Below are 131,153 nucleotides of genomic sequence, written 5' to 3' on the forward strand. Positions count from 1 at the left end.
GACAATTAAACGTTGAAAAACCTTATTGATATTTACTGAGTAGGATGTTTAGAGCAAAGGGGTTATTAAAAGAATCTCCCTGTAACCTCATTATGTTTTAAAAAAAAAAAGAAAAAAAGATGTCATGTCATGTGCTCATTGCCTCACAGTGGCCTAATTCTTGACATGTTTTCACCCCTCACTTCATTTGACAGTGGTCATAACTGCAGAGAAAACAAAGAAATACTTTAAGGAAACACCATAAATTTGGAAAGGATGATGAACAACTGTCAACAAATAATGACAGTCGCTATTAAAACCGAAGCGACCCTCTCGCCACAAGCCTCTCTGGAGGGGGACGAGGAAGCCAAGAATAAATTGCCTGTCTGTAGTCATTTGAATGCAACATTTAGCTGTGATTTATGTGAAGGCAGAAAGGCATTATGAGAAAACATTTTCCAAGTGCAACAGCTTGCAGCAATTTACATTATATGGGGGGAAAACCGCTGAAACAAATATTTGACTGGCCTCCTATAATGAAATGGATATATTTATACACACTGAATTGAGTCAAAGGCTCTGTAACGAACGCACGGCTTCACCAAAGGACCTCGCTGCGTTCTTGTAGTAAACATTTTACTGATGCTTCAGGGGCCTCCAATGAAAGTTATTAGAGCCATAATTCTTCCAGCAGGCCAAGAGATACAACGATAATCCACATGAAGAGAGAGAAGATATGCTAGAGGGACTCTATTTGTATCAGGGACAGAAAGAGATTCAGAGATTTACAAATTCAATTTAAATTACCTTTAAGCTGAAATACATTTTCTTTGCTCTTCCAATTACTGCACTGACTGTGCAACTCTTTGATGGCCCACATTTCCTCTTCTGCAAACAGAAACGTTTGTTTATTTGCAGCCTGCTCAACTTCAATAAAATCTTTTGCATACAATTAAAGCCATGATACGTAAATGTGACGGGTAAATTAAACGCTGAACCTGGTAGTGTGTTTAAAGCTGAGTTAGTCAACTTTTTATATTAACTTTGTAACAAATAAAAGGTAATGAACCAATAGAAATAGAGCACTCAGCTTTGAGCTTCCCCTTATGTTTCAGAGCATTTTAGTATCTTTGGTTTTGTGACTTGCAGCTTTGAGTTTTTCTGATTATGACAAATCAGAGCCAGCAACAGAGTCAGTATCCAACTGAAACTCACTGGGACTTGTACATATAATACTACTTATCAACATATTATGACAGGACAAGAAGTGAACAATTTCATCTTGTTGTGTTTAGAGCATGTTATGCTTTCCTCCGAAATCCAGTAAAAGCTACAAAAATCTCCTAATTCACCTTTAAAGTTGATTACTTGGCAAAGGACTTGTTTTCCCCTCATATTAAAAGGAAGACTTAAAAAAAGAGCCTTTAAAGGTTGAGAATAAAATTTATAGGACATGCATTTTAACTAATTAGCGTTAAACTAAAATCGGAACAATTAAATAATTAAACATTATTTCTTGGGCATGTTCAACATTTTTGTTTCTAAATTATTCCTGCTGCCTCCCTGTTTCAGAGCTAGAAAGTAAACCACAGTAAGTGTTACCAGTAAACTTGTGACATTTTTTTTTTCAAATTGGCGAGATGATGTGTTACAGATGGTTACGACTGATAAACAACTATTTTGTCTGTACAGCATGAATGAAGCCACACACACACATACTTGAAACACGTTTGTTTGCGAGCATACAGAACCTCAGCACTCCCCGTGCACAGGCGAGAAGACGAACAGAGCACTCTAATTAATATGTCACACAAAAAATATTTTAATGACTTACAAATGGGGGTGACTGCACGCTGCCCTGTGCCATTTATTTACAGTGAGGCTGAGACTTACTGGCATGAGGCAGCACATACAGCAAATTCTTAGACGTCTAAATTAGAGGGGGCCTGAAGTGTCGCGGCTTCAGATACATGTGTGTAACCCCTGTGGTCTCCAAGCCCCCTCCTTCCAATCTGTGTCTTCCCTAATCAGTGCCAAATGGAGACTTCTTTTTTCCTCTCTTACCCTGCTTGGAAGACAGAAGCAGCCATACAGAGAGGGGAAGGAAGTCATTGTATTCAATGAGAGCCTTCCATTTTTAGTTTTTACCGTCCTCCCCCTTACCTTCCACATAAATGCAGCAACTCTCACAATTACCAAGGCTTTCATGTGTCTCAGTGAGCAGTTAGTGGGGAAGGAGGACCGTCTGCTTATAAGTTAGTGGCATTTGTTTAGGAGCTGTGGGTTGCTAAATTCTGAATGCAGCAAAAAAACAAGACACTCTATGTTTTCTTATTTTTCCTAATAATGTGATTATTAAAAAAAAAAGGAACTTCAAAAGTAAGCTAGACTAGCGCATCTTTGCCCATATCAGGGGCAAAAAGCTTTCAGAGGTGCTCTTTAAAGTGAACATGTTGGACGGATGGACCGAGCAGCCATTACTGCACTTTTAATCTCATTTGCACCTAATGCCACAGTAAAAGAATTCCACACTTCACCCAGCATATGCTAGTGATTATTAATTAGTGTTTTGCCTGAATTTTAATAAGAGGGAGAACCAGTAAAAACCCTCACCCTCATACCCAAGGCAAATGCCTACAATTAAAGTTTACTATGTGTTTGTTTTTCAATAGTTTTTTTTTCCTTCCTTTTTTATGCTCGGCTGATGCAACAGTTTGGCAGACATACGTGCGGAGCGGCTAAAGTTTCTCACAGAGCCGCAACGAGCCCGAACAGAGAAGAGTGACGTTCAAAGGAGCAAGTGAATCGGTCAAGGTGAAGAGGGGGATGTGACAGACATGTCAGCACGTGGCAAATGTTATCTTAAATCCCAGCCAAAAACATGGGGTCGACAAGACAGCAGCAACAAATAATTTGCTTCGGATTTAAACTAATAAATCCATAACTCATAGAAGCACAAATATCTTAAGTAATCCATCCATCCGTTCATGTGTTTATGATATACTGTATAAATTATAGCACAATTTTAAGGGCAATGTGTTAAAAGATAAAGACAGACAAGTGCTTATTTTGAATCATAATTTGCTTCTTTAAAAACTTTTTTAGTGTGACCCTTCAAGGTTACCTACATGATAGAATCCATATAGTAAAAAGTCTAACTTATTGTCATCATCACATATTGACTGTGCAGCTAAAGCTGTCATAGAGCTCCTTTATTTTCCTGAATCTGTTTAAAAACATGTGTTCAAGTGTTCAGTCCTTTCTAATTACAGTTAAAGCTCACAGACTATAGTTTACCTTGACTCAATCCCACACACACCATCTTACTGCCACAGATACTCACTAGAGCATTAAATGTGTATTCATCCACAGCTGAAATAAGTCCCTTCCCCCAAGTTTAACCTGTGAATAAAGTTTAAAAGTTTAAAACAGTTAAAGAAATTATTACGTTTTAAAAAGACAGAACATCTGCATTGGTCACAAGTTCTAATTTCACTGATATTGAGAAGAATTTGCTGCTACATGTTAGTTATTTGTATTTTGTATGTTGATTGTTGTTGTGAGGCACTTTGTGATGCTTATTAAGAAAGGTACTATATACGTTTATTTATTTTGCATTAAATAATACATTTTACTTGCTTCCCAACTTTTGCTTCACCCCCCAAAAAAACATCCAACTTAAAAGATGTCTCCAAAATTTGACCTCTCAGGCCCAATATTTGCATACATTTCTGTTTACCCGTGTTGAGGAGAGTCCTGCTGGAAACACTGAAGCTTTTGTTGTGTTGCTGTCTCATCCTGGTTGATAGAGCAAACAGGGGGGTACCTCCTTTCATCTCCAGGGGAAATGCAGTCATTCAGCTTATCAACAGAAAGATGTGTGACTCTCCAAAGCGACACTCTGCTCACCCGTATGGTGTCTATGTGCATGCGTGACTGTGTGTGTGTGCATGTGTGATAGCGTGTGGGGGTATTACTACCATGGCACTGTCATTTGGCCCTGCTGACATGGCAGAAACCTGTCTGGGTCACAGAGTCAGCTGGCACCAGCGCTAATGGGCCTGGGCTGTGTGTGCATGTGTGTGTGAATGTGGACGCATGAAGGTCTTGTGTGCGTGCACGCGTGTGTGTGCCAAACACTGCTCTCCGTCGACAATGAGCCGCGTTCTGAAACATGGAGCCGCGTGATGACAGGCCGATCGGCAGGAGACAATGCGCTGTAATTTGTGAGGGGCCTTGCCGCGAGAGGAATGATGGGTAATTAAGAGGAAGACACTGAGAGACACGGTGGGGGCTCGGTTACAGGCAACAGGCCATTGGCTGTGTGTACTGACAAGCCAACAAACCCATCTCTGGTTCTCCAATAACATGCTGGTCTCCGGCTCTGTTTCACACACACACACACATACACACTGGTCTGCTTAGCCTGCTGCCCCAACTACAAACCACATAGTGATAATTTTGTTGTGAGAACATTGCGTCTTTAAAAAAAACAGACATGTTAACTAGTTCAATGTTGTTGCCACAATATTCTCATATTTTTCATGTTTTGTTGCACGTTCAATCCAAGTTGGGACATTCCAGAAAGTTGATTGCGTTCATCTGGACGTTTCAGTAGGAGAAACGTTACATCACTCATCCAAGTGACTTCTACAGTCTCAGAAACTGATGATTGAAACGTCCAGATGAACACAATCAACTTTTTGGAATATTTTTTCATTATCAGTTTTGTTACTTTCTTGCATTTTAAGATAAGATAAAACTTTATTAATCCCTCGGGTGGGTTCCTCTGGGAAAGCTGTAAGGTTCGAATTATTGACATGTTTTTTGTTTTTCCAGCCATATGTAGAGGAGAGTAAGAGGGGCATCCCATGCAGCTCAGTTAGCAGGCTGGTATCTAGTTTGCTAATTAGTGCTAATTCTAATTCTTAGATGGGCCGTACCTCACAGCGGACCATATTTGTCAGATATTGTTGGATAAAAAAATGACTTGCATTGGTGGAGCCTCGACAAAATCCAAATGGGTGAGTTATTTAAAAAAATCACCACCTTTATAGTTATTATAAATGAGGAAATTATCTATAGATAACTAAACTATTTGCTGGACAAGGCTGTAAATTCGTTATTTTGAGTGCTGAGATTTTAACACCTTTGCTATGTCCACCTTTTAACATTAAGTCCAGGTAGGAAAAGTAAAGCTTCGCTTGTTGTACTGGGAAGCGGAGAGCAGCTCCTCTGGTTGCAAAAAGACTTTCAGTTGTATATAAGTCTATAGGAAAATGCTTATGGCATCAGCCACTTAGTTTCAGGTCATACAAAACAAAACATGAAGATCATTTTTTAAATTATGGTTGGAAAGGATGATAAATCATTTTGTCAGTCATGAGTCATTAAGCCACTGACTGCAGTGGCGTCTTCTTCCGCAGTCATATCTACTACTCACTCATGAACAACGTTAATTTTGACGGTAAATTTGGAGTCTTAGTCATGCTGGGAAAAAAAATGTTTTTTAGCTGTAGTCATAAAGAGAGTTGCTCCACACAGTTTACGGTCTTATTTTCCTTGATGTCAAATGTGAAAGGTGTCAATACCTCTACTCCCGAGCCCTCAGTCTCATCTTCATGAGCATCAGGGAACACGGGAGATCTAGCTCCTGTTTGTCAGGGGAAGATGAAACTTTACTGCACAAGGAAATTACCTCTCAATAGGTAACTTCCAAACTCATCCCGCATTTAACACATCTTAATTAGTCCTGATCGGATCTGGTCTCCCCAGAACATTTTCATCTCATTTTGATTTGTTGATGAAAGTGCCAGTACATTTCTTCATAGTGTTCATCCTTTAGGCTTTATTTAGTTATTATCTTGTTTTCGTAAAAAACAAAACAAAACAAAATTATCAGTCCGCGAATTAACACTGCTCGTGATGTTAGGCTTCAAAAAGCTAAGATCACGTTGGTGGGGCTTCACAATGGGATGTCACATAGCAATGGGTGATGTCATGTCATTCATGTTTATATATAGTCTTTGTTTTATGGTCAACCTCAATCAGCCACTGGAGTAACATATGATATGACAAGATAAAATAAGCCAAATTGTAGGCCCTGGAATAGATGCTGCTTCCAAAAATAAAAGTACAGTTTATTTTATAAATGTTGTAAATAGATTTAAATATTTTTTTCATATTCAAGTTTCTTTTTCTGCATCATGTTTTGTTCTAATTGAACTGTATTTATTTTCTCTTAGATTGCTTTATTATTTTTCCCACTCTTTAAAGCTGCAAGGTATATTTAATGTTTTCTTTTCAAACAATGAATTAAATTGAGCCCTAATTAGATGAATTTATTGTACTTATGTACATGAAACTACACATTTTCTTCTTTCTTTAAAATGAGGCTTTTGTGGGGATTTTGATGAAGATGATAACAGCAGAGGCACTCATGTGCATGCGCACGTTGTTAACATAAAAAGACAAACAGCAACAGGTATCTGCATTCACTGGCTACTTTATTAAGTACACCTTCTCATTGCATTTATGCATAAAGACATGGTCAAGACATCCTTCAGAAGTACAAACTGAGCAATAGGAATGGGAGAGAAAGGTGGCTTAAGTGACTTTGAAGGCGCCATGGTTGTTGGTGCCAAACGGGCTGTGTATTTCAGAAACTGCGGATCTACTGGGAATTTGCCCCCACAATGATCTCTAGAGTGTACAGAGAAAATAACCAATTCCCCTTCTGAAAATGTGTTATTGATGCCAGAGGTCAGAGGAGAAAGGCCAGACTTCATCAAGCTGGTATGAACAAGAGAGTAACTCAAATAGGTGGGCACAGCAGCAGAAGACCACACCAGGTGCATTTACTGCCAGCTAAAAACATGAAACTGAGGCAACAAGTTACATGGGCTCACCAACTGATTGAGACTAATGAAGTGAAAAAACACAGTATAGAAGGCGAGTTCAGAAACTCACCATTTAATCAGAAACCCAGTTTACCTAAAAACACGCAGAAGAAACAAAATATTAATGAAAATCAAATAAGGGAGTCATTTTTGCTATACTGATTTATCGTTATTATCTTAAATTATGCCCCTTTCTGTTGTAGGAAATAGACTTTAATAAGGACTGTCTTTCACTAGATGAAATTTTCTCAAAATCATGAAAAAGCAGTCTGAAACTTCAAAAGATGACCAGAATGATTTGTGACAACCCTCAGCTCCGCAGTGCTGTGGTCCTAAATCAAAGAACATTGTTTCTTTGTAAGATCTACTGCAACTTAAGGAGAAAGAAACTTAACACCATAATGATATACAAAAGTATATCACTGCAAGCCTTTTTTTTTAACATTGTCAGTGACAGCAACAGTCAAAAGAGCATTTTCCTTTGAAAGCAAACATCTAAAATCAAGTATACATTTTTACCTTCTGCTTTTTATCTTAAAGTATCTCCAAAACATATATTAAGGCTGCAGCTCTTTCAGAAGAAAAGACTGTGGTTGAAATCCAATACATATGAAAAGAAGCATTTAGCTGTCCAGAAAATCTCAAACATTTTCTCTTTTCTTTGCATTTCTTCTCTTCCTCTGCAAACCTTTTCATCTTATGGAGGTTTCACCGCATTACTACAGAGACCTTAAACCGCAAGACCAAATCCTCAAGGTACACATTGCATAGATTCTGTTCCCACAGACCTTAAAGACCCATATCAGCAGATGTCTGCACATCTCTCCCTTACATCTCCCTTGCAGCCTGTAAATCACCGCTCTTGGCCCCATTAAATAAATGTGCTGGAGTCGCTAACTAATTGATAGCGTTACAATCTGAACTGGTTCATAGTGGCACTAAATTGAAAACACAAGGGGAGGAAGACAGGGGGATCCTGGTGGTAAAGGGAGGGAGGAAAGGCTTGTGAGGAGAGAGAAAGAGTACAGCGGAAATATCAACAAGGGACAGAAAGGATTTATATGAGGAGAAGAAAGAAAATATAACAGATAACAAATATGTTGAAGGGAGAATGGTAGGGAGGTCTACCAAGGAAGAAGACATTAAAAGAGAGAGAAGGAAAGGTGAATAGCTACAGAGATACAGAGGAGGAGATGGAGGACAAGAGAAAGACATCAGGAAGATATGTGGAAAATATTTATAGGTGGTTTAGTTTATGTCCACGTTAAGCTTTTGAAATCAAACAAAACAGGAACTTAGTTTCATGTCATCTATCCATTACATTACAAACAACACTGAATAAGGACTCAGCAGTAAAGGTTGCTAAGTTTTTAACTATTAATCTTGCATCATTGTTCTGTTATTTTAATTTTGTCCGCCTATTAGTTCATAAACATGTTCATTTCTGGGCTTTTTAACATGGGGGTCCATGGGGATTTCCTTTCCAAATAGCAAAGTGGCTCAGGACCGGATCCACCCTGGATATTCTACTGGCTCCATAACAGATTCACAAACTGGGTTCAGTCTGCTTGCATGGTAAAATGGATCAGAAATGAATTAGGATCACAGATCTGGGAAAGATCAGGACTGGATCTGATTTTGATAGGTGACAAAAACAACAGCAGCAGCTGGTTACAAGGTAACATGTCTGTGAAGGTTCTCAGTCATCCAGGTCATCGTAGTCAAAGGAGCTTGCAAAGAAAAGCGTCTGGACTTCTTTAAGTCGCTTGAAGACGTTTCACCTCTCATCCGAGAAGCTTCTTCAGTTCAGTTACAAGGTAACAACATTCTGTCGACTAATGATAGCTTTGAGCAGCCTAAATATCGCACTCTCCCTCTGATAAGCAGTTATATTACATTCCAGTATTTAATGAGAATTTATTCACTAAGTGTCTGTCCAATAATGATAGATCCTTTTAAAAGAAAGTTCTACTGATAGCAGCTAACAGCAGTAATACAGCAGTGCTTGCTGGCAGAAATGTTCAGGATATCTTCAACACCTCACCTCTGTATCGCCGTCATCAGACAGAAGTGAGCTTCACTGACTCATCTACTCAAATCGGACTCCTTTCACAACAGGTATAACTGTCACAGTCATTCATGATTGTGACGATCATGTGATCATGTGGTGGTGGTGTTTGGTAACCACACAAACTACACGTAGCTTGCTTTCTAGACCAAAAAACAAGAAAACGCAACATTAATTAGTTTTCTTTATTTATTATTAATTTATTTCCTTCATAACAGAGCTTCATTGCTGTTCTAGTTCATTGGCCTGCACCCAAATTTCAGATCCTACTGAATGAAAAATGGATAAAACATGAATATCTCATTTTGGGTTATCTTTAATTGTTTAAACTTTAAAAGCTGGACAATATTTTAGAGGACACAGTGAGAAAAGGAGAGAAAGACAGAGTTGGATGTGAAGAAGCAGAGGGAGCAAAGGTAGTCAGGAGGAGGGGGTGTTGTCTTTGATCTCAGTGCATGTCTGCAATGCTATTTTCCTTCAAGGCTTCCTGGTAAGTTTCAGTAGACACCAGCGGGTCCACTCTCAGGAATCGGACACTAATGGATCAGTTAAAGGGGCCTATGCTTTATGGCCGGGCTAAGTGTTATCATCTGGGGTTAAAGACACTGACCACAGAGCAAACTTCTGCCTGATAGCTGCTCCTCTGGGGGATTACAGTAGGCTCTTTGCCAGAGTAAAGGTCTAACTGAGAGAAAGTGCTTCTCATTCTTGTTTTGTTTTGGTTTATTTATCTCACTTGGATCTCTCCCTTCATCTCATTCTCTTACCACTCTCCTCCTCTTGTTTCTTTTTACTTTTAGATTGTTCTTTCCGCAGACACACATCAGGGAATACTTCTGTAAAGCCCCCTGAATGCTATTTGAAACCATTTGTCAGCTGTGCAAGACAGAAAGCTGACGATGGATTCCAGAGGTTGAGGTGACCCCTCTCATACAGCAGTTTATCCGTGGGACCTGTCAGGGCCGACTGGTTCAAATATGATCCAGGGCTCGTCAGATAAGGATCACAAAAAAAAAGAGACATGCCTCCTAAAGTGATCATTCTCCGCCTGTGTTTTTGTTTAGCGATCAAGCCAAGAGGTGGATTGACAGTCGATACACTCGCTCTAATTGAATGTGATAGCTTCAGTCATTAAGTTAATTGGCAGCTGGTTTTGATCATGACCTGTCACACTCACTGAAAGATTTTATGGCTTAATTTTTGTTGCCAATTGGAAAAGTTCAATCTTGCAACAAATAACACATCCACGAGGGAAGACCATACCTTTCACTTGGGTCTTTTCATCACTTAGTGTTAACAGCATGTGTTGTGCCAAAGTGTCACTACCGAAGCAAAGGTAACACAGAAGCATGTTTTCACCAACTGGGGTCCAGGTGAAGACGATTTTTATTAACTGCTGAAATTTTCAGATATGTTCCATATGTTGCACTGGTTAACTGTTTCTAAATAAAATGCAGTTAATTCTTTGTTTAATAAAAAAAAAAATACAAGACAGTGCAAAACCCTTTACTCAGCAGGTCTGATGATATTTGTCTCATTGTCAGTAAGCACCATGAAAAACCAAAGCCATGAATAAAGTGGTTTTTATAATCACCTTTCTGCATCCTTTTGGCAAAAAGCATCCTTGCAGTGAACAGTGAACTACACTGCAGCACTGGAGGAATATAGAAAGAATGAGTAGCAGCATTTTTAAGAACGAAAAACAAAATCTGCCGTTCTTAACATACAACCTTTAAGCGAGCGAGCTGCATCATATATGACCCCAGTCATATTTTTATATGCGCCATTGTGACATTTTTAGTCATAAAAATGTTTCCTACTATTAATTTGTCAAGCCTCTTCTTCAAAAAGGATTTGGCCCATTGGTGCAACAACAATAATGGAAAGTTATATAGGGTTATTTATTACCCCAGAAATATGTGTGGGCTTTTATTAAAATGAGGCTTTTATTATTATTATTTATTTTTTTTGCAGTTTCACACTTCTAATCACTACATTTTAAAACTTGCAGTATGGCTAACATGATAAATATTGTACATGCTGCTGATGTTTGATGAAAATTTTAAAAAAGTTTATTTGATTTGAAGATAGAATATCTTTCATAGATAAAGGGACAACATAAGTATAATATACACAGTTTATGGTGACATTATTTATATGCTGTATCTCACTGCACTACAGGTGATTGTTTTCTTACTCACCACTTTATCACCATTGTCCTCCTTAGCTAACAGAAGAGAGCAGCATTGCATGCTGTTCATTTTCAAGGCTCTACCTCAAAGACTGCCTGCTTATCTCTTCTCTTTTACTCGATTTAAACACAGTCTGTCAGTGCGCCCCAGGGTGGCTGTGGCTACAATGTAGCTTGCCATCACCAGTGTGTGAATGTGTGTGTGAATGGGTGGATGACTGGATATGTAAAGCGCTTTGGGGTCCTTAGGGACTAGTAAAAGCGCTATACAAATACAGGCCATTTACCATTTACTTACAACATAAGTTCGTAGGACTTTTTAACAATACCTGTTAAAGGAACAGTAATTATATAGAGATTTTATCCTCTAACTGAGCACTCTTTTTACTACAAACCTCATTCACCCTCTTCATTACACGGACATTAATTACACATTACAAGGATGTTTTTCTGTATCTAAACACTTTTTTAACGTTCACTCACACACTCAGACTGATGGATGCACTGGGGGCAACTCGGGATTCAGTATCTTGCCAAGGATGCTTTGGCATGCAGACTAGAATTGCCGGGGTGTCGATTCGTCAACCGTGCGTTGGGTTGACGACTCGCTCTACTTCCTAGTTTCCTCTTAAATCCAATACTTAGTTTCTTAAAATTGGAACAAAATACAAAAACTACTACTAGTAACTACTATCTGCAATTACTCTTGTACATAATTTTCTTAATTTATGAACCTGCATAATGTGTCCTTATGTGTCTATCCGAATGTTTGTTTACACAGGTCTCTATTGAAAAAGACTTGTTTTTATTGGTTAAATAAAGGATTCAATAAAAATAATATAGTTATTTGAAAAATAGCATGCATATCATAAACATAAACATCCCAGTCATTTATTTTGATCACTAACATAGGTTTGTCACGCGAGGGTTAATAAAGGAACAAGGCAATGGTTTCCCTCATTACACTTAAAGGTCTCCTACAGTGGTTTACTCATACATGGTTTACGACTGAAGTAAACACATACGAAAGATGCAAAAGGGGCCAGTTTCATGAGCAAATCTGAGAGATCATGTCTTTCAAGACCTACAGCAGTCCTTAGATGAAATGTATTTTTTTTTGTTTATTTTTTTATACACAGTTTCTTAAATAAGGCTTGTTTTGTACTTAGATGTTTATAGAAAAAAGAAAACAACAGACAGATTTAAATTTTGCAGTGCTGTGAGCATAACCAGCTAAATTTTATTATCTTCTGCTGCACAAAGGTGACAGAAGAAAGCTCAACACGGCAAAACTTGGACAATCTCGACAGTTTCATACGGCACCACAAGAGGTAAGTAAAAAAAAAAACAACAAAAACCAAGCTCATATGCACACTGTCATTTTGGTGAACCAACCAAAGTGAGTTTTCCCAAGATTTTTCTGAGGTGAGATACAATAACACTTACTTATGCTGGCTTGGCTCTGTCGCGTCTGTCAATCAAAGAGTGACAGACTCGACATGAAAAGGTCCTGTGCATACATCAAAACATTCAAGTCAAGGAAAAGTGGGGACCCGTTGTAAAATAGCCAATAACACATGTTTCAAATTGGCCATTGGTTATAGATTGGTTTACAAGGCTGGCTGGTTATCGGCCCAGTGGCGTTTCCCTGTGTTGATAAAGCACCAGGGAGTTGTGGGTCAATTAGTTTGCCAAAGCAGAAATTCCTGCAGAAAGCCAATTAAAGTTGTTGGCCTGTAGTCATGAAGCACACTCTTCCTGTTGACGACTCACGCAGTTATTCTGAGTCCCTGGCAGACAGTGTAAAACTTTACACTAAGTCCAGTACCATTAAGACAGCGCTTCAGGAGATCTCTATAGTTAGCTGAAATTACTTTGATAAAGTTAAAGCATGTGTGTTTGTGAGAGACTTCCATACAATGCAAATCAGTGATTGAGTTGCTTTATTTTGTTCCTTTAAGTCACTGGAAGGGTATACATAAAGATAAACACAGCATATAAAGAAATAAACAAAATCAAATAGGGTTACAAGAAGTTCAGCTGTTCAAAGGAGCATTTCGTAGACAGATGATTGGAGTGGAGGCCAAAGTGCTGCAAAGGATGACAGGAGATGATTGCAGGGAATCAGTTTTCCACTCTGCTCAGTCTGTCTTTGTCACAATCTCCTCTGAGAGCAAACCTATCTTCTGCAACGAGGAGGATAAACTTTTTAATCTTCTTCCCTTTGCTTCTGAGTGAAAAAAGTGCTCTCTGTCACAAGCGTTTAATATGAAGTCTTTTGTTCGCATACAGGCTGTTGTTTTGGTGACGTGACGCAAGCGGAGCGTAACAGTAAACACTGGTTTGTTGTCAGTGGAGGTTTGGAGATCACTAAAGCCTCCACTGATGGAGCGTCTCTGTGAAGGGCAGGAAGGTCATCAGCTGAGTCATGAGCTGAATGAAACTGAGAGAGGATATTACTAAGTAGTGCCGAGCTCTTGTTCTGTAATTCTTCTTTTATTACTAACAAAAGCATTAAAAAAAAAAAAACACCTGTATAGCTGCTTTTGTTTACTGTGAGGTCCACATTAAATCAGCACAATCATCAATTTTGCAGAAAGTGTAAAACTTCAAAGGTGAATCATATAATTGGATCAGATTTAGTCACGCACCTATGAGGGGGATGTCAGTCTGTGTGTCTGTCTGCGTGTCAGGGGCCCAACACAAAAGAGAGTTGGGTCCTAGGATTTCTATCATCCCTGTAGCTACATACATAACCAATTTATGATTACTTATAAAAAGTCTATAGACATCAGCTGATCCACGCAGGCACAAGAAGTGGCAACCCGGGAGAATACCCCTTTAAAACCCAATTATCCCGTGGAGCCGGTGTCGTTTCAAAGGCCAACAGGAGAAGATTCTGGCCCCCGATAAAGGACACATGTGTTCCATCACACTTAATTGAAGCAGGGTTTCCTGAAAAAGAAACAACCCCGGAGCAATATGACAAAACAAACAGATTTAAGGACATAACAACTGTATTTGTAATAGGAACGTTTTTCATGGTGCATGGAAATTGCTGTTGTGGGGGATATTTCTTTTTCAGAAAGAGATTTTCTCATAGTCTAGCACAGCATGTTGAATGTGTGCGAGAGCATTTCTTTTCTTTTCTTTTGTTTTTTTGTTTCACTGGACATCATTCTGTCTTGGAGAGCACACCATGACGATAGGTTTCCAAACCTTCCCAAATTTGATTACAGGTCTGCAAAAACCTCAAACAATGCCGTGGCAAGCATGTCACTTACGGTCACAAGCCAAAGTCCTTCTCTGTTTTATTTTTCCTTCTCTTTGCCTTCTTTTCATCCTTATGATCTGAAGTTAAGAATAAAGACACAAGTCATGTGTTTTAACAGGAAACACGCACAACAAATTTACGGTAAAGAAAAAAAAACTGCATTGGGGGAAAAAAAAAACTTGGATTCTGATTTATGTGTAGTGTACATTGGAAACGCAGAATATGGTGGCTTTCATTTTGGAATGAAAACGTTAAAGTAGCATTAGCACGTCTTGATTTGGAAATTTTAATCATTTTTTCATCTTAAAAGTTCAGACTCCTCAAAGTCTGTTGCTCCCAGTGTATTCACATCATCTCTAGAATGTACTTTGCATTTACAATTTCTCATTTACAGGAATAATATTTCCTCTCTGGCACTGGGCCTCATTTTTGGAATCTGTCCCTTTACGTTTAAATCATGTGAACATTAAAGTCTTTCCTTGACTTACAAGACATGACATCTCTGGAAACATACAACCTAGGTCAAAGATGGAGCTCATTAAAAGATTGCACACGACCACAAATTCACTGAGAGAAAAAGGGACGAAGAAAAAAAAAATGTTTAGTTAAGTCAGACTTCAGTCATTGGGGGGTGGGGGGGGGGGGCTGCTGTTACTGGCTGCTGGAGATGAGAGACAAAGACAGTTTTGTGCAGACCGCTCATTGAGGCTCTCCTGTCTTACTCAGTTTATCACAGAAAAATTGCGTTTGTTATCGACAATGGCTTTTAACAAGCACCACAAGCAATAAGGGGATATGACTATGAGGAGATAAAACCTCACAATAATGCACACTGTACTTTCCTCCCTCTGATGTTAAATTGAGACCACATTTTTAAAAAGGTCACATATAATTAAAAGCTGGTGGAGCTATTTGATCATAAACTGTTTTTCCCCTGTTCTCATTTTTTAATCAGCAAATCATTCTTTTCCCCTCATGGCTCAGGTATTTGTACTCAACCTTCAATTACTATTAAACAAACTCATCTAAACCACTCATAATACACGCAATTCAGCAAATGAGCAGCACCTACAGAGTACAAAGAAATCTCAAATTGAGTTGCTCAGTCTTCAGAGCATCTATAGCCAACACTCAGCCGGGCATAATTACAGCTAACTATTTGTCTCATTAACTGCAGTTTGTATCCCATTAAACCGAGCCAGGGAGACACTTAATGACCCCACAGACAAGCAAATTACAGAGTTATTATTGCAAACTTTAATTAGTCTTTACTAGCTGCCTTCAGATTTAGATTTTGTTATTTTTAAGTCTTACTTTTCCAAAGAAATCCATTAGACAGAGGTATAGCTTCACGAGACAATTTTACACATCCCATAACTGCTCAATAATCTCGTTCACTTCATTTGGAGAGCTTTTTAGACCTCTGCTGAATTGCCCAACATCATGATGCAATTTGGGGTTTTTAATCGCCGTTTTAGCAGTTACAGCCTGGCTGTCCGATTTCCTGCAACAAAAGTGTGTAGTGCCATTAGTGCGAGTAATTCCACACAGCAGGCTTCCAGTTGTGGATGTGATCGGACCTGAAGAAAACAACATGCTTCACAATGGAAAACCTGAGCTAATGTCTTCGATCGTCCCAACTTTATTGTGTTTTTTCTGGGGCAATTACACTTTTTAGACATTACGAGGGAGAAGTACCCACAGATGGGATATAATCCCTTGGCTCTGTTGTTCAGTATGTTTATGCGAACTTGCTCTGTTTTCAGGTGTGTTTAGTGTTACACCATGTCATACTGAATACCGTGTCCCTTAAGATTTTCTAAATGGGGCTGGTAGAGCGCTGGAAAGTTATTGCAAGGTCAGTGGTGAGTCATGGACCTGATGGCAGGCCACTGGGGAGTGTGGTGTAGTGCTGGGATGGTTTGCTACTGTGTCACTGTTACATTAAGAGATGTCAGGGTCAGACTTTTTAAGTACTTCCACAAAGAATCCCCTTTTCTCTCTGGGCCGGCCAGCACAAGTCATCTTGTGGGCAACCACGCACCTATAGTTAAGTGTATTTTTACATATACCAAGTGCCATATGTCTGACGACATGGAGGCCAACCTCTCCGTTGCGGCCCACTCCAAATTTCAGTCCAGTGCAGAAGTCAAACAAGCAAAGCCACACAGCAGGTCAGATATTGAAAATTGTGCACTTATAGAGGGAAAAGCAAAACAGAGAGACTCCTTGTACTGTTTAAAACTTTGTCTTGTATAAACGCAGCCAGAGCTGGGGTGATATCTGATAAAATAGATCAAAATTACATTATTGGCTTTTATAGCCCACTGAAAACATAGCCCAAAGGTATGCTATTTGGCAGAGAGCAGCTCGTAATATGTCTAAGAATTGTTACCATCTGGCTTGACTGCAGGGAATGCTTCTCTCTTAAAAACCTCAAAGTCAAAATGATACAAGTAAAATGCAGCATTCATAACCAGGTTGGCTTTTTATGGATGCCTGTCTACATTGATTTGGCTCCACACTGTCTTGAAGATAACTTGCGCTATTTAGAAGTAATGATTTTTCTTTCTAAAAGTAGGCCTCGTCATATCGCTATAACGGTACAGAATCCAGATAGAGTGTAAGATTTGAAACGTGCAATTCCTGCGTTAAAGAGGGATTGTTCTTTGTGAAATTTGTTATTTTTGTGCTAAAAAGTGATTGCCAGTAATCCTTTTAGTTACAGCCTGCATGGATGATAAGGAAGAAAACAGAGCACCTTCATCAGCTTTGGGTTTGTCTTCATCGGTGAAACCTCGTGAAAAACACAAACATGGAGTATTGTATGCCTCCGCCTGGGCAGGAAATGTTGTCCTCTGACATTTTAACCCTTTTTTTCTGAACTACACCCTTCTAATTGCACTCCTGTACACAGTTTCAGTCCTCCCATTACCTTATTATGAGATTACAATGTCAATGTGGTCAGACCTGTGACAATTACAGTAAGTGGTGGAGTAATTTTGAGCGTTAAATGTGGTCTTTGTACTGCGTTGCCGCATATTCCCGCGGCCCATCGTGGGTTGAAAGGAGGCGAGTCTAACATTCCCATGTCTACAATGAGGTGAGCAGGTACACAGATGCATGTGTATGAGCACAGGGTCATATAGGTTATTGATTTATATTAGCAAATGCACATGCACTCGCAAGCTTCTGCGGACTAGGAATGTGTGTGTGTGTGTGTGTGTGTGTGTGTGTGTGCGCGTGAGGCCAGTGGCATATGAAACATGAATCCCTGTTTAGCAGTGTGAGCCATGGGGGAGACTGAAGGGGGAGGCTGTTTTCTCAATGCCTCCTTGACCTGTCACTAGTGATGATGTGTGTATGTATATGCATGTGCATGTGAGTGTGTGAGAATCCAGCAGACATCTACAGGGGACAGCCACCCCTTCCCCCCCCCCCCCCCCCCCGCCGATATCCTCTCATGCCGCCACCACCACCACCACCCCTCCCTCCCCACCTCTCTGCCTCCTCTCCTCCCCTCTCCTGGCGCCCTGGTATGAGAGAGAAAGCTGTTGTTAATAAAAAGTTTTCAAAGAATGGGATGAAAAGGGAGGTGAAATTGAGCGGCCCAGGCCGTATTATTTCTTCTCCGTATGGGAGCTGGCCTCTCGCGGTCTCTTCGACGCTCTCGGACCAGGAGGGGGTCGCCAGTTCGGTGACCATTACTGCCCCGGGGCCAAAGCAAATGATTTGCCTCTTTGAGGCTTCAAAGGGGAGCAATTACACTTAAGTAACCAAATGAATAGATAGCCCAGCTTGGCAGCAGTTTGGAGGAAACAGTGGAGCCCTTTGAGGGAAGAGGCACCACACCTTAGGAGTAATATGTAACAGCTCGCATCTCAGGGAGAAAAAAGAGAAGAAGAAAATAAACAAGTAAATATTCTGCCACTGAAATCTGAAGAAAAAAGGTGCTGAAACCTGCCCAAACCAAAACAACAACACCATTTAGAGTGGTTCACCAGTCCAGCCGATAGCGCTTAAAGTAATTGTTGCCTTACAGAAATAGAGACCCAACCACTGGCCACTTTGGCTAGCATATCACATAAACACATACTGTATTCAGCATCATAATGTGGCAAATTTGGGAGAAATTAGATACAAAATTGTTATTTTTCCTTCAAATATGCTGCGCTGCATTTCCATTCATTTGTTTTAGAGCGTTGTTTATCTGAAGTAAGCCTCAGAAAAAGGTCCACTCTCTGTGCCACCGAAACAGCGTTTGTTTGCGTGATGCTTATGTTTGTTTTTTCTTGGATGTTGTAATTGCCATTGACACAAAATTTCAAAAAGTCCAAGTGTGCTTGAGAAGACGATGCTAAAACAAGATATAAATCACCCTGGCGTTACACAATGAGCAACATTAATTGCAATCTTGAGAACCATGAATTGCAGTTATGTGAGGGGCACACACATAAAGTCAGCCTCTCCCCACTGATAAAAGGCTTGAAAAAGGCCCTATTGAGTGAAGTGGAGACTGGGAGTTTGGTAGGGGAGCTCACCTGTGGAGAGGAGTCTATAGCTGCATAGAAGGCCCAACAGCTGCCAGGGTTGTAAGTCTAGGCACCTAGCAGAGCTGCAGAATGGGAAATGCAAGAAGCTCTTTCAATCCACTGCCACTTAGTAACAGAAGGCATGTGCCAAACTTGCAGAATGAGAATGAAAACTCCCCCTTCGGAGTTCACTAAATATCAGCAGCGACTTTCTTTTTATCCCCTCCCCTTCTCTCCCCCTCCTTTCTTTTTCTTTTCTCCTTCTACTTTAGTCTATTATAATTCCTCTATAAAAGAACAATGGTTGACTGAAAGACCCCAAACCACAGAGATATACCAACAATCGGCAGGGAGAAGGAAAAAGGGGGGACTCGGCTGAAGTGTGGAAGCCATCAATTACTGAGGGCCTAAAGTTAACATCCCAGCAGGATATGTGCATTAGAATGCAGCTACGGGCAGCAGATGCCTAGCGGAGCGGTCAAAAGAGCATCTCAAGCTCATAAGAGGACATATGCAATGTGGGAGACTCGCCTCCGCTGCCTTGCCTTGGAATCTACAAAAGAATAGAAAATTAAATTGAATGATGATTGTAGTAGTGGCTGAAAAGGAGCCATTGTGAAGAACTAAATGGAATTATAGGTTTAAATGTGACGAACAACTGACATCTCACATAATAGATGCCATTACACATGGCTGTGGTGCAGTCTCAATAAATCTCACAGATCGGCAGTGAGATTGTATGTGATTGCATTTGAGATTCACAACTGCGGGATTCAACAAGTGGCCCTGTGAGCTCCAGTTGGGTCAAAAATGCACCGTGATTCCTCCATATGCACTGCCCTAACAGGATTTTCCCCTCTCACCACATCTCTCTATTCTGGCTACTCAGCAAGACTCAGCCCTCCAGGCTTCCTTGCACTGCTAATTTACACTAGCCTGCAGGCTACCTTCACAGCCAGGACAGTGCAATTGTATTTTCAGGCTCATTAAGCAATAGCACAAAAAGGGGGAGCTCTTACCCCCCATCTACTTTCTCGTCCATGGTCTGTTCAGCGGGTGAAAAGGGGGTGAACAGAGGTGATAAAAGGTGGGATAAAGAAATGAGCGGGGCAGTTAATTATAGTTGTGAGACTCTATCAGGTTTACTGATGTTTACTACATGAGTGTGTTTGGGAGTTAAGTGTAGGAGGATGAGAAGAAGAAGGAGAGCGTGCACAGTTGCTGCTCTCAGTCTTCTGAGAACCAATCCGGCTGCTGGGTAGCAGCCCTATTCAGCACCGAGGCATGCTTATTTATTTGAAAGAGACCCCGCTTTTTAAACTTCCCACCCTCTCCTTTGTTCGACTTCTCATGGGGAGGACTTTGAAATTGTAATCTCAGGATATTCAAACACACATATTTGTTCTGACCTTTGGTGCCTGCAATAACATTATTACTATGAAACAAGCCTTGCCAGCTTGGATCTACAGTGCATGAAACCGCTTTTGACTGCAAAATCTTTGACTTACAATTAGATTCAAAGCAAGATTAGCTAGTAAAGAGAAGCCAGTGATGGACATTTTAAATAAAATAATGAATGGGGGCATTTTTAAATCAGCTACATTTACATGAATTTCACATCAATTATGGGGGATGGTTCATTTGCTTGTAAAACATACACTGACAGGAGAAAAAAAAATCTAAAGATTCTCACCTGGAAGCAATTGTCAAAAAGAAAATGTGACTGTGATTTAGCTTTGTGAGAAAAAAAAAATTGTCATCCTTTTTGACATAAATTGTTTTGAACACTTACTGTTTTATTGCTGTGATTATGATTATTTTCCAGTTCAACGAAATGTTATACATACAAATTGTTCCTAATTTACTATAATTGGACCATATGAGTACTGTAAATGTACCTGCATTCAGCCATAAGGATTGAATAATCCTCTCAGTTACACTTTGTGGAAATAATTTGAAAGGAATTGTTGATATTTTATCTTGCCTCGCTTAAATATCAGCCGAAACTTTTTTATTACGTAAAACAGAAAATATGATATCTACCAAATTGCTGTAATTTATACAATAGTTACTGGTTTTGGCCTCTCTGGGATTTGAAGCCAGCAGTAAAAGAGAAAATTGATGCTGCTGCCTTAGTTTTTTTTCTTCTTCTTCTTCAGATATACTGCATCGCAGCTTTGGCTGCTAAGAGCGTATGAGATTGTGGTGACATTCTTCGGTTTGTGAATGAGACCGCAGAGTAGCCACACAAAGTTCCTCGTCCCCAGTGCTCAACCTAACTCGCCCACTTGCATTGTCTCTAGACTTTCCTCAAGAATGTGGATTTCTATGGCCGATGGAAAGCCAGACGAAATTGCCAATTGCATTGTCACCTCTTGAGGTTTTTCTCCTTAACAATCTCTATTGGCAAGAGAGCTCAGGAGGAACCCTCTCAAAGAACACAACTGTTTTTGAAGACGCTCAAACGAGTGGTGAGCAGTGCTAGAGATGTTGCTTAAAAATCTAGCCTGTATCAGCTCATGAGCAAGCATTAATTTAAAAGCTGAGTTCAAAATGCAAAATCCCATACCCACAGATGTATGAAATAAACCCTGCTGTTATTTGGTTTGAGTCAAAAAGAGCAGCTATAACACCGCAGGGCACTCCGTCCCCTGATTGCTTTTTTACAGTCCAAAAAAGAAGCCATGATGGAGGCAATTTGCTTCCTTTCCTTTAGCACGGCAAGAATATTTCTCTCATTACCCGACATTCAAACACAGGGCACTCTGATGCCACAAGAGGAAGTGGCTTTGGCAGAAAATGTCAAACTAGCGTTTAAGTGCAGGATTGAAGCCAGTCTGATGTGGACTGGATCAACTTGTTAAGTCAAATTAAAGGTCAAAGATATTTTCCGCAGCACGGAGCAACACAAATAACTGCTTTTTAAACTGCTGTTAAACAAAGAGCGCTGTGCTGGTTACCGTATGTGAGGAAGCCGAACGGATTAAAGTGTTTGCAGAAGTAGAAATTTTTAAATAATAAATAGTTACCTCTTGGTTTCATGGAGAAATGATGACTACATCATTACAAAGAATGTTCCGTTTGATTACATGAAGAGGGTAGCTTTGTTAAACTTCGGCTCAGTATTCCGGTTTTCTTCAGCTAATTTCAGACAAGAAAAGCCAGAGAAAGCAAGATTGGCGTGTTGGGATGTTGCTGAGAGTAACATGCTCCCATGTCTCCATCTGCTCCACATGCTGTCATGTCAGCAAAGTGTCCATCTCGCTGAGGCCTGTAGCTACAGGTCTTTGTGCCACTGTTGACACATCTCACAAGGATTGGGTTCCACGGCTCACTCACTCCTCATAAATGATCTGTTTGTTAGAAGGCCTCGCTACAGTGGGGAATAGACATATTATTGATGGAAGACAGATATCAACTCAACAGGAATAACACAGAATCTGCATCCATAGGTTTTTGCACACTTCAATAAGTCTGTATATGTAAAAGAAAATGTTGAAAGAAAGGAAAAAGAAAACTGGTTTATTTGGCTCTATGATTAAAATAAAGAAAGTTTGACATGAGAGTGACCTTAAAGGTCTACAGCCCTAAACTGTTTTCTCACATAGTTCATTGTGCCACCACCACTTTATGAACTGGATAAATGATTTCACCTACACATGAGATTGTTGGAAACGGCCCCCCTGCACATACATGTGAAAAAGTATTCATTTCTGGTGCCAGTTGAGGGGAAAGTGCTTCCCATTGCGCTTGCATCGACCTTGAAGAACAGATCTGCTTTCAAACTCACTAACACCTTCTGACACTGTTCACTCGCCTGCATGCTGTTACAGAAATGTCTTTTGAGGTAGGGGAGAGGGGGCCCAAAGCTAAATACACTGCACCAAACACCAGGGGAGGAGAGGTAAGTGTACTTCTCATGTAGATTTATCTTTGGATGTACCTGTATCAGATGAATCAGCCTGTGCACTCCACGGCCCAACTCTCATCCCCTTCTTGCACGACAGTATGGCGATGAGCAAGAGGGAAGGGGTACACATTTAAACACATTTAAACACAAACCAGCTGGGTGACAAGGGGCCAGGGTGTGTGAGGAGACAGAGGACTAGTTTTGTCAGATAGGAAATGAAGGAGCAGACTCAACATCAGGATTTACTCAAGTTGAATGATTAAGCAGGAGTTGTGCCTCTTACCTGACGAGAGGTAAATTCTTACACCTGAGGGCGTTCAGGGGGTCAGCCATCAGTGATCTCAATCAAGATTTTTGTCAGTCAAATAATGGTTCTCTGTTACATTTTTAAAGAAATGTCTGCTAATCATGTGAATTGTATTTAAAGTCAGATGCTGAATCCTATGTGAGGTTCAGCTGTGATACATGGTTATGCACAGGGCAGGTCAAGTCAGTTTACATACCACTGTCATCCAGTTAAGCAACTAGCCTTGGAGGGGGGCTATTAAAGTAATTTGGGGGAGTAAAAGAGGATGGGGAAGTGGAGGGCTTAAGTTCTTGGACTGACCACTAGCTCAGTCCATCTTCACACTAATCCTCCTCTTGTGTATTTGATAGCATTGCTGACTGTGTGAGTTCTCAGTGGGGTCTTGTGTTGGCTTGGAGGCAGCAGTGTGCTGCTGACATGTTTAATGTGATATCAGCTTGGACATGTCAGCGGAGAAGAATTTAGATGTTAATCTTTATTAAATTTAAAGGGATTTATACTGTAGTTATTGTTGTGAGCGACAAATCAAACCATGAGGTGTCGCGCCACAAGTATTTCCATATTTATTCAGCTTCTACCTCACTACACATTTACTGTGCTTTTTTATTCTATTTATTTATTCTATTTTATCCTATTTAAAGCACCCCACTCAAAAAAGTATTTATGACAAAACAGTTATAAACTCAGTGATGAACAGAAATGAACTTTATCAACTACAATGGTAAAAACTTCCAAGCTAAGAATACTCATTCAGTAACATGGGTATGTTTCTCATTTTATGAACATTTTCACATTAATAATAGTTTCAAAAGGTTTCTTCTTTTTTATTTTATTTATTTTTTGCTGTAGATTTTTTTTTTCGCATAACAAAATATGTCCAGATGACTGGAAAAATGAACCCAGACGTGAAACAGTTAACTGTCAGCGCCTGTTTCCACCCAGCTCCATGCACTGGACTATGAAATATTCGGAGGACAATTGGTTAAGTGGAGTTAACCGTTGCCTTTTCTCCCCGAGGTATCTTCCTTTTTGATCCTGCCGAGTCTGGCGCCTTGCAAAACACAACTTGTCTGGCTTATTAAATAGTATGACCTGGAGAAAGAAAACGCCTGTTGCTTCTCAACCGAGGCTATTGTTAAGGAGAAGAGCTCCTGACAGGCCTTAAATTGCTGCAATGCTGTGTGACCAACACTCATACCTAATCAATTTCTATCCTGGCTCCGCACTCTTTCTGATTGGAATTTCTGTTAAGCTGCTTCACTTACTTTTATTTCTATAATATACACTTACGGGCAGGTTATTCATTGACAAATGGATTTGCTTTTATTATATTTAATTTGGGGCACAAAATATATTTTTAATCTCTTTGATAAAAGTACGACTTTGATATCGACACGTAACTCATTAGCCCCTGCTCAGCTTTACAGTAAGAGAGTAATTAAACTAATACTACCGATGGAAGTGCTCTGCTAAAGGATGTAAATGGTCAAGAGAGTCCTCCCCACTGGTTAATTGCACTAAAATTGGTCTAAGCTACTTTGTGAGAGCCATCAATAGTCCCGCACCGCATGGGGTCTGTATGATTAACGTCTCCTTCCTTTCAAAGCCTTCTTGATGTTCTCTTGGAAGGCTACAGGCCAATCAAAACCACACTCTGAGACGTCACGAGGCCAACTTGACGAGATGATTGGTGGAAGCAGGGAGGGGGACAGCCCCTGTCCTTTTATAGACGACCCCGTCCAGCGCGTAAAAAGCTACTGGGCACCGCTGACAGCGCAAAGACGCACATTGGACACCGTACCCCTCAGCCACGTAATTCCTCTAAACGGGCCGCACGGAGGTGCATGGCCCCATCCCCTTGTATCATGATGAATCCTGTGCAGGGGTCGCCGTCCCAAGACGCCAAACAGCTTCATCAAAAAGAGGAGACGGATACGGAGAGCGAGGAACTGCAACCCAAAGACATGACAACCGAGAAAGGATACAAACTCCAGCGGAGCAGCCTCCCGTTTAGCGTCGAGTCATTGATTTCCAAGAAGACCACCTGTCGGACTTCTTACTCGTCCTCAGATTTAGCTCTGGTCCTTCCGAAGCCCGTGGCTGGGCAAGGCGAACATCTCTCTCCAAGGACTTTTTACGCGGAGAGGAAGATATCGGCTGAGAGCTCGCAGGGTGTTTCCAGTAGCTCGAGCGAAGACAGTCCACAGTTTTGTGAGAAAGATCAGAGCACTTGGTTCCAGACGTCCTCCTTTTCTACACCTCCCCGTAAGTCCGTCCCTCCGCAGTTATCAGAAACAAAAATAAACTGCATTTATCCACCTCTCTATAGGAGCTGCATAACAAGTTTAACTGTGAGACGCCTTTTTGTTTCCTACACACGCATGATGCGTAAATACTATTTTTATTTGGTCATTTATTAGGTAAATAAATGCATAACAATGGAAATATGTTTTGCATCTGAGCTCAAGAAACACTCGCTTCTCTGCTGCACCGACCCTTTACCATTTGATGCCATATATGTCTTGTTATCTATAAAATAAATAAATAAATAAATAAATAAATGAATGAATAAATAAAACAACTTTTAAACATTTAAAAAGTCATAAATGAAAGCAGAAAATCTGAGTATGTGCTCGAGCCTTTGATTCCACAAAGATGTGACAGTGTGTGATGCAGGTTATTTTGTCAACATCAATATACTATAGTGTATTTATCAGTGTATGTGTGTGTGTGTGTGTGTAAGCTGCGTTATGCTGGTGTTTGTATCCAGTGGCGAGGGCTCTTATGTTCACCTGCTGTGACAATCCCGCTTCAGTTAAACTCCGATTTAATCTAACCTCAGCTTTTTCTCTTTGCAATTTCTTTGTGACAGGAAGCTCAAGTCCAACTCAGTGTACTTTAAGGAAGCATAAAAACAACAGGAAACCTCGCACGCCCTTCACTACCTCCCAGCTCCTGGCGCTGGAGCGCAAGTTTCGCCAGAAGCAGTACCTCTCCATCGCAGAGCGAGCCGAGTTCTCCAACTCTCTCAACCTGACGGAGACTCAGGTCAAAATCTGGTTTCAGAACAGGAGGGCCAAAGCCAAGAGACTTCAGGAGGCCGAGCTGGAAAAGTTTAAGTTAGCCTCCAAGCCCGTCCTGCCTGCATTCGCGCTGCCTTTCCCCCTCGGAGCGCACATGAGCTCTCCATCCTGGGGCCCTTCAAACGCCTTCCCGAGACCCAGTCTGCCTGTGCCAGGACTGTTCAGTGGACCCGTCACTTATGGGATGTACTATTTGTCTTAATAATGTTCCTGTGTGTGTGCGTGTGTGCTCTTGGCCACAGCACACTTAAAAAGTTTTGGAGTTTAGACCATTTTCCCCCCAAACTCCAAAACCGAAGACAAATACGACATGTGGCGAATATCGGTGTATAAACGTGTGCGAAATCGTTCCGAGTGCGGTCACTTGCTCTTATTTTGTGTCCACTTCTGGGAATCGTGGATTCTCGGCCTTAATTTTCTTAAGCAAAACTCCATAAGCAGATGTCATCTACTCACACAGTAGATGACATGCCTTAAATATTTCATCCCAGCCTGTCCTCCGTGCTCTCCAGTAGCAACTGGGCAATTAAATGTGTCCGGATCTAAAGGCAATAATCCTCTAAAGCTGGGGGACATTATTAAAAGCAACAGAAAAGTACTTAATTGGTGTCAGTGCCTTAAGACCCCGAAGTGTACTCTCTTTATCATCACTTGAATTCCTCATTCAAGATATGAATATTTTTTCTGTTATCGGGTAGCGTTGTCCATTTTTGCTGTGTTAATATCTGTATTATTGTCACGATTTCTATCATTCTTTTTAAAGAACGGAGACAGAATTATATTTTAGGAAAAAAATACATGTATTAGTTTTTTTAACCTTCACAACGTGGCCTTTATGGGAGTGATATTAGATTTACTTTGATGAATTTTGCTGTAAATGTAAATAAAATTTGTAGTGTTCTTAAACGTCCTGCAGTCTCGCTTAAAGGGCAGGAGAAGTGGTATTTATTGAATATCTTTGTATCTGTACTGTGTACATACATGAGTCTATCAAAATGTGCAGTAACTTGTAAAAACTGATTTTAGTAAATAAACATTATCCAAGAATTGATAAGTGCTTGACTCACGTTTTTTTCTGTAAATATCGCCATTGACCTCTGGAGCCTCCGTGTGTTCTGCGGGTTTTTACTGTGCAGTGCAGCGGAAAAGCTTTGTTAGTTAAATGTTTTTCAAATTTTATTTAGATATTTTATTATGTGATTTATAAGTGTGCAAAACGTTTACCTGACAACCTCATCGCATTCACACGCATTTAATTATCTGATTTGGGAATGACCACATAGCTGTTTGATTTTCAGTGCAGATCCGCTTACTTTTACCACATTGTGCACCTTTCGTAATTTATAAATAAAGAGCATAGCGTATTGTTTTGTTTTCCTTATTTACATTTTAAAGCGAAAACAGTTTGGTCTGTAAATCCTAAAAAGATTAGTTGAATCTCAGTTTGTCGCGATGATACAGTTTATTGGAGATAATACACTTTTATTTTACTTTTAAATATAAAAAACACATTTTTCCCACGACCGACGCAAAGGATGTGGATTTTTAAGGATAAAGGAAACCTTTTATCTTTGCTGCGCACATCAAGTAACCAAGTGACATTCATCTGTCTAACCTACAGGTTGCACCAATTGCGCCACGTTTCTGGGAAAATCTCACATTTTTAATGATGGCTTTGGTTTTGGAATTGATGCATTTTATTGTTTCCATTTATTGCCTGGTTACACTTGTGGGACACTGGTAAACTCTTAAGGCCAATATAATTACCTGGAATATAGAGTTAATAGACACATTTCCCCCATAATTGAACCAAACCCTCAAAAGTTCCCGCTTTTCTTCAATTTTTAATTTGTTCTTGTTAATCTGCCTTCAATTAAATTAGTTAGACCCTCCTTCTTTCTTTTTTTTTCTTTTTTACAAAAAAGAAACAGAAACCAAAGGCTTAGAGTTAGTGAGATTTAGGGTTTATTTATTTAATAATTACTCACTGTTAAAGCCCACAGTTCTAGAAGTTGGCTTCTAGAAGCTGGATCGCATAATTGCGAAAGTTTGCAAATGAAAAAAAGGAAAGAAAAGGAAACGCATGAAGGCAGGCTGTGATTACTCAGCCTGTCCAGCAGAGGGCGGTGGCGCCGATTTGCGGCTCAAGGCGCTGATGAAGAAGGCTCTTCCGTTGGTCCGTCCTGTCACAGACAACACTGCAGCGAGGTGAGTACAGAGAAGGGGTGACTGATTGAAAGAATATCTGATAATAATTTCTTAAATAATGGTTAGTTGGGGTCATGCATGTGTCGGTGGATGGAAGATGAAAAAGTAGCCTGACCGGCCACATTCGTGTTTTGTCAAAGTCCCGGTGTCATAGACGGAGTCCTCTGACCTTGGCTAGCAAGCTAACAGAGTTAGCTACCTTTGGCCGGTTTTGAGTGTTTAAATTGAGCAAAACGTCGCGGACGGTGCCACTGCAACTATCTTTAAAAAATATAAAACGCGCTACGAATAACTTGGGTGTATTTCATCAAGACACAACAATTATTTAGCTTCATATTGTCTGACCGTGACCCAGAGGACCAGGAGAAACTCTGGACCTCTGGGTCCAGCGAAATGAGGACATTGAGTTGAAGTATTTTATTCATATCTCGGCGTACAGCAAAATATCTCTCCACTCTCAATAACTTGAAAGTGAACATGTAATATATATTTACTGTCTGAAAGTTATTTCATTTAACAATGTAAGGTACTCCTCATCTGTCAGTTTTATGTAAACGCAAATGTCTTTCCAAATGCTGCAATCACTAGACACTCAATTTTATATTTTATATATTCAATTCAATCGGGTTTTATACACTGAATGCCACGCACAGTATGCAAGCATAAATTAAGGAAACATGAAAATAACTGTATACCCGTTCGTTCCTTAATGATATACATTCATTCTTTATTTTTTGTGTGAGGAATATGCCTTTCATTTGTCCTTATGTTTAACCTACGTGATGCAAATGCATTTGAAATGTATATTAAAATTTTAGGCTTACATATTTAAGTTTATTCTGATTTTAGTCTAAGGAATTGGTGAATCTTAAATACCTGGTGTCAACCAACCAAAGCAACAGACAGTGTACAAGAGAGGCGAAGAAGTGTGCAGGGTTGGTGGTAATGTTTGACAGAAGGATGGCAGCAGGAGTGAAAGGCAAGGTTCTCAGATGATTTTTCTGTATGATGCTTGCGTAAGTTTTGAAATCCAGTTGTAAAATAAAAGTAGTCTTCTCATTGTGGTGCCTCAAACCATTCATGAAGGTATCCTCCTCATCAACAGACAATTTTCCTGTTTTCTGTTTGTTTCTCAACAAACAAACTAATTATTGACCAAAACACATGTTGACAAGATTTGTCTAGATGATTGTTGACATTTTAATTCAATACTTAAAATAAATAAAAACATGTGCCCTTTCTGTTTTCAGACAGTCGAGATGGCAGGCCGTCGTGTAGCCCTGAAGGCCATTGACTGGGTGGCATTTGCCGAGCGAGTTCCACCCAACCAGCGTGGCATGTTCAATGCACTGAAGACTCGCAGTGATGGCATCTCTGCCAAGTATGATATACACCTCTCACTATGTTATACATCATCATCTCCAGTGTGTGGAAATTAGGCTCCAGCTATCAATCGACTAATCTGTCGATTACCCAATCAAGTAAACTCTCAATAATCAGATTAAGTTAACAGGTCATCTGTTTGTTTTAATTCAACTTCTGGAGGATTACTGCAGATTTCTCCCAGTGTAAAACAAACGTCTGTGGATTGAGCAGCCGCAAACTTGGCTTTTCTTAACATCAGAGTTTGTTGATCACATGCTTTGATGAAGTACTCCTGCTAGGTTTTCCCAGTAAAAGATTTAAGGGTGAACACAGGAACTGTGCAGATATTTTGGATGTTAGAAAACATGTTTTCTTTCACTAAACCTGAGCTCACCATAATGGTAACGGCTCTGCCTCTTAGCTGTGCATAAACACTCTGGCTCCACCTTAAGCTGGGCCAGCATCATCATCACTGCTGCCATTGTGTTATCAGTGTTTTTGTTTAAAACTGGAGGCTACCTGGGCTTAATGTTGTCAAACCTTTTATTCACATGCAGCTTCTGAATATGTTTTTAGTGGCAAATATGCATCACTTTTTCATGGCGACGGTAGCACGCTACAGAGTGTTAAACAAAGCATCGAATGTTTGTCGAGAATTTTTTATAATCGAATCAATCAATCGCTGCAGCTTTAGTAGAAAGAAGATGTTTTCTGCTTTCAAGAGAACACAGCAAATAGTGCAAATGGTAGATATTTATCTTAATTATTGCTGCTTGAACGGCTCATCTTGTACACATTGTGCGCTACTGATGCTGGAAGTATCAGTAGTACAAAACAACTGACTGTAGTACACTGGGATGTGTTATTTAAACTGCAATGTTTCCTGCATAATTCCATTCTATTTGTGGTTGTAGAGAGAGCCGTGTTTGTGGGAGACTTAAGGAGTTGGAATGTGTTGGAACAAGAAACTCTTTTTAAGACATGGCTTAATGACATGGAGAGCAGCAATAACAGTGACTGGGTCACCCAGCCAGTAGAAAACAGATTGATCAAGTTGACATGTCATCTTGTATAACCTGCAGACTAAGGCCTGGGTGAATAATTTCATTTTAATCTCAGTTATTATTTTGGTTTCCAGTGATTATAAAAAACAAAAGAGAAAAAAAGCATCACCTTAGTAACTGCATGACATCAAGTTAATGAATAAATTTATGTTAGAGATTTAATAGAAAATTATGCGGCTGTCACATTATTCTTTGCAGACTTTAATTTATACCATCGTTATAATAATTAAAGTGGGCGGTTGCATTAATTTGTCTCCTAGAAGCATCATCACTGAATTTTGCATTTGTATCAACTTGTGAACAGTTCTGTTGTCCATTTTATTTGCTCTTTGCACCTTAAATATCATCTACTTGGGTTTCTCTTTTGCTCTTCTCCTCCCTACCAGGCTAGCCTCCTTGCCAGAAAAGCCTGTGGCTATTGACTGGAGCTTCTACAGGAGTGCAGTGGCCAAAGCCGGGATGGTTGATGAGTTTGAGAAAAAGGTTAGCTTTTCTCAGCAGGTTATTAGTCAATATTAAAGCACCAAATAGAGCATGTGTAGAATGCCATTTTTTAAAAAGTTGTTTGTGGCATTTTTAATGTTGTGTCTAGCTGCTCTGAAAATTTTTCACATAATTAAAATTGTGTTTTCATTTTATGAAAGATTGTCCTGTAATGCCCCATTGTAGTGGCTGTAAAATCAAATCAGTTTTCACATAACTACATGAATCCCTGTGAAAAATTAAGTACACCCTTACATCTTCCATTGAAAATAAGAGGGTAAGTGGCAGTCAGGTGCTGCTAATTCAAGATTTGCTTTCACTTAGCAGTACCTCAAAGACGCAATGCAGAACAAAGTTACGTTGCACAAGATCACATAAAGACATAAAAAACATCAGTACAAAGATTAAAAAGAGGCAAGTATAATAAATAAATGAATATAAAGCCAGTGGTACATATTTAAAAACAATAATAAAATAAATATTCAATTATTGCACAGAAGAAATTTTGATTGCACTGAAAATATTTTGTTGACAGATTTATTGAGTATAATCAAATGCGCTTGATTAACCAATCAAATAACAAGTGTGACCACCTCGATTGAGATTTCTCATACATCATGCACAGTCATTTTCCCGGTGACAGCCATCAACTTCCAGCAACCACTTATTCCTGGTAGGGCACTGGTGTTTGCCAAATGGTTAGCAGACCAGTCTTTAGATCTGTGTGATTGGAGCCTTATTTACTTGACTCTGCATTGTCACAAGTTAAGTCACATGGTTGGTGGCCACATATCTTCAAAACCCCAATTAAAGCAGACGTTTTAACAGTTTTAAAACTTCAGTGTCATATTAACACAATCCTACTATCTTCACAGGAGTGGACCAGCAAATTCACTCTATGTTCAGAGCGTGCAGTGCTTAGAGAAACTGCAAAAAACCCAACAGCTACATGTCAGACTCTACATGCCTCAGTAGCATGTTTACATGTTAAAGTTCATGACAGTACAGTTAGAAAAAGACCAAAAAACTATGGTTTATTTGGAAAGGCTGCCAGGAGAAAAACTCTTCTCTCTAAAAAGAACAGTTCAGTTTGGAAAGTTGCATCGTAACATACCACATGACTCCTGTCCTTTTATACAGAGGAAACCAAAGTGGAGATGTTTGGCCATAATTTACAGTTTCACATTTACCAAAAACAAAACACAGCATATCAACACAAATGCCTCATACCAACTGTGGAGGGCTAATGATATGGACTTGCTTTGGTGCCACAGGATCGGAATGTCTTACAGTCACTGAGTGTTTACCAAAGTATTCTGGAGTCAAACGTGAGGCCATCTGAAAAAAAAAAAATCAAGGCTTTGGAGTGACCCAGTCTAAGTACAGACCTCAAAATGATCAAAATGCTGTCAGTGGGACATTAAGAGAATTATGCATTAACAAATGTAAAATGATTACTTCACCTTATTACTAATAAGGTGGCTCTACAGGCTATTCAATCAATAGTGTACTTGGTTTTTCACAGTATAGAGTATTTTGAAAACCTTCTTTTACATATAACACTGAATTAACAGATCACGAAAACGAGTCAGGACTCACTACTTTTAGAAAGTGTTTTTTATTTTTTTTTCTCCAAAGCTCATGTTCCTTGTTTGCAGCACAATCCACTCAAAACCGGTCTCAGAAACAAGCATTGCGTTGTAAACAACCACCATGGTCTGTTTACAACGCAACCAAATAACCAGAGTCAGCAAATTGCAGGCACAAAATAATCCTGCAATTGAAATATCTTAGTATATACCTAAATACCTTACCTTATCCATTTTTATGTGTAGTTTGACAGTCTCAGACTAGCTTTGAGTGGGACACAAAAAGTAGAGCTTAAATTCCCTGTGTTATTAAATTCTATCTTTTACTTTTTTATTCTTCCTTCACACAGTTTAAAGCACTGCAGATTCCTGAGCCCACTGACACACAGACAAGCACCATCAATGCGCAGGAGGCTGAGGCTGTAAGTGGCGAGATCAAACAAATTAATGTATTTGCATGTTTAGCTTGAAAGTAAGAACATTTTTATCTGGAAACTGTAATGATGAAAGAAGAATTGGCAGCCATACCATGTGTACATATTTTAATAATAAGAATTGTAAATGTGCAAAGAATTTTCCAAAGGTCACAAAATTGTTTAAACACAAATTGACATTTAAAACAGAGGGAGCTGCATCCCAAATCTCTTCTTCTTTTTGCTCTTTCAAATTCATAATTCACTCTTCTCCAACAGAACAAAAGTGCACAAGCCTACATTGAAGGATCCAAGGCCCGCATTGCTCAGTATGAAGAAGAGGTGAGACAGTAGTTGGCTTATTTGCTCAACTGCACCATGAGTGTGTTATGGTGTTAAAAAACTTCTTTTCTGCTTTGTGTGTTTTCAGCTGGCTAAATTTAAGAACATGATCCCCTTCGATCAGATGACCATCGAGGACCTCAACAGCGTCTTCCCCGAGACAAAGTTGGACAAGGTCAAACACCCGTACTGGCCCCATAAGCCCATTGCAGAGCTGTAACTTCATTACTTGACACTGACCTCACAATAAAGATTATGTATTCTAAGGGCGAACCTTTGCTGTCTTCATTGTTTTATTGGTGTGTGGAAAAAAAGATGTGTATTTTAGTTGTCTCTCTTAAAGTAGCACTTTGTTACACTTCCCACGAGAGGGCAACGTTGCTTCAGTTTTACTTGCAGTAAAAGGTATTTGGTGAAAATAACGGCCGTCTTGTTTCGACGAGGTACTATATTTTAATGTCAAGACAGAGCGATTTCCCGAAAATAACATATAGCTAATGACAGATTTAAACGTAACGGAAGTGACGGACATGTGAGGAACTAATTGAGGTTTGATTGTTTTATTAACACTTTTATCGTTCTTAAAAGTGTAGCAGTATCCCGCGGCAAAGGCGAGTGATGGTTGTCTTATTGTCAATCATTCCAAATATTATCCAATCACGGGTCGCCTGGTTAGTTATTCTAAATTCTCATTGGACACAGATTTTTTTATTTACATAAATGTGGGCGGGAGATCTGGGCCAGCGCCCAGTCTTGTATTTTAATTGGGCCGACTTGACAACATATCCAATGTTGATTGGACGGAGATCTAGCGGACTTAGACGAGGAGGGGCTACATTGAAGATGATTTCCGTTGTGTTTCACTTGACTGTACGTGACGATTGACCGGAGTGTATCAGCTTAGGTAAATCCTTCTATACCTATATTATTTAAAGAGATGAGTTTGGTATATGTTTTAGTAGACGACTGTATAATTTTACGAGGCTTTTACTTAATGATAGTAGTGAAAACCGGAGATAGCTCTTCAACTGTGTCACTAATATTAATATTATAGCTGTCACATTGCTCTTTTGGAGGTCAGAAAAAGACGAACTGTAAACCCAAGCCCGTTATCGTATTTACGATGGTTAGAAGTTCTTGCACCCCCAAGTCATTAACGATGGCCGGAGAAAACCGGTAACGACAGCTAGCTAACATCCCGTGACAATAATCTGTCAGGTGCCCTCTGCCTTGAAGGTAGCAAAGATTTTTCTACTTCCAGCTTATCGGCTGTGTCCTAATACTAATACTAATAATAAACGGTTCTCCGAGTTGAAAGAACTAAACGAGGCCTAACTATAATCTAATCTATGTAGCCACTGTCGTCTTCGGGATTGGTTTCATGTGAGTGTTTGCTAGCTAACGATACACTACTGCGACAAAATAAAAAATAAAAACACCATCTGCCGGTGTGTACTAGCTACCTAAATGTCGTAAAGCTTACTGTAAAAACTCCACTTTTTTGTAATGTACTGAAGGTGAATCCTCACCACCATGATCTGTTTACAACGCAACCAAATAACCAGAGTCAGCAAACCAGCGCCGCTTCGGGCGCAAATTATGGAGAGCAGTTTTAGCTGGATGGAAACACGAGCTAATGTCATCCTCACACAGTGGGCAGTGATGTAGTCAGAAGACGCCCCCAGAAGAGCAGGAGTGTAATTTAATATGATATTTATGTTTACAGGCTCTGGACAGAGCACAATAAGGCTAATGTGAACATAAATCCGTGCAGCTGATGAACAGTTTTTGAACAAAATTCACAGTCACGTGTAGCTTTCCTGCACCTGGTTAGCATGTCCACAATTTAACAGAACACTTCCTAAATATATTAAACTGTATATTTTGTGCGAGAAGGGCTTTAATACTCAAATACAGGCAAAACACTGGACAGATCGGTACAATATAACTAGCTGGTCACTGCTTTGCTGCAGTTTGCATGTGTCAGGGCTCTATGCTGCCTGTATTTTATTTAAAAAAAATCCCAGTTTGGGCTGAAAGTAACAACAAAAGAACTGTTTTGTTTCCCTTTACCTGTCTTAAATACACTATTTAACCATTAAGATACAGAGTGATAGTTCAGTCCACTTTGGAATCTTTTTTTTTTATCTGTCAGAGTTTCCAACCATACACATCACAAGACCTTGAAAGCCCAAACTGTTGTTATTGTTACCATGAATCTCATGGTATAGTCGGTACTCTGTTAACAGTCAGTCCAGGTCAGACCGTGTATAGTGGGTTAAACACTGGCTTCATTGTTCCTAGAGAACAATAGGAGTAGGGCTGCATGGAGAGGGGCACTGCTTGGAGGCTAGAGGGTGGATACTATCTCCTTTGGGTCTATCATCCTGTACTCTTCTTAAAGGTGCTATTGCCACACTTTAAAACTATGCTGTGTCAAGTGTAACTCTAAGTTTCAGTTTTTATTTTGTCTGGATTTACGCAAGGTTTGATACACTGGCTGCTTCAACAGAGGCAGAAAAAAGATTTTGCAACACATGGGACTACTTTATCAGTCCATTCTTAGCTCGCCTATTTGTCCATTCTTAAATTAGGCCAGGTTACCATGGCATCCTTTGTTGTGTTCCTCCAGTTCTTGAGTAGTTGTTTTCAGTATGGAGGGCACGTGGGGGTGTGCTTGGTCTGCAGCAAGGTTTCGGTGGCTGGTATATGTAAAAGTAACATCCAGATAAATGCCAGGATCCAAGATTTGTGCCTTTTGGTAGGAAATGCTAAAGATGTTCCTATGCGATGTTGTAGCTCTGTGGGTCCTTTGCAGCAGCATGCTGTTCTGTGGTTTTGTTTATGATGCACAGGGTTACTTCATGTAACACAACACTCCACTCTGTTTTTCACAGATTGAATTTCATCCATGCATCAGTCCAGCCTCTCTATCTCTCTCCGAGTCACCAATCGCACAGGAGAAAGCTGCTGCTGATTGCAGTTTATGTTGTATACATCCTGTCTAAACTTTTAGGCAATTGCTGGTAACATCGAGACATGCTGTATGTTGCACAAATTTTAACAGTCAGTATTTGTAGAAAAATATAATCCAAACTCAGTTTAAAGGTGTGTTGAGTAGGGATTGGTATCGTTTAGGTTTTATCCGATACCAGTACCAAACCGGTACTTTTGAAACGGTGCCAGTGCTTAAACGGTGCTCGAACCGGTGCTTAAAGAATGGAGAACACACACTTTGTCCAAAAACCTCTCATGTTTAGCTGTTTTTTGTAAAAAGATAACAATGTTAGCCTTTTCTGCAGCTATAGGGCATATATGGTATCACTCTTTGGCTGGAAGCAGTGCTTAATCAATGGAAAAAACACCAATTTTGTCTAAAAACCTCTCATGTTTAGCTGTTTCCCACTTTTTCTTTGGTCATTTTAGCCTTTTTGGCCAGGGTGAAGGGAGTATCTGCCATCAAACAAGAAGACAACCGCATGTAACTACGACAGTGTTTGCTAGTTCACCTTACGTGCATTAATGTAATAACATGGTTAGCCTACTCAACGTAAATTACACACGAACAACATTAAGCTACTCACGCAGAGAAGAACAGCTGCTGCTGCCATCATCATCCGTCATCATTTCTGCTACACTGGCAGGGCTAGGGGCCAGGACTCTCCTCTTCGGGTTCTTGGGGGATGTTGCTAACTCCGGGTCCAATAACAGGCACCACACCCGCAGTAGATGTGCTCGGTGTGAGGTCTCGCAGCAAGCTATGAAATACGGCGCATTTCTCGGCTTTTAAAAAAACGCTATGCGTTGCCAGGTGTTTCATCAGATTCCAGGAGTTACCTCCTTTGCACAGTATCAACTTAAAGCACTTGTTGCAGGCTGATGAGTTTGCATCTTTTGCTGTGAAGTACAGCCAGACTTTTTATTCTGTAGCTCTGCTCTAAAAGAACGTATGTACCTGGGCCCGCCTTCTATCCTCGGAAAGGTAAAATGAATGGCTAGAATCCAAAGTGTATGATGTCTCAGGAAAAAAAAGCACCGAAATAAAGCACTGAAATGTGCTCTGATTTTCAGTCTGGTTACTACCGTTTATGTCAGAACCGGTGCCATCCTTAGTGTTGAGTGTCTAATTTATTTATTTTTTCAAGTAGGAATCCAAAACAAACACACACAAAAAACAGTCATTCTCAGTTAGGATGATTTACTAATGCTAGTGTTTCAATATAAACAACATTTGTTGCAGCTCTTTATTATTATGGAAAATGATAAAAGGCTTTGGTATTTCAAAATTGTTTTTATAGTCCTGAATAATTCACATTAAAAATTATCAATATATTTTATAATTTGTTAAGATATAAAGATATTTTCTTTTTCGTTTATTAAAACTTCCAATAACTTCCACTGTCTAATACCAAAAGATTTTATAAAACAGAAAAAAGGGTCAGCATCGTTATTGTAATGTCTTTTCTTAGCCATAAGATGCTTGCTTCTTTATAGGCATCTTCCTCTTTGTGCAGCAGCCTAATCTGTATGCCCTTAGCAAACATAGAATCTGCTTGTTTAACCTCCAGCATCACTTTCTGCTCGAGGCTTTAGAGTTAGTGGGTAATTGGTTGACTTCAGTCAGCTTCGCTATTTATTTGTCTGTAGACAGTGAGCTTGTTGTTTTTGCTATAGAATAAATGCCTGTGTCAGCTGAATCTGTCTGTACTCTGGCAGACGTGGGCAGTTAGGTGGTATGTGCCTGGATAAACTTGTACATCTCCTACTGCTCAGTGTGTATCTCTCTGGGGAGGTAAAATACTACAATGTACAATGGCAGTGGTTAAAGGAAAATTGTATGTGCAAAAGAATAGACAGAAAACAACAAAAAACCTCTCCACTTATGCAGTCACTCGTAAACACACGAAAACTAAGATACAAACCTAACGAACACAAAGCTGTTGTCAACCAGCATTTCTGCCTTTTTAATTAATTTATTTATTTTTTAAATTTCATCATCATCATCATCCCGTTAAAAATGGCACAAATTTAGTGGAGCAACAAGAAAATCATTCCTATTTGGATGAAGGGGAAGGATAAAAAGGTGAAAAGGGGGTAATGAGTTACTACCTGTATAGTCGTTTATCTGTTATCTAGCAAGCCTGCCGTGTTTCTGTGTAACTAAGACAAAGGCCTGGATCAGTGATGTCAGCAATATGCTGTTGCAGGATGCAAATTTTTGGATCCCTTTTCTTCTGTGCAGCTGAAGCGATTTTTGAAGAATAGATGCAGTTAGACAGCTAATCCAGAAACTTTAGTTAGGGACTGAGAAATCTTCTTCTCTTATGCAACTGTGTGTGCTAACAACTTCTTTGTCTTTGAACTACATTTGCTCGTTCTGCCCCACTATTTTTTTTTCCTGCAGCTGTGAACTATTTAATTTGTTTGTGTGGATGCACGTCCATAGTAACACTCATACTCCTGGTAGTACAAACTGTAGTTTTCTCACTCAGCTGGGCAGCATAGACTACCAAGCTGTAACATGTCAAAGAACGCTTTATGTTGACTTTCAACAAGTTACTTTGCTTTGCTAAACAAGATATGTTTGACTTGTGTTAACAGGAAAAATCACAGTAAGCAGCTAAATAGAATTTGCCTCTCTATAATTTGAAAGTATGTACCTGTGTTTTTCATATCGTGCCATGTCAAAATAGCTTTTTGTTGAGTATGCATATCTATCTTTGTTCTCAGTGGCTGTTGATGGACCATCCCTATGAAGAAACAGGGTTACAATGGGACAGAGTACCTCCGAACAAGAGGGTGAAGGTCACAGCCAAGAGGTTGGTTTTGACTACAGTATTTATTTGTATACGTGTCCTTGCTCCAGCGGATGGGCAGTCTTTCACAATCCTAATGTGGAAACAGGCTTCAAGGTTATTAACATAAGCCACAGCAACCTGCCAGTAGAAAACGGTGTGCTGGTGACTTGTATTAGCACATAACTTTGTGCTTACAAAAATATGAAAAGCTGACTTGTAGGTTTTAGAAAGAGACCTTGAAACAAGTGTCCATTTAAAACTTCTCAGCTAGTGCAGAATTTGAGCTTTCATTTTAAACAAAGTTAGCTTGAGAGTGTGTAGACTACGTTTACATCACTAGAGCCATCTGCTTGTTCACCACTAATATGTCTCGTTGGTTAGCCATCACCAGTTTGTCTGTCTGTAGCTTGGTCATTTTTGACCACCCTAGTGGTGCACAATTTGAGCTTTCATTTGAAACAAAGTTAGCTTTAGAGTGTGTAGACTAAGCTGGATATGGTTTTTCATGCATGCACAGTGACAGATTTGTCCTAGTTGTCATTTTGAGACAAATGCACATGCATGTACACTTTCCACACTCAACTCACTGATTTCTGAACTATATTTTGAACTCTTATTCTAAGTCTGCAGGTGTAGTGCATTTCCATGTGCACATGCTGTCCATGCACTTACCGTCTCTAATTTCCACTATCAGTGAGTGTCAAGTGACGTGTCCAGCTTAAGACATTTACTGCTTAATAACCCTTAGCTAAACATACGGTAATTAATAATGACTGATAACGGACATGCAGTCTTACTGTCTGGCTGTCAGACAGCACCTATTACTCTTACTCTTGCAATATGGTATCTGATGGATTGTTAGTGACACACACACATAAAGACACATAAAGAAGCTTGTCTTGGCCACAAGATCTTTGCACTCTTTTCAAAGTCTTTGAACTGACAGTCTTTATTTCAAAAGTAAGTGCTGAGTTTGATATTACTTAATTTAAGTAATAAAGATTTCCTTAGTTGAAAGAAAAGCCAAAATATATTGCCTGTGAGCCCAGTAATTTTATATCTGAAATCCTGAGTCTATTAATAGTATCCAAAACTGTGAAACTCTGTGTGGTAATCATTTTGTAACTATGTGAAACATGGTAAGGGCAAAGTGCGAAGAGGATCAGATGAGTTGCTGCGTTCTCATCTCCTTTGACTGTTGTTTCATGTGCATTAGGCAGTCCTTCCTCAAGGACAAATTCCGCATTCTCACATTCCAGTGCACTTCAGAACTGAAGCCTGCAGGCCCGGGCTTCATACTAGGAGATGATTAAAAAAAAAAAAAATTTAAAAATCCCATCTCGCCACTTGGTTATGGTGTTCCACGTATGCCCTACCTGCTAGCATTTTGCACCCTGCTGTTATATGCTGGATTGTCAGGGGCATCTTTACACAGCCTGCACCTGTTGTCTTACCTGGTGTGATAGACCCCAGCTTTTATGGATCTTGTCCTCAGAGCTTGTTCCTGTGCTGCCATGATTAGTGCCTCCATGCTGTCTTTCAGTCCAGCTCTGTCTAACCACTGGTAGGATTGCTGGATGCCAGCTGCTTCATCTATCTGCCGGTGGCATATACCGTCCATGGGCCTGTCCTTCCATCATGGTTCTTGTCCTTGCTCCTCTTCTTTCTTGTGTTTCTGCTGACTGAGATATTTACTAAGCAGGCAGTCATCATGGATGTTTGTTGTCTCATCCTGGACAGTGGTTCTGAAGCTCACTAGTCCCCAGCCTTTTTTTTTTTTGCATAGCATAAACTCTCAGGGTGCTGGATTTGGGGTGAAACCCTCCATGCATACTAACGAGCTTCCTTATCTTGATGTCCATGGCTTCTGTCTCCTCTTTTGGCCAGCTTAGTATCCCAGCAGGATATCTAATCTCTAGCAGGATGTAGGTGTTGATTGCCTGGATCATCTTCTTCCCATTCAGCTGACTCCTCCGGACCTGCCTTACTCTCTGCAGGTATTTTTTAGTTGTGGTTTTCCTACCATCCTTCTCATGGCTTCCATTTGCCTGTGGGTATGCAGTTTGATGTCATCAATGTAGGTGAGGAGGAGGTGGCTTACAATTCCCCTGCTCCGTAGTCGGTATCCATATCCCCCTTGAGTTCCCGAGGAAGATTCTTAGGAACCTGTTGATCTTGTACAGCTCTAGGTTTCCAGGATCCAGTTGTGGGGCATTGAGTCATAGGCCTTCTTGTAGTCAATCCAGGTGGTCCACAGGTTGGTCAGTCTGGTCTTGCAATCGCAAGCAACTGCTCTTTCTACCAGTAGCTGGTGTTTCGCCCCTCTGGTATTCTTGCCAATTCTTTTCTGTGCCCCTCTCATATATTTAGCCACATGCCTGTTCATATTAGCCACTATGATGCCTAAAAGGAGCTTCCATGTGGTACTGAGGCAGGTTATTGGCCAGTAGTTGGTTGGGACCAATACCTAAAACATTTTTTATTTTGTTTTGTTTTTCATTTTCTGATTGACTGTACTGTTTGTGTCTTCTCTTGTTACATTAGGACGGGTTTGATAACATCAAGACTTTTGTGGAGGAGGAACTACAAACAAGCATGGTGAGCATCCAGTATGATTTCATGTCTTAGTAAGTCTCATTCAACAGCCAATTTGTCACACAGGTAAGGGAACTGTAGATTTATACACTTGGAAATAAATTGGAAAACTAACAGAAACTACCTAATACATCTCAAGTAGGTGTAACCATGTTTACTGCTGGTAATATATGTACCTTGATAACAATGAACAAATAATGAAAAACTGAAAATAAAATTATTTGTTTTTAATGGCCTCAACTTAGTTTTTTTTTCTTTTTAGAAAACACAAATACTTTAACTAAAATATTACTTGGGTAATATCTTTAATATTAAAATATCCAAGTAAATAAATGCTTTACTGTTGTAAATACTATAATGTATACCACTGACGTTCTCCCTCTTTGGTTCCTCTTTATTCAGATGGTGGGGATGGTAATTGGTGCAGGTATCGCCATAGTCCTCATCGCCATCCTGATCTTCTTCATCTTGCGGAGGATCAAGCTTCGAAGTCAGTAGTTGCTGAAATGCATTTCTCATTGTACATCTAAAACGCATAAGGATAGTCATGAAGTCAGTAGTGTGTATACCTGTGGTAATGTCATTTATTATGTTTAACAGACTTAGAAGCTCAGGAGGCTCCCAAATACCGCTTCCGCAAGAGAGACAAAGTGATGTTCTATGGGCGAAAGATCATGCGTAAAGTGAGTCAGGCTGTATAAAAGCTCTAGCTGTCTCTCACACACAGAAACACGTCATTCTCGTAGTGTTTCAGTGTATAGTACTTTTTTTTTGTTTTGTTTTTTTAAGGAAAGAGTAATATTTAAACAAAACTATGTTTCATCAGGTCTCCCAGTCTACCTCGTCCCTTGTGGGTACATCCTCTTCTTCACGGCCACGCCTAAAGAAGAAGCAGAAGATGCTCAACATTGCCAAAAAGTACATCTGAATGCTAACTTTCATCAAGCATACGCTATTTTGATTGTACTAACATTCTTTATGTGGCAGTTGCTTTCCTCTTATTTCCTTCTTATTATCTTCCTGCATGTGACTTGTGTAGGATCCTGCGCTTTAAAAAGGAGGTTCCCATCCTTCAGGCTAAGGAGCCCCCTCCCTCAGTGCTGGAGGCAGACCTCACTGAATTTGATGTGGCCAATTCCCACCTCCCCTCTGAGGTGCTCTACATGCTTAAAAATGTCCGGTAGGTTTAATGTCTGTGTGATTGTGTTCTGTAGTCCAGAGTACATAGATCCAGTGAGTGAGCAATGAGTGTAATTCCTAACCCCCAAGCTTCCCTTTTGTCCTTTCATACAGGGTGCTGGGTCACTTTGAGAAGCCACTCTTCTTGGAGTTGTGCAAACACATGGTGTTTTTGCAGTTCCAACAAGGGGAGTATGTCTTCAGGCCAGGTCAGCCCGACAGCAGCATCTATGTTGTTCAGGATGGAAAACTAGAATTGTGCCTTACTGGAACGGTATGCAGGCTCCGTGTCCCTTTAATCATGTTTACCTCTGAATTTTATGCAATGAACTGTTGTTTTTAATTATGACTATAGTTTATTGTATGTTTTGTAAGTTTGCACAAATACTTTGTGCAAACTTATGCAAGCAGCAAAGTGGTTTACCAAGGTGCTTACCCACAAGAACACTGGCTTTAAAAAATTTGTAGCTAATCATGTCTCCTTTAGCCAGTGTTAGTGTTTGGATACATTTACCAAGTTTTAAGTCCTGAGGGAGATGTTAGTGCAGGCTTTATCTATATTGATACTTGATTGTGTACATCTATATGTATATTGATTGTGTGAATCTTTATGTACACACTCAAGTTGAACTTGAGTATAAGTTCTTAGAAAACAACTTGATTGTTTACATAGATATGAATGCATTACTCCTGTCTTCCAGGATGGCAAAGAAAATGTGGTGAAAGAGGTTTACCCAGGAGACAGTGTGCATAGCCTCCTGAGCATTCTGGATGTCATCACAGTAGGTCACACCTATTTCTTACCGCACATAAAGGCTTTGTGCCACACCTACTTATACAGACCCAGCCAGTTCTCATAACAGTCATTTACACAGCGCTAAATAAGATAACATGACTGTGTGTCATTGTGTTGGCCCACACCTACATACTACAGCACATTCACCTGCTGACTCAGTTAACCGTTTCTCACTGGATGACACAACACTCTAAAGTAATTATTTGGTTTAAACCCAGCATTCATTTCTTTTCTTTCTTTTTTTTTTTTTTTCATCCATTTCTAAATTTCATTTCATTTCACTTATTTATTTATTTCACACTTGGTACAACAGTTTCCACAGTTAGTTCTTTCAGACAAACCAACCACACTTTCTATCAGTAAAGCACTGCAACCATGTGTGAAAAGGAGCAGGAAGAAGAAAATGTTTTTATTAAACCCTGCCCCCTATCTACAATCCAACTTATATTGCAAGTGGGCACCAAAAAGCAAGGAACAAACTAACATTTATCTCCGGTCCTAACGCAAACCAAACAGATCAGAATATACTACTCCACATAGTAACAAGGAGAAAAGATAAGTAAATAAAATAAAATGATGCAAAAAATAATGGATCCTTTTTCAGTTAACTCCAATTTCGTTCACGTTCTTCATATTGAGTTATCGTTTTAGACATGTAACACTTTTTAAAACAATGTAAATTTATACAATTCTTTAAATTATAATGAAGAGAGTTCCACAGTTGTGTACCCCTAACCGTTGGACTCATTAATCTTTGTGTAGTTCTAGCTAACTGATGCTTAAAATAAAATTTCCTTCTGCTGTCTTCTCCCCCCGAACACATTAAAAATAATCTTTGTAACTTAAAAGGCAAAATATTATTTTTAGCCTTAAACATAATTAATAGTGTCCGTAGTTTCACTAAATCTCCTAATTTTAATAATTTCGATTTTATAAATAATTTATTTGAATGTTCTCTAACGTTATGAATCATTCGTATCACTTTCTTCTGTAATAAGTTTAGAGGTTTTATAGTATTCTCATATGTATTTCCCCCAAACTTCCACACAGTAACTAAAGTATGAGAAAAACAATGAAAAATATAAAATGCGCATTGTTTTGTAGTCTAATAACTCTCTTACATTTCCCAAAATATAAATGTTTTTAACCATCTTCTTTCTAATATACTCAATATGTGATTTCCACGTCAAATTTTCATCTACTATTACACCCAAAAAGCGAAATTCAGTAACTCTTTCAATCAATTCTCCATCAATGGACATAATGACTTCTTCCTCCTTTACACGATTGCCAAATATCATGAATTTCGTTTTTGTCAGATTCAAAGATAATTTATTTACATCAAACCATTTTTTCAATCTTAACATCTCATAAATCATAATTTCAACCAAATCTTTCACATTCTCTCCTGAGCAATAAAAATTTGTGTCATCTGCAAATAAAATAAAATTTTACCTTTTTGATACGTCACAGATATCATTAATATATAAATAAAAAAGTTTAGGTCCCAAAATAGAACCTTGAGGAACACCACATACAATCTTCAATCTTTCAGAGGTATTGCCGAGATAATGTACATATTGCGACCTATTTTCTAAATAACTCCTTAACCAATTCAATCTGTGTTGATTGAAATTAAGTAATGTTTTGGGGTCATTCCATATAAAAACAAATAAACTGCTAATTAGAAACATCCCACCTGTAGAGCTTCTGTAAGTACAGATAGACTGAGAAAATGTAAAGTATTCTTTTGGATATTTGTGTGCAGGGCCACCAGAAGCCTTATAGAACAGTGTCAGCACGGGCTGCAGAGGTTTCCACTGTTCTCCGTTTGCCTGTAGAAGCCTTCCTGTCTATATTTGAGAAATATCCCGAGAGTCTAGTGCGAGTAGTACAGGTGAGTTGTATAATGATTATTATTCCTCAGTGTTTGTGGGGGTTTTTGTAGATGTGCTTAAAATTAGAGTCGTATTTATGGATTCGTTTTCCACACACTGTATTTCTGGCTCGACGTCTGTAAACTAATTGTTTTCCTTTCATGCTTGAAATGACTAGCTTTCTGTTGTGCCATTTCAGATTATCATGGTTCGTCTCCAAAGAGTAACAGTGCTAGCCCTGCACAACTATCTGGGGCTGACCAATGAGCTCTTCAGTCATGTGAGTTCACCTTATCAAGGCACCAGTTTGAAAGAAAGTCTTAAACTGATTAATTGCCTTAAAAAACCCCCAATTATATTCATCAAAGAGTTCAGAATGGTGTTAGTCCTGAGATCAAATGTAAGCCAATATAAATATTTAAGACGAGGAGTAATGTGTGTTTGCCCATTCAAATGCTTTTAAATAGTCCACAGAATTCCTGTAATATGATAGTTATCACTCAACCAGTAAAGTTACCGGTAACATAGATTCACAAGTGCTGTAACCCTTGTGACCTGGACCTCATAGTCCTCATACACATCCTGCTGTTATCATGATTTCAGTGCCTAAATACTAATATCATGCTGTACTTTCCACCTTGTGAACACACACTGAAATTAATCATCTACCTCACTCTCATCCATACATTACTTGTTTTTACAGGAAATGCATCCCTCACGTCTGCCACCGCAGTCACCCCACCCTACTCGCACCAGTCCTGTACGCCATGGCAAACGCTTTGGCAGCCTGACGGTACCTGAGGAGCACCGAGAAGCAGCCGTTAAAGGTGAAACTCCAGGTAGGGTGTCAGATTACAGATGCACACAGATACAGATTAAGTAACTCACAGTGTTAGAGAAGCTGAATCTTAGTTGAGGTGTACAGAGTTGCTTTAAAGCTTCATATGCAGGGTTTGTATGGGTGGCTGAAATCCTTGAAAATTCCTAAATTTTAATATTGTCTTTTCAAGGTACGAAAAGTGCTTGAATTTCAGATGTGGTGCTTAAACGTGCTTGAAACTGTATTTCATTCACCACAAATAACTATCTGACCGAATAGTTTTCTTATCAGATAGAGAAATAAAATGAGTCTCAAAGTAAAATTTCCCTGCCTGGGCTGCCTCGCACCTCTGCATGTCAGTCTGTTTCAATGTGTGACCCCGCCCCTACATTTTACCTCTTACTGAGGTGATGCAAAGTGAAACATAAATTGGGGTTTTTTTTTGGCTATGTGCTAGAAAAGCTTGAAAAAGGACCTTGAAAGTGCTTAAAAGTGCTTGGATTTGACCCCGAAAAATGCGTATGAACCCTGCATATGTCTTCTCCGGTGCTATTTTTGCTTTGGGGTGACTTAGAAATGCTTTAAATTGTATTTATTTTTCACAACAGGAGAACAAGGGAAGGATGGAACAGTGCCAACTCTTAGCAGGACAATCTCAATGCCTGTAGACATTGCTGGTGAGGGATCTTTCTCTTGTACTGACAGATTATATTGTCTTACTGTTCTTTAGTTTTGCTGAAAGTCAGACACTTACTTCCAGTGCAGTGTGATATTTTAAACATGTTTTAATGTAGAATGATTACTGAGAAGCCAGCAGAGAATGGGTAGCCAAAGTGTTACACTGATACCACAAACCGTTCAGCTCATCCATCTACAATATGCTATGCACACCTAATGTATACTGCTCATATTAAAAAGTTTGCTTATTGCCCACTTTAACATATATGACCAGTTGTTAATGTTACTGTTTTAGAAACACTTGTATTTGTAAGAAATGTATTTTAACAGTGCAGGTAAATAAGCAGGCAAAACCTTTAAAAAAATGACAATATATTTTGCCTTTTGCTTGCGCCATCACATTTTCGTTTGTTCTTTTTAAACATAGATCAACCTAAGAATAATTAAACCACTTAAATGTTGACCTTTTAAACAGGTGTACAGAAAAGTCTAAGATCAGACTTTGACATGGCGTATGAAAGAGGACGGATTTCTGTCTCGGCAGAGGAAAGCAACACTCCACCCACTTATACTCGGGTCAGTACACTGCAGACTCTCAGGACAAAAATGAGAAAAGATATAAACCCTCCTTATATGTATACATTACATTGGTTAATTACTTAAAGAAAACAGAAGTATTTTAGAATGGAGAATAGTATAGGCCACAGTTTATGAATAACAAAGAAGTAATTTAGTATATGATTCATAAGCCAAAAATATTTAAAGATAAGCTAAATATAAGATATTTGAGAAAGTGTGGAAAAAGAGTAGTGCTGTATCTCTGATAACGTTTTTTAGAATTAGAATTCCTGATTTAACAGCAGGAACACCTATTATAAATTGGCAAAGTATGCATATTACATTATGATTATTCTATTACATTATTACAGTCCATATCACAGGAACAGCGTGAGAGGAAGGTGACAGTAGATGAAGTTCCTTCAGGAATCTATCTGTATCCAGAGGAAGAGCCAGTTGTGGACAACATTTTTACACCCGTGTCAAATCGATCCAGTGCCGCTCTCTTTGAGGAAGGTCAGAAGGAGGTCCTAAAGCTTATGAGGATTGAGGTTCGTTTTACTTTTTTTGATTGTTCAAGGATAGTATTTTGCTGTTGTTCTATGCCGGTTTAAACTCCTACAGGCTGTGATCATAATACGACGAACAATTTGTTTTGACAAATAATGCAAGCAAATAGGTTTCCTTATGATTGACTGTTGCTTTAGAAAAAGAAAAAGTTACTGAGTCTGTGGTGACAAAAAATAAACACAAGAGTTCAGTGGTGCTTTAGGGGGTTGTGTAATTCACTTGATGCAATCTGTGCCTCTGTGCAGGTGTTGCTACATTTAAACTTTTAAAATAAATTTGTGTAACTAGATCAAAGTGTGAGTGAAGAAATAAATCATTGCCTGCAGCACGATCTTCCTCCGAGGCTCAACAAAGTGGAGTAAAAGCATTTCATCCACTGTCTTTTTCCACTTAGCTTTATCGTTTGTCACTGCTCAATAAATTTTTGATTTTTGCTTTGCTTTCTGCCTTTTGTTATGCAGGACCCATCTCTGTTAAACAGCAGAGTGACTCTGCACCATGCAAAAGCAGGAGCTGTGTTAGCAAGACAGGGAGACCAGGTATTTCACACATTCTGAAACCCTATGACCTTTTGAAAACTTACAAATTACTCTTTTAATTGTATTAATAAAGCAGAAATAGATTAGATGTAGTAAAGAAAGAAAGTACATTACTGCAGCAGTAAAAGTTATTTTTGTCTTTGTATTTCTTTTTTCCTCCTTCCTATTTTCACTTCAAAAGGACGTGAGTTTGCACTTTGTCCTGTCTGGTTGTCTGCACGTCTACCAGCGGATGATCGGCAAGCAGGAGGATGTCTGTCTGTTTGTCACCCATCCGGGAGAGATGGTGGGCCAGCTTGCTGTACTCACTGGAGAACCCCTTATATTTACCATCAAGGCTGTACGAGACTGTACTTATTTGAAGATCTCAAAGTCTGAATTCTATGAGTGAGTCTTACGGCTTTAGTGCGGATAAACTTTTAAGTGCAAGAGATGCAAATAACTTTAGGTCACTTTCACTTATATTTAAGGTTATTATAAATTACATTTTAAAAAATAAATTAACCTCCTAAGACCTGAACTCTTTCATGGCATGCATTTTTAATTTCTCTTTGCTATTTGGCTTTTTAGTGTTTGATAGAAAACTATTAAGTCACAATTGAGTAATAATGTGCAAAACTCTTTATTTGGTGTCTGAACACAGCAGCAAAACACAAAAGCAAAATGAGAAACAACAATTGTGCCTCTTTGAGCAATATGGCCCGTTTGAAAGCCATTTGAAAGAGCAAAATTTAGTATTGTGGTCTAGACAACCCAAAATGTGATGTGCCCATATGCAGATGCCAGGTCCCAGGAGGTTAATTTAAAAACTACATTTTTGTAAACCATCTGAAACAAATAAAAACTAATTAAAATACAATAAAAATATGGGAGAAATACCCTTAGTTTTAGCATCTGTTAATTTTATAAAATTTGTTATCACAACTTGCCGATGAGGCACTGATGGACATGTTAATTGAGAATTTGAGTGCGATTCACCTGCTTTCAAAAACGCCTGCGTTTTTTCTTCTTCTTTTTCTTTTTTTATTATTATAATACATGTGCTGATTTTCCTAAATTTTGCCTCTACCATTTGCGCTCCATACAATAATAATTAAAAACACTAAAACAACTGAAACTAATAAACACTAAACTAAAACTAAACATTTTCAAACAGTAAGAACTGAAATGAGCAAACCCACTCTGGAAGCTAACTGAAGCTAAATTGAGTTAAAAACAAAAACAAACATGCATACACATTTACACAAAGCTTGTATCACCTGAATAAATAAGAAAAAGCCAGCTTGTGAAATTCATACATACAGCCAGAGAATATGAAAGCTTAAAATATAAAAAAGTAAACTTTTAGTATTCTTTTCTAAAGTAATCTCCCAGTTTTGAGTTATCTCTCTCTACTTTTGACCATATTCCAGTGTGAATTATTCAGTATTTGTTCTCGCTCTTTCTGTTATATGCTTCCCCCTGCAGGATCATGAGGGAGCAGCCCAGCGTGGTGCTGAGTGCAGCCCACACGGTTGCAATCCGGATGTCTCCTTTTGTCAGGCAGATGGACTTTGCCATTGATTGGATGGCTGTAGAAGCTGGCAGAGCCCTCTACAGGTACTCTGCTCTCGTCTTTACTTAGACAAAGAAATGAAAACAATCTTTGCATCTATGTGAAAACAATACTTGGTCATCCTGTTACATTTCTTATTATTCAGTCATAATTATAACGGTAAATGTAAAATATGCTTTTTTTCTCTGTAATCTACGCATCAACAGACAGGATGACAAGTCAGACTGCACCTACATTGTTCTGAATGGACGTCTGCGTTCAGTCATCCGTAAGGCGAACGGCAAGAAAGAACTGGTGGGGGAATACGGTAGAGGAGAACTCATTGGAGTGGTGAGAACAAGGCATTTTTGTCTCATCCTACCCATGTGTGAATAGATACTAGTTAGTAAAATAAGCTCAAAACTATTAAATTAAAAACAGCTGTGGTCCTGCGCTAGGATTGGGACTAGAGCAGTGTGCTGCATTTTTCCACATCTGGAAAATTTCGATTAGATTTCTTCTCATTTCTTTTTTTTTTTTTTTTAAGTTTTAAGTGAGGGACTAATCCAATCTAACTATGTATCAGGTGGAGGCGCTGACCAAACAGCCAAGAGCCACAACGGTCCATGCTGTGAGAGACACTGAGCTGGTTAAACTGCCCGAGGGAACCCTTAACAACATCAAGCGACGATATCCACAGGTCTGTGACTTTGTCCTTGAAGTACTATTAAGTGGCTTTTTATGTTATTAATGTACTATAATAACATAGTTTCTTTTCAATTTTCTCTACTGTTGTGTTTAGGTGGTGACAAGGTTGATCCACTTGTTGGGTCAGAAGATTCTGGGAAATCTGCAGCAGGGTCGTGGGCCATTCTCTGGTAAGTCCAGTAAATTGAGCAGAAGAAAAAAAACAAAAAAAGATCAGGTGACCAGATTTAATGAAATGAGCATGCGCTAATGAGCAAGGTTGAGAACTAATGCAGAACCACATGAGACCATTATTCACTTTATTCAAAAATTAAATGGTATTCTCAATATTGCAGATGTTGCCGAGACACACACACATATACTACTGTTATTATTGCACGTCATCACTGGGACATGTGGCTGCACATACAGATTTAGTTTGTCATGCTAGTTTGATTAGTGTTGCTAAAGTTAGCAGTGTTATATTCTTTTCAGGGTAACGCCCCCCACGCCTGTGCAGGATGGCGTTATGCATTACTCTGGTCATGTAGTTGAATGCTAATTTATCTTGACATAGTCTAGTTCATTTTGTCGATTCAAGTATTGACTAGTGAGGGCAGTAACACACACATGCGTGCTTCCTCACCAGCCAGCTGTGCTTTTACAGCCTTCAGTTTCTCATTCACTCCATTTGTTCACTGTTTCAATCTTTTAGGTTCAGCCCTCAGTCTTCCCAGCATGACAACAAGTGCTGATGTCACCAACCCAGCAAGCAACCTCTCCACTGTCGCAGTGCTGCCTGTTTGTGATGAAGTGCCAATCAATGCATTCAACCTAGAGCTCAGCCATGCACTTAGTGCCATTGGTAAATCCACACATTTCAATTTTGTTCGTAAAAATCCTTTTTTTTAGTGGGATTGCTTGACTTCTGTGTAGCTGTGTCTTTAAATTAAAGCAGGTCGACAAACAAACGCACAAGTTCTTTACTTTTTTGTGATATACAATTTGTTTGACTCTTGTAGGACCTACATTACTTTTAACCAGTGACATAATTAGAGAACGTCTGGGTGCTTCGGCTTTGGACAGGTCAGTCTGATAATCAAAGAATCTTGTATCACAAACCCTTTTTTCTTGTTGCTTGGGCTTTACTTGAAGCTATGCATTTAGTGTGTGTGTTATTTTTTCCTTACTTGTTTAGATGTTACTGAGTTTTGTATTTTTGTAGAGACAGGCATTGCAAATAAGTGCTATAAATGCTGTAGGTGTGGTTCGTGTTGCATACCTATAATGTATTAAAATGTAAACAAATTACTTCTGCTACTTTTCATACCTCCAAGTCGTTGTCTGTGTCTCTGCTTTTCTTCTCTATCCATCAGTATCCATGAGTATCGTCTCTCCGGCTGGCTGGCCCAGCAGGAGGACATCAATCGGATTGTCCTCTACCAGACAGACAACAGCATGACCCCATGGACACAGCGCTGCATCCGACAGGCTGACTGCATCCTCATTGTTGGTCTGGGGGACCAGGAACCTACACTAGGAGAAGTATGTGTGTGTGGAGCTGTGAAGAGAAGAAATCTAATGGCAACAGATAACTTTAACTGTCTCGTCTTCCTTCAGTTGGAACAGATGCTGGAAAACACAGCAGTGCGAGCTTTGAAACAGTTGGTCCTTTTGCACAGAGAAGATGGACCTGGACCTTCCAGGACAGTCGAGTGGCTCAACATGCGCAGCTGGTGCTCAGGGCATCTTCACCTCAAGTGTCCCCGGAGGGTCTTCTCCAGACGAGGTCCCAGCAAACTGGTACAGAGTCAATTTTTTTATAGGATTTTTAGATGCTTTCAGTTTATTTACATTTAGGGGTGGACAGAATGGCAGAGATATCAGTACCATAATTTCTAGAAGGTACAATATTCTAGGAGAATATAAAAGCCTTGTTTTGAATATTGAGTATGCTAGATTGATATTAACTACAGTCCACATGGGTTTGAGCCTCACATTTTAACAGTAAACAATACACAGTTCTCTGCTTTTTGCTAATTAGGGCACGTGCACACACATTACCCTTTCACATCTGCAGCTTTTCGCATTGTTAAATACTAGCCAGACCTCCTGACTCTCTTGAAGAGTAATTTCTTTTTCTGGCACTCCAGCCACAAGACACACCATTAGGATAGCTCTCACACTAAAACTTTTTGTAACTCGGTTACAGCTGCCAGTATGCACTTCATGTTGGAAACCTCATAGAAGGTTTAGTTGGTAAAGCACTCCCCTGTCACTTTGGGGAGGCCTCACTGTTTTTTTTGTTTTTTTTTGGGGGGGGGGTTGTTGTTTTTTGCATCATTTCATTCATTAAAATGTTGCTTGAGTGTTGTTGTTTTTTTTTTAAAGCAACCTCATCCAGCCCTATTTACTGTTCAACATAACAGCAATTGTAATATTTTGATAATATTGTTACACATAATAAAATGTAACCCCTGTATTTATTTTTGTGTGTTTTTCTTCCTGTGCTTGTGCAGAGGGAGGTGTATGAGAAGGTATTTGAGAAAACGGCAGACAGACATAGTGACTTCTCTCGGCTGGCCCGAGTCCTCACTGGAAACAGCATTGCTCTCGTGCTTGGAGGTGGCGGTGCTAGGTGAGCAAAGTCGATGAGACTTTCTGCACCAATAAAGTTCACAAACGTTCAGCAGTACTAAACTAATGTGCAGTTAATGTCTGTGTGGTAATGTATGGAAGGATTTCTAATGTGGAAACACTATGCTGTGCCTGTATACAGAGTAAAGCAGCATTAGGAAAATGTGTCTGTCTTTTAGTCTAAAAGCCATTTCAAATACTGATGTTGTAAATGTACTCGGCATCGTGCGTACTTGCTTGTTTTCAGACAAATTGTCTCCCTCTTACAGAGGCTGCTCTCATGTGGGTGTAATTAAAGCTATGGAGGAAGCAGGGATTCCTATTGACATAGTGGGTGGGACCTCAATTGGCTCTTTCATCGGTGCCCTTTATGCAGAAGAAAGGAGTGCTGTTAGAACAAAACAGAGAGCAAGAGAGTGGTCTAAGGTAGAGCACACACATCTAGGACTATCAACGCAATCATTTTTTTGGTCATATCTGATGACAATTTAGTTTTTCATAAAAATCTGACAAACATCTACTAATTCCCTGCAATTCTTTGTTTAACAGGCAATGAATTCGGTGTTTAAAACAGTTCTGGATCTTACCTATCCCATCACCTCCATGTTCTCTGGCTCTGCCTTTAACACCAGCATCTATAAAGTGTTTCAGGACAAGCAAATAGAGGTGGGACTGTGGTACAAAATGTTTTTCCCTATTGCAACAACCTTGCCATAAGACAAGAGGGTTTTGTTTTTTTTCTATCATTAACTTTGAAATAAAATGTTTTCCCAGGACCTGTGGCTGCCGTACTTCAACGTCACCACTGACATCACGGCCTCAGCTATGCGTGTTCATCAGGATGGTAAGTGAGCGCTGTTCTAACCGCAGGGGTCGTTACCCCTGTAGCATTTTATTAGCTTAAAATTTAGTCGAGATTACTACAGTACGTTTGTATTTCACATTATGTTTACATGGAGTACATTTACTAAGATTTAAGAATAGTTCACATTCATGCATACATGTAAGTGGAAATGAACAGTTGCTTCTTTTTAAATTTAACCCAACTTAATCCATTTTTACTGCCCTGAATGACAGAACACTAATGTGTGAAATTGGTTTCATATGTAATTAAATGGTTGCAGCAGTCAGTCAGAAATAATATGGTACAGTGATCAAAGCTCTTATCTAAGTGAATATACTGGCATGTTGTTCTACTCAGTCAAGTGTCACGAGTTACTAAAGGGATTATAATGTCTCGTATTCTCTAGATGGCAAGTCTGTAAATGTTGTCCGTTTAGGCTTAAGCTGATGCCACAAACAAGCATTTAGCTGGCTAATGCATTATGAGAGTGGCAGGATTGCATGTTCTCAGAAGTCTCAGATGTAAGGTTGGAGGTGGATGTACACCAAACTAAACTGAACTGGTGTGTTTGCAATCTCCACATAGACAAATACTAATATGGTGGATATATGTGTAGGTGGCAAACTGTATATTTGAATAAGGGGGGGAGGCTATGATGCTTCTCTGTACCTTCTCTCATATATAGGGCCATAATTTCCAGTAATGAGGTCAGTACATGTAAAAGTCATCCCTGTGAGCCACTTCTTCTTTTGAACTGTAAATTATGCAAAACTACTAGAATAGCATCCAAGGCGTGCATCTGAAAATGGGCAAAACAGAGGCCTGCTTTTACTGTGTCCACTACCCGTGGGAGGATACTTAAAGTTATTCTGAAAGCAGGTTTAAGTTCCTCATATCAAAAATATATGAGACAGGGAGAAATACTAGATTGGATAATTAAAAATGTTTGAATATGTGATTACAGTGCAGTTATCAAAGGAACATGTAGCCTTTCGTTTGCAAACCCATTTATTTGTTCCTACAAAAAACATGCCAGTTTCAACCTTGTTTGGAGTATGCCTCCATTAAAGTGTTAGAAAGAGATTTTGCTAAGTATGTACAAAAGAAAGGACGTATGTTTTGATGCTTGTCTGTGTATTTGCTGAGATGTGTGTTCTTTTTGACTTGCTTAAAAATGCACCATCACTAACAATAGCCAAAATGAATCTCTGCAATCTAAAACGACTGTTTGTGGAAAAAACAACCCTCAAATCCAGTTTACCATTTTCTGGGTAATGCTCGTTTCTAATATTCAGTCTTGTACATTAAATGAAGTTATTGTAGTCTTTGATGTAAAATCAGTGTTTTGAATTATTAACTGGCTGATTGCTGGATTTGAGGAGTTCATAAGCTTTCAGGTCTCAGTCCTGCAGCTAAGCACGCTGAATGCTTATGTTTGCATCTTGGCATGTGGATGAACTAACTGCTAGAGCTACGCCTTCTTACTTGGTTTCATTGTTGCCATCTTTTGCCTCTTACCATGTGCCTACTTAAATTTCATTCTTTCTTTCTTCCTCTCTCTTCTATATCTGGATTTTCCTTTCTTACTATTGCCATGTGCTAATATAAAAAACAAACAAACCTGTAGCTTTTTCATTGTTTAGTGTCAATCCAATTTATGTTTAAAACTCCCCGAATTCACTTCATATATAACTTTATGTCGGGTCTTTCTGAGCATGGAGAGACATTACAGATATGCTCATTTATAGTTTACAACAAAGACAAAATAACCTGTGTAGTCACTCACCTCAGAATACTGAATCTTCTCCCATGTCAACATGTAGGATCCAGAACACTTTAACTTACCATTTACCGCATAGCCTTTTAGTGGTTTCCATCCCATGTTGCATCCATCACTCCTTCATCTCCATTCTGTGCTTTCTTTGGTTTTGGGTTTTTTTGGTTTGCTTTTGTCCAGCATTTCTAGCTTGGTGCTATTGTGAATATGTCACTCTGAGTCACTGAAAAGAAATAATAACTGTCATTTTGATGGTTGTTGTAAGGCAGAGAGTTTGAATTACTTACTTTGGTTTTTATCTAGTGAGGAACACAGCCAAGGCACAAATTTAAGAATGATATGAAGCTAAATAGAAATTGCAAATCTTTTACAGAAAAATTACCTAGGATTTTTTTCCCTTTTTATATTTTTTAGAAGCTTTAGTTGGAGGCCTAAGACTCTCTCTCTGTCTCTCTTTCCTTGTTTCTGTCTGTTCATCTCATGTCTCTTACAGTTATCCCTTGTCTTCTTGTCTTTATCGCACCTTGCTGGATGAACCAGTCATCTAACAGTGCTAATACTATTTCTCTGACATGCTTAATGAACACATCAGATAGCATCACTGTTCTTTATTTTCTTTTTCAAATTTGTTCTCTGATTCTTTGTTCTTTCTCCTTCATTTTCTTTCATTTACATCACCACTGGCTTTTAATATTTATCCTAAAAATAAACTGTTCATGTCAGATCATATTCTGTTCCTTGAATTAAATTTTACTTCACAAATATTTTGATATCCTGTTAGTATTCTGAACAAAGCTCTGAGGTAACCTCTTTTCCCTCAAATAGTTACATTTAAAAGGTTATAGAGTACTCCTGCAGTTTAGCTCTCTATATAAAAGTTGGATCATATTAGAATTTGCAATATTTTCTTAAAATCACAGGCATATAAAAGTAATTTTGATGAGATTATACTCCCATTTCTCTTTTTAGCTACTTGCTGCTACTTACAGTTTCCTCACTATCTTGCAGGCATTTCTTTCTCCATGTTCCTCGCTCTCTCTCTCTCTCTCTCTCTCTCTTTATTCTTCTCCTTTCTTTCTTTTACTCTCCTTCATATTTCTTTTACCCCATCTGTGATGTGGAGTCTGGCCCATATTTGATGTGTTGCTCCTTCTCCATCTCCATTTCCTGACAGGTTGTGTCTGGCGCTATGTTAGAGCCAGCGCCTCCTACACCCCCTATTTACCTCCCCTGTGCGACCCCAAGGATGGCCACTTGCTTGTGGATGGTTGCTATGTTAACAATGTCCCAGGTCAGATTTTAAACACCCGCTCACCAAAACCTCCCCCCTCCCGCCTCCATCCCCAAATCGACAATCAACCACCCAGCTACCCTCCTCTTCTTTCGTCTCCCTCCCAAGTTCTCAATGTAACTAACCCCACCTTGACTTGGTGGATATTGGGAGCCCATGGTTTGGAAGGAAAGACTACATCCTACATATATCTTAAAGCCCAGATTGCATCATACCGTCTCTCCCATTGACTTTGTTATTCACACAGAGAACACGTTTTATCCATTTAGCTTAGTGTCACCTAAAAAAAAAAAAATCACGAAACCCACTGAACTCCACTGTGTTTATTCAATCTCAGGATTTCTCCATGCATGTTTGGATATCTGTCGGTCATAGAGAGCTGCATGATCATCAGGCTTCATCTGAACACATCTATTTGCTGAAACTCACACTTCTCCTATGACATTAAGGTTGAGGCATGTCTTCATGCACCACTGCACTTGGCTTTTTTTCTTTCTTCTTTGTCATTTTCAATTGAAGTCAACCTCAATTAATTTAGATGTTGGCAGATTTATCAGCTCGAGATCAAGCACAGAGAACAGACAGTATTCAGTGTTGAACTGACGAGATGGTGAACGGCTGCAATCTACATGAGATGTTGACATCACATGTAAATCACTGTGTGTTCCAATTCACCTAAATGTGTATGTCAAATGGACTGAAATGCAATTTGATTCCCTGCTTCTATTTTATTTCAGTCATCTCTGCCTACAGGAGCATGTTCAATCCCTCCTATCCAGCTGTTGTCCTCTCCCCTGGCTTTGCTTGCTTTTTTATGCATGCCAGTATGTTAGTTAAAGCCATCCCATCTATATATCTTTCATAAATATATATTGATGACAAATATCATTATTATTATTATTAGAAAATATGTGTTCTGGATCTTGCTGTTGCACATTGCACCTCCTATACACAGTCAACGAAGCCCTTAAAATGACAAACAATCAACAGGGATGAAAATCTGCAAGTGGTGTTTTTTCTGAAGTCACATTTCAGTAATGTAATTCTGTTCGAGCATTCACATATTCTCTATGCATAGTAGCACCCCTCACTTTTCTCTGTGGTGCTCCTTATCCTTCCAACCCATGCAGCACTTTGTCTGCTCCTGCCCTCTGCTGACACTGAGCTGTACTGCAGGACAGAGTAGGCTGGTTGCTTCCCTGTAATATTCACTCTGAAAAATCTCCAAGCATTGTCACATCAACATCTACTACTGCTCCGTCCCTACACACAGTTGGCAATAGGAGTAAAATTGGATTCTACTGCTTTGGTTTATTCACTAACGTTGCAATAGGTCTGTAGATTTTGAGGAACTTATAAAGGAGGATCATATGCAGTGAAGCACTGTTTTTGGGACATAGTTTGGAGATGAAACAACCTTGATTCTCTGTGATGGTTGCCATTTACTTTTTTACCTTTTGCACAAGCCACACAGGATCTATGTGCAAGGTAATGAGGTTTGCAGTGGTTTACAGCAGAGTTTAAAGGTAGGCAGAACGACAGTCCTAGCCTTTGCAGGGATCGACTACCTTCTTTTGTCCGACCTCGCTCTGGTGTTTGGATTGCGGTCTGTGTCGACACTAATCTGAAACGTATAGCAAACATTATTGAGATGTTATCCCCCCCTTCCTCCTCCCTCCTTCCCTCCTTGGTGTGCCAGGCTCACTGTGGCGCTATGTACGGGCGAGCATGACCCTCTCAGGGTACCTGCCGCCTCTCTGCGACCCCAAAGATGGCAACTTGCTAATGGATGGTGGCTACATCAACAACCTGCCAGGCAAGTATAGGTGGTAACCCCCTGCTCCCCACCTCACCCCACCCCGAACCAATCCAGTCCTTAATTTCTATCCAACTCCTGTCTCCCAGAGGAGGGGGAAGGTGGGATGGTGATGGGGGGATGCTTTGAATGGTGGTTTTTAGGTTAGTAATATTAAGAGGTTGTGTTTTTAAGTAAGTGGATGAATGCTTAATATTAATGGAGGAAAGTCCTGTGGTATTGCTGAGCTTTCCCCATCTGAATATTAAGCCGGTTCAAATTTATATAATGAGAAAATTCAAATCAGTGGACTGAAAAGCCCAGATTAAAACAAACTATACTTTAGATCAATCGCTGAAGTAACCTGGTTTGCCAGATGGGGGAAGAAATGCAACATTTAAAGTTTATTTAAATTTTATATAAATACAAGGCTTTTTCTACAACTAGGAAATATTGCATTAAACAGTGGGGATGTATTTGTATGTGAAGCAGCCTGGTGTCAGATAGGGATAGAATTAAAAATGTTGCAGAGAAGTTTCTAGTAAATATACATTTGAAGAAATGGAAACAAATCCTCTTCTGACATCAAAACCGCCATGCATAAGACGCCAGTCTGCTTTGAGATTACATTCTGATTCTTCTCATGTTGAAACTGTTGTATGATTGGCAATAATATTTTTAACAGGCTTGCAGCAAAATCTTAATTGGTATTATAATCATACAAGTGTTCCACACATTTTCAAAATTAACTACTTCAGGCAAGTTTACATTAAAACAAACCCAAAAAAGCTGCCTGGCGAAGTTTCTGTTTAAGCTGTAAGAATAAAACGTAAGGTTTTTTTTGTCACGTGCTTTCAACAAGAGGAAAAATCAGTGGTGTGTGTTCAGACTCAGGGGAACAGCTTTTTTTGTCTGCAGACTAGTAAATGGATGATCATTGCTTAAAAGCAACTGCACAGAGCCAAAGGTACATATTCCTGAAATGTTTGTGCGATGATGATGACAATTGAGATGCATACTACTTGGAGTTTTCATTTTGATGTGGCGGTGAAAATTCCCCTGAGTCTGGGTTGATGTATTTATAATAAAAAAATATCCTCTGTACTGAAGAAACAGAACCATATTTCACAATGAGACTGGCCTATTGCAGTTTTCTGCTCTGCATTTAAATCATTTCTCATTGTGTCCCGGCTGATGCTTTGTGAAATATGGTGCTGCCTGGGCCCAAAAGATTGATCCAGTGGAAGGGAACTTTGTCAAATTAACATCCTGTGTTTGTTTGTTTCACTCTGCCTTCTGTGTAGCTGCTTTTAAAGTTGTTCTTGGGGTGCTGGATCAGTGTTTCAGGCTTGTGGGTTGTCTTCCACAGACTCAACACCACAAAAATGCCTACTATTGCAAAGCTCCTTTTAATAAGGGGATAAAAAAGGCCCTGCGCTATTTAGCCAGGAAATATGTATAGTTTACATATATACATCTCATTTAATTGGCTGTAAATTCTCTGAAGTGAGCTTACAACTTGTATGTCTTAAAAGTTTTGTGTTTTTGTGGTGTACGTCTGTTAGAACACTGAGCCTCTAAAAATGAAGGTTTCTGGAGGCAAACCTGAAACAAACTTATTAACACCGTATTTATTGTCTTATCATCTCTGCTGCCGGATTTTGTGACGCTATGGTCGTTCGTCTGCGTGATTGTGTGCTTGTGTGTGAAAAAACTGGTGTTAAACGTCTAACAGCGGACATTGCGAGGAACACGGGTGCCAGAACAGTCATTGCCATTGACGTGGGTAGTCAAGATGAGACTGACTTGTGTAACTATGGCGATTGCCTGTCGGGCTGGTGGTTGCTGTGGAAACGGATCAATCCCTGGGCAGAGAAAGTAAAGGTACTGGATGCAGGAGTTTTCCTGTCTTAGATTGGGCTAACATAAATGTCTTTTGTAACTGAGTAAGTGGAGTCCAACAATACTGGTTACAAATGTTTCTATTTGGCTCGAGCTAAAACTTTCTTAGAGGGTGCCAAAATTTTTCTATGAAAGATTTTTCTGGGAAAAAGCCTTTTATGGGTTGGCAGTATGAGGCAGTGGTACCTTTTGAGTCCATCTGATCAATGTGTAGCATATCCAATTCTGCTATGGAATCAGCAGATTCATCTTTATTTATTTATTGTGAAATCTGGTAGTGTGTTGTCTGAATAAAGATCTATGATACTCCCTTCTGTAGGTGCCGGACATGGCAGAGATCCAGTCACGGTTGGCCTATGTGTCGTGCGTGCGACAGTTAGAAGTGGTTAAGAAGAGTGCCTACTGTGAGTACATCAGACCACCCATTGACCGCTTCAAGACCATGGACTTTGGCAAGTTTGATGAGATCTATGTGAGTTACTTACCCAGTATGGGGTTTTTAATTGCACAAAAATACACTTTATTTGTGTGAACCTGAAATCAGGCTACTTCCAAAATGGGTGTAATCTCTTTGAAGGGTGAGAATCTGAAAAACAAGTACAGTTGTGTAAATCCCTAGTCTCATATTATGGATCAGCTTTAAAATTCGTGTGTCTATCATCTGATTGTTTGGGCAAAAAAGGGAGAAGTACTACTTTGTTTTCCAGTATAAAAAGAAATGTGGGCTTCTTTGAAAATGGAATCGACAGCTAATTTTTAAAATATTTTTTTAAGTAAAGCTACTAGCTTTAGATAGTATATTGCAATATAAGAAAAGCTATCACAGCTTTAATTAGTCAACTGTTGGTTTAACATCCCATAGTGCAAATATAAATGTTGATTATTACTCTAAATACACCACAGGATCCATCAGTGTTTCAGTCTGAATTTAAATCAGTTGCTCTGTTTCTAAACACTTACAGCTTTCATTTGAACTACTGTGTATTGCAGGATGTGGGCTTTCAGCACGGCAAGTTAGTGTTCACTGGCTGGGCTCGGGGTGACATCATCGAGAACATGCTGAAGGACCATCGTTCAGCCGACTACAATGACAGCAAGAGAACAGATGTGAGAAGGGCACATACGCACACTTAAACTATTAATCCTATCTTACATGGCTGCTGTAACTCGTGTCTTTAAAGGTGAACCTGCAAGTTCTATATGTAATACTAATAATAACATGTCGTCCATTAGTCCTACACGTGTCCAGGAGCTGACTTCACTGATCTTGCAGAGATTGTATCGAGGATAGAGCCAGTCCAAAGCTACCTTGCTGCAGAAGGTAAATAATTACTAATTCATTATTGTCTAGAAAGAGTTGCTCTTGATGTTTTGTTGGAATATATTTTCCTTCTGATGTAGAATAGTAAAGACAGAGCTTACAGCATTCTCCTTTGTGACAACGTACAATTCAATAAGTCTGATAAATAAGGAATTGTATCCTTGTCTCTTTTCTTGAATATAATAGGGGATGTTCCTGATATTTTATGAGTGCCACCTTAAATGGATGGGTCAGTCTCAATAAATTCTTTCTATAATATCTCCTCTAAATCTTTCTGATCAGCGGAGGAGTCGGACTGTCTGACAGAATATGAGGAAGATGGAATGGACACAGTAAGAGAGGAAGAAGGGGAGGAAGAGGAGGATGAAGCAGAGTACCCTGAAGACCACTCTCCTGGGGAGTGGGGACAGAATGGAGTTTTTCAGACGGTAACACTACAGTTTTAATTCTCTGAGCTCCAGCAACCATTCTTTGCTCCAATGAAACAATAATAACTCACCTCTTTAGATGAAAAGCTCTCCAGAAAATCTTCAGACCCTTAAAATGCTTCAATGTTTATTACACTCCACATTACAAATAATACAATGAAACATACAGTCACCATACGCTTTATTATGTCAAACATGCTAGTACCAAGGTTCTGTAAACCTTCCTAAGACATTTTATGTTTGATATCTTGTGTCCAAGATGAGATTTTGTCAGGCGAGAAACGGAGGATCTCTTGTCATTAGATTTAAGTTGCACCAAATGGTTAAAACACTGTCTTCTCTATAGGATGAGGAGAAATCTGTGAGGCAACGTCGGAAACTTGCCAGTGACTCCAACACCTCTGAAGTCTCAGACTGCTGACAGTCGGCCACGAGGGAGTAGGAGGATAAGACTAAGGGTCCATAAATTTTCAGTGTTAGATGTGGGCGTCACACTCAGCCCTTGCATCTACTAAAAACTCAAAGTTTTCTTTCTGGAGCATAGCCACTTATTGTCTAAACTGCTGAATCTTCTTTGCATCAAGTGACTTTCTCCTGATTATGCGGTTTAAGAACAGGCTTTGAAAATTTACCCCACCCAGAATCTGTCTCTTCAGACACGTCAACTTTACCGTAATTCCAACCATAACAAAAACTGAGACTCTAAACTTCCATTTCAGCAACTGGAATCACCTGCATGTTCCTTCTGTTTCTCTAAATCTTTATGTACATCTTTAATGTCAGCACACCTTCTCTGCCCGGTGTCATTGATGATTTGACATACATAGTCCTCAGTTCTGATGTGTGCTTGTTCAGATGAGTGTGTGTGGGTTACCTGTGTGTTGGAGTGACTGGTACTGATGTGTAAAGCTGTGAATTGTTGAAATGGTAACTGGGCAGTAAAAAGAAAAGTAGGGAGCATAGACAGAGCTGTAATTACTAATAATGTAATTATGTTAAGCTTATCCTAGATACCATGTAGAAAGTCAGTTAGGGAATGCTACAGGAAGAATGGCAAATTGTTATCACCAAAGTGGAGTGGTTGAATGAGCAGAAATATTTGTGAATTAATGCAGTGGACAGGTTTCAAAAATACATTATTGAGATAAAGCTGGGTGGATGGGGAGCAATATGGAATATGGAGTGTGCGGTGAAAGTTAGGGATGAATGTGAGTGGACGACATTTTGTCTGTGTGCTAAAAATCTGCCGTTCGAGTTGTTTTTTTTGAGATGATGCCAGATAAAGACGATGCCTTTTCTACCAGAGTTCAACACACTCAGAATGAGCATGACTGTGGAGCGATCATTTGACTGACACTAAACAACAAACAAGTTTGCGTCTGCCTATGCTTAGGCAAGGTCACACGCACAGTACTCAGGGTTCCTGCGTATGACTTGACATTTATGCCAATAGTGTCCTCTGGTGATAACAAGGTGTACGTGTGAGTGCATTGCAAATTTTCGAGTAATGATAATCTCCAAAACGAGCCAACATTATCTATAAAACTCTGAAAATATCAACAGATTGTATGTGGATAATACGCAGAAATCCCGAGTAATCCTAAACCTCTAAATCACAGAAGTTCACCTAATATAATATTTAATTCATATGGACCTCTTGTAGAAACTGTAACAAGATTATATTAAAATACACAAAATGTTCATATTAATATATGTATATGAAGTGAGAATTTGTAAGTTGATGCTTTGCTGCAAACCAAGGGAACTTACACTGAAAAAAAGGGGTTTGTTCTTGTAACATCAGTTCAGTTATTATGGACAGTTGCCAGACTTGTTTTTGTTTTCTTTTATTTATACATGTCAACTAATTCAATTTTAAACTCGGAGACAGGATCGTATGTTGTTTTAATGAACTTGGCTTGAGCTCTTTGCACTGAAATGTTTGAGTTTATTCCTTTTCTTTAAAGATGGTTGTTTTAATGATTGCCCTGAAACTTGAGATGCCAAGGGAATCTAAGGTATAAAAAAAGGTTAATATTTAATATGCATATTGAAAAATAAATATAATATGCATCCAATTATGTGTAACCTGTATTGTTTTTGTCTATCAAACTGTTTTTATGAGATTTACTTGTCTCACATCTGTCTACTAGCTGTGATTTTCAGCTTATTTTAAAAGGATACTGATTTTGGGCTACACCAGAAGTTTATTTGCAGCAAAAATGTTTGCTTGCTTCATCAGGTAGAGGAGCATTTCATGCGGAAAACTGGCAGATCTGTAGTATCCTATTGTTTTTTGTTTTTTCTTTAAAAGTTTTTTTTTTTTTAAGTGACTAAATAATAATAAAAAAGTTAATCAAACAAAAAAGGACGAATAAAAGTCCTTTTTCTATAGTTTGTAATGTGGAGCTTTTGTATTATACTTTTTTTTTTTTTAATAACTTTAAACAACCATATTTTTCCAACACATGCTGAAAGAATTACTTTAACTTAACGTTAAGTGACATGAACAAAGTCACAGGTCAAGATTAGTTGAAGGCAGTCTTGCTCGAGAACACATGCAGGTAAGTTTCTTCCCTGCAGTTCACTTTTTTTTTCGTTTTCTTGTTTTGTTAAAAATTTGATAAACTTGATATGTACGAGTCAAGAGTAGGGAGCGAGCAATAATAACAGCATGAAGCTACTGATGACAATCAGTGTTGTTTTTTGGCTTTTCTGTGTTGAGAACTAAGGAAAGTTAACAAACCTGTTGATAAGTCCATGAAGTTCTAAACTCATTGAATCTACTTAAAATACTACCAGTTATAGCTTCTTAGCTTAGTACAATCTAAGGATATTCACCACTTTGTACAAGTGCCATGGTACAAATAAAAACTAAATTCTGAAAATGTTCATAAATTTAAAAGTGTATTGTTGCAAAAATGTATCTAAACAGTCTAAAGACTGTTATCATTAAATATTTAGAAATATTTATATTTATTTACTTATACAATAACTTATTGCTATTCCAGTAGTTCTGGTGGATGCAATTTTGAGAAATCTTGTATCTAGCTGTAACTTTTAAATGATTTTAACCATGGATCAAATTTATGCATATTTTCTCGAATAATTTCTGAATTGTTTCCTTAATAAAAAAACAAAACAAAAAAGCAGCCAGTTTGCATCTAGAAAGTGCTATTAAAATAATAGCCATGTATTCCTAAGGACCCACTTAATTGTTATTGTTTTACTTCTATAATCTGTGGGGGAGATTAAATTAATTAGCTACTCAGCGTATTTTATATTCTTATCACTGGTTGTGTATGTCCCTTAACTGCAGTCATCAAATAAATGTAGGAAGTACAAGTACAGTATCTCCTTCTGTTGTAGTGGAGCAGAAGTAGAAAAACAAGTAAAGTAAAACTACCTCAAACTTGCTCACTTGTGCTTGAGTGATTTGTATTTGTTACCCCGGTAACTGTAGAGAGTAAAATTGGAACAAAGTGCTGAATCAACAACCAAACTGCCAGCGTGTTGATAAAATAAATACTTTGGTTTGCATTTAATATTAACCAAGTAAAACATTTGATCCACAGTGACCTCCTGTAAATTATGCCCCTTTTTATGTGCTGTAAACAACTATCAGTCCTAAGATAAAGATGGAGCACCTTCCAACTTTTTCTAATCACTATCAGTAGTCAGTGGCAGCTGTTTCCATTTGACCCATATTCTGAATGGTCATGTAGTGGGCGTTTATCTGTATGAAGGTTTCCCTTTTATTTAATATGTACACTCAGTAAATCTTTCTACAATTATACCATATATCAAAATAAACAATAAAAGTATTTAAAAAAAAAAAAACAACCCAGACAAGAGTAGCTTAAATTTAGATTTTGACCTGTCCTCTAATGTGTGACTGTTGTTGTGATTTGGCACTATATATATATATATATATATATATATATATATATGTGTGTGTATATGTGTGTGTATATATATATATATATATATATATATATATATATATATGTATATGTATATATGTGTATATTAGGGGTGCAACGATACACAAAATTCACGGTTCGGTTCGGTACTTTGGTGTCACGGTTCGATATTTTTTCGATACAAAAAAAATGTTCATGCCTTTTTAATTTGTCATTTATTAAAATTATAAATATATATTTTAACTCAAAAGTACAGTTTTTAAATTTAACCCTAACCCTTGTGCATGTTTTTTATTTTGACAGCGAATGCGCACCTGTGGACCACTTATGTGCAGCCCTGGTTATTTAGCTCATCATATTGCAGCCACAGAAATTCTTTTGTCCATGAAACCATAAAGCTGCACTTTCTTTTTGCCTTATAGTCTGATTTGTCATAACTTCTCCGTTTTGTGGTAAGCTTTTCTTTGGCTGTCACTTCTTCACCCTGACCTGTCTTATTTGGCTCAGCAGAACTGAAATGCTTTTACACGCTCACTCACATAAGCTCAGCGATTCTCTGCGCGATCAACCTCTCACATGTTTAAGCTTGCTGCGGGAGATTTCACTTGTCATGTTTGCATAGTAAGCTAACGATTAATAAGACGATGTCAGAGGAATTGGTGCACAAATTATCATCACTCACAGATCAGTGCTGTCGCTCTCTATACACAGTTCGCACGATTGCAAAGTGAAAGCAAAAAAACAAGCGCAAATTCAAACGCGACTTCAATATGTCACATATTGACAGTGGCTCACCGATGCCAATGACATAATTACCCAGCTACATTTCTGAAAGAATGCAAAAGCATTGACATATATTTTTCCTACAATAGCCCGACGGGCAGGGAAGAGATAGATTTTGGTAGCCCGACTGAAAAAATCGCTAGCTCCGGGACGTCGGGCTAGCGATATTGCAAGCCCTGTATCTGATTGAGGAATCACTCATCTTTGGAAAAGAGAGTTTATTACAGAGAAATGGCTCTTTCCAAAATAAAAGCTATACTATCCGCTTCTTCTGGGCTATATTCTCAGCAGCATAAGGAGAATCATGTGCTAACAGCTGTCTAAATGACTCGGCTAAAGTTAGTAGCATGCTTGTTGTTTTTGTCTTTGCACTAGGATGATGTCGGCGTAAATGTGCAGTCATATTCGTTGTGTTCCCACTAGTGCTTTCAGGTTAATCTCGTTGAAATGACCTTAACGCCACAACACGGCAAATCTCCGTTAACGAGCTACCGCCGATCGCTCCGTGCATGGGGCTACACGGCAAACACGTTAACGAGCTAACTGCGCTAACACACTAGTTCACACCAATGTAATTGAGCATTGCATGGCACATCCAACATACTGTTTTACTTTAGTCCATGACTCGCTTACCTTCACGGTCATACGTCACATGAAAACCAAAATAATTCCAAACGCCAGATCTGAATGTTGCAAGTAGAGCTTAACTTCTGTCTCGCTAGCTTGCCCTGCGCTCTTCCTTCTGACTATGCTGTCTGTGTTGAGCGCTCAGTGGATCTGCGCTCGACAGTGCAGCCTAGGCGGAGTAGTCGAACACAGATTCACTGAGCGCTCAACACAGACAGCATCGTCAGAAGGAAAATTGATAAAATAAATTACAAATGTTGTATTGTTCGATACATATGCGTACCGAACCGAAAGCACTGTATCGAACGGTTCAATATCGATACGAATATCGTTGCACCCCTAGTGTATATGTATACACATACATATATATATATATATATATATATATATATATATATATATATGTATGTATGTATATGTGTATGTATATATATATATATATATATATATATATATATATATATGTATATGTATATATATATATATATATATATATATATATATATATATATGTATGTGTATATCTCAACACATTTTTAAAAATTACTTTTAAGACTTTTTACAGATCTCACTGTTTGTGAACATAGTTTTTAAACTGATTCCCCAGACATCTTCCTCATTTATTTTTCAACAGGCATTTTAAGATCATTTAATCATGCTGTTATATTAATGCTACTTGTTATTTATATGAAATTTAGCGCTGACAGTAACGCATGCAATGTATTTAATAGCTTCTGCTTTTTCACCCATTTCTCTTGGTAAAGTATTTGATAATCCTTCTTTATTTACCACTATGCATTCTGCTAATTTGAGAGTCAATTGTGTAAAGACAGATTTATATATATGTTGAACATGCATATGCTGATATACTTCTTTTTCCCAAATCTCTTTCCACTGGAAATTGGCCTTGTGTGAACTGTAATGCCCTGATTAAAGGGGGTCATTTATCACACTCACTCACAGGTAAAAATAAATAAATAATAACAAGTAAAAAATATATTTATTGAAGTGTCATTGTGGATTTTGTTATGTAGGGAAGAATAATAAGAAGGTGACAGTTAGAATTTCTGAACATTAGAGGAATATCTGAAATAATGACATTATTAATCAGCTACAGTTGGGCCACTGAAAAGTGGTGGCGATCATATTTGTTTTTATACAAATACTCTGATAATCTGTATGCATTGACACGACACATAAAGTAAGCATTACTTTTTGTATTTTGGTTAATGTTGATGTATTAATCATTGTTGCCACTTGTGGTATTCAAAACCTAGAATGTCAGTGGGCAGATCACCTCAGCAGGATTGATAACCTATCATGCTTTTAGAGTATGCAAGTTAAAAACGTTAGTTTTTAAAGCCGGTGAGACCTTTGGTCTGTACTAACTGATGCTTTTAAGTGAGTCAGTTGTTTAATTTTTAGTTCCCCCGGTAGAAGTGCATAACCAAAGGATCCTGAAGAACTCGCCACAGCGTGACATTCAGATATGCTTTTGTCATCAAGGCTGAGAAATAAGCAGGTGGAGTTATTTAGAATAACATGGGAATATTTACATCTGCAGTTAAAAGATTGGAGCCATTTAGCCCATTAACTAATGATTTACAGGTAAATTTGTTTTTGAGAAAGGCACTAAATCTTCAGGTTTGAATAGCACAAACTGTAAGAAGACTTTTGAAGAGGACGTCTCCACATGCAACGCAAAATAATTATAGGTTAAGGATTAATTGTTTGCAATAACCTTCAAAAAGGGCTATACTATTAATGTTCATTTTTATTATTATTAATTTTTATCTTTCAGATTAAGGACCTTTTCTTTAATACTTTAATGACATTCTATACACCCCTTTTTGTTTGCAAAAGATATGTAAATTTAAGATAAAATATAAGGCATATTAGAATAGCCTACTTGCATTTTATTTTCAGTTTAAGTCATGAGCTTTAGGCTTCAACATTAAAAACAGCCATGTCTTGTAAACTGTAAAGTACAACTGTTAATTATTTAGTGAAGTAGATAGTCCAGAAAACGCACAAGGACGTCACATGATGTGGGCACTGCCTCCTGTTAGCAGATTTATATGGAAGTGTTTCCTGAACCAGAGCGCTCACAGATTCTCCTGGTCCGGCGACTCTGCAACTTTCTCACCATGAGCTTCATCAGTGTGCTGTCCTGCCTGAGCCTCTTGCTGGCAGTGGGTGTCGCCCAATACCCCAAACCCTGTGGTGAGTATGGACTTAGATGAACAAGATACTCAAACTGATGTCTATATCTGTGTTAAGAGACCTGCTAAATGTGCCTGAAACAGAAATATGAAAAAACTCAATTCATAATGTTAGAAAAGTTATTTTTACTCAGAGACACAGACATATTTTTTTAATCTATCTTAAAACCAGGTATAGTCAAACTAGGCTGCCAAGATTAATTTGTATAGTAAGCTAAGGTTCTCCAATGAGTATATTTATGCATTCAATTTTAGATTGTTATAACAAATGAAGCTTATGACTTTGACTTTCTGTTCCACAGTCGTTCCAGAGCTGCTGAGTGGAGGGCTCACTGTGGTGAGTTCACTGATGTGCTCCACAGATAATCTTTAGGAACTTACTGTATATCTCTATTGCTCTGATCAGTGTTAAGCAAACTTCTCTTGCATTTTATGCCAACTAAACCCTTTTCTGTTGGATGTAATATGTCCTTACATAATAGTATGATTATGCAGCAACAGAGCAGTTTTTTGTGCCTTAATATGTACGGATTAGGTTTTAACAGAGATGGAAAGTAATGAAGTCTAAATACTTCATTACTGTACTTAACTAGAATTTTCAGGTGTCTGTACTTTTCTTTAGTATTTATTTTTCTGACAACTTTTTATTTTTATTCCCTACATTTTTAAAAAACATCTGTACTTTCTAGTTCACGCATTTTCAAAAAAAGCTTGTTACCTTTGGTTTGTCGCACACTTGGTTTGCCTAACCCGCACTTCAGCATCTAGCCAAACACATGAGTGTGTGTGCAGTTTGTCACACAGTGTGTTGCTAGCTATATTCATATTGACACTATATTGCAGTGGTATTGGATAAACTGGAAATGCAAAGTTTACATGTCAGTCCTCACTTTTGTAAATCAAATATTGGGTCTGTACGTGTGGCATTATGTTTTTACATATTGTGAAACATGCTGCAAAACAATCTGAGGTAGACTGAACACATTATTTAAAGGTTTCATGAAAATACTCAGAAGTTTTGAAATGAATTTGAAGTTAAGCTGATCGTGGCTGTATGCAGCATAATATGAAGACAGCATAAACAGCTTACTGTCAGTATAAAGGATGGAAACCCGCCAGGACAACTTATGAAATAACTGCTGATGTATTGTTGAATTCAGCTGTGTAGATCCACAAAGACCAGGTCAGCTGATCAATAAGCTGAAGTTGAAGTACTTCAACTTGTACTGAAATATGTTTTAACATTAGTACCTGGGTTTTAGACATTAACTAGAGACAAGTTCAGGAAAATATGTTTGAGACATTCACTTTCTCACATGCTCACAAGCCTCACAAGATGATATCATTTGCTTCAGATGAGTTCTCACAACTAGAAACACTTCATTTCATTGAGACAAAGATTTTGTTGCTTGGATGGACACATGATATCCAGTTTCTTGCTGTGAATCAATTAGACAGTTCTCTGTGCTTTTCTCAGTAGTGCAGTCAGACATCATACAAACTTTTGAACTAAAGACATAGCAGATTAAATATAATTTAATGACCATTAAGTAATGTTTAGGTCATTCATAAAACTGGCTTTTATCTCTCCTTTTCAGATGACTGGCGATGGACTCATCTCCTCAACGGGATTAATAACCTATGATGCTTTGGGACAGAGGATGCGAGTTTAAAAACTTCGGAATTGGTGACAATCAGGACTTTGCTCTGGACCAGCTGATGCTTTTTAGAGAGGTAGTAAAGCCTCATTAAACTGTTGATGTTTTGTGTTTTTTTTTCCTTCATAATGATCCCTCCCCCTTCAAAAAGTATCTAAATATCATTCAAATTACTCATTTCTTCTGTCTTACCTAACACATAAACAGAATTCCAATCTTTAGAATAAAAAAAATAAATAAACGTAGTGTGACATTTGAAAAAATAAAATGAAAGTATAAAATGACAAAAACACACTGATATTTATGCAAACATATTATAAGACCGTGCTGGCTACAATACTACAGTGGCAGCATACAAGCCAAGATGTGAACAGGCAAAGAGCATTCACTCTCTTTGTTCATCCTTTCAGGGGGTCTATTACGAGTCCAACTGGAAAACACTCTCTTGCAAGAAGATTAAGCTGGATTCCTCCTTCATTCCCATGCAAGTTCCCCCTGATGCTAAACTGATGGGACAGGTGTTCATGGGCTCCTCCTCCTCTTCGGGAATGGGTGTGCTAACCAACACCTGGTATGGCAGTCTTTCAGAAAATGGTAAGAAGAAGCAAAAATAAATGTGTTCTGTACTAATTCTAAGGCTGAAAGGCCATGAATACTACCACTAGTGCTATGTGCTATTTCCATTATTTTGGAAGACAAATTTTAATTTATTTTTGTGTAAATGTACACACTGATTGGTAATTTCAAGTAGACATTGTAGTAAAGGATTGGCAGTATGTTACAATAAACCTTTCTATCCTACTAGTTATTAGGTTAAGCCAATGTACTACTAAATGACCAAATTACCTTTGCCTGTGCATGCATGTTGAGCATAGTGACAAGAAGTGTAAATTCCTATTTATGACAAAATAAAAAGAAATAGTAGTGAATTTAGTAAATGTAAAATAACACTTTTTTCCATTTATGCCACTCAGGTAGCCTGTTTACATATAACTTATACTTTATGTTTTCAGGCCTTTATTCAACTGTCTTTACTGAGATCGGCTGCATCCCTGTGTCCTTCACAAGCTATACTCCACAATCTGGGTGGCTCACTGTCAGGTAACTGTAAGAGAGTCTGTCTCGAATGTAAAGGGAAGGTATGTAGGCAGACTCAGCAAAAAAAAATTGAGTTATGAGAAAAGGGTAGATTAGATAAGATTTACAGTATTCTACATGACATATGAAACTTAGACATAAATGAAATTCCATAAATTAATATATACTAACCAACATGACAGGCACACAACACACACAGCACACCTCTCCCCATCTGAAGTCTACACAGCCAATTAGTCCAGATATACCAATAGCTGGTAAGCCAGTAAAACTACAAAGCAACATGAACATCTGAGAAACACATAACACTCAGTAATTTATCACTAGCTCAATTTCATGGCTAAATGGTTCCCTATAAATAAATAATTAAAAATTCAATAATAATTCAAATATTCTAAACAAATCCATTTAAAACACGCCTTCCTACAGAAAGACCCCTCCCCCCTTCCCAACTTGGTTTGGCCCAGTGATGTCAACCATGACATCACCAGCACTATAAAAGTAACAAGATACTTGACCTGCATGGATCCTGGGGAAATTTTTTTTTTTTAAAAATTGAACATTATAAAAGACACTTGAAAATGTATGTGTGTGTATTTCCTTTAACTTGATCAACTGTTTTGATGTTAACCACAAATTTAACACACACACAAAGTGAAGCAACGTTACTTTAGGATTGGCAAACCACAGCAAATAAGCACAAGCAGACAAAACAATATAATGTTGTGTGTAAAATTAACACGCATAAGACAAATGGTGAGTGTTAAAGTGTGCAAATGCTCCACCCATTTTGTCGCAGTAATATAAAACAAATGGAACAAAAACTGTGCTAATGATATTAAAAACAACTTCAGCAACCATTTTAGATTTGAGAGGGAATTTCTTTTTATTACAGTATGTCTAACAATATAATGCAAACACATATCATATTATTATATTATACAGTAGAAAACAGAATCATATGTATGAGAACCTGTTTTGGATTTTTGACCCTGAACCATGCAAAAGTTAAGACAAGTGTTACGATGTTCTATTCTCTGCTTTCCATCTGTAAATTTTGAATTTGATGTTGGTAACCTAGTCATACAAGTAAACTTGTATTTTTTTAATTTCAGCACCTTCAACTGGGTAATTGGCACCTCAAACCCTATGGACTACTTGCCTCCTGATTTCTGTGCCAACTCTGAACTGGAGGAAACAGAAACACCACATAATTTCTTCACTGTCATGGAGTCTCTGGCCATGAAGAGCAAGAGAATAGAGTAAACATCTTGAGCATCTTGAGCAAGATAATTACAGATAATTACAAATCCTGTCCCTCAGCAGAAATCCATATTTGACCTGAATGATTCAGTCATCATCATGAGATGATCACTGGATCATCATGTCATTTTAAAGTTACATTAACATGACATCCAGCAGAGTTGTCATCTGCAATTCACAGACCTTACCTTTGGATTGTAGGTAGAAAATGTAAATTAAAAAAATCTATATTATTAGAGTGAGAACTACAGATACGCAGTCAACACTACATAAAGGAGACCTTCAAATAACAGATTTCAGATTTGCTTTGTCTTCTGTCTTTGTCATTATGTCAATAAAATTATTTGCACTTAAATGCTTGTGTGGAAAATGTTAATATAATATCGTGGCTCAAGAGTTGGGAGTTCGCCTTGTAATCGGAAGGTTGCCGGTTCGAGCCCCAGCTCCGACAGTCTCGGTCGTTGTGTCCTTGGACAAGACACTTCACCCGTTACCTACTGGTGGTGGTCAGAGGGCCCGGTAGTGCCAGTGTCCGGCAGCCTCGCCTCTGTCAGTGCGCCCCAGGGTGGCTGTGGCTACAATGTAGCTTGCCATCACCAGTGTGTGTGTGTGAATGGGTGGATGACAGGTTGTGTAAAGCGCTTTGGGGTCCTTAGGGACTAGTAAAGCGCTATACAAATACAGGCCATTTACCATTTTTACCATTTGCATATTCCTGCTGTTTGATTACACCTAAGTAAAGACTTTAAAGGAATTAACTGGGTCCGCACGAAAAATTAGTGTCACCATATTAGTGTGAAACAACATGTAAAATATGGTTTTATGAAGAACAAAAGGATGTCATGGTGAAGATGACCTTTGTGTGCATCAAAATCTGAACTGCAGAACAGATTGCCATTTTCAACATCTTACATAAATGTGTTTTCTTTTTATTTCCTTTACATTTTAATTTCCTTTTCATTTAGTTTGTTCAAAACATGGGTAAACCAAACTGAAAAATCAGGCAAACAATTGAAGAAAGGAAATGTGTCTGGGCTCTGTTGTCAGCTTAACGATAATCTTTGCATTCAACAGTATGATCAGTTAAGTATATATTTGCTTTGGTGTCAAAGATCCTTTCTTTGCATTTCCATGTAATCCCAAGAATAAAAGTTATGTCAGATTGATAAACCTGCATCACTTGAATGTTCAGAGGGTTAGAGTTTTTTCTCTAAGTAGCTGCCATTGAAAACTGATAAAGATAAAGATCATAAAACGTTTATCACAGACTGCTCTATATTTATCTTCTGACTGAAAACTGTTTATAAACACACATACAGATAATCTATATGAAGCTACATATCAGAGGATCTGACCTAATAAAATTTGATACTGATCAGTGAAAGAGCCTTCCTGTATCAACAGTGAAGCTCTGTGATAATGTGCTTCTGCTGGTGCAATTGTATCAGCGTCTCTTTGAACTTCATATTGAGCGTTCCTGTAAACAGATACCAAATGAAAGAATGACATTAGGAATCAACTCCAGATCTTTTATCTGTCAAATGTTTTATTAGACATTGAGGGAACCAATCTCACATAGTCATAAAACATTTTATTAGTCAATTATCCAACTGCTTTTGAACCTCTGAAACGGTATACAAATTGTTGTAATTCCTAAACAGTTAATGCAAAACTTACACAAATACATTGAACAAATTCAGAATGTGCAACAGGTGATTTGCATTAATGAAATCATTATACAATAAAATATCCATCTTAATATTACACAAAATTAAAGTATAGCTTTTGGGTTATAGCTTAACCATTTTATGTTATGATGAACAGGAATTTTATTTCAGTAATATTTCCTTTTCCAATGCATTTTCAATGCAGTTAATCATGAATTACCACAACTGATGACATAAGATTCTAACAATGAAAACAGCTTCAAGAAAGTGAGTGTAGATTTTTTACATATACAATGCAAATCAAACAATAATTAATGTGTATATTAGCACAAAATTAGTCATTTGGGGGTAATGTAGGAAAATGTATTTTTAAAATGAGGCTGTTTGCACTGTTCTCCATCAAGCATCTTCTAAAGAAGTCAGGATGCATCTAAACTGAGTGCAAAAGAGCAGAAATGAAAGTAGTGTATATCATGAGGGGCAAATTTGTCACATACATGTTCATTTGCTTGTTTAAATCAGGGGGAATCTGGGGAACAGATTTTAAAATCGATCAGAACCTTCAGAAAATTATTTATTATTCAGATAATTTGTTGTGCTTAACGTCTCACGTAGAAAACTGCAGTACTAGTCATTCTTCAGCAGATGGAGGCAGCATCCCTCATCATCTAAGATGATACTGCTTTCATTTGTCTTTTCCAACTGAATGTGCTGTAGTGTATGCGCTTGAGTAATCTGTGTCGTAAACCTCAATTACCTTGTTAATAATTATTATATAAGGCTTTAATAAATGTTCCCAGGGAACAACAGCCTAATGTTGCATGTGTTTACCGAGAGCCTTATTTCTACAGTATACTCTGCATTCATATTTGAGTATGACTTAGTCATTCAGTGTTTTATATCATAAATATTGTACATTCAAATATTTTATGAGATGCATCTAAAAACTACAAATCAACTCTAGATGTGGCCTGAAATTCTGGCAGTTTTTGAGAAATTTGTTTTTCTAAAGGTTGTGTGGTGCAGTATCATTGTATACGACACCTGTGGTGTATTATCAGTCATACAGTTTTATATACACGCTACCAGTGCTTCACATGAGAAGTTGCATTTGTTGACAAGTACATCAATAAACTCTTTAGTCCTTTTGTCAAGGTTATCTGTGACGCATAATATAATATATGACTGGTACTCAAGGTAAATAGGTAAAGTGACACGAACACAATATCCAGCGCTGATGAGTTTGTATCTCGCACATAAAAGGAGTGTATCTTTTTAAAATATATCTTTTCTACTTTTCTTGAGTTACAGTATAATTCCTCCATGTCCTCTCATAGTCATACCTGTCTACACAATGAACGTCAATAATAACAGAATTTATTTTTATTATTAGAGGGTCATCACACTTATTTCACCTCAGGGAATTGTGAGTCATCGTCTAATAATCAACACTATGTTGTTCAGAGGTAGCTACCTACCTAACCCCAGTGTGAAAAATTAGCCATCTGTCCTTTGTGATTTAAGAGTTGACAACCTGCTATGGAAGCATTAGCAGCAAAAATAGCCCTGCAAGTCTGCCCAATTATCAGTCTAATGATTCTCTAAGCATGCTGCGACCTAGGCTGAGAAATGTGCAGGAGGCTCACTGTAAAGTACCTGTTGTGATAAGAAATTACATTTATTTTGTTTAATTTATTTATTTATTTATTGGCCAGATTCACTTGAGCCTAAATGTTAACATAGGAGGTGCTGTATGCAGATTTGTTAATTTTGTGCCTGATTGACCATCAGTCACAAAGTCACTGGAAAGTAGAGGCAATTTCAAACCCTGCTGCCTTAAAACTCTCAGCAGTGGCAAATGAAAACGCCCAAATGAAATGGAAAAATAAAAAAGCTAAACACATTAAAATCACAAATACATTAACGGTAAATATTTGATGTTCAACGTGTTTAACTCTACTATTCATCCTGCAGTGACAGTCGCTTGGGCTGGCTGTCAGAAAATATGACCAAACCAAATAAAGACGTCGACAGGAACTGACCAAGCTGTGAAAATGCACTGAGGCACTATAGGAGCACATGTAATACTTCTGACAATCATTTGCAGCTGTGTCTGCCTGTGCTTCATGCTGTTCGCTCTACCCTCCAGCAGTAGCCAGTCTAACATCAGTGAACCGGTTCCCAGCCTGACTGGTAGCATAATGACATTTGGCACAGAAGGTTATGTTTACCTTTGCCACTATTGTAGCTGTGTTACCCTGCTAATAATTGCTGATCAGCACTAAATTCAAAGCACAGCTGAGGCTGATGGGAATCTTTTTCAAGCATATCAAGTAAAACTGGCAAATTTTAACATTATGATAAATGATTATATTTGTGGAAAAAAACACATACATTTGATTCAAACACGTCTAACACGAGACTTTTAGACTAATTGTCTTATTATCTTGTCTTTCAAATCAGGATGTCGTTATGTGTTGTTAAGCAGTTTCAGTGATTATAGGCTATCCCATCTGCAACTGATACTTCATCACGAATGTCCAGATACAAATTGGTGATCTGGTGCTGACTTATAGGGCAGCCAGTCCCTTTTCTCTGTTAGGATTTTATCTGTCTCAATGAGACAAATAAGTTAACACTGAGAAGAGCCAACCACTGGGTTTAGCTTTTGGTTTACTTTGGAATTACAGCATCCTTATAGCATCATTTTCTTCCACTGGAGAATATTTGATCAGGCCTATATGTCATCTGTATGATGTGTACAGAGAAGCTTTTGCTGTTTGATGCCAACACCCACAGTGCACATACAAACATGTCCTTGGTATAATATTGCTTCCTGTTGGATGAGTTATCCGGGAGAACGAGCACATGCTGCACTATGATGGCTGTTTTTGTTTTTAAACTCAAAATGTGCCACGTTTTCCCTCTGACTCATATGCAAACAGATAGTATTTAATTATATGGCAGTAACATTTCCATGCCTTTAGAAAATCACCTCACATTATCAAACACTCCCAGATGATCAAGTCACTGCATATTAAAATTGATTGCAGAGAAGCACATTAATTTACAAGTTCTTACAGGTTAACCTTTTTTTCAAAGCATGTACCAAAAAGAAAGAAAATAGATCAGTAAATAAATGTATGAACCCTCGTTCACCCCCCACACACGGCAAATGGCTACAAAACCTCTTTTATTACTACTCAGTGTACTTATTGAGTACTCATCCAGCCTGATCAAAGAGCCCTAATTACAGGCATTAGTGAGTGATGACTCCAGTGAGTGGGTACTACACATACAAATAAGACTCTGTGTGCGAGGTTATAGGTTTTAATGTGTGTCTATGAGAATTTGTGGGTGTGTGAGTGTGAACTGCAGTGTGCTTTATAGCTTGTGATGCAGCAGAACATTGTTAGTCATTCTCACCTCACTATTCAGTAGAGGTTGATGGACGGCAGAGGGTCAGCCACCAATTATCCTCTTTACGCAAATGAGAGAGGCAATTCCTCCTCTACATACTTCTCTAGCTCTGCTCCTCTTTCTTTCTTTGTCATTAATCTTCTAGCTGCCTCCTCATGTGTTTATTTGCTAACTGTACGAGCAGCAATATACATTTTATTTAATAGTAAAGGAGATTTTACTGACATACACAATATATTTTTCCCCCAAAAAGCACAAGGCATTCATTCAACCTGTGTGTAATTTCTGATTAGCACTCATCTTTACATCTACATTTATTTGAAAAGTGGAAGGTGAAAAGCCATCTTTGCAGGTTACCATGAAATTGAATGGGCATTGTAACCAAAATGGTATACACCCTAAAATTTAGTTTAAAGTAGATATCTACGTCAACCTAGCTACTCTTTCAAAAATACAAACATAAGTTTTTGTATTTTAATTCAAAGTGTCATTGATATTTTACAGCGACACTTGTCCATCTCAGCTACATACGTAAGTACCCAGATAAGTATTACTGAACAGGAATTCCTTCAAATTTAAAAACATGTTTATGCCATACTGTATGCAAATTACATTTCCTCACATGATTATGCTCCATTGTGTGTTTCATTCTGAGCTTACTTGAATGAAAAAGCCTCTGAACAATCAAAACGTATTGTTCCCTGATGCTGGAAAGGCATGGTGGTGCTGTGATTAGCAATGTTGCCTCACAGCAAGAAAGATCTGGGTTTGAATCTGGTGGTTGTCTATGTCATGAATCGCTGTGTGACAGGCAGGAGTTGGACCCAAAATGCAGGCACTCAGGCACGAGGTTTAAACACAAAGAACTCAGCTTTATTTGCTAGAAGGGAAAAGTTATACAAAAAGCAAACTAACTCACGGGGAGATCCACACAGAATGAGGGACAATGCGACACTGACTCAGACAAACACAGGGTTTAAATACACTGGGAAGTAACGAGGGGAATGAGACACAGAAGGAGGGCACAGCTGGGAGAAATCAGAACTGACGAGACAAGGAAGCAAAGCAGGACACATTCACATAAGACACGGACCTTCAAAGTAAAACAGGAAGTATAACACAGAGACGCGGACTTGACACGGTGGAGACAACAACTAAGAAACACAGACATAAACCATGTCTGAGTTTTTTAGATGTCATAAACCTCTGCGTATTTTGGTTCTCAGAGGACTCTAAGAACCAAAACACACAGAGGGAAATACTAAGCTTGGAACACAAGAAACTAGACTCAAGGGAGTAACAAAAGACCAACCATGAGAACATGATTCACAATACAGAGTGACAGAAAACAAGAAGCTCAAACATGCAAAGACACAGACATACACAGAACAGAGGGGGCACAGAGAAACATGAAGGGCAAGGGATCAAAACTAGAAACCATAGAATAAATCACACGAGTACAAAATACAAGAATCACAAAGAACTAAACACGCTGGGTCAGGAGACCCAGGATCCTGACAGTCTAAGGCGATTGCAGAGGTGCTGAAGAGGGAGGTGCCTACTGTTTCGAACCAAAAGTAAAGGGATTTTTTTTATACATGTCTTTTATTTTGCTTTTTGAATTAAGTCTCAATACTGCCTCCATGTCAAGCAAACTCAAATTTTCAGCATTTTTCTTTTAAATAAATTTTTTTTTTTAAATAATCAAACTACTGTTTTTAAATTAAAACATCTGCTGTGTGTTGGAAACAAGTAAAGCTTAGGACAGTGTTGGACAATCAGGTCAGGACATTCTCCAGTTGCTTTTTCTGACATGTCTGCTTCAGATGTGTCCTCACTATTGGAAATACTACATTTGGATAGGCAAGGGATGGCAATTCTCACATGACACATTACCCTGACTTGATAATAGGGAGCTGGCTGAGTAAAGACGTTTTAATGTCTGATCCCAGCTAAGTGAGACGCTAACATTCTCACATAGCTGAGACGAGTAAGACAAGCTCAGGGCTGCATTGTAAAAAACCACTTAACACTCTCCAAGAAAGCAAATACACACATTCCCCGAAGTTGTTTAACTATAACTTTAAATTATTGTAAATCGGGGTTTCATGTCATCATCATTGGATAGATATGATATAAGGGTTTTACAGTTCTGTTAAATTCTTTTATTTGATGTTTTCAATCCAAATTTTTCTTAAGTTCATATTAGAGAAAACATTTAAAATTTGCAGTGTAAAATATGCAGACATGTTAACAACAACAACAAATTCACTTGTTTAGTTTGTTCTTTTACATTGAAATAACAAACCCAGTGTTCCTCAGTGAGTTTGTGGTTGCCCATAAACAGGACTCTATCTGCCTCATCCATGCATGCAATGGGGTTTTCTTTATGTCAACTTAACTTAATATAATGAGAAGGTAAGGACACGCTATAATATTTTAAAATACACTATAATTGTGAGTAAGTGCCCTCGAGTGCTAGTCCACTAAATGTTATGAAACTGTTTTTCAAAGTGAGAGAAAAAGCAGAAGTTAATTTGTGATAACGCGTTTTATGACTTTGCTGAGCGGGTCTGTGACACAAGCTTGTTTAAACAGGCTCAACAATACAGGCAAAACATATGGTCATGAATATGCTTACACACACACACACACACACACACACACACACACACACACACACACACACACACACACATACACACACATATATATATATATATATACAAACAAGATCCCAGGCATATGCTACAACCTTTCCAAATACAATAATCTGGCATCATAAAGAAAGAAAAGTCGTGTTATTCAGTTTGCATGACATAAAGCCTTTGACAGGTTCCTGTGAAACAGATATTTAATGTGTAAGTTATTTGCAGAACGAGTAATTCGATGTAAGGGATGAAAGCCATAGCTGAAGAGGGCACAAATAGAGGAAACCATGCTGTAAATCTGTTTGAGATTTGCTGCAGTAAATAGAATTGATCTCACTGGCTGACACAGAATTGTCCAAAGAGTCCCCAGGAGTAAACATATTGTTCTCCTTTTTTACCATTATCCAGGAAAATCTCCCCACATGTGTACCCCATCTGAGCTCATTGACTTCTCACAGAGGGTGACTTTTAGCACAAAGTTAAACAGGATTAAAAAAAAGCTTTTCCCAGAGTGTAGAATTAAATTCAGCCACTGGCAATGTCTGTTAACAGAGGGTGTTAATCTTAGTACATATCTGTTTTGAGGTCTCTCTTCCAAAGTGAACATGTAAACTGAGAGGAGGTATTTGGTCTAAAGAAACTAGCTTTGCATACTAATAAGAAACTATATTGTAGTAATACAAATTGTGTCACTGCAGCGGCACAGCTTAGCATTGCTTTACTCTACTAAGGGTTGTCTAAGGGTTGCATGTTTGGCATGTTGTTGATATGTCTGTTGTTTTATTGCTTATTAACTTTAAAAAAATAGCTTTCACATATTACAAAAGGTGTGTGTGAAAAAAATATGACAATCTCACCCTTGATTTTGTATCAGCAGTCATCAGAACACATCTACTTTTATATCTCCGGTGCTGTCTTTCAATTTTAAAACAAATGATTTTTTTTTAAAAATGCACCACAAAATGCCAGATTATTTTTGATAAACCTTTCTTTTATTTTAAAAACATTTTTTTTGCCTTTCATGCTTGTATTAGGCATGAACTCGTGAAGATACATAGACTTTATGAATTCCTTTGCATGTCATGCCTACAGCAAGAGCTTCTTGTGGGATCAAAAATATTGTCTATTTGCTGACATATCCATGTCAATCAGCATATATAATCAAAACTAATCTGGAATTGAAAGCCAGGTTTTCTGAAAGGAATATAAATAGTGATGGCTGTTCCAGTTCATTTGTCCATTGGCCATTATCTGTTCCCTTGAGCTTCAAAGTTTGGCAATGGCACTTCCTCCTATGGGGTGGTGACAGAGACAGAGTTCTGTTCTGTGTTTATACACTACAAACCGATAGCACAGTTTGTAGTGTATAAACACAATACAATACTGGGATTCCCATTTCATGGGTATCTGTCTTCCAGATTATATTAGTAGAAATATTGGATTGTTCACTGCATGCACTCACTTATTTGTTGGAAAGGGTCATAGAATTTCATCATGTTTGTGATTTATGGGTATTTTAATATATAGTGTATTCACCTTTTTTATTTATGTTTTATTTTTATTGACAATTCTTGATTAATTAATTTTATGATAATTAGCATCATGCACATTTTTTATTAAATAGATGTTATTGCATGAGTTTAAACCGATGACCCTATATAACCCCCCTTTTTTTTTTTTAATTTCAGATGCATTCAAAAAAATTGTATGCTATTATTGTTTATTGGGACAATAAGGCCACACTCCAATAAACTCATTTGTAATTAGCCATTTATAATTACTCACAGCTAAGATGGATTTATCTTGCCTAACAAAAAAATCAGTAAATAAGGGGAATAAACTGTTCTTTCATTCATGTGCTGCATTGTCTCACTGTTTTCTGAACTAGTTTGATCTGGTTCCTGAACCTACCTGTCTGCCTATATGGGCTCTACAGTGGGTGTGGTTGCTAGCACTGTTGGCTCACAGAGAGATGGTCTAGATTCAAATCCATTCTGGGATTTTTCTGTGTGGATTTTATATTTTCTCTTTAGGTACTTTTGCTTCCACCCACTTAAAAATATCTGTAATTCTGTAACGGGGTGAACCCAAACCAATAAGTACATTCAAACTTGAAATGGAGAGGCTTTATGTGGAGGAATGGAGTCTTTAGTCAGGTAAGCAAAAGTTAAACTTTATTGTGGTTGCTAGAATATTTTAAAGTAGCAAGGGAGCCAGAGCATTCAGCTTTCAGGTCCTTCTTCTGTGGCTTCCAGTTCAGGTTTTGGAAGGCAGACACCCTCTCTACTCTTAGCTGATTTCAGTTCACATGGAGGAAAATAGTGACACAGTCTTGAGCATGGATATGGACTTTTATTTTTATTGCACAAATGGACCAGATAAATGGTAAAGTGGAAAACCGCATCCAGGACAGTTGCTAAACTCTTACTAATTCCTGTCCATGTCCATGATGCATTGAGTGTTTTTTCTTCAGTCCCCTTTTTCACTCACTATATGTTTACACACTCTGCATTTAATTATGAGATATCATTCATCTCTGGCTCTCTTCCACTCAAATAAACAAAACAAAAAAAACCTGAACCACCTTACAGCTACTCTATTCAGTTTTTATGACATCATGAAACTAGCTCTTTTCTTAAAGGCTAAGTTTGTTATTTTGTGAATAAGCATAATATTTAGTACAAATTCTCTAATTAAGGGCCTTTCAGATGAGACTTAAAGCATTTCATTTCAGTCTAATCTGCCACCGACTATAAAACCATTCAGTGAGATTTCCCTCACATAAAGAATTCCATACCAGCATTTGAAAGCCACAGTGTGGGAACAGATCATGTGGAGTTTGTGAGGCTAAACACTCCTTCACAACCAGAATTTGATTAAACCTGTTTATGGGCTGCTGGTACAACCTTGTCTCAGATGGACATGTCTCCACCTTCAGTAGTCACAAGCAAGGATAGAGACCTGATTTGTGTGGTTTTTAAGTTTGAGCAGTGTTATCATCATCTATAGGTACAAAAAGAATGATATATGTGTAGTTACTGACACTCACACTTGTGTAGCACAAGTTGTGATTGTGTAAGTGTAGTAACCATGGGAATGAAAAAAAATCAGTACTGACATGAACACAAAACAGCACATGATGTATGCTTCAAAGTTTTTTTTACCTTTACTGACCTAAACATTAGAATTTTTGAACTTTGTGACATTTGTTTGACACACGCACTGATATTTAACCATCAAATAAAGTCACATGCGAAAAGAAATAAACCCTGTTTCAATTCTGCGGTTAAACATATCAGAATGTAGTAAAATAATCTGATCCTTACCCAGTTCTAGGTAAATACCACCTTGGATGAACTACAGAACATGACAAATCACACTTTGTCATTATCTATTTGACAAAACTAAAGCAAAAACACAGAAGAAGAGCCTGAAAATCAAGTCCAGCCCATGATTCAAAAACTTACAGAAGCAGCTTTAGCAGAAATAGTTTGAAGTAATCAATTACATTCCTTTTAAGGAAGACATGGCTTTTTCATGGCAACCATTGCAAACAAGCCACGTTTAAGTCTTATTCTAACTGTAGTGTCATGAAATTTGACATTTAACATCAACTTTTCCACCAGAATGTTTTTGAAATTTTTCCACTCTTTTACATTGTAGAATGATGAACATCATTCAATATTGTTTTGAAATGGCTTCTCTAAGATCATTGCTGATGACTTTGCTCCTTGGCGTTGTGTGAGCACACACCTGAATGCTCCACCCCAACAAACTGCCAAAACATCTCTTGTTATAGTGATGGCCGCATTTGCTGCTTATAAAGTAATCATATGCATTTTAATAACTGCACCTAGCTGCGACTCACCCTTTGTACTGAAGCAAGTAAGGGTATGCTTAAACACTGCATCTGCATTTTAGGTATTTTTCTGTTGAGTAAAAGCTGGTGTGGCGTCATATGTCATCAAGCAGATGTCACAACTTTTGCTTGTTCATCTGAGGCTTTATAATTAGTATGTGACACGAACGCCAGAACAAAGGCAGACATCAAGGCGATGACGTACCTGCGGCTCGGTCTGTGGCTTTCATCAGACTCAGGGACCACAGTATTGATTTTTGTAGCCATTTCCCCCAATCGCCAGTTTCTAAAATGGCAACTTTGATCTTCTTGAATGAGAAGCTCTAATGACTCATCAAGTGACACCAATGACTAGTCAATCAGTGGCATGGAGTCTGAGGATGCCACATTTTAGTACCTGGTCGATCGCTTTGGAACCCCAGCTTAGCAGGCACTATTTTTGTACCTGGTACCAGGTACTATGACCTAATGGAAAAGCCAGAAAACCATTTAAGACCACTGTGAATCGATCTGAGTGGGTACTAATGGAAAAGGGGCTATACTTCCTTAGAGAAACTGAATGGGCTGAACACTAGAACCTCGATTTTCTCAGAATGGAGATGGAGGAAATTAGAATACATCCAATTTGTAATGGCAGAAAAACATTGAAGCAGGAGCTGCTCAGGTTGTTGGACCTAACAGGAAAATAGAACTCTGTCATCTGCATAACAGGGATAAGAGATTCCATTAAAAGATATTAATTCTTTGGCCCAGGGGTAACATACATAAGGAAAACATAACTGGTCCAAGGATTTAACCCAGGGCACTCCATATATGAACGGTGCAGATGAGGACATACTTTGATTAATATGAATTCTGAAATATCTGTTTGATACTGATGGAAGAGGTGCAGACTTGAGCTGTGACCTGATACTGTTGATCTTTCCAGTAAAGAAATCTAAAAAAAATTCAAACTCATTGGAAGGCATGGGAGTGATAGCAGACTAAGGAGAATTAAGAAGTTTGCTGATGGTGTCAAATAAAAACTTCGGACTATGTTTGTTATTGTTAATCAAACTTTAAAAAAAAATGTTCTCACATCTTTTATGAGTTGGTTGAGTATGACTAGTAACTCCTTCATATGGATATTGGAGTGAACATGGAGATAAATTAGTCTTTTTCTGTCTACATTTAGCTTTTCTGCCTTCTCTTCTTTGGTGGTCGATGTGATCAGTGATGCTATAATTGAAAGATACTAAGTCAAAGGAGTCAAAAGAACAAGCATCAAATGGGACACAAATTAGATAAACTTTATAAACCACTGCTATTCCCCCACCATGGCCTGAGCACCTCGGGGAATTCAAGAACTTGGGCAAAGTTCTATGAAGAGGACGACAGTCGTCTGGTTTGAGCAAAGTCTGAATGACAAAGAAAATATCAAAATTCTGAGCTGTGACAAAATTGTTAAGTATGAATGGTTTATTAGATAAAGCTATATTGTTAAAAAGCACAATAATTGCAGGACAGACGGGCTCGAGAGGAAGAGGCTTTGTCGCACAGTAATTAGATCACTGAGTCTGGGTGTACAAATATGGACAATATAAGATTTTTTCCGTTTATGCCTTATAATCACTGAAATTGGTAAAGATGAGGTGGCCGACTTTAAAACTGAAAGTCTTGTTTTCTGCAAGGCTGAACCAGTGGTATTGCTTTCCGGTGTCCAGCAGACTGTCCACAAGGTAAATAGTCTTGTTTGAGGGTCTCTGACTGACCATGTTTTAAGTCATTAGTGCCGACATGGATAACTATTGCCAAGGGTTTATGGTGGGTTTTCGACAGCTGAATAGTAATATCCTTCACACAGGTCCCCGGATAGGTACAGTGACTGGGGTATCACAAGAAGGGTCAGTTTGAGGAATGAAATCGGAGCAGCATCCCTGTTATAATAATAATAATAATGGATTGCATTTTATATAGTGCTTTTTGAGACCCTCAAAGCGCTTTACAATTCCACTATTCATTCACTCTCACATTCACACACTGGTGGAGGCAAGCTACAGATTGGGCAGCAATCCCATCTTCAGTGCTTAAATGGTCACCAGTGTCTCCAGCAGCCATGGAGGCAGAAGCATCATCCCGCTGTGGAGCAGATAGTCCATTAGAACTTAAGTGGTCACTCAGGTGGTCCTGCACGGGAGATCATGGTGTGTTCACATTTTTCAGTTTTAAAAATGTGTTCATCAGCTGTTTAGCCTCTGGGTGTAGATGGAGTGGGTGTCTAGTACGACCCTTGCTGCCCTTTCCAGGGCCTACGGCTCTGAGGTACAGGACGTGGAGCAGACTTTGGACTTTGGCTTCACCATGAGGATGGGCCACATCTCATCAGCCAGACCCAGGAGATCAGCTGAGATGACGAGCTCTCCTCCAGAGGTTATTGAACCAGACCAGGGGAGTGGGGAATCACAGCAAGCTGCTGGGACCGAGCACTGAGTGGTGGAGCAGCTGCCAATGTTGCCACAGCAGGTAACGTGTAAAGAAGCCAGGTGCTACACTTGTGTGGTGGTCACAGATGCAAACTGTATTATAAGCTCATTCTTCTTCCTAAGGTAGAGCTTCAGTCACTGGATATCCTCTTGTAATTGTGAGTATGCTGGTTGAGCACAGACAGCCATGGACTGAGGGCTGCAAACAGACAGGCTAAAAAACAAGGCTAGCCAGGCTAGCCTTGTAAGGAATTGAACCAAGTAAGGAAGCTTCAGGGTGTGTTGGTCAGCAACGATTGCACCGTTGCTGACCAACGGTGCCAAGCAGAAATTCATATTTCAAAACTACTCAAGATTTAGTGAATCCAGAAAAAACTTTAGAAGCCGGCAAGATACACGAGAGCGGTTTGAAGCTGCTCTCATCTAAAACCTTGAAATCAAATAGGGTGTACCTTCTTTTTCATATGACTGTAGGTAACTGTAGTAGAGTCCTTTTTTGGCACTAATTGTAAAAGCGTACTCACATTCAACAACATACCCAGCACTACATACACATTACACACCATCTTCAGGGCACTAAGTGCCAGAAGGTGCACAAAAACACTGAAATAATAATCAATCATTAGAATTACAATGATTAATTATTTATATTGAAGAGTAAACAGTACTAAAACTTTATCATTAGACCATTATGAGCAATAGATGATAGTAATTCTTCTTTGAAGTAATAAGATGAATTACATTGCACCCCTCCCCCCTGCCTCCTGCGATCACACCAGTGAAGAGAGCCCTGCTTGTAAAGTTTTATTAGTGAGATTAATGGATTTAATCTACATTTGAGAAACTTCTATAGTAGCTTAAGTTGTGTTTTTACCAGTGTTTGTAGGATTTTTCATCCATAGAACTTCATACAGATACCCACAATTGTGGGATCGGAAGGCTTATCCACAAAATGTGACTAACATAATTTATGAATATAAAACAAAAGTAACAGACAGATCAGCAGGGCTTAGTTGGGTGCATGGGTTCTAGCAAAAATACATTTTTAGCAAAATATAGCAACAGGTATTCTAGTACCAATTGCAAAGTAATATGTGCATCTTTATCATCTCAGCTGGTCGTGGGAGATGGCTGCCCCTGCCTGAGCCTCGTTCTGCCGTGGTTTCTTCCTAAGCTCCCGAAGTGTTTAATCAAAGGGGATTACTCTATTATTGTAGGATCTTTACCTTACAATGTAAAGCACATTGAGGTAACTGCTACTGCAACTTGGAGCTGTATATAACTGTATATATAGCTATATATATATAATTGATTTAAATTAAACAAACTGCATTATCATTACACATAGACAGAAATAAACTTGAGCTATTAATTATTAATTCTTTTGGGTTATTATTTTTAAACTTCAGTCATCACAAAAGCAAATTTCCCCCCCCCGCAAAAATAGCTAATACCTTGGTACCTTTAGTCCTGGTTTATTTAAAAGGTCGACTCACTCACTTCAACCTGCTGAAAGTGAGTATTTTTCCCAAAACCCCAAAGGGCTTCAATTTCTAATCTGGTCTGCCAAAAATCATATAAAGGGAGCTCACTTTATATTCAGTTTCAAAGCAGTTTTAAAGGAAGCTCAGCTCAGCATTTGTTGTGGTACTCACTTTCGACTGTCCCTTACATGGTCCTGTTAGTTAAACAGTGTACATACATTGTGATCCTGCATGCTTTTCTCTGCAGCTTGTCTTTAACCTGTGCGGTCACTGTAGTTCACATGGTGCGGAGCTTCTGTTGCTCTATGTACATTCACTCTATGAACAGTAGTATCGCAAACTGGAGGTGGAAGATCCGCTTCAAAATCCGTCATCCAAGTTCGATCACTGCGTCAGTGCTGCATAACAACCTTCATTATGCGTGCATGTATGTTCAGAACTGGGTTTCTCTTTATATTTGCATTGAAAGAGTGTACTTGAGCATGATTGTTCTTGTTTGTTCATGAGGTTTCTATTTTAACAATACAAACATCCTCATGATAGCATCTCTTTAAACCTGTTACACCATGTACAAAGTCAGTCCGCCAGTGAAAGATTAACAGTAACTTTAAAAGTGCAACTTTTAACATTTTAATAATAGTAATAATAATAATATAAAACGGTCTCTGCAGTAGTTTTGCATGCAGGTGAGAAGATAGTTAAATGCCATGCAAGATCAAATTACCAGGTTTGTGAATAAATAAAAAATTCACAAAACTTTTTTATACCAGGTAATAAGTATTGTTTTTTTTCATGAAGTCCAAAATATTGAAAGGTAGAAATTATCAGCCAGGTACATTTGAATGACCTATATTTAATATTTAAGTCTTCCCACTCAGACAGATCACACAGATCATAGGTAACATCCTGTTTGGAATAACCAGCACAGTTAAGGAAATGTTAACCCCACCCCTCACACTATGTGGCTCAATTTTGAAAGTAGTCTGGGAATATTTTTTCAACCATTAATTAATGAATTCATTTGATTAGGCATTTATTAGGTTGATTCATGTGTCAATCATTCTGATGATATTTAGCCCTGTGCTAGACTGGTGGCACTCTAAGCTGGACTCCCCCTTTATCCCATGACAACTGGAATAGGCTCCAGTCCTCTCCCTAAATTAGAAAAGCAGTTAAGAAACTGGATAGATCGATGCTTGATCAATATAACAAATAATATCTTTAACTAGTGTTTAAATATTTCATCCTTACATTCATCATTAGATCTAATTTCCACAATACAGCTGTTATATGTCATAGGTAATAATAACAGAGCCTATTTGTCAGATGACCTATTTGAAAAAGACTGTGAAAAAATGAACGTGTCATAAAAGTGAACACATTCATTTTATACCATAGAAACTCTTACCTACTCTTATCTAGTGCTATACTAATTTCTCTGTTAGAGTAATATCGAAAAATATTTCTATACATCAGTGTCAGAAAAAGTAATAACAGTCATGACTGATTGTTTAACTTTAACAGTATTTAATGTCAACACAGATTCGATGAAAGGTTATCAAGAAAAGCAAATAACGTACACACAGACACACACACACACACAGAGCGAGAGCACTTTTAGTTTATTAGAGGTAAAGGGCAGGTTTGACATTAAGTCACAGACATCTTCCTCTTCACCTGGAGTGAGAACTTAAAAGTGTGCATGCAAACTAGTTCACTCAGTCCTGTCTTGTTAGTACTTCAAGAGGTGACAGAGAGTCAGTGTAGATTCCAGTCTGCCCTCAACATGTGGCTATGAAGAAGAAGTACTGTGTTAGTGCTGTATTCCTTTTATGTCAGGCCTGAAAGTGACATTGTTAAGATACATGTTCAGATTTAATAAAATTTCAACTGTTTTGCTAGATAGTTACATCAAGCATTTTATGCATGTGTGGTATCTTTGAACCTCTGTGAAATTACCATGGTAAACCAAATTTAGCCTCACGGAGAATGAAGTGAGATTATGTTTTAAATTCAAATACTTACATGTGTATTGCACATGTACGATTGTACAAAATTGCTAAATGTCTCACAAAGAGACTTTCTGAATGCAGTTTTCTGCCTACGTGAAGAAAATAACATTTGTTGTGTCTGACGAGAAAAGAAACTGTGAAGAATAAAACGTTTGCACATGCCTTCAGCCGTTAGCTGGAATCAGCTTCTTACCGTAACAGAACAAAACATTTTCTATCAAAGTCAAACAATTTCATTATTATTTACTTCATTATCAGAGCTTTTTACAGTGTGTCTATCACTGAATAGATGTGGGTTCACAAAAAAGGTTGTATTTCTAAGCAAAATGCTCACCAAGATCTTTTGAATCAAAATTCTTTGAGAAATAATTTGGTTATTCCCATCAAAGTTTGATCAATAAGACGAAAATGAAGTAAAGAATGACTACGGTTTCAGTTTTAATGTTGCACCCCTAAAGTAAAGCTGTTGTTGCAGTCTTTGTTTTTTTGTTTGTTTGTTTTTGTTTGTTTGTTTGTTTTTGTTTGTTTATTTTTGTGGGGGTTTGGGGGGGGGGGTATTTCTGTGAAGTTTAAGATTCTCTGATCATCACTTGATGCCATTAGCTTCGAACATCTTCAGGCATAAATCTGAAAACAAAATATTTTCCTGCTCCTCTAATGTAATTTTTTTCAGTCTTACACAATAGTTGAAACAATGTGGAGATGAGAAATGTAGATAATGTAAAAAATGATTCTTTGTTTTGAAAGGTGCCAGAGAACTTGTTTGCCCCCTTTCTAATTTCTTAATAAATGAAATGATTTTAAACATTAAATGTGACAAATAACCCAGAAAAGAAAAGAAATCATTGAGGGGGGAAATACTATTTTCATGATATTATGTACGTAATATTTTTTTTTAATCTGATCATTATGCTCATTAGAATTTATTCAAGAATCAATCACTGCAGCATGTTTTGCAAAAGTTTGAGGAAAACTGTGTCGGAAAACTGAAATATGAAGCATCTGCCATTTGTAGAATTTTTTAACAAACGCTGTTTGTTTTTCAAAGCTTGTAAAGTGATATTCTGCACCTAATAACCACAATTGTTTTTTGCTTTTTGTTGTTATTTTAATGAGTATCACAAACACATCAGGATTTTATCTCAGCCGACTAAACTGTACCCCAAAGGCCTCTGGTTTAAGTAAAAACACCTGCTATTACTGCGACTGTTATACAAACACCAAGCAGCCGTTGATGGAAGAAATAATGGAACCAGCCCATCAACACCTGCCATTATCCCCCCGTTAATCCAGTCATATCTGTTTTAAGTTCTGTTTTTGTGTGTATGTGTTTGTCCCCATACAGCTACAGAAATAGCTCAGTGAGTGTAATGGGTAGCTGAGGTTAAGAATGGCTGGCCTCCATTACATGCATTGTTTCTGCTCTCAACCAGCTTTGTTCAGATGTTCTGCACTGATCTGACACATTGTTTATGGCCATTATGTGATGTGTGTGAAGGAGGTGAGCAGTGACACTGGTTCGCAGAAGTTGTGCGTTTACTGCCTTTCTCCACCTTCCCCTAAAAAGGTTTCAAAGGTCATCGTTAACCTTTTGCTTGTGACATCAACAATGGTGTTGTTTGTTTACTTTTGTTCATTTCATGTGTGCTTTAGTCTGCATGAACCATCACTATATCCCTAAAAAGTATGTCACACTATGCACAATATACCTATAACAAAAACAAACAAATCCCCAGTCCCAAAAAAGCCGGGATGCTGAGTAAAATGTAAATAAAAGCCAAAATACAATGATGTAAAAATCTCATAAACCAATACTTTATTCAAAATAAAACACAGAAAATAGGTTTAAATGTTTAAAATGTTTAAATTGTTGAAATGCTTAAATTCAGATATTTTACTGTTCTATGAAAAATATTGGCTCACTTTGAATTTTATGGCAATAGTACATCTGAGAAAACATTTTTAAAGCAACATTTGCTCCATATAGCTTTCAGGGAAGGTCTTTTAGTTTATCAGTGTCTTCCTGAAGACACTGATAAATGCATACTGCATCTATTAAAACAGAATGGATTCATAGTAGAAGAGACTGGGAACTGAACTAGTCTGCCTGCAGTTCAAATCTTTCACTAGCTGAAAACATTTGGCACATAATTAAATGGAAAATGCAATAAAGAAGGCCCAGGAATATTAAGCAGCTAGACTCCTATATCTGACAACAGTTCTTCTCCCAAAAGTGCAGCAGCTGGCCTCCTCAGATCCCAGGTGTTTACAGACTGTTGTTGAAAAAAGAGGGGATGCTAAATAGGGGTAAAGAAAAATGAAATCTTGTAATACAAGACTTTATTTATGAATCAAAGTAAAGCAAATGTATTATCAACACGTTTTTTCTTTTTAGTTATCAGAAGTAACTCATATTAATGCAATGATTTAAACAGCAATTCAGTATTGTAGTTCATATTTGGGTTTATTACATCCTGTACAATTATTTTGCTAGTGCACGCCCATACTGCGGTATTATTTTGCCTGTGGTTTGAGTCTGTTGTTAGATGGCTGCTAGACAACATGATTACATCATAATATATCGTGCATATGTAATGTTTTGTGGATGTAAGTTACATGTTATAGTGCACAAAAAAGAGCAGTGAATAAATCAGCTGTCTGTCAACTTGCTTCCATTTTCTGATGTATCTACAGGGAGTGCAGAATTATTAGGCAAGTTGTATTTTTGAGGAATAATTTTATTATTGAACAACAACCATGTTCTCAATGAACCCAAAAAACTCATTAATATCAAAGCTGAATGTTTTTGGAAGTAGTTTTTAGTTTTAGCTATTTTAGGGGGATATCTGTGTGTGCAGGTGACTATTACTGTGCATAATTATTAGGCAACTTAACAAAAAACAAATATATACCCATTTCAATTATTTATTTTTACCAGTGAAACCAATATAACATCTCCACATTCACAAATATACATTTCTGACATTCAAAAACAAAACAAAAACAAATCAGCGACCAATATAGCCACCTTTCTTTGCAAGGACACTCAAAAGCCTGCCATCCATGGATTCTGTCAGTGTTTTGATCTGTTCACCATCAACATTGCGTGCAGCAGCAACCACAGCCTCCCAGACACTGTTCAGAGAGGTGTACTGTTTTCCCTCCTTGTAAATCTCACATTTGATGATGGACCACAGGTTCTCAATGGGGTTCAGATCAGGTGAACAAGGTGGCCATGTCATTAGTTTTTCTTCTTTTATACCCTTTCTTGCCAGCCACGCTGTGGAGTACTTGGACGCGTGTAATGGAGCATTGTCCTGCATGAAAATCATGTTTTTCTTGAAGGATGCAGACTTCTTCCTGTACCACTGCTTGAAGAAGGTGTCTTCCAGAAACTGGCAGTAGGACTGGGAGTTGAGCTTGACTCCATCCTCAACCCGAAAAGGCCCCACAAGCTCATCTTTGATGATACCAGCCCAAACCAGTACTCCACCTCCACCTTGCTGGCGTCTGAGTCGGACTGGAGCTCTCTGCCCTTTACCAATCCAGCCACGGGCCCATCCATCTGGCCCATTAAGACTCACTCTCATTTCATCAGTCCATAAAACCTTAGAAAAACCAGTCTTGAGATATTTCTTGGCCCAGTCTTGACGTTTCAGCTTGTGTGTCTTGTTCAGTGGTGGTCGTCTTTCAGCCTTTCTTACCTTGGCCATGTCTCTGAGTATTGCACACCTTGTGCTTTTGGGCACTCCAGTGATGTTGCAGCTCTGAAATATGGCCAAACTGGTGGCAAGTGGCATCTTGGCATCTGCACGCTTGACTTTTCTCAGTTCATGGGCAGTTATTTTGCGCCTTGGTTTTTCCACACGCTTCTTGCGACCCTGTTGACTATTTTGAATGAAACACTTGATTGTTCGATGATCACGCTTCAGAAGCTTTGCAATTTTGAGACTGCTGCATCCCTCTGCAAGATATCTCACTATTTTTGACTTTTCTGAGCCTGTCAAGTCCTTCTTTTGACCCATTTTGCCAAAGGAAAGGACGTTGCCTAATAATTATGCACACCTGATATAGGGTGTTGATGTCATTAGACCACACCCCTTCTCATTACAGAGATGCACATCACCTAATATGCTTAATTGGTAGTAGGCTTTCGAGCCTATACAGCTTGGAGTAGGACAACATGCATGAAGAGGATGATGTGGACAAAATACTCATTTGCCTAATAATTCTGCACTCCCCGTATTTAAACATATCCAAATTTTTTCATTTATTTTGCTTTTACATTCTTAAACATTAAAGAGGAGTCAAGATAGAAAACATCTATGCTGTGTAGCATAGAATCACTAATCACAGTCATGTACCCAGAATGTTTTCTATTTTTCATTTGTTAGAGCATCCTTCATCTGAACCCTTGCAGTCGCCCATGCTGTGATTAAAGCTTTCAAATGCTTTGTTTTATGACAAGCACCAGAAGTCATTTCTCATCATCAGTAGCTTCAGGTACGTCTTTACTATTGCTCAGATGGCGTCATCAAAATGTAATATTGAAATTTAAAATGGAAGAGAACATAATATCTGAACCAAACCCATAAGCAGTGACAGTGAAACTATGTTACTGTATGAGAAAATGACATGCTTTTGTTTTTATATTTTTCTAGGTAAATGGGAGATTGTGCCAGTATAAGTGGGCATTTCATTTCATTTCATTCATTTCATTTATTTATTTATTTCACACTTGGTACAACAGATCAAACAAACCAACCACACTTTCTATCAATAAAGCCCTACAACCATGTGTGAAAAGGAGCAGGAACAAGAAAATATTCTTATTAAAACCTGCCCCCTATCTACATTCCAACTTATATTACAAGTGGGCACCAAAAATCAGGGAACAAACTAATATTAACATTTATCTCCGGTCCTAACCCAAACCAAACAACAAATTTACAATCAGAATATACCACTCCACATAGTAACAGGAGAAAATAAAATTAAAATAAATAAAACAAAAAATTATAATGGATCCATTTTCAATGAACTCCAATTTCATTCGCATTCTTCATATTGAGTTATCGTTTTAGACATGTAACACTTTTTAAAACAATGTAAACTTATACAATTCTTTAAATTATAATGAAGAGAGTTCCACAGTCGTATACCCCTAACCGTTGGACTCATTAATCTTTGTGTAGTTCTAGCTAACTGATGCTTAAAATAAAATTTCCTTCTGCTGTCTTCTCCCCCTGAACACATTAAAAATACTCTTTGTAACTTAAAGGGCAAAATATTATTTTTAGCCTTAAACATAATTAATAGTGTCCGTAATTTCACTAAATCTCCAAATTTTAATAATTTTGATTTTATAAATAATTTACTGTGACAGACTGGCGACCTGTCCAGAGCGTACCCCGCCTCTCGCCCTATGACAGCTGGGATAGGCTCCAGCGCCCCCCCGCGACCCTGAAAAGGATAAGCGGAAGCGAATGGATGGATGGATGGATAAATAATTTATTTGTATGTTCTCTATATTTAACATTATGAATCATTCGTATCACTTTCTTCTGTATTCAGTTTAGAGGTTTTATAGTATTCTCATATGTATTCCCCCAAACTTCAACACAGTAACTAAAATATGAGAAAAACAATGAAAAATATAAAATGCGCATTGTTTTGTAATCTAATAAATCTCTTACATTTCCCAAAATATAAATGCTTTTAACCATCTTCTTTCTAATATACTCAGATTTCCACGTCAAATTTTCATCTACTATTACACCCAAAAAACGAAATTCAGTAACTCTTTCAATCAATTCTCCATTAATGGACATAATGACTTCATCCTCCTTTAGACGATTACCAAATATCATGAAGTATATTCAGCAAAAACAGTGTCTTTACAATTCTAACAAGCTTCAAGTTCAAGATTCGGTATGACCAGCTTTGTTCTTCAACACAACCTGAACTGTCTAAGGCAGGGGTAGGCAACCTTTCTGATGACGAGTGCCATTTAAAATTTCCTCAGAAGTCAGTGTGCCACATGATTGCATTAACAATAAATTTAATAACGCTCTATATTAACAGTTATACACTATATAGAACAACTTTATAGAATTATATTTGTTCGCAGATGTTGGCAGCTATTAGCAAATAGTTATCAGCTATTTTGAAACAAAAAAAAGACACTTTTTATCCATAACAAGAACTCCATAACAGCAAATGAACTGTACAACAGAAAATGCAAATGCTATTTATGATCTCCTCACAACAATGATAAGAAAAATAAACTGGGCCAATATGGCATGTCTGTTAATACAGAGACACACATGTTAATGTGATCTCTGGTAAACCTGTTTCTCCATCACCTGTTCAGCTCTGATGATCCAGTAAGGACATCTCCTCGTCCCATTTTCATGTTTCCCTCTCACCAGATATACAAACTGATATCATGACCAGCAGCTTTACAGCTGTAGCTCCAGCAAACATCAGCTGATACTAGAAAGTAATATTAAATAAATTCTAACAACAGCTGATCAAGCTTAAACTTGCTGCTGTTGTTTAACGCGACATCCGCCGGTTTCCTCTTTCTGGCACAAATTGGGCGATAAACAAACAAGAGAGAAAAGCCGATCAGCTGATCATTGATCCGTTTCATGATTGAAGTACAAACAGGAGAGGGAGGGGAGAGAATGAGAGAAGAAGAGGCAGCTGCAGCGTAACGACAGAATAACTCCAGCTTTGTGTCTTTTTCATTCTAGCTGAAGTACGGGACAAACTGTTCCTTTTCACCTCAACACGAAACACGTAATATTTTCTCTGAATATGAGACTATTCCGTCTTTTTAGGGGACGGTTGGCAACTCTAATAATTAACCTTATGAATTACATAAAGTTCACTATCAGTAACATCATAGCACCCACCCAGCTGTATAGAAACTCCGTCATGCTAGCTAGTACGCAGTACGAGTTATTGTAACTGACTGTAAAAAGTCAGCATAACGAAAATAAACTCCACCTAAACTTGGTTTATCTCTGACCCAGATAGACTGCAGGTCATAACTTTTTACCTGAAGTTCAGTTCACCTGACGCTCGGACCGGCGGCCGCCTCGGGGCTCTCCTCCTGCCTCCCCTTTCCCTCATCCACCTGCTGGCCTCCACCACTTGCTAATGTTACTGAATCTGTTGAAGCTCCGTGATAGCCACCACCAAACAACTGAGTTATTTTTACACACCGGCCAGCATCTGGCCAATCCACCACCTTTCATTGTTTATACCGTTACAAAGAAAAAAAAAGTCACTGGGCCACTGGGCAAATGCCCAGTATGCCCGATGGCCAGTCCAGCTATGGCACGCGTGCCTAGGGTTGCCAACCCCTGGTCTAAGGGAACCATTCCTGTAGTTTATTTAAGTTGTCCAGGCTTCTTGGAGGGCATTGCAAAGCTCTTCTTTGGACGTTGGTTGTCTTTTGTTCTGTTCTCTATCAAGATGATCCCAGATTGTGTTGTCTTTGGCATTTTTCATAGATTCCATCAAACAAATGAGCAATGAATAATTTGTTGATGACTGATAGGCCAATGTGCAAAGAAACTTTGAACTTCAGAAACTTGAGAAAGTGTGGTGCACTTTTAATACATTACAAGAAAGTCTTAACTCCTTGGAAGCAAAATAAAGAAATGAGGGGTACCTCAAATCTTTGCACCCCTCATTTCTTTGCAGTCAAATGTTTTGATGTTACATTGTCCTTCTTTTGCCAGCATCAAAGTATATTTAAAGTAAGAAAAGAAAACCCTGGCTTCACATCACTCACACTATTTTGACTCCTCACGCCTGGTTAATTCATCCCAGCTGTACACTAGTTGTAAACTAGGTAGCAAAGGACACTTCAACTCAGTCTGCCTCTGGATTAACCCACCTCAATTTATTTTTGTTTAGTTTTTTGTTTTTTGCTTTTTAATTCCATTTTCTGTATATTTTTGAAACACAGGATTCACATGTATTTTTGCTCATGAAGAAACCTTTTTAGTTTAGACAAATATTCCAAAGGTGTATTTGCATATAATTATGTCTCTTCACTGACATGCATCCATGCCGCCTCTAAAATTCACTTCGCGTTCTTTGGGAATCCTCAGTATGATAGGTTTAATTGTACTTCTCGAAATTAAACTGAAAAGCACTGAGCGACAAGCTGTGTGTTCTCTCACCAGGTGTGATCCTTATGATTTGTGATGAGAAGAAAAAGAAGAAAAACCCTCATGCAGCCAGAAATATTTTTCAAGAGACTGAATAAAATTTGTAAATTAACTTGCCTCTATAAAATTGCCTCTATGTGTAGTAAAAAACCAAATCTCTACTTAAAATGACAATAACAATTACATTCATTTAGGATTTAAATACCATTTTCCAACCCATGAAAATCCAGCCCCTTTACAGAGTCTTATTGCTGTGTACACACACACACACACACACACACACACACACACACACATACACATGGAGGGACAGCTGACACTCTGCAGATGGTGTCCAGCCTCACAAAGCAGCATACATATGCAAGTTATAACTCAGCCAAATCCTCTACACTGAGACCTGGCAGAACGCTGAAGGTCTGCAGCCAACTGACTAACATTTACAGGGAAATCACCCACCTGCACTCAAAATCCAGCCACAGATGGTGAAACGGAGTTTCTGTTCAGGGAAAGCAGAAAAGAATGCGACCACTAATTTTGTCAGCAGCCTTGTGTTTGTTTATAGGCAAAAGACGGTCGGAGGTGACAGAGGACCGCAGAGACTGTTTTTTTCTCAGGGCCACCAGAGCCTTTGAATTGTTTGCTGTCAAGGTGTTTCAAGTGATATAATGGAGGCAAGGAACAGGGTGAAGCTACAAAAAATCTGCTCATTTTCAGGTACACTCTATAGATGACTGCTTCCACTGAAGGCTAAGCTCAATTTCTAAAAGAGAATTGTGGAAGAATAGCACTTACCATGAAAGTAGTTTGAATTGCAATAAAACTTTGCACCAATCAGGTACCACGATAAGTGGATTCTGGCATGCACCAGTCAGTTTTATTTCATCGTTGCCAAACTGGTTTCGAGTTAGAAAAAAACACTGCCTAACACATACTGGCTGCAAAGGTTACAAGTGTAGTGGCAGACTGACAGCCATACCCTGAGCTTTGGTTGTTTTGGTGATATTTACACAGAATTACATAAACTTTTAAATTAAAATTTTATTTAATATTTTCTTTTCTAAGCTAAGGCTTTACTGAGCTCAGATAAGCATTAAATTGATATGAATTTTAAATTTGGCAACAGATATTATGTGTTCATCTCTTCAGGCCCATCTGCTTTTGCTGAAGCCAAAATTAAAAAAGAATGGCCACAAATATATATGTAAGTTACAGGGAAAGTTATATAAAGTTATATAAAGTTTCTTAGCAAGATGTTGGCGCACGGCAAACTGCCAGGACACCTTCAGAAAAGGTCCAGAGATTGCTATTTTATAACTTTTCATGCGAACAAATAGGCAGAACACCATGAATGACTTTCAGTGTTGGGTAAGTTACTTTAAATTAGTAACTTAGTTACATTACTAGTTACTTCCATCAAAAGTAACTCAGTTACTTCAAGTTACTCGTTACTTTCAAAGTAACTAGTTACTAGGGAAAGTAACTTTGGTTTTACTCAGAATTCTCTTGTTAATGTGTTGCTTCCATAACTGGATACCCAGCAAGATTGCCAGTCTTCTAGCTTGCTTACTTGCCACAAGTGCACTGTGCCACCTACCAACAGAAAGGAAAAAATAATGTGCATATTTCCACGAGAGAAATCCCATGCCTGGACCGTTGTTGACCGCCGCCATGATTCTATGTCACAGCTTTTGATTGTACTCAGAACTTGGAAATTCTGCCTTCTGAATAGGAAGATGTAGGTAACACCAGACTGCAGATAAGCTGAATACAGGGCTGGACTGGGACAAAAAATCGGCCCGGGCGTTTTGACTAGAGACCGGCCCACCATTATAGGAAAAATCATAAAGCCTTTGAATGAAAACAAACGCTGTTGTGACAGTGATGTACACTGTCTTGATGGTATATATGTATCAATCTATCAATCGTTTGTTGTAAGACTCAGATAATTATTTTTTAAAAGCTAGACATTTTAAATGAGAATAAGAAAGAAAAGTATTCTTTGTGCCCCCCTTTCCCTGTTAATGCCCTACCTGGCCCCCTGACAACACTTTGCTAGATCCGCCCCTGCACAGTTACCAGCTGTCAGCGTAAAAAAGGATCCTGGTGTTATTTGTCTCTCAGAAACAGTTCATAACTTCCCTTCAACTCATTCATGTTAACTAAAAGGTAAACCTGTTTCTCCATCACCAGTTCAGCTCTGATGATTCAGTAAGGACATCTCCTGGTTTCACCTCCATGTTTCCCTCTCACCAGATATACAAACCGACATCATGACCAGCAGCTTTTACAGCTGTGGCTCCAGCAAACATCAGCTGATACTAGAAAGTAATATTAAATAAATTCTAACAACAGCTGATCAAACTTAAACGTGCTGCTGTTGTTTAGCGCGACATCCGCTGGTCTCTTCTTTCTGGCACGAAGTGGGAAATAAACAAACAAGAGAGAAAAGCCGATCAGCTGATCATTGATCAGTTTCATGATTGAAGTACAAACAGGAGAGAGAGGGGGAGAGAATGAGAGAAGAAGAGGCAGCTGCAGCAAAGACACAGAATAACTCCAGCTTTGTGTCTTTTTCATTCTAGCTGAAGTCCGGGACAAACTGTTCCTTTTCACCTCAATAAGAAACGCGTAATATTTTCTCTGAATACGAGACGATTCAGTTTTTTAGGGGACGGTTGGCAACTCTAATAATTAACCTTATGAACAAAATAAAGTTCACTACCAGTAACATCATAGCACCCACCCAGCTGTATAGAAACCCCGTCATGCTAGCTAGTACGCAGTACGAGTTATTGTAACTGACTGTAAAAAGTCAGCATAACGAAAATAAACTCCACCTAAACTTGGTTCATATCTGACCCAGATAGACTGCAGGTCATAACTTCTTACCTGAAGTTCAGTTCACCTGACACTTGGACCGGCGGCCGCTTCAGGTCTCTCCTCCTGCCTCCCCTTTCCCTCATCCACCTGCTGGCCACCACTTGCTAATGTTACTGAATCTGTGGAAGCTCCGTGATAGCCACCACACGAAGTAACGAATAACAAGCCTATCTAAATCCCAGTACTGATTAACGCGTTCCTGATTTTGGCATAATAACTAGTTACCGTGCTCGTTACCACAATAATAACGTAGTTACTGTAACGCGTTACTTAATAACGCGTTAGTCCCAACACTGATGACTTTAGACAGAAAACACTGTCAGCATACTGCGTCACTTCAGTGTAGCTCTTCATAATTGTTATAAATGCATTTGCCTTCAGTTGTCAGACATGTCCTACAAATGCGTTTTCCGGCATGCTCTAATGCCACACTGAAACCAGAATGTCTTTTTGTCTTAAAACAGTACAACTTTTTGAACTCCTGCCCCCATATTCATCCCCAGGCCCGTCACAGCATCTTTAGACATTTAAAGATTTATGTATAGTGTTAGGCTCTGACAGCAGGATTTTCAGTCAGTAGACGGTCAAACTAAACTCCTTAAAGTGTATATGTCTATATGGCTGTCCTTGCAGCCCGTACATCAGGGGTTTGTTACGCTTAATCGGTGGAAGCGTCTTCAAGGGCAAAACACAGAAACTGAAAATCTGCAGCCCTTGAAAAGTTTGATTGGTGTTGAGAAATGAACCATGGTTGGTCTATTTCTTTCTCTGGAAAGCTGGTTAGTCTAAGGCTGTGTAATCAACACGCTCACTATGGTTTTATGCTTCTTTGCCTGGCATTTAAATGAAAAACAGTGATTGATTTTACCCTTTACAGCTGGTTCATGATTTCTCACATTGCTCTTGTGTTATAGAGGCAAGAGCAATATACAGAGGTTTGCATTTCATTAAAGCTTAATGAACTTTATTTAATTGTAATCAGTCATCTAGAAAAGAGAACATATTGGGCCTTTGAAGGAATGTAAATATTAATGACTAGTTAAATGATGAGGTTGTTGCTAGGTGTTTATTCAGGCCCCAAACTGCCGCACCGACCTGCATAACATCCATTTAAACTTCTCCCACACAGTGAAATCATCGGTTAAGTGTGTTTGAAATTTTTGCAGAGAACTTCAGTGATATGTTTGTTTTTCTCTACTCCTACCTGGAAATGGGATCAGACAGAGCTATCAGTCAACACTTGAAGCAAATAACAATATATGTTATTTTAATATATTTAAATAATATAGATACAAATAATATTTGTTTTAAATGTACAATAAATTCTCAACCTAAACATGACTGTCTTTATCTGACGTACTATTCAAGACACTGGAACACACAAACCCCAAGAGGGTCAAAGAACCCTTTCCTGTCCCTCGACAACCTCTGATTTCAAGAGATGGTAACCAAGCAACCAACAGCACCATGATTATCATTCATGTGATAAACCACTTATTTTTACAGAAAAACTATTTTCCTTACTGTCCCGCCCTGCCCAGTTTCCAAACATAAATGCTTAGGGTGAACAGTAGGGGCTGGGAGTATCAGTGCAGAGAAAGCAGGATGGTAAATACAATTTTCTGTATCTTCTTTTTTTCTATATGAGCATTGATTTTTTTTCCTCTATAAAGCAAACTGGGAGATGGATTCAGATTTAACAGCAAACAGGACTATACTGCATTCATATTGTACTGTAATATTTTGTGACACTGAATCTTTATAATATGTATTGATCCATTATTTATCCATGACACTTTACCCTCTTCTAATTTTTACTTGTGTCATTAGCAGAAATTATATGAGGCTTTTTATTCCAAGAATAATGCCTGTTTACCAAACCGTGCTGAGAGTAAATGGCTCATATTCTCTTAAAATGTTTTATATTCTCTCCAACAGACTTCACAGTCATTGAAATGCGTTCACTGATTACTCTTCTTATATCTAGCTCACAGAAAAATCTGTTTCATTATTGTGGTGATTTTGCCTAATTACATCTATTTCAATATAACTTACACATTTTGCATTATTGCCTAACATTTCCCAGAGCAGACTGTAGATACCAAATTGATTTCTTTTCAGGGATCTGTTTTCATTTCATTTAGCTTGATATGCAGTGAAAATCGCTGTGCAGCGGCTTGAAACTTGCAGGAGATTACCTTAATTACTACTCCAATGTACGGCAAATGCACAACAGTCACAATTCCAGACCATGTACAAACCTCTGCAAGTTCTTGCAGAGGATTTTAATCTTGCTCGAGACAAAAACTCCATTAGATTTTAAATCATTGGTCAGCTAGAGGAAATAATTATATACTAATTATATTTAAGTAATTTATACTGTAAATATGTAAATATGCTACACTTTAGGGGTACATGCTGTATTACACAGTGGCTTAACCTTGGCTTTTCATATTTTTTTTATTATGCATTATGTTCATGCATCATGGATGGTTCAATATTGTGGACTGCATAAACTTACTTTGGTAATACTTAAAATAACTTACGGTAAAATTATTTTGTACATTTGTGCAATTTTGTAAATATATATACCATAACATAACATTTTAATATTGCATAATCTATATTTATTACCACTGTGACAGTTTTGCAGCTACTTGCACTTTAGATCTTTAGATTTAGTTGTTATTTAGTTGTGTGAAGGGAACCTGCAAAGTAAGGATTTCATTGCTCTGTGTAACCACTTGTGTTTTGCAGTGTACATGACAATAAGCTTGATTTACCAGCTTGTGGTCGTGTTTCTCTGGGAGCCTTTCATTTGCTGTTAAGATCCACATTTATGAAGACTCATGCTTCATACACAATGATTAGTGTCACCTACTGAGTGTCCCAAATAATCTCAAATATGACCCTTTAATTTGATTTTCCTTTTTAAGTGAAAAGAAGCTGTTTCAATGGATGATGCAAGGTAAAATTCCTTGTATTAATAGCTGAGTTTATTTCCCGATTTAAAGGGTTAGACAATTGTAATTATTTTTATGTGACTTTTAAAAGACATGGCATTAAATTAGAAATCTGTGACCATCTCTACACAAAGAATCAGTTGGACAGCAGATAATTTTATATACTTGTGAGTCATTATTCTATAACAGATTAAAAGCCTGGCCGGGAGTAGGCTATCTATAGAAATGATATCCAATTATGTGTACTTTTTTTTCATTCTTTGTATAAAGACTGAAATTACTAAAGATAGTAACAACAGAAATGTGATACTCAATTAACTCTCTCTGCACTCTCTCCACATGACAGTATGCTTTTCACAATCCTTTCACTGTTGCCTTTTACCTCCTCAAGTATATTGAGATGAAAAACAATATACTTGAGGAGGCTCTAGGATGATTGTTCCTTAAACATTTACAAATCAGTATGTCAGTTTCACGTCTAAATATGTCATAAATATCTTTTAGTTTTTCTTTTTTCAGTGGTATTTTTTCACCCTTTCAGTTAAATATTTATTCTCACAATAAATCTTTACTATACACCTCAGGTCAAGCTGTTAATTTCGAAATTATTCACTGCCTTCTCAGAGAATATGAGTCCAAGTATAAATGAATAGTCATCACTGTATTAGTTAATTCATACAACCAAAACAAAACACCAACAGTCTACTGCCTGAAAATTGGGCCCTTAGCATCATCACAGATATTTGGACTAGCAGTGTCACCTCACGTCCCATCAGTTTAACTGGGCAGTGAAACAAAGAGAATTTTGCTCTGCTGAGCCATTTTATTTGGAAAGCAGTCGGGTGGGATTGTTCACTAGCCAAGCAATACAAGTGATGATATGCTTCAGATGATTGCCGGCACGAAAAGTTCTGTTCACACTGCCTTCCAAGACAACACCAAAAAAAGGATCGTGAGTGATGCAGGACTTCCTGGCCAGCAGTGTGTCACCCACACCCTCCAACTGGCTGCTAAAATGGTCTTTTGGCTCTGAGAAATGCCTGCGAAATAAATGGTATGGCAAATCCCCGACTTTTGCAGCCACTGCTACACTCGAAGGAATCAAACAGTCTGAAAAGGCAGATAGTTTGATACAATGATTCGAAAAGCGAATTAAAATAATTTCTCAGTCTATAGTTATTTGATCTGAAAAATAAAAAATGAAAAACTCCAAATCATAAAAACAAATTCCTCGTCATCTACCATACTTTTCCTTTTAACTAAAATTTCCAATTCCATCTCAAAGTAGTTTTTAAGCTGTTTTAGTTATTTTATGTTAATGTTATTTCTGTTTTAGCTTAAGCTTTATACCAAACTTTGAGAAACAGACTTTAAACTATTGCTATTTGTAAATTTGACACCAGCTGTCTGAACACTTAAAGGGAATTTGTTACAATCTTCCTACATTGGAAATTAGATGTTTTGATTGAAGAATTAATTTACCTTGATGTCACAGAATAAGCAGGTAATTAGCAATTATCATCTTGTTGAAATGTTTGTTGCTGTAGATGTCTAACTGTTAACTCATATTCTGGAATAGATTATTGTTTGAAATATGCCATTTCAACCAAAAACCAAACGTTACCTATCACAGATTCAGTTTGTGTTTTAGAACATAACAGAGAAGAAGAGAACTCTGTACTTATTGGTGTAGGCAGCTGCCTGTGAGCAGGTTTCAAGGAACTGGCTTATCTACAAAATTTACAAAATAAATAGCCACATTTATCAGCTTACTCGCAACAGTTTGGCCTCTATAGCCAAATCACTCCTTAACAACAACTGCAATAAAGTTGGACTTTGATGCCAACATATATGGCTGCAGCTGTGGATTGTCTGCAAGAATTCACCTTGTCCTTATAACCATGCTTGTGATGCCTTTTGGAGCAATTTCAGTCGTCAAATGTATTTATTTATTTAATCTGAATTTATATGTAACCACCAAATGTAATATTACCAAGAGACTAAACTGCTGAAAGGCTGCAAAAAGAAAGAAAAAACCAGAAAAAAAGACAACAGGGTCTGACAAAAACATACATGGGACAAAAATACCGGACATTAAAACAAACAGAGACAGTGAACAGGCACCATGAAATAAATCAGCTGCTCTAGAGACGCTCTAAAATCAAAACAACCAGTGGGAAATTAGGGTATTATTTCCTCTTTAATGAGCATAAACCAATATGGCCAGTGACCAATTTTCCACCATGCCAAGTTAAAGCCAGCCAGTACAATAAACAAGAAGGAATTATTTAATATCTCTTATTTTGTGCTGGCAAAAAGGGAACATTATTGTTTCCTGTCACCATCACCCTCCTACATGGGGCTAATTGGGCCGTAAAGTTGACTCAAGTAAGCTCAAATAGAATTAGCCTGTTCTGCCTCATTTGGCAGAGGCATAATCCTACCTTTGCCATGCTGCCGGCAAGCCATTCTGTGGGCTAAAGTTCCCTGGTTAAACAGCTGTGTGTAAACACTGAAGAGGCAGAATCACAGCCACCTCCTCGTTCAGTAACATTTGGATGATCGGTGCACAGCAGGCCAAGCTGCCTAGGTAACCAAACCAAAAGAAACATGCATGCTTTCTCGATTTTTTAACAATTGATGACTCATTTTATTTCTGAATATGTGTATTATAAAACAGACCTTAGGACTGCAATTTGCCATTGATCTACTCTGGTCTCTTATCTGTGAGTTTTCTTTTAAGTTATTAAGCATTTTTAATTGAATTACTGGACTGCACTCAAAGTAAAAGGCATAATAAATGAAAACAATCACAGAAAACACAAACTACTTCCTAGCTATTCTCAACATTCAGCTGATGCTACAAAGCAGAGTAAAAATTAGGTGCTTTTTTAAATCAAATGGGATGCATCTTAAAAAATGTGTATAAAACCTCAAAAACAATGCTGATTATGTTACAAAAGCACTCCTGTCAGTGCACTGTGAGGTTACAGTATTGGATTCATATTACTGATGCTTGGGAAAGCAGCCGTTTGTTGTTACAGCTCATTAAGGCGAAGGTAATCATAGTTTCTTTATGTACTGTGGCGAAGTTTAATGTGTTATATCATACTATAAGCTTATATCACTATCTATATTTAGTCGGGACAGACATAGCAATCAGTGCTTGACCAGTGATATCCAAAAACAGACATCAGTTAAAACATACCAAAGTGAAAACCATCTATTTCATTCATCCCAACAAAGGATGTCTTTATTGCACACTTGCATCCATCATTTAAACTACTGCCATCTCATTGGCACAGTTAACCAGTGTTTCTGGAAACTCACTCGACTACGAGCCACTGCCCATGTGCATGGGCGTGTCCATGTTTGGTTAACAAGGACCAATGAACCTGTGCTCCTTGACGCAAGACTAACAGGACATAGTGCACATATAGAAAGCTATATCGAAGTTTAGTACTTGAGTGTGTTAAATTTTAAAAAGTACATTGCATAAATAAATTTGGATATAATAGTTTTTAACTCAGCAAAGAAAGAGAGCAGAAAAAGAGATGCTTGGCTTCCAGTCCTACTGAATTCAGACAACTGCTTCTCTAAGGACAATACTAAATCCTGGCTGTACTCTTCTTTCCTGTGACTCATTTTAAAAATGTATTTTTGTTGATCTACTGTGCTGTGGAGCCTTTATTTGTGACATTGGTGATTTTAACAACTGCGTCTCATTTTCTACTACCAAATCATTTATTTTCATCTCTTCTGCACTAAAGGGCTATTTGAAAAATAAAGAGATACTAAGACAGAAAGTACTGTATATTCCCAGTCTAAAGACTGAGGTCATAGACCCTAGTAAGATCCCGCATTACTACATATCTTTTGTGAATGCATACCGAGAGCACAATATGAGCTAATGGATCAGAGTCTAAAGAGAGGTAATCTGAGCTGCATATGGCCACACTGTAGCATCATGTGCACATATATGTCCTGGTTCACAGTGTATGACCTCCTACTGAACTCTCACACCTACTGACAATAGACCATGTAGTGCTTATATATCTATGGGCAGATGGTCTAATAACAAATCTTAGACTTATTATAAAATCTGTCATAAAAACAAGAACACACAAATATTTTAGAACTGTGAATTTTAAATACTTGGATAGCAGCGATCATTATATTTAAATAGCATCTGTGGCATAGACATTATATGTGGTGGTGATCTAATAAATGTAAATGGTGGACATAGCAACCATGATCCGCTGGTTTCCCTTTGTGATGCTACAAGCTAACTGCTTTGGCCATAATCATGTAGCTTTATGAAACCAATGAGCAAGGTGTGGATCTGACTGAGAAGCTAAGGGCCATTAGCCAGTCCTATTCCAAACCCTGCTTTATCGTGTGTTTTGACTCTTATGGGGGCCATAATTTACAAAAAAGAACATCATGTTGTATTAACTAAGATCTGAAACCAGTGACTAAGATCATAAACTCATCAGAAAATGTTCACAGAGGTCATAAATCAAGCAAGCTGGGAACTTTTTTCCATAGACTTTATGCAGCGACTTCTTTTTGATACCTGAGGAGGCGCCCCCTTGTGGCAACTAGAGAGAATGCAGCTACAAGTAGCTATAGGCCTTGTGTTTGGGGCTGTAGGACTAATATTAAAACTTTGTGATGGAAATGGCATGTAACAGGTTGGTTTCTCTCTGAACCATCTCCTGGTGACATTGAGTGGGAGTGGGTTTTACTGTGTGGTGGACTATTTGTACTACTACCTGGAACATGCAGAGGAAGAAGAAGAGAAGAGGAGAGAGAGAGGGAGGGAGGGCCGAGGAGGAGTAGGCAGCCCAAAGCTAGTAAATAACACTGGCTCATGTAATAAGCTACCGGCTCAGCGCTGACATCCTAAATTTGCTATTGATTTGTCCATACCAGCCTGGGCTGAACAGCTGAATCTAGAGATTCAACAAAGGGAACAATGATAAAGTATTTTGATTAGCTCTGCTATAAAAACTATTATCTCATTCACTTCATCTCCTGCTTTAATATGCCGAGACAAAACTTATAGAGTAATACATGTTTGAATGTGGTGTTTACACACCATGTTTTGGAAATCATTTACAATACATTCCTAATCATTTGATCACATGAACACACATACTTAGTTTATCCAGGGCACCAAACATTGCAGCAAGAAAACACACAATGAGAAGCATGAGAGTGACAAAGACAATGTCTGCACCTTACCAAACATTAATAATCGTTTCATTGACACGGTCACTGTTGCATCGCTGTCTTTCTGGCCCTTGTGTGTTATTTCGCACCATTAATCTTGTTCTGTTTACTCTAGTTAAAATCACTCACCCAGACACCTGTTGGGAGGGTTTAATGATAGTTCCCGTGGAGAGACTTTTGTGGTCAGCCAAGGTGGATGGCAGTCAGCTAATGCTGTGACTATTAGCCCATGGGATTTTCCTTCATTTTTCTTCCCACACATTCGGACTCTGTGTGTCTTTTCCCTTTGTGTACAGATTTTTATTCTTCAGGCAGCTTTTCTTTTCTGTCTCAGGGCAATCCCATTATCCAGTTACACACGTGGGTTACAACAATTCATCTTGCCTGCACTTGTCACGAAGTATAGAAATTCTACTTCATGCAGTGAAGATGCTTTTCTCTTGCTCATCTCTCTTTTGCTCCTCTTTTCATACTGTTTCTTTTCACTTCTTTTTCATTGTCTTGCTTCACTCGCCTTCCTCCAGGTAGATAGCTTTCCTGAAAAACAGTAACCCATTTTCCCTGTTTTTCATTTCTCTAAGTCCTCAAGAGGCCTTCTTGCTTTCTCCAGAGATTGTGTTAGCAAGTCATGGGTAGCTAAGTACACTTCTTGCTGGAATCAGAAGTAAGAAGTGTTGAATAGCAAGGAAGTTGTTAAAGGGGATGCTGCATAGTAGCTAAAGTTAACTTGGTAAGTTTGTGTAACCGCGACTCTTTGCTATGGCTCTTAGCAAAGTTCCTATTTTGTTCATTTAGAGGCCACAGAGTAACATTAACATTAATCTCAAGTCAGCATCTCTCAAAGTCTCAGGTGGAGTTGTGGGCCGCCTGTGGGTGGAGCTTCTCCGTAAGGGTTATCCTTCCGCACATGCTCAGAGTTAACTCATCAAGCTCATGATATTTAAGGGCAGCTTTCCTCCGTCAATGTTATCACCAGTGTGGTGATAATCAGGCCCTCTTTGAAACATGCGAGATCTTCTGCGTTTAGTCTTGTAACCCTGTTTCTCCATCTGTTTCCCAGTTTGCTGTCCAAAGCCTGCTTGACAAATCTGTTATCTTGGATCCCCATTCTCCTGAGGAGTTTTACAAACGCTGCCAGCTACTCATACCTGAGCCATCCAGCTGTTTGCCATCGTTGACCCTCCAAATCTCCTATCTGAGAAACTAACAAATAAGGTCTCAAAATTACATCACAAATTTCTTACTCACCCCTAACACCTTTTCTCTCATCTGGCAGTTCCTGGTCGTGTTCATGTTGTGAGACCTCTCTACTGAGCCACTTACTTTCATTTTTGCCTTCTCTTTTTGTCCAATCTGAGCCCAAGCACGATAGTATCTGTCCATCTGCCAAATCTACATTCATTGTTCACTCTTTTATGTGTTTTGGTCTCCAACAGAAATATTGCTCCTGGCCCACTAAATATTGCAAGGTGAGATAAGATAAGAATAAACTTTATTATCCTGAGTGGGAAATTTGTCTTTGGCAAATGGTGGCAAATATAGCAGCATTCACATCATAAAAGCACCAAAAATCAATCAATAAATTAGTTAATTAATTAATAAGCATTTTTCCCATAGTAGAACTCCAGTAAAATGTAAGTGGTGACTCTAGAACTTTTAAATTGCGCTTATTCTTTATTAAAAAATACTGTAGGTTTGTTTTACAGCCGCTTGCTCATTTCCATCTTTACTCTGAAAAAAGGATACAGGATGGATCATTAACTGTTTTCTAAGCCTGATGATGAATCACTTTTCTTCCTTTTTTCCTATTTTGATTGGAGATAGTAGGCAGGTGCTAAGTTTCATGCTTGGGTACATTCATAACCTTGACTAGACCTATGTATTAGTTTACAGAGAACAGTGATACTGAACCAGATAAATAAATATTTGAACTGAATGCCAAAACAATTAGCTCAAAGATCTTAAAATGAGGCTGAATTTCAACTTGGGAGTAGTTTTTTCTTCATACATTATAGAGTCAAGTATTAATGCAATTATTGATTGGTGTGATTGTTTTGTTTTGCACTATTACTACTTTGGTTTTATGTTATTAGAGGATTAAGATGGGAATAGAAAACTGATATGCTCAGTCACTGTGATGAGATACAAGGTAAACGCAAATGAAAAGCAATCTTGAAAATGTGTCTCTGTGCACAGATTCATCTAATGGTACAGTATGTCATCATGATTGCAAATTAAACATTTCTTTTCCACCTCACACAGCGACAAAAGCAATCAAGAGGAGCTCATTGCCTACAGGTGGGAGGGGTGGTGGGAGGGTTGGGGTATTTGAAAGTTCATATTCAAGCTCCTGCTCATTTACCCCTCAAAAGTGCATCATTGTCATGGAAACTATCTCCCATTATTGTAGCTAGAGCCTTATGAAAGGGCTCCTCAAGGCAGAGTCGCGCAGTAACAGTCTCCAGTTACCTCTTTGTGAATACACTTTGAGACTAACTTTGATCCATAAGAGTGTTAATGCCATTCTTTATTTCTCCAAATTTAATTTTCTGAGTGCGAGCTAGGCAGAGAGAGTGAGCAAGGGAACAGTCTCACCTGAATTCCATTTAAACGGGAAGCACAAAATGCAGGAGAGACAGCCTGGGCAATGCATTTGTTTTCAGCACCTGACAGGATTTTATTATCGAAGCATCTGAGATAAACTGCTCAGATCGGATTCTTTTTCAGCTTTGGCATCCAGAGATTAACAAAAATGTTAAGTTTGGCATGAACTCATATATGTAAGCATGCACTCACTGATGTGGTAAAGAAAATCTCATCAATATGCCATATTTACAGCCAATTATCTGAAGAGGCACTACAACTGTGCCTCTTCTGGGAGACATGAGATGCCGTGGTTGACTGACTCTATAGCACCTCATACTTGCATATTGAAGCTCAAGCATAAAGACATTTTTCAGAGCCTATTTTGTAATAACAAAGGATGTGTGTGTATGTATATGTCTTGCACATAAGTATGTGTAGCTTTGACACTTACCAAACTGGTAAGCACTCCACAGTCTTACTAAACAGCCTTCCACTGCTTCACGCTTAACTACAGGTGAGACATCTTCAGGATAGTTGTAGGATTTTGCTGAACGTCTTCTGTCTCTGGACAGAACTTTTAAACATTTAGTTTTTAGAAGTCATGGTCTCTCTCTTTCTTTCTGCAGTTAAGGAAGCTGCACTCACCACCCAGTGTGTTAGGTACACCTGTGTAATTTGTCACTGCAGGATATATCCAATCTCAGTGGCAGCTAGAAAGCCACATGGCAGTAATTCAATCTATTTAGGCATCTAAATGGTCAAGACAGCGTGTTGAAGCTCAAATCAAGCATCAGACAAAAGGTGACTTAAGTGACTATGAACATAAAGTGGCTGTTAGTACCAGTTTGGTCTGATGCCAGTTTAGGAAAACTGCTGATTTTTCAGCAGTTTATCTCTAGGCTTTACAGAGAATAGCCTGGAAACGAGAAAATATCCATTGAGCAGCAGTTCTCTGTATAAAAATGCTTTACTGAAAGCAGAGGTCAGAGGAGCATGGTCAGACTGCTTCAAGCTAATAGCAAAGCAGCGGTATCTAAAATAACCATGTTTACAACCAATTAGATTTAATTCAATTCAATTCAATTTTACTTATATAGCGCCAAATCAAGGTGCTTCATATTGCACAGTAAATCATACAATAATAGATACAGAGATAAACCCAAGAATCAAATGACCCCCTATGAGCAAGCACTTTGGTGACAGTGGGAAGGAAAAACTCCCTTTTTAACAGGAAGAAACCTCCGGCAGAACCAGACTCAGGGAGGGGCGGGGCCATCTGCTGCGACCGGTTGGGGTGAAAGAAGGAAAACAGGATAAAGACATGTTGTGGAAAAGACAGAGATTAATAACAGATATGATTCAATGCAGAGAGGTCTATTAACACGAGTGAGAAAGGTGACTGGAAAGGAAAAACTCCATGCATCATGGGAATCCCCCGGCAGCCTACATCTATTGCAGCACAACTAAGGGAGGATTCAGGGTCACCTGATCCAGCCCTAACTATATGCTTTAGCAAAAAGTAAAGTTTTAAGCCTAATCTTAAAAGTAGAGATAGTGTCTGTCTCCCAAATCCAAACTGGAATCTTGTTCCACAGAAGAGGGGCCGGAAAACTGAAGGCTCTCCCTCCCATTCTACTTTTAAATACTCTAGGAACAAGAAGTAGGCCTGCAGAGCGAGAGCGAAGCGCTCTAATAGGGTGATATGGTACTACAAGGTCATTAAGATAAGATGGGGCCTGATTATTTAAGACCTTGTACGTGAGGAGCAGGATTTTGAATTCTATTCTGGATTTAACAGGAAGCCAATGAAGGGAAGCCAAAACAGGAGAAATCTGCTCTCTCTTTCTAGTCCCTGTCAGTACTCTTGCTGCAGCATTTTGGATTAACTGAAGGCTTTTCAGGGAGGTTTTAGGACATCCTGATAATAATGAATTATTATCAAGGTATACATAAGAGCATCTCTGAATTCACAGCATGTTGAACCTTGAAGCAGGTGACTGTAGCAGCAGAAGACCACATGAGTGCCACTTTTATCAGATAAGAACAGGAAACTGAAACTACAGTTCACATAGGCTCACTTAAACTGGATGATAGAAAAATGTTGCCCAGTCTGATAAGTCTCGATTTCTACTGCAAGATTCAGGGTCAGAATTTTGTGTACACATCAAAACAACATGAGAGCATAGACCGATCCTGGCTTGTATCGATGGTTCATGCTGCTGGTATTGTAATGATGTAGGGGAAACTTTCTTGACACACTTTGAGTCCCTTAGTACCAACTGAGCATCTATTAAACACCACAGCCTACCTGAGTATTATTGCTGCCCATGTCCATCCCTTTATGACCACAGTGTTCTCATCTTCAGTGATGTGTTGCATCACAAAGCAAACAAACCAAATAATCTCAAACTGCTTTCCTGAACATGAGTTCACTATAGTAAATGTTCACATTCACATCATGAATGTGATGCAGACAAATCTGCAGCAGATGCAGGGTGCAGTCTTGTCAATATGGACTCAATTATACCACCAATTATATCCTTGTTCAATGTATGCCACAAAGAATTAAGGAAATTCTGAAGGCAAAAGAGGGTCTAACCTAGAATCTGCAAGTCTATATATAGATACACAGTGTGTACTGTGTCTATATAAGCTCGCTAAGCAGTTAGGGTTTCTTTTAAAAGTTCACATTTTGACATCTGTATCAAAAAGAGCACAAATATGTTAACGGCACTAGCTTTTTACATCAAAATGATTCAGTGGTAGACATACTGTTATCTTGTCATGTTGTGTTGTCATTGTTATCTTTACAGAATAATTTATTTTCATAAAGATAATGAGGTAATAGCAGTTTTCTGAATGACTTTTTGTCTAAAGTTTTGTCTCTGCGTGATTGGTCTCTTGTTACTCAAAGTTTAAAACTATTCTCTTATCTCACATTACTTCATATAAAGCTTATGAACAAAGAAAATAACAATTTTATTCCAAGTATATCCTCAGGACAAGTATCTAACAGAGTATCTGAGGTGCCTGGGAGAAGGTATAGCCTTGGGGTATATAGTTAAACACCAAGAATGACTTGCAGCCTAATATCACAAACCTTTGATACACATTTGTGCTGTCACAAAATGTTCTGTCCAGAGGTGGTTATATGTTTTATATGTTACCACTGCAGCTCTGAAAATGATGACAAATCCAGTGCATGAGAGAAGGAACATTATGATTATGATATATCAGCATGTCATACATGCACAAGTTCTCACTATTATTCCCAGAGCAGGATGTTTTTTTAACATGTGAATGGAAGCTAAAAATAGCAAAGAGGTCACATGTTCCCCTCTAAGTTGTATCAAAAGAGAGAGCAAAAAGAAAGAATTCCAACGTTGGATTCAGTATTATATCTGAGTAGGTGGATACGGCTATAAGGATTGCAGTGGCGGTTTGCTGGTTGGTATGCCACTTTGATCCAGATTCACAGCATATGTTGCAAGTTGCTGCAGAGACACAAAGAATAAAAGTGTTGGAAAGTGGGCAGAATAAAAAAAATAGGAGCTACCAGGAGCCAAGATCCACACAGCATGTTATTTAACCATTGCTGCAGGGGTAAAGCAGACTTAACATTTACTAAATAAATCCTATAGACATGCATAGAACAGGAGCATTAATTCTGCTCCTTTGTCTGTGTCTGTCACCTTTCATGTTGACATAATAAATAAACACTATGAATACACAACACAGGAGCTCTTTCTAAAATGCGTATAATATTTTTGCAAAATTGCTTCTCCCGCTTTATACTATGGGTGGCTTTTCAGTCTGCGCTGCCTTTGAGTGTGGCAGGCAAGATGTGGAATCATTACTTTTTATTTTTGATGTGGTCACACAAGTTGCATGAACCATTTCTAACCTTAGTCTGGTAGTATTATGCATTTAATTATCCTAATTTTAATCTTTTTTATCCAGGCACAGGATGCTTATAAATTCAGGTTGTGAGCAACTCAATGAAGATCTCACCATTAGTCCATTCATTACTGTTTTTAAAGTCACTCACCAAGCTGTGTACTGAGATTCGCTGTCAACGGCCAATTAAATTTAGAGATCTGATGCAACAAGAGCCTGATTAACTCCATTCAAATGCTCTTTGTACTATTTCAAAGTGTTTTAGAAGTGAGGCTTAGAAAACCTTGCATTCATCACAGCAGGCAAGGACAAGCTTAGAAATACATTTTGAAAACGTACATATTTGGGGCTCTAATACTTTCGTTTTTTTATATAAATATATTTTATGCATTGCAGCTTAATCAGTACTTTACAGATGAGATTAATATGATCTTTGTGCAGAACTCTGTTAAGGACAGCTCATGTCAAAACTTCAAACATAAAGTAGAACATTAGCGCTAACATCTATATGGAAACATCAGTATGGCAAATAGATGGTTCGCTAAAATAGGTGAGCAGCATAGGAATAGAAGGTTGTGATAAAATCTAAGAATAAAATATATTTTAGATAACCTTTATCAAAGTCGAGCAATGGCAATACATTTAGCTTGATGAACTAATAAATGGGGATTATTCAGAATATGTGAACATGCTGTGTGACATATCACTGTCATTAATATGCCTTCAGAGGAAATGACAAGAGAGGATTAAAAGAGATTAGAAACGCTTAAAATCACTGCTGCCTTCCTGCTGGTTTCTTGTTATTGCTTCCTAGTTACTTACCTCCTGGTATTTTTAAAAGGCCCATATGGATCTCCACAGGACATAACAGATAAGGAGGAGCCAGAAGAAAATCGGCAACTCAAGTCATTCATTTTATTCATATAGCATCAAATTGCAATAACAGTAATTTCCAGGAACTTTTTACGTTCCATTAAGTTCCATTAAGAAATCTCCAACATGACCAGACTCATCCCAAGCTCAATCACACAAGATGAAGCATGTTAGAGAGAGACACACATTTAATGACATGAAGCAGGGGCTGCATGAAATACACATAAAAACGGTAAGAAGTGAAAAAGAGTAGAGGAGAGGTGCTCAGGGCATGATGGGAAGTTCCACAGGAGAGGCGTCTGACAGCTGAAGGCTCTGCCTCACACAGGTCTGGGAACAGTAAGCCTGAACTGTTGTGATATTACATAGCTATGAGAATTCTGAGATATATTATTCCCTCGTCAAACAGGAAGTGTTAAGTAAAGGATTTTAATCTATGATTTTACAGGAGCCAATGAAGTGAAGCCAGATGTACAAAACCCATATTAGTGGGAGCACAACCAAGAACGCCACAAGATCTGTGCTTAGAATAAAATGTAGAAAAAAAAACCTTTCTGTCTCATACATATTGTAGTATGGTTTTTTTTTTAATTTACATTTTAGGGTTTTTTATATCATTATTATAAACCACCTATGGTGAACTCAACTTCACATTATCATTCACATTATTTCCTTTAGAATTCTGAAAATATTTAATTTCATCAAATTTTTGAAAAAGACAAAGTGGGACACAAAACACAAAAATGTAAATTAGTGGAACTACTACGCTTATTTCAAATATTTTTATACTTGAACTTCTTAGAACAGCTTAGCATTATTCATAGTTCAGTAAATCCTTTTTCATCTTGTACTGTGAATTTAAGCAGCCCATCAGTTCAATTTACATGTCATTTCAGCTGCTTTCCATCTGAGGACACTTTCACTTTAGTTTAACCATCTTCTACCGAGTGGCCCTCGAAAACAGGTTTGAACAAGTGCATGGAACTAGTCACAGCCAAGGCTGACTGTCTAAGATGACAAGTAAGATAATATAAAAAATGATATCCCCCTCTTCTACTAGTGGGGGACAGTTTTTTGGGGGGGGTTTCTACTAGTGGCTCTGGCAGGAAAAGACTCAGAAACAGAGTCTTTAGAGCAGACTGGAGCTTGATGAACTCGTGATTTTGATCTCTTTTTGCACTGCTGACCTCCACCATGCTGTGGTGGAGCACTCATTGCTTCTAGACATCAAAATCAGAGAGACAAAATGTTCTGCTGTCATTTTATCACATATTTTAATAAGTAGATGGCTTTATTTCAACCACTTATGGTCTTTTTTTGTATTTGTAGATTTGTGTCATCTTTGATGGCATGGATTCTATTTTTGACTGGTTTTTAACATCTACTGTTCTCTGACAGAGGTGAGATACCTGTCAAAGCACAGATGTGCTCCACTTAAAGGGCTGCTGTGCACCAGTCTTACAAGCACTGTAAACAGCCCATTTGCTCATTTTCATTGCTGACACTGGATCGCCCAGTCAAACTAATTAATGCGACCAGTCCCTCTTCCTACCTTTGCTGGGGGCTCACCATTTACATTTAAGCTGATGATGGTTCATTCATGGAATTTAATTGTTATACCAACTTTATACAAAGTCACATTCTACAATGTAGGCAAGAGAAAAAATAAATACATATTTTTAATTCTCTTGTACTGCTTGTGTCCTAAATAGCGGATAGAAGATGAGTGCTTTCATTTTTATTCTCATGTACTAGAATTATTGTATTATTTGTATAGCAAAAGGTCCAGTTACTTTTGCGTAAAAATAGATGGTAGAATTGTCCTTAAAGGAGCTACTTTTAACTTTCTTGCTTAGAGTACGGTACTTTTTTGCTTTTACTTGAGTAAAGAAGTTGAATCCATACTTTTACTGGAGCATTTTGTAACAAAGTATCTGTACTTCTACTTAAGTACAGAATCTCTGTACTTTTGCGACTTCTGCCAGCAGCAACTAATAATCACAGTCACAGGAGGCTGCTGCTAGCACCAGCTGTGGAGAAGCAAGGATGAGACAGAGGAAGGTGAAATTCACGTGCTAAGAAAATAGATGAAAGTACATAATGGGGAAGGAAGAGACTCAAGGATTCAGGTAAAATGAATGGCTACTTTGACCATGAACCACTGCTAATTCCTAAAATATGTTGTTTAATTGCCAGACGCTGCAGTTCAACTAAGATCTAACCAAACAACAACTGTACCAACCGGAGTAAAACCTTTTTCAATAGTCAAACAAAATGAAATGAAATCTATACATAATGTGTATATGTACGATATATGTATCAATCAAGGTGAGCCGCCTGGCTTTTGTCCTAGTCCAGTGTATTGCAGGGACTTTGAAAGAACTGTAATATTTTTGCTCCAAAAATGAGAATAGACTGCTCTGGGGTTAGAGTCAAACTGCATTTCTGAAGACTTACTAAATTGCATTTAAGATTATCATAAAGTATTGAATATAAATAGCAGTAAACTCAGAACATCTCAGAGGGCCCCAACAGTACAACTTCATGAGGACTTGACAGCACGACAGTACAATAGGATGCAAATACACTGCATTAATGGCACTTGACTAAGAGCTCACAGGCACGTGCTCCCTCAAGGACAAATAATTATTGTCATGCCTCAGGACAAGCTCATGTTTACAAAACATTTGGATTTTTAGGTCTCTTTCAGACTCATTTTAATTTCAACTCGATTCACTTTTTCCGCATGATCACTTGTGCTACAGCTGCCACTTTTATCAGTGGTCCTTAAATGGAGGCCACCTGTGACTACTGAATTAATCTGAATGAAGGAAAAACATGAACCTGTCAGCAGAAGGCCGCACTGTTAATGGTGTATGCTGTGCACAACCTAAGCTCTGAAGCCTGGACGTAGTGTTTTCAATGCTGTGTCCAGATGAACACCTGGATGATTGAGGATGCATCACGACGAAACTCTGAAGCTAAGAGATTTCTCTGTACATCAGTGACAGGAGTGTGTCAAGGCACAAAACTGAAAGTTTTCCAAAGATGTGGTCAGACAAGTCACGATGACTGAGATCCAAAGTTCGCTTATGGAGATACTTACAGAAGGATAGCCACTACTGAAGCACTCCACAAATCAGGCCTTCATGGCAGAATGGCCAGACACGAGCTATTCCTCACTAAAAGGAACATGACAGCCTGCTGGGAGTTTGCCAATAGGCAGCTCAAGACTCTCAGAACATAACAAGCGAAGACTTCTCATCTGATGAAACACAAATTGAACTTTTTGGTCACAATTGCCTCCACCATGTTTGGGGGAAACCAGGTACTGAGAAACGCCTTTATGATATAATACAATCAAACACAAACTTTGGCTGCATTTAATACACAGTGTACAGAGAGTCTGGGTTCTCAGGTCCCTGACTAGATTTTGTGCCGCCCACATGCATGATGCATGTTCATATATACTATAGTGTAGCAACGCCAGATGACAGCGAGGAGCATTTCTCTAGTCCAGCTCATCTGGTCTCGGCATGATGGTGGGATAAATCTTCCTAACAATGATAAATCTGGTGTTGAGGAAAATCATTTCACTAATGGTTATAAATTACAACTACCAACATAAACCATCATCCTCTGAGAAGACACATCACAAAAGCCTGAAGTGGCTGATGTGTGTTTTTTCTTTTTTTGTGTGGGCTTCAGTTATATATTTGCACACTAAACAGCATTCAGTCATCAAAGCTTTCAATGATGGACGCAGATCCTGATTGAAGGTTAATTAAAACTGTTTAAATATGTGCCTAAAACAGGTGGAAAACTTTCAGAGTGCTTTATATAATTTAAAGCAGCATTTGCAAAACTTTTGGCCTCTTGGAGGCAGCAAGTAAACAGCAAAGTTGTGGGCTGTAAAACACAGCTGTGAGCTGAAAGATGCCTTATAACACTGTGTGAAGCTGCAGTCTTTATAAATCTCTTTGGGTTCATAAATAGGAATCATGAAATGTCACCCATAGTAATGCGGTCCTTGATTATACAGGAATGGGAAACTTTGATGCCTAAGAATAAATTTGCAATAAAGAAATATTATGCAAGCTTTTGGCTGACTATATTAAATCAAAGTAGAGTAAAACTATTCAGCTGTGTTTAGAAAGGTTTCAAAATTGCAAAGTGACGAAGACGTCAAGGACTGCAAAGTTGAGTTTTACAGCCTTTATGAGAGAGAATCTTTCATCAATGTTGCACATCGGTCATAATGTTCACTATGTTTTGCTAAATAGTTAGTATTGCTTCATCAATCCATTCACCAAACACAGAACGTGTTATCAAAAGGGTGTTATGCAAACAGTGGAACAGTTTTTTTTCACTGATTTACTGATGCTTTGCAAATAAATTGAAAATCATCTGACCTCAGGTAAAATCTGAATATTGACTGCAGCGCCATGGTGTCATCTGCTGAAAACAGATGGCATCCGCAGTGTTACCACGTAACTCATTACTGCTTCATTTTAGTGAGAACATGAAGTCGTGAATTTCGCAAGGTTGATCCAGAAAAAAAACTGTTCTGATGATCAGCTTTTGTGCACGTAATAATTCAGTCAACATTTCTCCCTGAGTGAAGCTGACCACGGGTGAATAAAACATTCATGAGCTGAAAACAAAGTGTTTCGGTGTAGCTCTGAAAACTGAAAGAGATGACAGAGACACATTTTCAAAAAAGCAGTAAAATAGTTTTTACTCAATCATCGTGCCATCCTGAACTGGTCTGGGATTAATACACTGTAGCAAAAGAGGAGCTTTTAAAATTTATGCAACATCATCTACCGTCTGTATATCATTATGCAAATGTGCAGAGAGGAAAAGGTTGTGTATTGTTAAGTGTGGAAGCCGTGTGAGGAGTGAGTGAATAATATCTTATTCAAAATCATCTCTCACCATATTCTCAAACAGGGTTCTATAATCTATTTTCTTTCTGCATGAAAAATATTTTTCTTAAAATCACAAAGGCGTGACAGCAAAGCCAAGCAGCCCACCTCTCAGCTTCTGGAGGCTATAGAAAGTTCCCAGATTTGAATCCTGCTTTTTAATATACTTCAGCCAATGAGAGGCAATCTCACTCTGCTAAATTATGGCTCACCTTCTCACTGCATCAATATACATGAAAATGGATATAGTGATGGATTTCTGATTCATATGACATAATTCAGCACATTTCCTGTTCTGCTACTATTCTTTTTTTAAGTTAAGTCAAAAATGCCCTAAAATTATTCCATAAAATAATATTTGTGTGCAAAAGTTTTTACTGTCATTCAAAATGTTGCTTTTTGAGAATTAGATTTCTTCCTATTAAATCTTTTTTTAATACATCATTCATTCTTTACATTTAGGTGTCCCAGCTTTTGATGCCTAAGGACAGACAGAAAAAAATCTGTAGTCCTATATCCGTTATAATAATGTTGCCTTGTAGTATAGAGAGATATTTTAATAAGTAGCTACTAATTTTATGCCCAAGTAAATATGGTAGTTACTATTTAATTATGATAGTTACACCTGGGGCTGAATTTGGAGAAGATACTTATGTACCAGTTTAAAATCTCCAGTCGCATGTTCTCCTGTCTTCCATACTCGTTATCACAATATCTAATTGAGGCTAATGTGGTTCATAATGTCAAAAGAATAAATCTACAGTCTACAATAAATGATCTCAACACTGCTGATACTCAGAGTGAGCTGATATTAGGGATGCCACAGTACCATCAGTCAGTAGTGACATTAGTAGTTACTACTAATATAGTAGAATGGCACAACTCTCTGTACCATTTGATACTAAAACAACATTATAATTTGTAGTTGAACCTATTTTATTTTTTAAAAGTGTTTTAAATCAGGTGCATGGTGGTGCCAGATGTTTAACAAGTTGGGGAAGATCTTTTGCAGCAGCTGCACTGGTCACCATCTTCCACACGTAGTTTTTCCTATAGTTGTGAGCAGTCTTCTTCTTCTTCCTCAGCATGTAGCAATAGACTAGAACACTTGTCGACATGTGTTGGTCCTTTCAGTTCCACTTTTGCGTTGGTACACATGGTGCTCACAGGTACAATGACATGTTTTCATATTTTCGGCATCAGAACATATTTTAATTGTTGGTTCTTGTAATATCTTTAGCTGATATCATGCAGTGCTTTAATATGAAATCTGGAAAAATGGAAGAAGGCTATGACAGTAACATGTTTATAGCTGGACTTCCATAAATGCCTTTTAAGGAAAGTTTATATGGTTACTTATATAGTTAATAGTTTGGTATAGTAAGAAGAGAGTTTTCCCTAATATCAGCCTACACTAAAAAAGCTATTTTATGAACATAATTTCAGATGGTGAGGTTTCTGCTTGTACCATCGGTTAAGTTGCTGTTGTTGTTGGATCATTACCGAGCTTGTAAGTGGCAACATTGTGAAAAAACAGCAGGTCTGTAAAAGTAAAAGGTTTGGTTTCTGCTGTGTCATTTCTTTGTTTCTAATCTGTGAATTGACTAAACTATGAATCTTGTAATTGTACTATGCATTTCTTGTCTTCAGAGCTGCCGCCTGAATGTTACTAACAATAAAGTCAGACAAAAAAACAGAAAGACCAAAAACTAAATTGTACACTTATTGTCTCAGAGAAAACAGTGGACTGTCTTCTCTGGAGGCTCCTCTAAGCCTCAGCTTGATTGCTTTGTAGTTCCATGAAAACCTTGCATATGTTCTGACTTTGTGTTGCATTGCTGTCTGCTCAGCATCCTTGATTTGGACATTTTTATTCAAAAATGTGTGGTTATTACTTCTATTACAAGAATTGAAACAAATAAACACAAATCTAGCTCATGGCAAGAATAAGAAATGAGAAAGATTTACCACTAAAACTAATGACCTCTCACTTTCAGTACCACAGCTTATTCTCTGAGTGATGTGACCAACACAGATTTATACTGCTAATACAAGAACTGACAGAGGGTAAAGATATGTATGCTGACACTTCAGAGGCCAGTACAAGGTCACAATTCTGCACACAAACGTATGCATGTAGATATAAATAATTAGCTCAAATCTGATGGGTCTTTCTTTAAAACTGCATCTAATAATATAACTCTTTGTTCATGGGTGTAATATTGCCTAACCATTCTGTAACTAAATAAATAAATCACATAACCTGTGTGGTTATTACAGCTGCCATTTCTTCCACTGACTCAACTAACTAAATTAGCTAAATCCCACGCCATTGCTGTAGTCTCTTGTGACTCCAACCCACCTGCTCACCAGGATCCCCTGGCTGCCAATTTCTCATGTCAAATGAATTGAATAGGACAGGCGTCACTTCCCAAGTCAAAAGTAGTACCTTTTAGGCACCCATAGAAGATAGTACAGCTCTTAGTTTTTATGCTGAGCTGAGCTAATGAGCTACTTTAGTAATCTATTTAATACACATAAGTTATAGTAATCTTCATCTTCAAATCAGACTCTTACAAAGTGAATAAACATAAACCCCCCTTCTTGGCTTTTAAATCTAAAAGCCGAATGATATAGGAAAGAATTAGTAGCAGCATTGTTTTCTGAACCTTCCTCTTCCTTAGAGAGAGCCACTTCTTTTTCTCCAGAGATCCAAACAACTATTAGTTCACCTGCACTATCGTTAGTCCGTACACGTTCTTTTTACCTTCCACTGTAACAAGTTCCCACAGCTCACAATAAGCCTGTGTTGTTTAAGTGCCTCTCTTCTGATCTTCACCTCGGTGAGGCACAGAGCTTGTCTGACCACAACAACCTTATAAGACAGCAATCGGCCCATTTGGTGCTTTACAGAGCAGGCAGAGTGAGAACAGGGGCACCTTTCGATATGTGAGGAGCATTCTCAAGATTGCTTTCTACCTGGGTTTATGAAACCATTGTGAACATATTTTTCCCGCCCCGCCTGCTTTCTCTGTGATTCCCCCACTCCACTGCTCTCCTCCTCCTCCTCCTCCTCCCCTCTCGCCCTTCTGAGATTGATTTGAGGCGTTCTAGGAAAAAGCTTTTTTCTTTAGACCTGTGGTGCTGACGTACACATTGGTCAGTGGCCACTGCAGGGTTCTGATTAGAAGTAGTACAACTGCACTTTATGCCCCTTGTCATTATATACATTTTATAAGACTTGTATTGATTTAAAAGCAAAATTTTTTTACTCACAGTGTCGTATTTCTCTCTACTGTGCCATGCAGTGTCTACTGCTCCCTGTAGTGCTTCAAGAAGTATTCAGGTACCTTCATTTTTTGCACAACTTATAATGCCATGAATTCTCCAGACAATGAACACAAAAGACAATTTTCCCCATCAATCCACACTCAGTAGCCCATAAAATCATACTGAAGCATATTTCTTGAAATTTCTATAAATAAATTGAAAATAAAAAGATGAGGTTTCTCATTTGCCCGAGTATTCAGACCTTTAATCAATACTTTGTAAGAAGCCATTTTCCAGTCTCCCTGGGTAAGTTTACTGGCTGGGTGTGGGCAATCCATTACATTCATACTGTCAGTTCATGAGATTGGATTAATATATATTGGTCTGATGTGTTTGTGCTGATACACTGTGTTTGGTTTCCACCAAACATGCCACTGCTTATTATGGCCAAAACCTGCTTTGGTCTCATCTGTCCAAATAACATTGTTCCAGGTGTCTTGTGGTGTATTTAGATGTAACTTTCAAAAACCTAAGCAGTTCTGTCACCTTGTTTACAAAAAGAAGAGACTTTCTCCCGTCAACCCTTGCAAATAAGCTGTGCTTTTTCAGTCTTGAACAATTGTACTGTGATTAACATTTACCACACTAGATGAGACCTGTAGAGTCTGATATGTATCTCTTTTTTTTTGCCTGCCTTTCAACTTTGCCCAGACTGACAACAATTGTTTCTCGAAGGTCGCTGCTGATGTCTTAGACAACTTTGGCATTGTGTTAACGCACACGTGAATGCCTCGGATCAGCGAATTGATGATCCTGTTTTTATAGAAGCAGTAATGTGTCTTTACTTTTTCACAGGACTGCATAGAGTGGTGCCTGTGTGGGCGTATCCCACCACCTCTTCTGCCCGAGGTGCCACCTTACCCTTTTGTGCAGCTGACTCTCGTCAACTCATCTGGAGTTTTTTTCAGAGATCTTTCTGTGTTTGGCTGCATTTGTAACATCTCCCCCTGGATTCTGAGCAGTCTCTTGCTTCTTTTCATTGAGGAGCACCTACAGTTGATTCTGCTACTGCCTGCAAATGCTCTGAGTTCTGCACAAATAGTTAAGTCTGGCTAACTTCCAGTAGGCTGTCATGTCCCTTTCAGTTATAGTTTCTTCTTCCTGCTATGAAGATTTGATTGATTTTGTTGAGACACTTATCCTTCTGGCAGCTTCTTCAATTTCTGCCATGGAAAGAGTGACAGTTATCAGTCACTTTAGGAAGATTTCTGGTTCTGAACTATTTCCATATCACAATTATTAAGGCAGATGCTCTCCTGAGAAAAAAAATCAAGCTCTAGAAATAGTTTTCTCTCTGATTTGTGTCTTCCCACATTTTCATCACAGAGGAAAGAATGCAAAGAATTGAAATGTATGCCTTAAGATTTATCCTGACATCCAAACTCTGTCCAGTTTATTCAGTCCATTTAAGTGATTAGCAAATCAAAGAGCATGCATCTAGGAATCTAGAGTAGAGTCTAAACGTTTTGTTAATAAGGTGTTTCAGTTTTGATTTTTAACTAGTGCTGTTAATCTCGTTAAAACGACGTTAACGCCATAACGAGGCAAATCTCCGTTAGCGAGTTATCGCAGATCGCCCCGTGCATGGGGCTGCACGGCGTCAGCGCAGCGTGGTTAGCTCGTAAATGGTAAATGGACTGATTCTAGCACTTTTCTACTCTCCCGGAGTACTCAAAGTCCTCTATTCAACATGCCGCATGTCTCTAAGTTTCTTAGTCCTTCCATTCATACACATTCATAGGAAGCCACTAACCTTCTGATCAGTGGATGACCTGCTTTACCTCCTGAGCTACAGCCATCCCTCGTTAACGCGTTAGCGCCGTCCAGCCCCACGCACGGGGCGATCCGCGATAACTCGCTAACACGTTAACGGCATTAATGCGGTTATGGCGTTAACATCATTTTAACGAGATTAACGCTGACAGCACTATTTTTAACAAATTTGCACACGTTACTGAAAACTTTTCTGTCGTCATTACGTTTGTGAATATTTTTTGATGGGGGAAATGCTCATTTTATCCAGTATTAATTATTTTAAATTTAAATGTGTAAAACTGCACTGAATGTGCAGGTGAAGTGAAAAAGGATTAGTGACTGAAGCTGAACATTTAATAACAAAATTTCATGTTCTACAAGTATTTGAATTTTAAAACAGAGAAAGATACAGGGAGGCAGAAAAAGAGGCAGAAGGTAGTCAACAAAATTGATGAAGAAAAAGAGACAAAGTTCCTGCCAAAGCACAAAGACAAATATATTGACATAATTAAAAGGCATTTGGATGTCTCTTCTGTTTTTCCAGCAATCCTCAGCAAGGCCATATTAGACATATTGAGCTTCACTAAAGCCATTAATCTGATTCAAAACAAACTGAGCACGGAAATTTGTGCCACATTCACAGGGGACACATGAACATGCGTTCAGCTTGTGTGTAAATTAACAGTTATCCTTTTGAAGGAGTTGAATACTGACTGAAATTATTTTAAATTCAAGAGAAATTTCTGAATACTAGGGTGCTGTTTCCCCAGGTAATAGCTACTGAACATCATGAAGTTTTGCATGCTAAAGAGAAAACAATAATTGTTTCAGTGGCATTACGAGCATGTCTCCTCATTGTTAGTATACTCATGTAGGCTCGGTCCCAATGCAGGCAATAAACAATTGGTTTTGGTTGCTCCTGTGGCATTAATAAATCTCCCACTTCCAGCCCTTGCAGCCAAATGGCAACATGATATACTCTCAGCAGAAAAGTCTAAACTTTCTGATGTGTTTCTACTTAATTTGGTTAACAAGCTTGAAAGCAACAGAAAAAGGTTTGAAGCCAACATTGCAAAGCGAAATTGCCATTTAGACTGAGCAGCATTTGCCTGTCTGATTTTAGACAAACGATGTGGATAATTTTCTTTAAAAGGTGGGTGGTTTATCACAGAGAGCATCTGCCACTCCTTTAATGACACAGAAAACATGAAAACAATGATCAGTGACTAAAACAATTAGGTTATGAAAACAGTTAAAAATAGTAAAAGAGGCTAAAAGACTCACCAAGCACCATCAACCATTAATGTTGTTTTTCTCCACTAACTTAGTGGTGACTTAAAGAGACCAGAGATTTCCATTTTGGTCAAAACACTGATTTATGCCTTTGTTTGTTTGGCAGATGGTCCTCGAATCTAGTCACTTCAGCTTCCAGAGCAGTAGCTTGGCTTTCAGTTTGGTCTTTTTTTGCTTGTTGTTTTTGTCTTTATTTATTAAAAAAAAAAAGGCACAACTTTACTTACAGTCATATGCATTGGTGTGGTTTGTTTTTACGGTTTTTCCTGGCTGTATTTTAACTGTGCACTGTAACTATCAATTTCTTTCCAACTTTTAACTTGATGCCTGCCCTAATATTACTGTGCACAATGGGGACTATTTTTCCATTTCTTTTGTGCAATGAGGGATTTTAGAAATCAAAGTTTTATGAAACATTCAAACAAAGATTGGGAGTAGGACTGGCTTCATCCTTGGTTAGCAGTGCAAGACTAAAATTGCTCAGAGAGGAGCGAGATGCAACGTGGCGAATGATTACATCTTTCAGCAGGCAATCAAACTTTAACAGCATCTGTGTTGAATTTGGCAAGCCATGCCAGCATCTGTGTTGAATTTGTAGCCGCGAGCTGCTGTGACAATACATTTGTGTTGGCCACAGCACCTGTCTTCAGACAAGTATCAGATGTGAATTTAGCATTTGTTTTCATTGTAATACAAATGCTAATGCTTAAAAACTTGTAAGCACACAGGCTACTAGATTAAAAAACAAACTGCCATGCCCTG

The 131,153-nt window shown here is 38.3% G+C and overlaps 4 protein-coding genes across 7 annotated transcripts; all 4 read left to right on the top strand.

Annotated features, from left to right (window-relative positions):
• Window positions 1–24,841: 24,841 nt before the first annotated feature.
• On the top strand, window positions 24,842–27,282 carry LOC120716866 (homeobox protein MSH-C-like). The gene is made up of 2 exons (XM_040004542.1): window positions 24,842–25,425; window positions 26,033–27,282. The coding sequence occupies exons 1-2, from the start codon at window positions 25,005–25,007 to the stop codon at window positions 26,443–26,445; spliced, it is 834 nt and encodes a 277-aa protein (XP_039860476.1). The 5' UTR covers window positions 24,842–25,004; the 3' UTR covers window positions 26,446–27,282.
• Window positions 27,283–28,407: 1,125 nt separating this feature from the next.
• On the top strand, window positions 28,408–33,980 carry LOC120716867 (ATP synthase subunit d, mitochondrial-like). The gene is made up of 6 exons (XM_040004543.1): window positions 28,408–28,451; window positions 29,702–29,832; window positions 31,267–31,363; window positions 33,303–33,374; window positions 33,645–33,707; window positions 33,796–33,980. The coding sequence occupies exons 2-6, from the start codon at window positions 29,711–29,713 to the stop codon at window positions 33,925–33,927; spliced, it is 486 nt and encodes a 161-aa protein (XP_039860477.1). The 5' UTR covers window positions 28,408–28,451; window positions 29,702–29,710; the 3' UTR covers window positions 33,928–33,980.
• A 497-nt stretch (window positions 33,981–34,477) lies between these two features.
• pnpla6 (patatin-like phospholipase domain containing 6) lies at window positions 34,478–65,411 on the top strand. Of its 4 annotated transcripts, none has more exons than XM_040004539.1 (36): window positions 34,478–34,611; window positions 39,438–39,526; window positions 42,050–42,103; window positions 42,503–42,590; window positions 42,701–42,783; window positions 42,927–43,018; window positions 43,140–43,280; window positions 43,394–43,553; window positions 43,981–44,061; window positions 45,844–45,972; window positions 46,152–46,232; window positions 46,656–46,791; window positions 47,381–47,449; window positions 47,926–48,026; window positions 48,380–48,559; window positions 49,040–49,117; window positions 49,299–49,504; window positions 50,585–50,716; window positions 50,879–51,002; window positions 51,238–51,351; window positions 51,454–51,529; window positions 52,054–52,203; window positions 52,361–52,424; window positions 52,715–52,883; window positions 52,959–53,141; window positions 53,858–53,976; window positions 54,245–54,401; window positions 54,525–54,641; window positions 54,750–54,819; window positions 57,771–57,887; window positions 61,418–61,566; window positions 61,904–62,056; window positions 62,575–62,691; window positions 62,818–62,905; window positions 63,188–63,333; window positions 63,680–65,411. In XM_040004539.1, exons 2-36 carry the CDS (start codon window positions 39,479–39,481, stop codon window positions 63,752–63,754), a joined length of 4,047 nt encoding a protein of 1,348 aa, XP_039860473.1. In that variant the 5' UTR covers window positions 34,478–34,611; window positions 39,438–39,478; the 3' UTR covers window positions 63,755–65,411. The 4 variants fall into 4 exon arrangements, with proteins under 4 accessions (XP_039860473.1, XP_039860472.1, XP_039860474.1 ...); XM_040004538.1 differs by lacking the exon at window positions 57,771–57,887 and adding an exon at window positions 59,587–59,703; XM_040004540.1 differs by lacking the exon at window positions 57,771–57,887 and adding an exon at window positions 59,587–59,703 and having other exon boundaries at window positions 46,656–46,779.
• Window positions 65,412–70,752: 5,341 nt separating this feature from the next.
• Window positions 70,753–75,262, top strand: LOC120717072 (ependymin-like). Its single transcript, XM_040004902.1, has 6 exons — window positions 70,753–70,889; window positions 71,191–71,225; window positions 72,487–72,622; window positions 72,957–73,140; window positions 73,560–73,647; window positions 74,760–75,262. The coding sequence occupies exons 3-6, from the start codon at window positions 72,530–72,532 to the stop codon at window positions 74,908–74,910; spliced, it is 516 nt and encodes a 171-aa protein (XP_039860836.1). The 5' UTR covers window positions 70,753–70,889; window positions 71,191–71,225; window positions 72,487–72,529; the 3' UTR covers window positions 74,911–75,262.
• The last annotated feature ends 55,891 nt before the right edge of the window (window positions 75,263–131,153 follow it).

The sequence above is a fragment of the Simochromis diagramma genome, unplaced genomic scaffold (assembly GCF_900408965.1).
Source record: "Simochromis diagramma unplaced genomic scaffold, fSimDia1.1 OVJJ01000487.1, whole genome shotgun sequence".
In the NCBI taxonomy this organism is placed as follows: Eukaryota; Metazoa; Chordata; class Actinopteri; order Cichliformes; family Cichlidae; genus Simochromis; species Simochromis diagramma.

What these genes read in the sequence shown, in the direction of transcription:
- LOC120716866 (XM_040004542.1), top strand. Translation starts at nt 25,005, where the DNA reads ATGGCCCCATCCCCTTGTATCATGATGAATCCTGTGCAGGGGTCGCCG. An exon ending in CTCCTTTTCTACACCTCCCC is followed by an intron (nt 25,426 to 26,032) that starts GTAAGTCCGTCC and finishes TCTTTGTGACAG; the next exon opens with GAAGCTCAAGTCCAACTCAG.
- LOC120716867 (XM_040004543.1), top strand. Translation starts at nt 29,711, where the DNA reads ATGGCAGGCCGTCGTGTAGCCCTGAAGGCCATTGACTGGGTGGCATTT. An exon ending in AGTGATGGCATCTCTGCCAA is followed by an intron (nt 29,833 to 31,266) that starts GTATGATATACA and finishes CCTCCCTACCAG; the next exon opens with GCTAGCCTCCTTGCCAGAAA. An exon ending in TTGCTCAGTATGAAGAAGAG is followed by an intron (nt 33,708 to 33,795) that starts GTGAGACAGTAG and finishes GTGTGTTTTCAG; the next exon opens with CTGGCTAAATTTAAGAACAT.
- pnpla6 (XM_040004539.1), top strand. Translation starts at nt 39,479, where the DNA reads ATGGGACAGAGTACCTCCGAACAAGAGGGTGAAGGTCACAGCCAAGAG. An exon ending in ATGCTCAACATTGCCAAAAA is followed by an intron (nt 43,019 to 43,139) that starts GTACATCTGAAT and finishes TGACTTGTGTAG; the next exon opens with GATCCTGCGCTTTAAAAAGG. An exon ending in TATGCGTGTTCATCAGGATG is followed by an intron (nt 54,820 to 57,770) that starts GTAAGTGAGCGC and finishes ATTTCCTGACAG; the next exon opens with GTTGTGTCTGGCGCTATGTT.
- LOC120717072 (XM_040004902.1), top strand. Translation starts at nt 72,530, where the DNA reads ATGATGCTTTGGGACAGAGGATGCGAGTTTAAAAACTTCGGAATTGGT. An exon ending in TGGCAGTCTTTCAGAAAATG is followed by an intron (nt 73,141 to 73,559) that starts GTAAGAAGAAGC and finishes TTATGTTTTCAG; the next exon opens with GCCTTTATTCAACTGTCTTT. An exon ending in TCTGGGTGGCTCACTGTCAG is followed by an intron (nt 73,648 to 74,759) that starts GTAACTGTAAGA and finishes TTTTAATTTCAG; the next exon opens with CACCTTCAACTGGGTAATTG.